This window comes from Lutjanus erythropterus, chromosome 11, assembly GCF_056507025.1.
Source record: "Lutjanus erythropterus isolate fLutEry1 chromosome 11, fLutEry1.hap2, whole genome shotgun sequence".
In the NCBI taxonomy this organism is placed as follows: Eukaryota; Metazoa; Chordata; class Actinopteri; order Lutjaniformes; family Lutjanidae; genus Lutjanus; species Lutjanus erythropterus.
The window spans coordinates 22,500,193-22,644,371 of NC_139327.1; the positions used below are offsets into that span (position 1 = coordinate 22,500,193).

Sequence of the window (144,179 nt, forward strand, 5' to 3'; positions counted from 1 at the left end):
CCCACTTGTTGGCCCATGACCACACTATGGGGAAAAACCCAAAGATTGTAATCTCAAATAAGAATGTTGAAAAAAGGAAAATATATATAATTTTCCAGATAGGTGTATTTTTGCATTCAACATAAAAAGTATACATGGATAAAAAAAAAAAATCATTAAAATAAAGTTGGACAGTTAACCTAAAAATGTAAAGACCAATTTGCAAAGGAACCAACTCAAGGTGAGCAAGTAAATATAAATTATTAAAAAGAATATAATTACAAAAGCAAACAGATGCAACAAAACAAAACAAGTTTTTCATTTTACAAGTCCAATGGGCACTTGGCTGTGAATCCTTAATGTTAATCCTGGAAATAATTTTTTAAAGTATAACATGTCTACAGTGTTATGCTTTCCATGGCAAAATGTGTGGGGACATGGCTGTTAAGTTTTTGCCATGACGATATTTGAACTGTTTGTTGTGTTTTACCTGCTCATTTTGAGACCGTATGATAAAAATTTCAGATTTTTGAAATGCCTCCAACAAAGTATGACGGCACGACTTCACACCTTTACGATCACCGCTCACATAAAATAAGCTGCAAAATGTGACTCAGAGGAAAATGGAAAGTCCAAAATTGTTAACAATGCACAGAACAAAAAAATAGGACACAAAGACAATTTTAAAAGGTTAATGATAAAACTATCTCTGCTGACGTTAACGTCTACAAAACAAACAACCCGAGCCACTTGTTTCTGGAAGTCCAACCACTGTCTGAGAGCTGAAATCCCAGTACACGCTGACAAATGAGTCAAATTATTCTGATAACCACCAGCACTGGCTGACTCTTCAGTCTAGAATTAACAAGGGAATCTTAACTGTCAGCAGCTATCAATGTGATAACTATGTCACATGTCCTTCAAGTTCTACCCAGCAAGGCAGCAGCACAGACCCTGCCTGGCAAAAAAACTGAGTTAATGTACAGTAATATGGCATAGCGGCTGCTAATAGGATAAGAGCTATGTATGCTCTGATCAACAGGAGCATCTGAGGCATCTGCATCCCAGCAGACACAGTGATATAAACAGCAAAGCACCTCCCCAAACCCCCCCAGCCACAGTAGTCAGGGGTATTAGCCTACAGTGTGTGTGTCTAGGTTGAAACATACCAAATTTCAGAGAAAAATGAAGCTCTTCATTGAAACCAAAGTGTGACAAGACACCTGGTGATTGTTATTCAGTGTAACTCTTATTTTTTTTAACACCAGCAAGACCAACAAGTAACAGCTCGAATTCGTACAGTCCATGGCTGAAAGGGGTCGACATCACCCTGGCACTCCAGCCTGGTCTGTGAGATAAAATCTGAAAACATTGGCATACACAAGTTTAGATGACTAAATTTAGACACAGCTCTCTCAGTAATAGTGGCATATCTGCAGCCGGCTGCCTGGATCATTCTTCCCTGGGCTGAAGAAAGGGTAGACGGGCTCCTCGAAGCAGGTGTCAAACATGTACAGTCTCTTCATTGTGACGGCATCATAGAAACTGAGACGCCCGTTGTCGTAGTCCAGGTACACACCAACCCGTGGAGAGTTCCAGTAGTCTGCGACAGGGATGCGGCCGTCCTCTCCATTTGCGTACAGCCGGTCCTGCAGACACAAACTCCAGTATCCTGAGGAGGGGGTGAGACTGACGAAGCCCTTCCTGTTGCTGCACTCAGTGGTGACGCCCAGGTACCAAACACCTTTGTCCTTCACGTCCACCTCCCAGTAGTGCTGGCCACTGGCATACTGGGCAGTGGCGAGGACGCCACAGAAGCGGGTGAAGCGGGCTGGCAGGTCTGGCTCCTGGTTACGAACACGGCCCTCCTCCACTTTGGTGTCAAAGTCTGAGATGAGCAGGTTTGGGTGAGCGGTGTCTGGGTCTAAGGTGAGGTTCTGAGGCACTGCACAGAAAGAAATGGGGAGAGATTAGTTCACTGGGCCGAAGCTGGCAGTGCATTTGGAAGAAAGATCAGAAATTCAGATCTGACGTTTCTGCCCAACGAAACTGGCAGATTTATAAATCACACAGAACTGCCTTTGGCATTCATTGCTACAGTGAAATTAGGCAGACCAGCCAACTTTTGTCCAAATCCAATGCTGCCTCCAAGTACAATGATACTTCCAACTAGTGTTGTGTGATTTGAATGCACGTTCTCTGGGCTGTGTGTTTTTGGTTTACTTCTACAGTTGAATTTATTCTAGTATAACCGATAGCTGTAACAAAATTATTAGTGCATTCAAAGTATATATACAATTATTAAATATGTAATATGTATGTGTTGCGTAATATGCATGATTAGACTACCAATTACAAACATGCATAACCTTTCACACTTGCTTTTTGCAATGATACATGCAATATATTGTAATCATATTGCTGAAAAATATAGGATGGGATTTCAATTTTCCTTCAGCTTGAACTACTACTCCCCTTTGTTCTCCATCATATGGTCTACAAATATTCTATTACTAGTTTTTTTTTTTTTCTACTGCAATGAAAAAGTATGAAGCAAAAGCTGAACAGGTTAAAATCGTGTTTAGAACATGGGCAGAAATTAAAACTTGACACTATGGGGGTACGATTTGGATAATTTTCAGCAGATACCAATAACAAATAATTACCTGCTTCTCATAGCCAATACAGATAAAATAAATAATTTCACATTTTTGCATTTTAAAAAGAATTCACATAACCTGCAGTTTATGGACAGCTGAGGGTAAGAAAGGCGCAGATGTAGAAAGCAAAGATGACAACTGTCATTTACACCTTTAAAGTTTGTGTGTGATCTTTTAGGTGTTGTTCTTTTTCCTTCAGACATGGACTGGATGCCAGCGCACCTGTTCAGCGCACGTTTCTGTGTGTAGCGTAAACTTACTGGTGTGCAGCACGTGCATCATCTTCTTCCACATGATCAGCTGGAAGGGCCCTGAGAAGTCTGTAAATTCAGTCTGACAATTGACTGGCTCCAGAGACGTGAAAGGCTTGCAATGGATGACCCTGTGGAAAAAAAATGTAATAAGCTGGTAAGTAAGTCAGTTCACTTGGATTTTTATTGGTCCATATTAAATGAACAACTATAAGTTACTTACTCATTGAATGTCTCAGCAAGGCTCTGTTGGAAGAACAAAAACACAATTTGATAATATTGAACACATCATATAACTTCCTCATAGTCTCAAGAGAATGTTTATGTACAGTGAGTGATGGCTTTCACATGTAAATCCAAACTAACAAGTTTCATAATACGTTTCTGATGCTTTTGTTCATGGCAATAGTCTGTCAGAAATGCATATCCCAGTAAACATGTTCCCATCTACCACTTCAGGGATACATTTTGAAAGAATAAAACCAATGCAGTGCAGTACATTTTTTATATAATCCTTACTGCACACTGACAGAAACTGTAGGTGACTTTAGCATTAAATCACCTGTGTGTGAGTCAGACAACTGATATGTTAGACTGACCTCAAAGCTGGTTTTCCCACTGATGTGGCTGTGAATATTAGCTATAGCTTTGTCCACATCTGCCGCCTCTGCCTCCACAATCTTCAAGTTGTCGTCTATGACGGCCATGGTGGCCACTTCCTCAGCATCCAGGCTCTCAAGCAGAGAGTCTCTCTCATCCAGCAAGAATTGGACCAAGGCACCAACATCTGCCTCAATCTTCTCCTTCAGTCTCTGTTTCTTCAACTGTAAGACAGATCGAATCAAAGGATTAGGATGTATGAAGTATTTAATGATAAATGTCATTTGTGTGTGTTTGGCATTAACATTATAGTGCAGCATGTACCCCAACATCAAGTACTTCATGACAAAATAGGGTAAAATTGGGAAGTTAGAGAAGGTTGCAATCTTGCAACACCAATTGTACCAAACTTATACTTTAAGCTTGGCCTGCAAACATGCAAGTGTCACCAGCTAAGAAAAAGGTCCATTCCTTACCCTGACTTCACTTTTGGTGCGCTCATCGGTTGTTATAACTTTTACACATTGAGACTTCTGCCAGTTCAGCTCCATTAACCTCAGTTTCAACTCCATCTGTGACAAACGTATACATCAAGACATATGCACACAGGAGAATGGGACATAATGACTCATATCACAAAAAATATGTATATTCCAATAAGACTCTGGACTAAGGCCATACAATCCTTAATCTCTTGGCCAAATATAGAGTGGGAGACTAACACAAGAGTTTAGCCTAACAAAGTCATACATTTAGACTTACCTTCATATCATTCACAACTTCTGGCACTGGAGCTACCTCATGGTGTCTGTAACAATACAATGCCGATGTGGTTAGTGGCTTAATCAGTCACACCACCACAAAACACTTAATGAACTCTGTGGACCAACATCACACTAAGCATTTCTGTCTAAACCACATTGTCTGTATCCTTGAGGTCTAACAACCAGTGTTGAGTTGAAAAGCAGACTGTAAAAGTAAAAACAAAGTAAGTGTTTGCAAGTGGTCTTCTGTATTGTCGTCTGTTGGTGAAGTGCTACAAATGTTAGCATCTCATCACCAACTGCACAGGATGACCTTAAAAGGTTTAACCACCTGTGGCTGCACGGTTCTTGATCTTACCTTACATAATGTATTTTTATTTCCATTGATGTTGAAAAGATGTAAATAAAAACACTCCATGTGCCCAGCTGCTTAGCAGTTAATTCACCGTCGACAAAACATCACTGGCCCTGACATTTGTTAAACCTCCTGTATTGTCCATGTGAATGTGTGCAGTGATATCATTTGTCCTCTGCTCTGGAAAACATCACCACTGTTTTGTTCTGTGTATCTTTACCACTTTCTTCACCCAATCACAGACCACCACAGTGGCTGGCTGAGATTGTAATGGAACGCAGTCAAGGACATATTTCTTGCACACAATAATGAAAAGAAAAAGACAGTCAATAACGTTGTGCATTACAAATTCAAGTGGGTTGAAGTCATATTACAGTAATTTCAATGAGTCAACTCTGCATAATTTTCACAAAAGAAAATACCCAGACTTAAGTAAGAGCATTTACCCTTTTCAATATGAACGGCAGGAAATGACAAGATTTATACACCGTCTACACCTACACAGAGTTAGTTTAAGACGAAGACGATACTGGCTCATGTAGCAGGTTGCCGTCTGGCTCTGACCATGTGATTTACAGTGTAGATATGTGATATATGCTATAGCAGTTCATTTCATATGGCTTTAAACTAACTTCACAGGGGTAACACAATCAAAGTCATCACACAAGAAACTGAATACAAGAGTCTAACAATGCAACAAACTCAAGGTACAATATGATGACACACTAAAAATTAAGGCCAGCAGACACAGACAAGAGCTGGTACATTGCAAAAAGTTAAGGACATGACATCAAGGTCAAAACATATCAAGTAGGAGGCAATATAATCCTACATTACACTGACTGACTTTAAACAAGCTACAGAAACTATTAGGAATACACAAGAAATATCAGGACTGATAAATTATAGTCCAATAATGGGAAATTTATAGAATTATTCTGATAAATTATAGCAGATAAATATTGGCCATAATAATATCTGATGTGACAGATTATGTCAAAGCATTGCATTTGAATTCTAAGGCAAAATGCTCTATAAAAGCCTAAATGTATTTGTGAAGTTATTTTATATACTATATTATATTTTACATAAAAATAATTTAACATTTGAAGAGTCAGACCTGCCATTTGTTTTTGTGTTCAGTAGTTATGTCAGTTTCAGTTAAGTAAGGGCTAAGAATATTAGATGGATTATTTATCCATCTTTGTTCACTACATCATAGCCTTTCTTACTCTAAAGTGTGCATAAACTACATGTTCTAATCACAAAAACAAAAATGTTAAATTATCCATTATTTTATCAGTTTCAGTCATGAGAAGCAGGTAATGACTGTTACCAGTACTGGCTGAAAAAAAACACAATCCATTTTGTGTATCCCAAGTATAATATTTTTCCACTGGTAGAGATTTTTAACAAATATATATATTCATTTTCCAACCTACACCGACAAAACCACAAGAACTTTAAATCAGTTGTTTGATTCTGTATATTAGCAATTTCGATGTAACTGAAATTTCCATCTACCCTGCAACACATCTCTCTTTTGTCATTGGTGCGTTTTTCCTCAGCCCAGTGAACCTAGCCCGACTTGTCAAAAATATAACAGAAAAGTCTGTGCAAGGTTCATGAGTGCAGGGAAACATAACATTTCATGTCATGTCAGTAGCGACACTAAAAAACAACGGTGCCTCTGTGAGAAGTTGTTTGTCTTGTTGGAGTATTCGCACAGAGGACGAGCCGGGCCTGTGGGAGTATTAGCAGAAGGCTGCTAACCGGAAACAGGCAGAAAGATCAGGGCAGAAAGTGACACAGGTAAACAGCCAAGGGCAGAGAAAATTAGATGCTACAAGACTGTTACAAGGTATAAAAGGAGGGAATGGTCTTTCATCGGGGTGCACATTATGAAATAACCTCTCTTTTGTATACCATACTCTGAGCATTAATGAAGTGTGGCAATAATGTGAGCTTTTGTCTTGTTCATCTATCACAGAGTAAAACAAACAAATTTCCACAACACCTCTTATATACCCATGTGGGCATTTTTTTTCTTTGAAGACTATTCCAGTGTAGAGTACTATTACTGTACCTTCTGTGCACACGGCTGTGCTGCTAAACTTTGCTAGGATACTATAATCATCTGAATCCTTATTTTCTACAGCACTTACACTGATGTGTGTAACATTTAAGTTTGTGATGTCATTAGGAAGTGATGAAGAGGCGCATTCACCCCTCTCAAAAGCCAGTATGTGCATCAACAGCTGTTTGCCCTGCTGTTGCTGATTTGTAATGGGATGAGACAAACTAAGTTTGCAACTGTTTCATAGAGCCAAAAAAACCAGGAAGGCTGAGACCAAGTTATTCAACTTTGACGGTCGTACAAATGCCCACACTTTAACATTAATGATATTACTCATAGACACAACATAGGAAAGTTTCAGTTTGGCAGAAGTAAAGAAGAAACCAGATTACTAACTGTTACAAATTGTTTTTTTTTTTTTTTGTTTGTTTTTTTATGTATTAGTGTTTTTTTTTTGTTTTTGTTTTTTTTATCTTTTTCTAATTTCTCGAGAATCTGACAATACAATACAGTTCACGATACAGGGGTTATATATACACACATATACATATATATATTGCAATACTGTAAGCAAGATATACTGCCATGGGTAACAGCACTGCTATGTATTACTACATTTTCTTACAACCTCATCTTTATATACACATTAAAATGGCAACTTTGAATCCTGGTGGTAAACTCCTACTATTCATTAGATCAAAACCAGCATGATAAAGAAATCACTTCATGAATAGTGCTGCAATGCAACAAATCAAATATTAAAATTAATCATCAACTGTGTGGATGGTTGATTAACTGTTTGAGTAATATCTGATTCAAGTCACTCAAATGTGGATATTTGCTGTTTCTTTACTCCTCAAAGACAAATTGAATATCTTCTAGCAATCGTTTTCTTTATCGATTAATCTGCCAATTATTTTCACAATTCATTGATTAGTCTATGACAATGTCAAGAAACTGCGTAAAAATCTCATTATGACTGCCAAGCTCAACATTTTGTCCAACTAACAGTCCAAAACACAAAGACTCTTTACTATTGTTATTCAAGTACTGTCATAAATGACAAAGAAAAGCAGCAAATCCTTAGATTTAAGAGTCTGAAACCTGCAAATGTTAAAATTTTTGCTTGAAAAATGGCTGAATCAATTAACTGTCTCCCAAAATAGCTGGCAACTAATTTTCTTTTGGTCAACTAATTGTAAATCTAGTGACTCACTTGCCCAATGGAGCAAGCAGAAAAAAAAATAATTAAACTATTTTGATTACTTAATGGTTAAAGTAATTTTTCATGTAAAATGGTTGAAAATGCTGTCTTCAGCCTCTCAAATATAAAGATTTCCCTCTTTTCTTCTTTGACTGTCATAAACTGAGTATCTTTGGCTTTTAGGCTGACAAAATAAGACATTTAAAGACATCACCTTGGATTTTGAAAAACTGGGATGGACATTGTAGTCTTGTTGATATTTGATAACTGCTAATAAATAAAACAATTTGGACAGGAGCAAGTAAAAATTGACTTTGGACAAATGGATTTCTAACCCACTTGCCCAGCTGGCAAGTGACAAAAACCTACTGATGTTGAACTTTGCATTGTTCAACATTTTTCACCAATTTATGACATCTGATAGACCAAATAGCTCATCAATTAACTAGGAAAATAATCACCAGATAAATTGATAATGAAAAGCACTTGTTGCAGTCTCGCTCTTGAGTCTAGTTCATGTCAAATGCTGGGAATAACTGCAGTTCACTATGCATGTAAATGCAGCTAAAATATAGTGTGTTATGGGTTTGGGTTCTTCTGTGTGGGAGTTAAGTTTCATTCATATTAGCACAGATTATTGGTGGACAGAAATAATATCACCACAGTCAGGGTGTTTCTGCACTAACAACATTCTTTCACCCTTCCCCTTGCCCCCTTTTGCGGTTACAGTCTTCATGCACTTCTGATCTTTTATATGCAAACCCCTTAAACACAACTTAAATTGGTTCTCCTTTTTGAAACAAACTCCTCCACCATGAAGCCAACCACACTGTTACTTTCAGCTATGCTTGTTCCTGCTGAGTGCAACAATGTGTCTCTATCCCGTTGTAAAATCATCATTATCACAACAGTTTTTTTTAATCAAAAAAAGAATTAATATTATTGTGAACAACACAATGTGGCACATGTCCAGCACAGATTTATTTAACTGGCAAGGTCGACTCTGATACCTGACCTGAATCTCTGACAATTACAGCCTGTCCTGATTCTTCACAAGAAAACAGCAGTAGTGACTTTAACAAACAGGAATATCTTCTTTTTAGCAAACAAATCATCCCAAGGGAGTATATAATTTACCTACACAAAAAGGTTAAAACATGACCGACCTGTGTGCTCTAGATTCCCTGCAGACTACACAGATGGGCCTCTTATCAGTCTGGCAGTACAATTTCAGCTCTTCTCCATGTTGTTCACACTTCCCGTCTACTTTGACGGGCTTAGCTTGTGTAGGACAAGACCCCAGACACTCCAGGTCGTCCAGTTTGGCCACCAGGTTCTGCACCAGGTAGTTTTTAGTGAAAGTCCTTTTATTGAACACCTGAGAGAACAAAGAAAGCAACTGAGAAAGACGCAGAAACCCGTCCGTAACCGAGCCCAAAGTTAGCATCAGGTTGTTACAGTGTGTAAGTAGACATTTTTAAATCTTGTTAATAGCTAAAGTTCGTTCATGAGTGTTAGCAGACCTGCTGGTAATTTCGCGTTAGCTAAATAAGCTAGCAGAAAACGGCTATCGTAGCAACGGTAGCACAGAAAACACTGCGTCTTTTATCAAATCAAATCAACCTGCTATCCTGAATTCGATGATAAACAGTTAAAAAGTACCGCTGTCACATCTCATGTCTCATCACGTTTCGTGAATACACACGGTGGAAAATACACATATCCTGTAAAAACTTACCGTTCGGCACTGGGGGCACTGGTAGCCGTAGTCTCCGCCATTTTCATCCCAGTGCATGCAAATACAGAAGCGACAGAAATTGTGTCCGCACTTCAGTATGACGGGGTCTTTGAAGAAGTCCAAACAAATCGCACATGTGAGCTCTTTCCTCAGGTCGTCTCCAGCTGCTCCAGCGGTAGCCATGTTTACAAGCCAGCCGCAGCACAACACTGCCGCTGCAGGAAGTGGAGCAGAGGAAGAGGAGGAGGGGAAGAGGGCTCATTTGTGGTGCGTCATATTCCGTATTGACCAATCAGATTCCTCCTTCTCTCTCTCTCTCTTTCTGTCCCCCCCTCTCTCTCAGTTCCAATTTTCAATTTAAATCAGCATTATTTAGATCAAACATGTTGCCAAGGCAAAAAGTAATGAACCTTACTTTGACATATTTCTTGCTTTGTGACATGCATAAACATATTATCTTTCCAGTTCTACCAAATGCTACCTGATTCTCATAAAAGGGTTTGAATGAGTCTGGGTTTTTTGAGGGGGAGGCTAAGAAAGTCTGGGAGTTTTCTCTTCTATCTATCTATCTATCTATCTATCTATCTATCTATCTATCTATCTATCTGTCTGTCTGTCTGTCTGTCTGTCTGTTTGTTTGTTTTATGATCACTGCGTCTATATTTTTTAGGGTTTGTCTTATAGCATTCTACATTATTTATTGATTGGATTTGTGTTTTTCACTGATTGAAATATTTTATTATTTTTGTCAATTTATTTTTCAACTGAGGATTATTGTCAAAGCATCACTTTGACACATGAATCTGACATTCACTCTAGCAGGTGATTCCAGAATCTAATTGTTCTTAATTTTTAATTTAATTTAATTTCAAATAATTAGCTTTATTGGCATGACCGTTTAGAGCAAACATGGTGTCAAAGCAAAACATCACATTATACACAATACAGACACAATTTAATATACCCTCAGATATACCTGACTAATCATCAGGTTAAAAAGTTTCAGTCAGAAGGCCATTATATGGTTAGTAAGGGCAGTGAAATAATACTTCATGAGATCACACTTTTATTTTGTAATATTTACCGATGCTGCTGTCATAGTGTAGGACAGGGGCTCTCAAAGTTTTGATGACTGAGTGCCAATTTATGGAGCAAGCATAGATTGACTGCTGCACAGGCAAACCAAGCAACTTGTTGCAGGCTTGGGGGGACTTAAGCATGAGCCGAGGGACAGCAATTGTCCCCAGCCCCCGGCAATTCTCACCCAGGCCCTGCTGGTTACTTGTTGATCACTGTTGTGCAGACTCTGCCTCCAAATGATGTCACCAGTGCAAGATGGCAGCATTCATTTACAGGATATTTTGGCTTAATTAAGAGGAAAGGAAGACGTGGCGTCTATCTTTATCTATATCAATGGTCTAAACCTGGTCAAGAGTTCTGCCTGTTAGAAGGATATTTTTCCTCGCCACAGTTGCCTTAGTGCTTGATCTTGGTTGAAAATTTTTGGGTTTATGAACAGTATGGTCTAGACCTGCTCTGTGTGAAAAGTACCCTGAGATAACTAATTTGGCGCTATACAAATGATATTGACTTGATTTGACAATCCTGATGTCACATGTTGCGTGGTTGTTGACACACTACTGAGGGCAGCATTGAGGCTGATGCTCGGCTTGACAGTCTTGGCAGATTTTGCATCCTAACTCAATCAAACTTGGTCAATTAGAAACTTGACATTGGACAACATCAATATACATATTACCCAGCAGTGTAGGCATATTACTGAGGCGGCAGTCTGAATCATTTGCAAGAGTTCATGCTCAATCCAACACATATGGGGGGCCTGTTCTCTATGAGGGCCCCCCAACACATGGGCCCCTCTGCAACTGCGCTGCCTGAACTGTCTATATTTACACCCCTACTGCCACTAGTTGCCATGCAACCATTAGTCTTGCACAGTTGGACCTTTCTTTCTTCAAGTTGTCAATCCTAACATGACAGACAGTTGTGAGGGGGGCACTGTTTGCACAGTAGCAGATTACTGTATTAAATGTAGGCTATTGAAAGTTAAATGCACATATTTATAATGCATGCACTTCATGTCACATTTGGGGGCCACACAAAATGTTTCTGAGGACTCCCACTGGCCATGGGCTGCACTTTGAAAAGCTCTGGTACAGTATATAATTTATTTCATTTACATGTAGAATATGAATAATGATTTGCCCGTGAATGTAATTTTAAAACATGTTTGCATATATGAGGTATAAACACAGCTGTTTTGCCCTTGAGGGCAAGTTTCCCAGGTCTGTGAATGTTGACCATTAAAACTTAAATAGTGCTTTCTAACTGAGACCATGTGCTCTCAATGGGCAAAATCATCAAAAATTCAGTGTGTTTGTTTAGCTATGCAAAGCATGCCTGTGCATTATTTATTTTTCACTTATCCTAGAATTTACCAAGTCAAAACATGAGATTTGGATGTTTTTGCTTCCATGTCCTAAGTCAAGTCTTAAGGGAGAAAAGTCAAGTAAGCCTCCTCTCACAAGAACAATCGAAACCAGTCCAGGCTGTCTCTGTGAAACCTCCTGCACCCTTGTAATTTGTTTACATATTCATTTCCTGCTGCCTTTCTTTTATGTGGGGGGTGGGGAAGGCTGGGGATGATTATATAATACCTTTATTTTTACTTATCAGTCTTACCAATTACTATCATTACCTACCTACTATTTTACTTTTCATTAAGTGACATCCAGTCAAGTCTTAAGTCCTCATTTTTTTGGTCCACACCTCAAATCTCAATTCTACAGTAAATCAACAACAACCAGTAAGCAACAATATTTATTCTTAAATACATATACATAAAAACCCATTCATAAAAAGACACAAACTGAATATCAAGTTTGATTGTTTGTGCTAAAATTGTCATATACATGGGGATAACTGGCTGTGGGGTATACATTACATTGCATAGCTTGGATTGGCATGTGAGGGATGTGACTCAAAAAGTGCATTTGATGTCAGATATGGTGTTATTTCCAGATTCATCAGGGCCAAAAAAATAAAAAATAAGAATCCCAGTCTGGGTTTCAGCAGGTTGATAGTTGTATAAACCATCACATCTCTCACTGAGTCACACCCCAGCTGATTTCCGGCTCATGCTCATCACATTAGGTAGCCCTGATGAATACTGGAAATAATTATACAATGATGACTGACAACACCATAATAAGACAAATATTTAGGAACACTGATCTCAGCATGTTGAATATCCATAGCAGAGTAAGACACAGGTTTAACAACACATGTAAACAAGAAATTTCACCAGTGATATCAACAAAATGATGAGACTCTATCAGCTGTCTCAAACGTAACATTTTTCATGGTGACATACTGATTTGTAAGCAGCTATTTTGTTTGCATCCTTTGTTCGAAAACATGACTCAGAACACCGAAATCCCACACAGCACTAGTGACAAATAAAGCTTTACAGGAACATAATGTGAGAAGAAGAGGGGTCAAATCATTGGATATGGATACAGTATTTGCATGTTCACAGCACCACACTTATTAGCAGTGTAACACAGAAGTGAAAAGTGGCTCTGTAGAGATTCTCTTCAGTCAACAGTAGTAAATTGTGTTACAACACGCAGTCCGTTTATCTGTAAAAGAAATAACTCCTGAGATGAGTGTCTTTATACATACATATCTTAACCAGTGTTGTTTAAAAATGCTATGAAATGCCTTAAGTATTAATAAAATGTATAAATATGACAATATCACAGAAACACAGATTGGAGCAACAACATTGCGAGGATGGACAGCAGTAAACATTGTGTTAACAACAAATGACATAGTAAATGACTGAGCTTACAAAAATTCAAACATTAGAAAGAAAATCAGTGGGAACAACCCAACTCAGCAGCAACGGTACATTTTGGAAAACATTCCCCATCATACGGTCAACAAAATAAAGAAAAGTAGACAATGTGAATGAGTAAAACAATAACTGGTTCATAAACATGACAGCAGTGGTATTCATCTCCTGTAGTCTGATAAGAGAATTGTGCACATTTAGTTCACAGATAAGAAACACGTGGTGGCATCTTGTGTTTACCTGTTTCATTACACATTGTGTAATCCAGAATGACTGTCCCAGCAAATACTTCAGGACAAAATTATAGGCCTAAAGGCACGCTTCACTTCAGAGTGAATATAATCTACCTAATGCAGCACAGTCATAAAGGACCAGTGGGTAGGATTTAGTGGCATCAAGCAACTCGACAAAAACGTGAAAGGCTCTATCTATGGGGCTTTTTCTTCGTCACTGTTGGCCGCAGCAAGTCATACCATGCCTCGCTGATTTGCATTTCCATTACCACTTTTAACACACCAAGCTGTGCCGAGATGTGCCCGTGACAATCCCTCTTTCTCCCCCTCGAACAGGTGTGTGTCATGATACTGAACTCATGTCTGTCCAGGAAAGCAGAGAAGAGGTTTTAAAAGTCTCGGTTTAGTTAGTTTAGTTTTTCTCCTCTGTCCCTGACTGTAGCTTCAGGTATCTGCTTTATTTTACAGTTTCATGCTTGCTGTCAGCTGTATATGAGTTGTGTTTTGTTTCTGCTGATGAAAATCCAACAGCCATGATTTTGCTGCTTCATAGTAAAAGCTTTTAAAAGACAAAATAAATGGCTCATTCTAAGATAAAGAAAACACAAGGATTCTTATTTTCAGGTGATTACACACAAATGAAAACATACTTATGGATATTATATTCCATTTTTGCCGCAATCCAAGACATCCCACTAAATCTTACACACTAGACTTTGATCATCACTTAGGCTATGGGTTCAATATTTATAATAAGTCTGATGTTTACCTTTTGATCCCCAGTATTTTCCTAAATTTCCTGGCAATGGATGGACAGTAGGCATTTTAGGTGATTAAAGTGTACTTTTGGAACCATAATTAAATCATTAAGATACTAAATGCTTTGAATATACTGCCCAATATGAGTGCAGAAATGTATTTTATCCTTTGCAAGCTTTAGAAAAGATGGTCTTCCCATTAATATTTTGGGAACTACACCTCACAAACTTCAGTGAAGTTTTGACGGACACAGGGGCAGGTCGATAACATCTGAGTGTTCTATTTGAGGTGAACGATTCCTTTCGATATGAATGTTGACATCATGTAGTACCCTTTACCCAAGATACACCTGCAGCACTAAATCTCTGACTTGGCCTGTGTGACACTAGCTTTATGAGAAAAGTGCTCTCTGTGACTGGGACTGTCCTGAAGGGATAGAGCTGCTTCAGGCACTTTAACACCATAAAGCCGGAAAGAGAGAAAGGAAATATACCATGCTACTAACAGCACAAGTTGGAATGTAAAGTGAAGACAGTGTGTAGGACTGTCGTGCTGTTTTCTGTTGCAGTGATCAAGGTACGTAATGGATCCCATACTGTAGAAATCCCCCCACTAACAAGCACGCACACACCCAATAACAGATATGATCAATCTCAGATTTTTGGTGTTATGAAAGTAATTAATACCAGTTTAAAAAAAAAAAGAAAATCCAAAATTTTACAAAAGCCCCCTCATTTTCGTCCCTTTGTCCATCTGTCCATCCACGCATCCATTGCTCAGACCTCCGAGCTGTTGTGGCAGTCTTGCATCCTCACCACCAACATGGGCTCTGTGCTGACGGAGCCTTTCACCACCTCCTGCACCCCCTCCCTCCATCCCTCCTTCCCATCCTTCTGTCTGGATCTCAGCACCAGTATGATTGTGACAATAATGAGGACAGTCAGCAGCAGTCCCACCAGTGCCCCCACCACAGTCACCAAACCCTCCTCTTCCTCCTCTGCGTTCAGCTCACTAGGTTCCAGCCCATCAGTAAACAGCTCATTCGACAATCCTGCACGACGCTTGGTACGGTCCAAAGCGGTGTGCATGATATTGGTGCCGCGGTTGTTTTCTGTTCCGATATCCTCAGCGACCTCTGGGACTTCATCGCCGGCCGACCTCCTGGAGCGATGACCTCTCCCGCTCGATGAGGTCAAGGCAAGCTCGTTGTTTGCAGAAACGAAGGAGTGGTACTCGAGGCTGCGTTTTCCGATGCCTCTGTTTGCGTTCTCCTTGGAGCGGACCGTGTAGATGGTGTGAATGTACCACTCACGTCCTGCTGCAACCTGAGGAAAACACAAAGTTACACATTTATTAGAAATATGTTCAATTTACAGAGTGACTGAAGCAAACAGGATTGCTTTAAGACTCCAACATGAGTGCATCTTGCAAAATAATATTTGATAAAATGCGACCTAACAATATGATATATATACAAATATAAAAACTGCATCAGAATATTTCTAGTATATGTTGTTTTACGGGTTCCAACAGCTTTTAACCACCTTCAAGAAGAAAAAGAAAAGCCTAGCACATAGAATATGGGAAAAAAACAAAAGAGCCAAAAAAGGACCAGACTTGGGAAGGGTCAGTTGTACAGTGGCAAAGGCCATGTCTTTCAAGCTCTTTTCATAGCTGCAAAGCTGTCTGACTTTGCAACTAGATCCCACAACGGCACAGTAAATCATATTGAAGTTTTACACATTTAATTAGAGTTACTTACTACCGTAGAGGCAGGCTTACAATTAACAGTCATTGGCTATGAGGAACATTAGATGTAGAATACCTGGAACATGGCTGTAGAGTCCAACCTGAAGCCATCAGATCCTGGCTGTCTGACGAGGGACATGGCTGATGGATCATCCACTGCCAGCATAGCATTAAAACTGACATCACCAAACACACGCGCCTGAGTCTCAGGCTGAGCCTTGTCCTGGTGAGGTGTTTTAGATTGAAGGGGAAAAAGTAAGTTAATAATTTATAGTGTTGGCTGTGTTAAGATGTCTCTGCATACTGAAACCGCATCATTAAAAACCTGAATTTACTCACAAGAATCTTGAATCTGTAGAGCAATGACGGAGAGTCAGCCAGGCAGCCAAATTCAAACTTGGTCGGGTTGTACTTTGGTACGTATCCATCAGCACCAGTGCAGAGGAACACCTTCTCTATGCTGCAGAAGAAAGAGTCGCCCAGGTTCTGCACGGGGTCCACCATCACACGGCCATAGACTGTATCACCTGAAAGGAAGGATGACAACATGAATCCTAAAGCCTGGACCAAGTTATGATGATGAATGATACTTAGAAATCTACGGAGGACAGAATATTTAACCTCTTTTAACTCCACAGAGATGACAAAACCATGGCACACGCTGCATCAAATTCATCTTTCAGATAATGTTTACCACTTTATAAGGAATATACTATTGACCTGCTATCTCCCCCTAACAAATGACAAAAATGGGTCTATTGCAGGAAAGGAAGGAGTGGAGTTTAATAAGTAAATGGAAATGAGCTGAAAGGGCAACACTGGTGGTTATGAATGTTTCAGCCAGTGAAATGCAAATCTATGTACTTAACTGTCAATCAATGTCCACTGCATACCACTGCTTTTAAAATTCTTTTTTTAGTTTGCAGAAAGAAAATCACCACATCAATGCCAATATTTGTGTATTGGTTGTCTTCCAGGTTTGATTTTCTGTCCTCAATTAATTCAGTCCTTTTAGTTTAAAATCTAAGAAGAAAATAATCGGACAAAATAATAAGCTGATGTAATATTCACAGTGATGGATTAGCTGCAGCAGGTTCAAACAAGTCCTACATTTTCAGAAGTTGATTTTCATATTGTACTGACGTGAACTCAAACCAGTGTCTGCTTGAAAAGTAGAAAACCAATCTGCCATGCTTTGCAAAATCAACAGAAGTAATTTGAAGCAAATTCTACTTGTAGTTAATGGGATAAAACAGCTACACCCAATAGTACAGTTTGAAAATCATCAAGTTTTAAGACCTAGCGCGAGGGAACTTACCTTCAGAAAAGGCTACGTCGCTCTCCTGACCAAAGCCCATGGAGCCATCAGAGAGCCACAAGCTCCTCTTGGACAGAAGGAACATCTGAGTGTTCAGACTGAACTCCACTGCAACTGGGTCACTCACCTAAAGAGGGATGTATAACGTCATAACAACATAAGAGAGAGAGCCACGGAGAAGGAAAGAGTAACAAACACCTGTGGATCTGAACGTTCAAACGAAAACAGCCTTACCTGTTGGAATCTGATGTCTAGATCGAAGCTGACTGGTTCTCGGGGACTGCAGACAGGTGGAACAGTGTATTCCATGTTCTGAGCTGTTGTACAGGGGATCAGCTTCACTGTGTAGGTGCCAGAGTAGTCTCTCACCTGTACAAAACAGAGGGCACAGATCATAATAACAATAAAAAAAAACTTTTGAAAACACAGGTACAAAGTGTTTTACAATAAAAACAGAACACATTCAAAATGAAAAGAAAACAAACCCAAAGCCATAAAAACTAAACACATTACAAAACATGGGGAAAGTAAAACTACAGAATCAATGAAAAAGTGGGTTTCAAAAAATGATTTGAAAGGCAGGTTTGTTTGTCTTGGGGCCCTAAGTGCAAAGGCTCTATCCCCTTTAAATGCAAATCTGTAGCTAGGAACAACAAACAATATCTTAAATTCAATTTTAAAAACATCAGGTAACCAGTGTAAAGAAGCCAGGATTGGCGAGATGTGGTTGTGTTTCTTGGTCAAAATTCCAACAGCTGACTTTTTAATTTGATGATTTGATTTTTATTTTTTTGCTGATGCCAGATAGAAACGAATTACAGTAACGTAACCAACTGCTTTCAGATTTTTTGGCAAAAAGAAATGGTCTGATCATTGAAATGTTTCTGAGAACTCACAGGACACTCAAGGGTCAGTCTGGGTCCGCCCTTCCAGCTGTTCGAGCGCACAAACATACACAGCGGACGTTTGAGGTTGTGCGCCAGGTCGCAAACAAACTTCATGTGGTCGTACTTACAGCAAAGTCAGAGGTGAACGTCCACTGCTGGACTGGCTGGTTGTAGGTGGGCTCACTCCTCACTAAGGTGAGGTTGAAAGTCAGGCCAGGGTGGTCCACACTCATCACCATGGACGACATGGAGGTTGCTTGGTAACAGATGTTGAGAGAGGGAGAAGTTGACAAAATCAAATGCAATGCCATTGAAAACTTGAGAAGAACAATGTGTAAAACCTTGGCATTGAGCACTGCACTCCAAACAGCAAGTTTGAGCCACAGACATACAAATATTAAATAGGACCTTCAAATTATTTTTTGTGACTCATAAACAGACACTTACTCATTCTGCAAATATTCAGCTTTAATTTGAACTCTAATTAACGTGAAACGGGCAAAGAAAAACAGATGCTCTGGACTGAAATGAAAATTTCAAAAGTGAATATGTTGGCTGTAGTGTTGTTGTTTGAGAAGCCATTATTTCAACTTAGCAAGTGTCATTAATCTCTGTTGACATATCATGGTCATTTCATGATTTAGCACAGTAAACATACATGTATTTTGTATGCATATTTTTCCCTTAAACCACGCATCTCTATCTTCAGGGATGGTGATCCTACTGAAGAATAGTAAAACTGATATCCTTGATAATCTCACCTGCTCTTTTGATTCTGCCTCCGGAATGAGACTCCACAAACAGACCCCTGAAACGAGCCTTGGTGCGGAAGTTTACCACCAGACGTCCCTGGTCATTGATGCGCATGCTGGTCGGATACAATGCACCTGGCAGAAACGCATACGAAGGCACCAGATTTTGAAAAAAAACTGTTCTTAAATTTAATGTGGATGATACCGAGTCCAGAAACACACTCTGTAGTAATATTCCCCACAGTTCTGGGAGCTTACCCTGCAGCTCGGCCTGTGGGGGGCTGCCGATGCCATCCTTCCAGAGGATGGCTGTGTCGTACACGAAGGTGAGACGCAGCTCTGACTGCAGGTCAAAGTGCTGCCAGCCACCAGTTCCAACGGGGGAGTGGAACACATACGACACATAAAGGGGCACACGAAGGGTCACGTAGGATTGGACCAGGTTAAGCACCTGTGAGGGAAGAAACAATTATAATTTTAAGCTCTCAGAGAATAAAACTGATCGCTGACAGTCACGCTGTTTAGTTATTTGATATTACAGTTGAAACTGTAAGTAAGAAATCCTCAGTAATGCAACAACTGTATTATCCTTTCAGATTAAAAGGGTGATTGCAGGTCGATAAGCTATAATAAGTACTGAGAAAATGTAACAGCTGAACACATTGTTCTCCTCCACAAGGTGCTTGAACTCTTTCACTCCTACTCACTGTTGTCAAAGAAGCAGAAAAGTCTTGTTGTCTTGTAGGCTACACTAGAAACCACAGTGGGCAGTGATGTGGGCTTGTATTGTTCTCTTACATCTTTGTCTTCTTTTTTAAGTCTTCAAAGTATTTGGAAAACTTCATTATTTGTGTTTACTGTCATTGAAACACATGTGCAATCTGCAACATATTATTGTAATTACACACACTTTGATTTTGTTAGCTGAAAAAAATAGGTTTAAAAAACTTTTTTTTTTTTCAGGTAATAGTCTAGATCATTCTGTGGCCAAGGCACACCAAAGGGGAAGCCAAAATCTCAAGGCGCAGCTGTATTCGTATCCATGGAAAACAGCCTCCATAACCAACCTAACCTAGCCTGTGGAGGCAGCAACAAGCCTTCAAGCCAATCAGAGGCAGAGTTCATGGAGTGTGTGTAGGAAAAAAAGCCTTGGTCAATCAGGGCCTTTTGATATGTCACACTCGTAATGATTCCAACCATTGATCAACTGTGCAAGCGATAAAAACTTGGTTTCAAATTGCCTCTATATTGGGAAATCAGTGCATACAAAGTACTATTATAGTAAATTGAAATAGTAATATATGCAATAATAATGTATGGTTGTCACAAAATCCCAGAGCATACCTGGACGTGCCTCACAGCACACCAGTGTGCCCAAACAGCAAATGGCTCCTGGAAGTTTGTTTGGGCACCACTGTTCTATATAACTTGAAGCCCAAGTTACAGTATTTTACAACTTGTAACTGACATTTCACTATATCAAGTTTGCTTTTTCAAACAAAGTCCTTATAACAGAATTGAATAAGGACTGAACTATCAAACACTTTTCACTGCTTTCACACCGCAAGCATTGAGTGACCTCATCTTTCAAAATTCATAAACTAAACTTTAAAACTAAATTTGACATTATTTAGATGCTAATGTCAAAATGGTTACATTTATGTTCAAAACCTAACAACACAAATTATCCTACAATGGCCTGCAATTTGCTATATTTTGGTACATCTACATCCAAAAAATAAAAATGCACAAATGAACCCCAAAGACATTTGTAGACATTTGTCTACCACCATGTTATAGACAAGGTTTTTTGAATGTTTGGATTTGAATTACTAGAATTACTTCAGTTTTATTTCATGCACTTGGAAATTAGTCCGAGTAAAAATGGCAAAAAATAAAACCTATTGACGCAAGTTACAGCATTTCTGATCGATTTCTGTGACAAAAACTCTAAGGTAGCACAATCTATGCAACAAAAAAAGATTTTGCTTGATGGAATTTTGGTTTAAGATAAATAAATAAAAGACAAAGATAATAACAATACATACTGAAATGTGACCTGTTTTCTGAGATGTGCAGGCCTATGAAGTGCTTTGGTTGCATTTGTGCATTTTGGATGAGAGAAAAACTGTTGTGCTGAGCTGCATGTCAGTATAAAGAGTTTTGAAAAAGTGATTAGATGTGATAGATGTAGTTCCACAAAGCAGCCACTAGGTGTCTCTGTACACCAACATTATATCAACAGTTTCATGTAGCTTGACAGAAGTGAACTGTGTCCTCACAAGTTTGTCAAAGCCAGAGTCTGACTTAAAAACAGATTGCAATTGCACCACATTATGTCTTTGACTTGATGTGAAAATGTGTTTCAGTTTGCACTGTCAATCACCAAACTGAACGCTGGGCAGGAGATTAACAGCAAGAGAAGCAAAGAAAAGTAAGTTGGCAGAGGATGTTTTTGGTATTCCTCTCTCTCTTGAATACATACATTGTCTTATTTCATTTATTTCACAAAGTAACACTACATAAATAGTCTGGTATAATATCTTTGCAAACAGAGAGAATCTTCACCAAAGACCCGTAATTCACTGCACACACAGCTGAAATCTCCCCAATCCAGCTCAGTGTCTGTGAGGTCTCAGTAGAGCAAGCTCCAAAAACCGCTGAATCAGGATCCAAATGAGAAATTAAATGACTGCTAGATGAGAGACAAACTCAGCCCTGGGGTTTTACATAGCCATAATTTTATCACATCAACCTCCTAAAATAACTGCATACGGCCTAGAACAGACTAAAGATAGCAAATATTCACACATTCAAAATGATAATTGGTATTTTTAACTGTTTTAAATATCATGGCCTTCTCTTTTGAGCTCAACCTTTCAATTAGAGCATGTACCATAACCATAACATTATAGCCAATATCCAGTATTTTTTAACATTAATTTGTTCTTTTGTTCTTCAGAGGGAGCTGAGTTATTTAAATCTATCTGTGCTCTTTGATTCGTGCACCCCGGTGCGGCTGCAAGGTTAAGACTGCTCCTTTTTTTTCGTGGCACTCGTTGGATTAAAAAAAGGAAAAAAAACATAACCCGAGTGACAGTGTGACAGTGATCTCCCTTAATGAAGTGGACTTGGGGTCTTGTGGATGACGGTCGTCATGTGTAACTGTGTGCAAGCGGCTCTTAGCTGTGACTGGGGGACAAGTAAATTAATTTCTTACTTTTTCTCCATCTCCTTCTCTCCCTCTCTCATACACCCACTCACACACAAACAGAAAAAAACCTGCCACACACACACTCAGCAGTCTGATCAGCAACAAGAAGCTCACAGATCAAAGGCTGGAGGAACACAAAAGAGCAGCAGGACATGAGCCAAGGAGCAAGGGTCTGTCTCCTGATCCACAATAACAACAAGAACCATGAGAATACTGCAGCCCTGCACAGCAACATCAGCTGTAATGATGCAACAACAGCAAATGGCTACTGGAAGTTTGTTAGCATCTAACTGACACATGTAATGCTCAAATTGAACAGCAATGTCTGACTTCTCTGGTGAGCTCAGCTGTCATAACACCAAGCTGGCAAAAGTAAAGGCAAAGCTGAGGAAAGCTGTCGAACAGGAAACTGACATTCCTGCCATTAAACTTGACAGCATGTAGGTGTACTCAAAATATCAAAGGTAGAGTGACTTTCCTTACATGATTTCACAGATTTCCTGTTAATCAAAGTCTTAAAGAGGTCGGTTTATCTGAAGTGGGGTTGTATGAGGTACTTATTGATAGTCAGGGCATTACCTACAGTAGACAGTGGTTGGCACGCTCACAGTTTGGAAAAGAAGAGAGGAGTACCAGCACCGACGCTAAGCAATGAACTGCTGTGGACAGGGTCCACAACAAAACATGTTGTAGCCACTAAAAAAGGTCCCCCTAAATGATAATTTTAAGTGTATACTATATTTAGAATGTACTCAACACTTTACTTTTGCCATCAGACTGTTTTCGGATGGAAAAACCACGATTTTTTAAGCCACATATCACTCTGTCCTGCTCAACCAGATTCTGTAGAGAAAATCAATAATTTTACTTTGCAGAACACGGGAGTTTCTGAACTACCCCTGCTTCGATCTGTGAGTTTGTTTGTTATTGCACAACTTTTGTGCATCTGAACTGTCCTTTTAATACACCAAAGTCACACAACAACACAAAAAAGACATACAGTTCTTGATTTTTCCTATGGAATTTGGTTGGTTTGGAGAGAGCAATATTTGGCTTAAATAACTGCCAAGATTTAGTGGATGAAATGCGTTGTGCTGCTAAACCCGTCCACAGCAGCTCATTGCCTTGGTACTCCTGTCTGCTTCTTCAAACAGGGACGTGCTGACCTGCATCTTCTGCGAATAGTACACCGACTATCGATAAGAAGCTCATACAATCCCCCTCAAATAATCTGAACTATAGTAACGATAGCCTTGTAAGAGTGGAGGGGATTGAGTTTGTGGAGCAGTTTATCAAAGGTGGCAATCGTCCTGATAAATTACCTCAGAGAGAGACCTATTGGATTTTTAAATTTGATGTTTTGATGTATCCACATCCTAATAAAGAAATAGATTTCAGATGTTATCTGTAAACTGGTTTACCTTCTCATTGCTGTTTATGCTATTGGTGCTATTCTAATTTTCTAATTTATGTATTTATTTTTCTTCATTGTTATGGTTATTATTGTGAATTTTAACTTTTTTTTTTGCCACAAAGCCTATGCATAGTATGTTTATAATGTGATATGCTGGTGTAATTTAGCCATATGTCTAATTTTCTATGTAAGGAATCATGACATTCCACTCTGGTTGACTCCTCTCTCCAGTCCAGCCCTGAAGAAGACAAAAAGTTTCGTGATTTTTAACCTTGATATGCCCTAATTAATAGAGGCGTTTTGGCTATATCTTTGGCTTGGTGCAAATGTGCCTGTGGATTCCCCTCTTTCTAAACCAAACCAAAAAAAAAATCTCTTTAAAGCTCCGCTTTATAGTAAATCTCTGAGAGTCACTTTATTCTTTGATATCTTGAGTGACCTACATCTGGTCAAGGTTTAGTGAGGAAAGGTGTACCACATCATACAGCTTTGCTCAGTTTTTCAGTCAGCCAACCTCTACTGTAGATTGTTGTATCTCATACAGTCCTATATAAAATAACCCAAACTAACCATTTTATGCTCCATGTTGATAGCAGTAGTGAGCATTAGGGGAATGACTGACAGGTTGGCAACACTTTGTTTGCGTGTGCATGTTTCCATGGGGACACACACACTAAAACATGTCAATCACACGCCGGGGTACAGCGCTGGCAAACACACACACAAACATGCAGCGAATGAGACGTAAAACGCAGGCAAACAGATACGGTGCCGTTCTGTCTGTGCGAGCCTCTCACTCAGAAGGCTGTAAATAGACTGAACATACAGACATAAACACACACAGGTGGACACACACACACAGTCAGACAGATGTACATACAAACCCTAGATTGGAATTTATGCATTGTGGACAAATGTACACAGGAACAAACACACACACACACACACACACACACCTGTCCGTCAGTCCCTATGGTGCCTCCGCAGTCAGTGAGCAGCTCGGACATGTGGTAGTAGCTGGTGAACTCCCAGAGACAAGCCTCCAGGTTCAGGTTCCTGTAGAAGCGCAGTGTGCTGTTCCCCCGCAGCGAGTTGCTGAACTGATAGGGCGCAGTCTCTCCCATGCTCTCAGGGTTGCGTGTGGAAGCGGTGATGAAGCCGTGACCTGTGGTGACCTCCTTGTAGTCAAGCAAGTTGGAGCAGCGGTGATTTCCGACCCGGGTTCCGTCGGGACTGAGAGTCAGTTCAAAGTTCATGAGAGGGCGAGTGGAGATTACCGGAAGCATGCCTGCGAGGCGGAAAGAAGACGATGTGATTCCAACTGAGTCCGACTACCTTTGATAGTGAGAGGAATTATTATTTCAGAAACTTAGAGGAAAGGAGTAGTTGAGTGAAGAGGGGGAAAGTGATGAAAAGAAAGCAGGGGAGCAGGAGAAAAAAGGAAGAAGGGAACCTGGAGGAGGCGAGGCAGAAGGAAACTGATTAAAAATCAAGAAGGGAATGTTAAGTAGCGGGTGTGCTGGAGGGTTTCTACAGCGGGGTTCGATACAACCCGGCAAGATCTATATTCTGGCTGTCATGCTCCTGAGGATCCCCAGACGTGAATATTACACACACTACATTACACTTCACTTCATCTGTGGTACGAGTCCTGCCTCCAGCTCCTACCTACCATCTATGTGAGGCATGGTGACAGTCACTTTGATGAGGTTGGGGTGTTTCGGGTCCTCTGCTCCAGTGTAGCGTAGCTTGGCAGAGAAAGGCTCGGCGCCAACGGTCCCCATCTTACGTGGTTGACACATACCTTTGCATGACAGAGACACAGGGACAGATTGTAAGACTTCGGAGGAAGAAAGACAAACTGAACAGCTATGATTGTGTCTACAGCAACTAATGCAATCAATCGACCTCAAGTTATTTTTAGTTATATATGCTGTAATACCAGGAATGGGACGGTTACTTGTAAATTGTACTCTGATACAGTCACTACTTGTTAAAAAAATGTAGTCGCCAACCTAATCAAAGTATCACAATATTACAGTAATGTAATCCGATAACTTTTTGTTACTCTTGGATGACCTCAGTACCAAATATGGTGAAACTGTTTAGTCTAATATAACGTGTTATGTTTGTTAAATTTATCACAGTTGAACGTACTGTGTTAATTCACAGCTCATACTTCAACTTAATGTAAACTAAATTTATTGTTGGGCTTGTGTTCTTACTCACACACCTGGTCATCCGGCATCACCACCTACAGTCACAAAACATCTTTTAGTTGTAGTAGTAGTGCTGACAGGTTTGCTAGCTAACTGGATTTCTGTGTAGCTGACGTTAACGGTCTGTGTAGCTAAAATTCTTGGTTTGTCTGTGTAGCTATTAGCAGCTGGTTGGTGCAGCTTACATTAGCAGTTGGTCTGTGTAGCTGCATAGCCTTTTCACAGCTGAAGGCAGAACTGTTACTATATTGCAGTGTAGGCCCCTTTTTAATTTTAAGTCAAAATAATGCTTAAATTTCCACCCAGTTAAGCATTTTTTCACTGGATGTGATGATAATGAATTTACTGTAAGATTAGCTGGTTTCACTCAGACCAGAGTGGTGGTGTGAGATTTGTGAAGTGTTGTAATGTGTGCACGTTTCTTTATCCCGCTAATAATGCCCATTTACCAAATGTATCTATAATCTGAATATGTCATTTTGTCTGTAACTGTAATGGAATACAGTTACCTTTTTTTAAACGTAATCCCGTTACAAGTAATTCGTGACACCCCACGCCTGTGTGATACACAGCTAAACACATTTTTTTCTCATAACCTGCCTGAGATATTACTAAACCAGGTAGTGGTTTCCAAGATTTCTAAGAATACCTTGCGTCCACCCTGAGAAAGTGTGTCTGAATTTGTTGCTTTCAAAATGAGTAGGTGGAGTGATAACATAGCAACAGCAAGACACTGAGCTTTTATATTTTCATCTGAGGAAGGAGTGAGTACTCTGACCTTTTCTCAAAGCACACAGCTTGTAGTGATATTCGGTTATAGTTTATTGTGGCTGTTGTAGGCAATAAAACTGTTGTCCCTGTCTGTCTATAATCTTACAATTTTGTTGAAGGCCTGACACGTGTGTGAAATATTTCCATTTCCTTCCAGTAACACTTTTAGTAACCTTAATTAATGGTAGTGGTAACAAACAATGAAATGATCATTTTGTTTACTGGTTAATAGTAATGCTATAATTTACTGAGGATAATTTAGTTTTATCATTAGTTTGTGCATTATAAAATAATTTGTTTCTAAATTACATATTGTTTCATACCTGATAGAGATGATCATAATTGCATTCTGGGAAAATGAACTGATTAAAAAAAAATTTGTTGCACACAGTCTGATATTTTAGATGCATCATTATGTATATACTAATGACTACCAAATTATATATCATTACACTGACCAGATATTTATAATGTAATTTGTAATGATTTGTAAACAGTCTAAATAAATAAGTAATCATTATTTGGATGGCAATTCTAAAGTTGCAACTGATGTTTAGAAAACTTTAGGCAATAAAAAGGCAATAAATAGATTATGTAGCATAAATAAACATTCAAATAATGTTTATGAATGTAAAAGTAACATTGACTAAAGTTTAATTAACTAGAACTTTACCATTTATTAATGATGCTACTATAAAATGTGATTGATTATCCTGACAGATATTGTAATATGATACACAATTACTGGGAATAAGCACTTTGCATCCTAATTTTTAATTAAAATCATCATGTTGTGACATTTGTTGGGGTCTGCACCAAACAAACATTTTTTCTTACATCTGGAGAACAGGATTTTCTAGGTCAGGGCATCTCTGCAACACTGCAGTACTTCATAATATTACTGTTTGTCACACATTTTTCTTTTGTCAAAAAATTGCATAGTACTTTATTCAAGTAACATCTTGAAGGAGGTAGGTTTCTTTTTTGCGATGGTGTATTTTTACAGTGCGGCATTTTCAAATGATCTGAATATTTCTCCACCACTTTTCATCATTTCAGAAGGTTTTTTAGCTAAAAACTAAAGTGATGACAGAAAAAAACTACATTGTCAATTCTTGTTTTCCCAGTGATTTAGGTGTATTTTTCTTTTAATGCGTCTGTTGTGCAGCTGTACCGTACAGTAGGTACTGTTCAGTCATTATTCTTGAACAGTCATGATGCTTGGAGAACAAAGACCCTTTTGTTTCTCATTGCAAGGTGGAGCCAAAGCTCGGTTTAATTCCTCCTGTAGAAAACTGGCAACATAAGACAGTGAAATGGCTGCTCATTGTTCTGTCCTCACCTTCCTCCTGGCTGATAGTCGCTATGGGGCTGCTGAGCTCTAAACCCTCGTCCCCGTTAGAATTTACGGCCCTAGCGGCACACTGGACCCTGGATCCCGCCTGGAAGTAGACTGAGTCCAGTGTGATCATCTTGGACGACGTGAAGAAGGTGTCAAAGTCCACCTCCCTCATGGGACTAGTGACGCCGTCGGGGCCGGCCGGGGCGCTGATGAGCCAGCGGTAGCGGGTCAAGGTGTTGTTGATGTGCTCGCTGACACAGATCGAGCCCGTCTTGTCATAGTCTGGGTATTTTGTGTTACAGGCCTGGAGGACGGATCAGGAATATAAGCAGGAGGAGTGGGTGGGTGGGCAGGGACAGCAGAGAGATGGGAAAAGATACAGCAGATGCCAGAGGACAAAAGGAGAGAGGGGTACAGAATACAAACGAGTGAGTGGCTGTTGCCAAGGAAATCCAGATGTTTCAGGGTGTTATGTGTACATATTTAAGCTCTTAGAATTTCTTTTATATTTTTTATAATTAGAAAAGTAGGAAAAAGGGATAGAGGGATAAGCCTTTAAAGTGTTTTCATGGATATCCTTTTAAACTGGTTGACACTGTGCCTCCTGATGCAGCACTCAACGTTTCAGTTTTGGCAAGGCTACTTCATTTTGTCTCCCTGACCACAACACAGGAAACAAACAGCCACACACACACAGCAGTCACCTGAGAAGCAAAATGTCTTAACACATCACAAAAAGCCATTTAAGTGTCTCACTGAGCCTGTATTCAAGCGTGGAAGTGAATCTCCTGTGTATGAAAGCACGAGGACGGTGGCCTACTAAACTGTGTAATGTGTCTTTTAAGGACAGAATGGCTAACTCCGGAAGGACAGTTTCACTTTGGCTGAAGAAAAGTATTACTCCTGAGGGACAGCAATGTTCCCTCCACTCCCAGAGGACGTGGATCCCGATTAGGTCCTGCAACATCATTACAGAAAAACCTTACAAATTTAACTGTAGCCCGTTGCCACTTGTGTGCATGAATATCTTTTTAAAGGAGTTTCTGGAGATGTCTGCCTTCTTTTGAATATAAAGAAACTAGATGGCACTCTGCTTGTGGTGCTCAAAGCCCCCAAAAATACATTTGAAAACTGTAACTGTAGAAATGGGACCAATCTGATCCATTATCGGTAAAGGGGGCTGATATTGACATATTTGAATTATTGCATATCGGACTAATGTCACACATATATCCATATACCAATCCAGTTTCAAGGTCCTACATTGTTATTAATTGAAAGTTATGTGCCATGTAGCGGGAAAAAAGAAAACTTTAACCAGCACATAAAATTATACTGACTAACGTAAACCACCATGTCCTATAAAAACACATTACACATGACAAACACTAACATCTAGGCATCGGAATCACATTGGAACTTAAGAAAGTACATCTCTAAACTAAACAGCAAAGTTTCTTTCTAAATGTCACAGCAGGTGTAGCCAGTAGTTCAAACGAAACATGACCACAGGACACAGGACAGGTCATGGCAATGTATTTAATGGCTGCACAGACAACCACTGCCTTTGATGCTGCCTCTGCTTTTGCTTCTTTTTCCCTAGAAGTAGATCATTACAACCTTCGTCACACGTCAGCGTTGCCATGCTTGTTGTTGTCAGAAACTTCTGACTCCTCTTCTTCTTCTTTGGGGTCATTTTTGATCAGAGCGGTGCCCTCTAGTGGATGTACTGCATCCACGCCAGCGTAAAGGACACATCGATGTGGGGAGTGATAGCTACATCATTTAAAACAGATTTACCTATTTTATGTAGAAGGGGCATAAATGAGCCTAAATGGCATCTGCCTTGACTGAGCTATAACATTAGCACCAGTGAGCTAACCTGCGCGATGATACAGTTGGTACATGTAGTTCGGGAGGAAGAAAATAGTTCCTGCTCACAACAAGGTCTGTGGATTATCTTCAGTAACCGATTTCAGGAAAAAAAAATATTGCTGTTTAAGTTTTTTTTTTGGGCAATTTGAGGACCACAAGCTTAGCACCATCAAATATGCATTTTTTGATTTTGGGGCGAACTGTCCCTTTAAGTTTCACTGACCGTGACACAGATGACAGGGTAGCCGGCTGGTGGGTGGAGGTTTTCTGTCGTCCTGGCGACATCGTCGTAGTGGAGCAGCGACACCACATGAGGCAGGGAGGGGAAGGTGACATCAGCCATGCTGTTGGTCTCCTCGATGTAAACGATCACTTTAGTCACCTGTTCCAGAAAACGAGGTTTAAGACTAATGAGAGGTGCAGACACAGAGCTGTTTGTGAATCCAGACACCACGAATTATTATCAGTGAAATGATTAAACTCATCACAGAGGTGGATGTGTTTACAATCTCACAGTCACGGCTCATTCTTAGCTCCTCTATTTAACCCGCTCTCTCATTTCTCTCACGCTGCCTCTCTTCTTCTGCTTGCTGTTTTGTTTTCACGGATAATCTATTATTTATCAGGAAATGTTTTCATTGCTTTTTTGGCTGCGACTACAGTAAAGTGCTGCTGATGGCTGGGCCAGGACACCCTTGTAAAAGAGATCCCTGGTCTCAGAGGGACTGACCTGGATAAATATGGGTCAAATCATAAAAAAATATAAAAACTTTTCATCTCTTTACTTTTTCATTGAGCTGAAATTCAATAACTGTTAGCTGTTAACTTTTAACATCTGACCCGCTTGCTCTGCACAGAAGATTTTTCTATTATGATATGAACTGCTGGACATGGAGATAGACTTCTTGCTGTTTTGTGGGATGATTGAGAGTTGGCGTATTTACTGCCTCTTTTTTCTACTTAAACATTTGATTACTTTGATTCACCTGAGCCCACTTAAACCCTGGCCTACATTAATACCAGACCTAGAATAATATGTCTTTGTGGGTGGGCCTATCCTGCTTAAAATGTGTTTTGAAATGGATGGAAAATGTGTTTTTTAAAATTGATTCATATTATATTATATTCAAAGTTTCTGATTTATGTTTATCTACTGCAGACATTGATTATTTCTTGAGCATATATACCACTAATTTGGAGATGTAATCCGATCTGATTTATCATTTGTTTTTTTAGTAATTTATATATTTATTTATTTCCCCCTCTTTAGTGGCATTAGGTTTTTTGATGCATTTTGATAGTTTTAATAGACGTTGCATCTGACTACAGACATACCTCCAGCACTGTGGAGTATTATGAAATTATGGGTTGTATTTAAGCATTATGTCACTTTATGATTGCTATGTCTTGAGAAACATCCTTGTGACCGTAATAAATCAATGCAGAGGTGGTAAGTGTGTGCAAGAGCTGACTTTTTTCTTTGACATGGATTTTTCTGTGGGGCTTTGTTTCTCTGCACCTCAGAGGAAACCAAGCAAGATGTGTGTGTTACCTCGTCGTCATCATGAACACATTCCTGACCTGAGTTTCAGCCACCATGTTTTCATCAGGCTTCAGGTGGAGAGTAAAGGCTTCCCTCATCTCTCGGACTCCATCAAAGAGCACCTCCACCTCCACCACATGTTCCTTATCACCCTGTTTGAACTCAATGTCTGGACACACACAAACACACACACGAAAAACAGCTTATAAACTGCATATGCAACTTATAGTACAGCTTAAACCGATCATCAATAGAAGTGTTATGCATAGATGGTTCAGACAACCTGAGTCATTTATGTGGCGATAAAAATAGTCTGGTGACACGAAGGCCAAGTTTCTCTCTTTATTGCTGAATTTAGTTTTCCACAAAGCCTCACAGGTTAGCTAGAATTCAGTTTTATTGCTTCAGAGGAATATATCACTTAGCTAAAAAGCATTGCAGGCTTCTATTTGCATAGTGTTAAAGGTGGCCAATCTCCTCGCCAGATAAGTAACAGAGCTTTGCATTGGAAATGTGCTGCACTGAGAAAATATTGGGCAAAATGAGAAATTCAACGCTCTGTGATTCAAAACTGCCAGGAAAGTGGCACTATTTGAACGGTGGGTGGGCAGGTATGATTTGAATAGACTGAAAGTATTCATATAAATATTTCAAGCCTTGATTAAAGTAAAAAAAAAAAAAAAAAGGTTAACGGCGCCAAAAGCTGAGTGGATAGAAAGGAAGATTTCACCATGCTGACAAAGCATGAAAAATACTGAAATTTAATTAGAAATTACACGACCCTCCACTGGACTATTGCAGAAATTACCTTGCCCCATGAAATTAGAAATCAATGACCCTCGCCCGAATAAATCCCCGTGCCCATTTTCATTAATTCAACATTCCTATGGGGAGTCTTGTTTCAAAATCCTCTTATTAGCTCCTACAAATGATTATCAGATATTTATCAGAAGGATATCTGAAAGCCAGTAAGATTAAAGGTAATGTGTCATGTCAAGTGTTTGATCACTAGTGGTGCGGTAAAGGTTCTGGAGTTGTTCTAAGTGGTAGTACAATAAGGCTGAGTATCGTATGAGAACCAGAACCCTTAAAGTGGAATCAGAAGGGTGCTTCATTTTAAACCCTTTTTTCTCTGTCATTCAATACAAATAATGGGATCTGAAACATTCCTGAAATGATCCTTGTGCATTTTAAGCATTTTAGGTATGCAGTGTAACCATACTTTTGAATGTTTTGGTGGCATCTTGGCTAATGTAGGACTTTTTAAGACTCTTTACAAATGCTATTTAAGGCCTATTTCATGTCCATACTGGCAGTTTATTGTCAGTGCAAAGTGCTGGGACTTTGGTGCTGCCAGTATGAATACAGAACAATACTGGGTGACAGCAGGCGTTTGCTTGAGGCTTTTAACAAGAGATTTATGTTTTTCTGACTTCCTATGCGACTGTAATGCTAAGTTGAGTGTTTTCTTGCACACGGTGCAGTGGGCTAAATATTTTTTATTATGCTTGCATTCATGGTTACTGGTTCCATGTATATTTTGTTTCATGGATACAGTGTGATGAATACAAAAACACAAACTTAAGTTAATGCAACTTTATAAAAGTAACAATAATTTCATAATCCAATACAACACATCGTATTTAAAACATTTTAGGGCCTTAAATTCAGATTATTGGATTTTAAGGTTAAGGCTCCTATATTTGTCTCCCTTATGAGAACTTTGTCTTGGATAAATGGAGAGCTGTACATCCTTCACGTTCATGCTGGGACAGAATACAAGGTCATACTACTGCTACTACTATCGTTAGACGTTTTAATACTTTTTCATTTTTTCTTGTCCCACAGAAACCCTGCAACTCCAGCATATACACCACACTTCACTGTACCACACTTCACCACGTCACAGATTGCATGGGTTGTAGCTGCTGTGGTAGTGGGTCAATCACATGTTGCATTAAACATAAAAATGCTTGTGGTGATTGGCTTTGAGCAAAACCATCGCCATCAACCACCAAATAATCTTTTTCTTTTACATCTGGGGACAAAACGGATCAAATTAAGCTGCTGTTTGACTGAAGAAGTTTCGATACTATTTGGCATTGGGTTATTTCAGTCGATTTCTTTAAGCCATACAGTACATACATACATATATCTATAAGTGTGTATATATAGATATGCATATCATACATATTTCTCCTTTTTCAATATCTATTGTTTCTGGATGTTTCGGGGCCTCTGTTTCCTGATGTTTTATTTTAATGCTCCATGTTAATTGTGAATACAATAAACTATCAAGCCTAGGAAAAGATGTCACAGTGTACCTTTAACTGAAAGAGCCATTAAATGGATGGGTGCATTGTGTACCTTGAGACACGGGGTAGTAGTCCTCTCCTGAGACAGCCGACCCGTCTTTGGTATGAACGCGAACCACTGACACCTTTGATGTGTCACCCACTCGTACCACAGGGATCCTCACAGTTGCCACAGCACCAGCTTCCTTTGGTTCACTAACACTGAACTTGGTTTCAAAAAAGCGGATGATGGGTTCTGAAGTGCACAGAAAAGGAGAAAAATATCAGAAAATGCCAACACATTGTTGGAATATGGACATAAACCTTTAAATATCAGCTGTTAATTATCAATGCTGATGATAATTATAAGGTAAAAACAAACCTGCTCAACTATTCAGATAAATGAAAAAGCTTATTTCACTGTACATTTAATTCCTGATTGTCCTCCACTTCTGTCTCCTCCCTCTCCGTCTCACTTACTGTCAGCTGTGTCCTTGATTTTCACCAGGGTCTCATTCAGAGCTCCCACTGATGCGCCAAACTGTGAATCGCTCTTCGGATTCCCTAAGACCAACCGCAGCTCTTCTCCTTCCTCGTACAGCGTGTCATCAACCAGTGACAGGATACATGGCTTCTCCGCCTCACCTAGAGTGCACAGCGAGACAGCGATGACGGGACGTGTCAAAAAATTTGAAGTGGAAGAAAAGGATAGGAGAAATTCAATAATATTATTTATTCTTTTTTACAGCATATAACATCTTATTTATTATATAACCTTTTCTGCCTGTGTTCAGCTCCTCCAGAGTTTTTTGAAGCTGTTTGCACACTTTGTGTTAAAAAAAAAAAAAAACAAAAAAAAACCTGACAGCCCAGTAGGTAACGTGTGGAATAAAGTTAAACTCGCAAGCTCCTGTGATGTCTGCAAGGCACTGTTGATTTTGCAAAAACCGTGTGACAAAAAACTGTTTATTTAATTAAAAAGGTGTCAACTTTCTAGACGCAAGATACATCTCAAAAACTTGAGAGAAAACATGTGTGATGTACTCGTGTGATCACTGAAGCACCTGGTAAGAAAGTGATGATAGATGCATCCGTGTTGGGCCGCTCATCAAAGTCGGTGACGACCTCTGCAGAGCCCTGACGGGTGTAACAGCGCACGGTGGATTTGTGTCTGATGTCGCCACTGCGGTACACGGTCGCTGTGATCTGACCGTCACTCTCCTCTCCGGTGTACAGCGGCTCACGGAACTGGACCTTTGGCACTATCAGTCAACAGAAGAGTTCAGTCATCACACAAAGTACGACAGAGGGCGTAATAATGGCTCCCATGGCTGAATTTAACAAGCAGAACTGATTGTAAAAAGCAGATCAAATAACAAATAGCTGATTACACAGCTGTCACAACAAGCTTTTCCTGACTCATTGAACATCTGTAATGAATGTTGTGAAACTATGAACACACAGTAAAAGAGAAGTGACATATTAATTGTTAAGTTGTGTTTAAAGCAGCTAAATTGAAGTGTACAGAATCTGTCATAACAACAATGTCGTGACATTAGTCCTATTTAAGACTTTGACACTTATAGGGGGAGTTTATATTCATTAATAACAATAAACCTTACTCATATAGCACATCTGACACAAAATATGTAATTAAAATTCAAATTATGCATCGACAGTAAAGAAAAACAACATAGTTAATATGTAGATTGTGTTTTGTACTTGATGTCCCTGAGGCTGCTACTGAGATCACAGAATCCATCTTATTTTGAGATGAGAATTTGATGTAAAGCTCTCCTAAACTATTTCAATTGGATTTTGAAATTCTGGATTTATCTTAGAATTATTTTTTGTAATTAATTAATGATGAATAATTAAAGACTCCTCTGTGGAATATCTGCAAACCATCCGCACCAACAGAAAGACCCTGCATGACACTAGCATGGCTAAAAACAGTAAATACTGAAGGCGTGAAAAGACTCAGCAACTGGATTCTTGGCAAAAGTAAAATAAAATAACTTACAGTCAGATACGGAGTCATTGATGAAGACTGTCGCCTTCCCAGGTTCTCCCAGGATGCCGTTCACTGGCATACGCAGGACAAGCTCAAAGTTCTCAGCCCCCTCCAGTTCCGGTTGACCCAGGTCATCCAGAATGGTGACCCTGAACGTTTGCATGCTGACACCCGGGGCAAAGTCCAGGTTACGACTGATGCCTACATAGTCAATACCGGCTGGACAAAAAGGATAGAGAGTGGGATGAAGGGTCAGAAAAAATGAGAAGATGTTGAGTAAATGTAAAGAATGCTGGCTAAATTAAATTTCTAATCAACCACAACCTACACCTGACTGGATGACTGGGAGTTTACCTTCTGCAGAGACAGGTTCGGCCTTGCGAGAGCGGACGGTGATGGTGCCAGTCTTGGACAAATCAGTTCCTGTCCTCCACACTTTGACCTCCACATATCCATCACTCTCATCCACATGATACTCTACCTCTCCAAAGTAAAACACTGGAGCTGGACAACAAAGAAAGCAAAATGGAAATAATTAAATGGGCAGCATTTGTTCATTCTTTTATAATCTGGTTTGGTCTACACTCTGGGTTTATAATTTCCTTTTTGTTTCAACTTGTGCTCCCTGTGCTTGTTGTTTGTTGATGCAGTTTCAGTGTGTTTGACACCCTGCCATGAATTTCCAGACTGTTTAACATATTCAATCTTTTTTGGAGCTCATATTAATCTGTGCACATTTGGGCACAGGTGGCCTTTTTAGTGCTATGTTAGTGGTTTCGTATTGCTTTGAGGCTCAGTATCAAACTGCTGATTGACACTGTTGTACCTGACAAATTCTGTTTTAAGGGATAGTTTGGATTATTTGAAGTGGGGCTGCATGAGGTACTCATTGATAGTCAGTCTACAGCAATCGACAAATGGAAAGTTAGGAGAAACAGAGAGGAGCACCAGCACAGGAGCTAAGCAATACACTGCTGATGGACGAGGTCTGCAAGAGAAGGTATTTTACCCAACATGTTTAGACTATTTTCTCTGCTTTACTTTGCCACCAGACAGCCTTGTCTGACAGGAAATCACTGTTATATAAGCTAAATATTCCTCTCAACAAACCAAACAAACTCCACAGGCAAAATCAGTGATTTTACCTCACAGAGGGGTCTAACACTGCCTTTTGTTTTGTTTGTTTGTCCGTGTTATAATGTGACTTCAGTAAATCCAAACTATCCTTTTAAAACACAAAAGTCACACAATAACACAAACTAACAAATGAGGGCAACAGTAGACCAGCACCTCCTGTGCTCTGTGTGCTAAAATTTCTGATTTCATCTGTGGAGTTTGGATGCTTTATACAAAGCAATATTTGGCTCATATAATGATGATTTCCTGTCAGAAAAACAGTCTAACAGTGTAACAGTCAAGTAAAGCAGTGAAAATATTCTAAATATAGTGCACTTTTTTTTCAGGAAGACTTTTTTTAAGTGGCTAAAATATAATTTCTTGCTGACCCTGTCCACAGCAGTGCATTGCTTAGCTTCCCTGCTGGTACTCCCCTCTGCTTCTCCAAACTGGGGGCTTGTCCAGCAGCCTCTCCTGTAGGTAACACAGTGACGATTGATAAGTACCTCATACATCCCCACTTCAAGTAGTCTAAAATATCCTTCAACCTCATATGACCCACCTTTGCAGCAAGGTTAATATATTTGCAACTTTGTGACATTACTTTTTTATTTAGTGTTTGTTTTACTTGTCTTCTGCCCTTATGGACGCACCTGTGGTAACATTAGACCTGTCAGCAGCCACCCGCGCTCTGACATGATTCATTTGTAAAGCCAGCAGCTGGACACAGAGGTCAAACAGCGACAGCCCATTAGTCTGAAGTTAAACTGCAGGGAGGCGTGACCTTTCAACCTCTCCTGGCCTTTCATCCCACCTCATTGTTTCCATTCTTCTGACAGAAACCACCACTAAGTACTTTCAACCAAAAAAGGATGCAGTTAACGCTGGAAAAACAAGGACCGTGCGTGTGTGTGTGTGTGTGTGTCTGTTTCTCTGAATGTGGCGTAGTGAGATGGTGAGACAGAGAGACAGAGAGAGGCCCCCTAGACTGCTCAAAGGCTTGTTTGAACTGGCATTGTTTCCTGAGGCAGCAAAGTGGAGGCAGTCCAATGTGTATTTGACAGCTTCATCTCTCACAAACCCCCCTGTGAAGTCCAAAAAAACTGACAGAATAAAAGTTCTTCTGTCTCCGTTTTAAGATGCCACTCTCTCTCACGCTTGGCTCCTTTCTTATATTCTGGCATATAATCCAAAAATAGCGTGCGTATTATCATTTTTTTGTGTCATGATCAAACACTTCCAGCAGTCCAGAGATATTTTTTTCCTGGATATTTCTTTACTGATATATATACACTTTCATAATTTATTTATATACTTAAACTGGGCCAGATAACAAAAGCTAAGAATAGTATACATAACCAAGGGAATGAAAGAAAATTTACTGCAGTTACATTTTTACTCTCAACTTGACAGAATAACTGGCAGCCCAGGGCAATAATAGCCAGCGAGTATCACAGATCAAGTGCAGCCTGCGTCCTCTCACTCCTTCTGAAGACTTCTTTCCTCAATGCATTTATGTGTCTTTCTTGCGTATGGTTTCCTCCTACACACTCACCTAACAGACGTAGTGCTGGTTTGTAATGCAAATAGAATTTGTGTATTTGCACAGTGGCAGTGTAAAATGGAAAATTACAGATTGTGGAGGTGGGAAAAACACACGGATAAAGACTTTTAACAAATACTGTGAGCTAGAGCAGAGCAGGAGCTGGTAAGTGTGTTTTTTGGATTATTGTGTTATTAAATGCCTGGTACCACTTTACAATAAGACAGTCCTTATATTTTTTGTATAATTAGGTTATTAATTAGGTTGTCAGTACTTGAAAATGATTAATAACAACTATAAATAAGTTGATGTGGGCTCACTATTTGACAAGATCGAGTTACTGCTTACTGCTAATTAATGTTGCTAGTGAGTTACTAGCATTTATAACTGTCAAGAGGGAGCTTTATTCACCATATTCACATTTTTCCTTTGAAGTCACCCTCACTAACGCAGGCTGTCTGATGAATTCTGATCATTTCACTGTTTCCTGAATGATCAGCAACTTAAAAGACAATCAATAGTGGAATTCTGGAGGGACATCAGGCCATATTTCAAGCTAAAACAACGTATTAACTAAAGATAGCGTCCAGGCACTTCTGACATTACCTAGAAAATAGAAAAGGTGCAAATTAATGCTGAAATATCAATGGACACATATATTTAAGCCTGGAAGTAAAACACACTGGATCAAGCTTGCAATGTGATGTGACCTGGTTGTCTTGCTGTCTCCTGGCCATGTTCATACAGATAACATCCGACACAAAAGTGTGTTACAGGGTGTTGCAGGCAGTGTGTGTTTTCTGTTTTAATTATGTGAGTAACATTACCTTGGAAGTGTTTGACTGCTAATGTTAACTGTTGTCTCACAGTAGCAAATGGGTTGTCAAATATGTGGTTTAAGCTTGAAATATGGCTCAAAGTCCATCCTCATTTTCATAACCATTGTCTTTTCAGTTGCTGATCTATCTGGAGGCGACAAAATAATTTAACACAACTTGCAACCTGGAACACAGCAGTACGACATTTGAGCTTCCCACCCTGAGTTTGATGTGACAGGAAAATGGCTGCCGTGGCAATATTGTGAACTGTCAAGTGTAAAATATATCACCATTTATTAATGATGTACTGCCATTTATAACTGGCATAAGGTAGACTTATTATTAAGAATAAAATGATGCACGCTGTTCAAGGTTTTAATGGTTAAGATTAGCAAATGATGGTTAAGCATAATAATTTTTAACAAATATGTGATGAAGCTGACAAGTATGAATGCCTCTAATGGAGAAGACAAAGTAATCTGCATAAGCAATGGAGATCTGAGGCTTAACAGTACAGATAAATGTGGGCTCACTATTTGGCAAGCAACAGTGATCTGTTGCCCTTTTCATCAAATGTGTTGTAATCACTTATTCATGATTTACAAAGTGTTTACAACCTAACTGATAACTTAATTATAACGATTTACATGTAATTTATAAGGGTAAGCCTACTAAAGCACCAAATGGCTTAATTATAGTAGAGGAAATATGAACTATGTCTGTAAACACTATGTAAGCTGTCTGGCACACATTCCTTTTATGCTCAGGGAGAAAACTTCTGCTTGAGTGCTAATATACATGTCTGCTTTCACACATGTCCCGACTGCGCCCGGGGATGACAAATTCTTGACACCACAAGAGGGAGTTGAGTGATGACTGATGAGTGAGAACTGCATCCTCTCTCCCCCTCTCAGGGGCCACGCCTGTGGCTTAGCACTCTGAAGCGTGTGTGAGGTCTGTGGAAGGTGTAAAGCCAAATTGTGATAATTACTATGTGTGGGTGTCTGTAGCCATTTGTGTGTCACTGCACCTTTAAATACAGTTTGTAGAGCATTCTCAGCTGTCCTCTGAAGGAGAGGGGCCCCTGCTTTTGGAAAGAGGTGATCAATAAGATCTTTTAAGAATTTCTGTAAATATTGTACTGGAACGTAAGGTGTTGTTCTTTATGTTATAAATTTCTCACTGGTGTCTGGCATTAACATTCATACATGTAAGCGATTATGCAGTGATTAAGAAGGAAAATACGTCTTTAAAGACCGTTTTCTGAAAGGTTTTTTTCTCACTCTGAGCCAGAAATCTCCACTTCATTAGCACATTTTATTCCTATCTATATTCTGAAAGGGTTTGTTCATATATCATTCATAACCTGATTTATATAACAATTTATTCCTAAAAACATGGCAAAATTTGATTTATTTTACGGTGGTCGACAGTATTTTGTGATTTACAGAGTGATGAAAAAAGAGATATCCAATATTCCTTCAGTAAAAACCTTAAAATCAAATTTGTCAACTTGAAGATGTGACTTTGGAAAACTGTGATGACCATTTTTCACATTTTTAAAAATCATTTTACAGATTCAAGAATTAATTGTGAAAATAATCGGCAGTTTATTGTCAAGATCTAAGCATTAATCAGTGATGAAAATAGTTAGTTAGTCATTAGTTGCCTAAATTAGATAATGCCTATGCATATTTATAAGTTAAAATTTTACCCTCTTCATCTGTAGTGTCTTCACAGGGCCCTAAAGGTAAGATGGGGATACATGGGTAAAAAGTGTGCATTTTCTGCCCCCTTTATTGGATTGGTAAATGATTCACTACATTAAATGCATACTGGTGACCAGTAACATTTCTTTCTATACTGTTTTAAATTTAATTGTTTTGCTATATGTGGCAGGAGGCAACATAAAGCAAGAAAATTAATGAATTGGTAGAGAAGGGACACAGTCTGTTGCTTTATGCTAATTGAGGGTATGTGGTGGAAGATACTATGACTGTAAAAACATTTAGAATTTAAATAATTTACTTTTTAAGCATGGAGTGTGTTTCCATATAATGTCAACAGGTGAAACAAAAGTCCACTCGAGTCTACCTCAAAAACCCCCACTTTTTATCTACAGTGAGGACATGATGTACGAACGAGCGATGAGTGAGCAGTTCTGCTGCTTCATTCGGGAGTGTGACCAAGAGTGAGGCTGCCCTAATGTTGAAATGAAGGAGTGGGTTTCCAAGAAATACTCTGAGCTAATCTACAATTCTACAAACTCAGCTGTGGCCATATGCACCCGCCTGTGAGAGGCTGAGCGTCCTCTCTCCTTGGCAGGGTACGAGAAGATGACAACACTCACTTTGAGTCAGACTGTGCAGCCATGCGGAGCACAACACTCAGGGAGACAGGTACTGTAGAGTTTAATCTGATAAAGCACTAAATCTAGCAGACACCCCTGGGTCCTTTTTTTTTCAGCTAAAGTGAGAGAAAGTGTGTGTGTGCGTGTGTGTGTGTGAGAGAGAGAGAGAGCGAGAAAGAGAGAGAGATAGTAGTGGAGAAATAGATGGAAAGAGAAAAGCAGACTGAACTTGACTTTGACCTGGGGGAAGGAAAAATAAGGCTAGAGAGCACTAGCAGTCACACAAGTGCTTTTCTCACCACTTACTTTTGATGCAGAATTCGAGGTCCAATCTTAACACACATAAACATGACAGCCACACACAGAAGTGCACACAACTCTTGTTTCACTATTTTCCTTAGCGAGTTGAGTTGCTGCTAAAGTGAAGGAGGGTGCAGTTTGACTGTCTGGGTGCAGGTATTAGAGCTCTGTAAGAAGGTGCTTTATCCTCCAGGAGGCTAAGAATGAGAATGGTCGAATTGTTGGACTTTTTGAGCTATTTTGCTTCAATAACACAAAGCAAACAACATTCTTCTTTCAAAGTACTGGAAAGAAAAATATACAAAATACACATTTGAGTATTTCTTTTAGTCCACTTAGTCTTTTTGCAGAAATCCATGTAGATTTCCACCAAAAGTTAGCATTAGATAATTCCTTGTTAGCATACTTAAACATATAATTCAGAAAAACCTTTAATCCCAAAAATAGTCTTTATGCCAGCAATCAGATGGGGGAGGTTTCACTATGATATCACCTGCAGTGCCTTTAAAAAACTGGAATTTTACCATACATATCTTCAAAAGCCATTTTCATTTTATTGTTATTTATGTTCTAAGGGTCACATTGATTTTCTTTATTGCTGTTAACAATATTTTCTGATTTATGAGCTGATAAAAAAATATCCAATATAGCTTCATTGAATGTTTAGATTTCTGTCCTAGAAATGTATGCAAATTAGCACATGTTCTGCCTCATTTACATATTTACAAATATAATTTCAGAAAACTTGTACTGCACAAATCAATTGTCTTAATGTAGGATATCAACTTTGAATGTTTTATGGTGATATCTACTGTATTATACAGTTTTTACACCCAAATTAGTCTGTATATGCAGACTTTTTTAAATGCAGCAAAACTAAAAAAAAAATAGGCAACTGACCCTTTTCCCCATTGTCAATAGACCCATTTGTCTTTCCGTTTTTTTTTTTCCAAAGTGCACCAAGACCAGGCTCGTGTGTGCAGGAGAGCAGAGAGAAACAGGTATTTATACCTATATATATAAGTTTTTGTGTCTTCCGCTCTCAGTTCTTTGTAGAACTGATTCTGACCTCCATGGGGCCATAAGCAAAATTCTGTTAACTGGCCCTTCTAACTGACCATAGAGCCATGTAAACCATTTCCCACAGAGTCCCATCTGACACCCTGGTGCTCCCATTACAGTCCTCCCTCCTTTAAAACAGTTTGCTCCATCTGTCTGTCAAAAAATAAGCAGACTTTTACTGTGTCCGTAAGCACAACACAGACAGACAGACTGCCCAGTACATCGAACATTAGACAGACAGAGGGAGGAAAATCTGCACTGCAATCTACCAAATCAACTTAATGTTACTGTGAATGAATGATATCAAGCTTGTTACCTGATTAGTGATCACACTGTTCAGTCTCAGGATGTTACTTTATCTTTAGTTCTGCTTCATTCTCTCATTAAAGTTGTAAACATTGACACCTGCTTTGAGGGGGAGGTGGTGCCCTTGTGTGCTTCGTGGGGCTCTACACAACTTGTGTAGGCTCTGGTTCTTTAGTAGCTTCTAATCTGAATCTTTGTGTTTTGAAGTTTAGTATATCTTCTCTGTCGTTGTTTGTACTTTCAGGTATCTACTTTATTTTACTGTTTGAGTCATGTTAAATTTCTGCTAATGAAAACTCAACATGCCTCACAGCAAGAAGGTCCTGAGTTCGATCCCCCGGCTTGCTGGGGCAGGGCCTTTCTGTGCAGAGTTTGCATGTTCTCCCCGGGTCTGCGGGGTTCTCCGGGTTCTCTGGCTTCCTCCCACAGTCCAAAGACATGCATGTTAGGTTAATTGGTGACTCTAAATTGCCCGTAGGTGTGAATGTGAGTGTGAGTGGTTGTCTGTCTCTATGTGTCAGCCCTGCGATGAACTGGTGACTTGTCCTGGGTGATCCCCGCCTCTCGCCCAATGTCAGCTGGGATAGGCTCCAGCAGCCTGCGACCCTTACGGAATAAGCGGTTACAGAAAATGAATGAATGAATGAATGAAAACTCAACATTGCACTGATTGCACCCTTTTTCTGTGCAGCCAAAAGCCAGATGTTAGTGTGTTTGTTTGTCGGGGGCTTTAGTATGACAAAGAGCGTTGTAACTCTTGTTGTGCTATTCTCCTGCTCTGCGAGTTGAGTTAGTGCTAAAGTGAAGGAGGCTGCAGTTTGACTGCCTGGGTGTAGGTATTAGAGCTCTGTCAGACAGTGTTTTATCCTCCGGGAGACTAAAAATGACACATCATCTCTCACTGGAGTTGGGCTTTCAGAAACGCATTTCCATCCCTTTGAACTCTGCACCACGAGTGAAGTCTTCTGACAATTTACTAACAATCAGACAGTGTGTCATGTTTCTTGTTAACTAGCCCCCAGATGCCTCCACACACACACACAAGCATATACGCACACACACATTCAATTTGGCACAATTGTTTGTATCCTTAAATGAGTTCTCAGTTGTAAGTTGTCATTGTTTTATTTATCCCAGTCTGCAGTTTGGCAATGGCTTGACAACTCCTCTATGACACTATTCTTTCTGATATAAAGAATTTATGACAAAATGAAAGAGCCACTAAAAAGCAAGATTGAGTATCTTCTAAGAGGAAAATTTCAGTGAGCAAATTCTTCTTTTTTTTAATTTAACTTGGAGACACAACCTGGTCCACATAGGCTTGGACAAAAATATGAGCTATCTGCAATTAGCTGAAGACCTTCTGGGCAAAACTAGTCAGGGTTTTAAACAACATGCCTGATTAAATAAAGGCTTTTAAAATAACTCATCTCCTTCCTCTGCCTAAGACGGCCTGAAAACTTTTTTCTCTTCTTTTCTGTAGAGTTATTTTGGCGCTCATTTCCCACGAAAGAATACGACGAATAATGAAGTAAATTCCTACTTAACAAGGTGAGTAGAAATAGAAGGAATGAAAAAATAACATCCATCTGGAGCATTGTATCCTCTGAAAATAAGTAATTTACACTCAACTGCAACAGATGTAGGTCAATTAGATCTTATTTATTTGTTGATATCTTCTTCAGAACTCAAATTAAAGGGATTATTTGAAATGGAGTTGCATAAGGTACTTGATAGAAAGTGTGTTACCTACAGTAAATGGCAGCCAGCATGTTACCAGTTTGGGGAGGAGAACCAGCACAGAAGCTAAGCAATGAACTGCTGTGGACATGGTCAGCAGCAAAAGGTATTTTAGCCACTTCAAAAAGGTCTACCTAAAAAAAGCTGCGTCAGTTTAAGTGTACACTATATTTAGTATATTTTCAACGCTTAATCTTACCATCAGACAGCCTTTTCTGGCAAGAAACCACCGTTATACTGTATAAGACAAATATTGCTCTGTCCAAAGGAACCAGACTCCATAGACAAAATCAGTCATTTTACTTCACAGACAACAGAAGTTGCTGATCTACTGCTGCCTCAATCTGTTAGTTTGTGTTATTGTGTGACTTTGGTGAAAGTGATATGTGGCTTATGTAACAACAGTCTCCTATCAGAGAAGGCTGTTTGATGGCAAGGTAAAGTGGTGAAAATATTTTAAATATTGCGTACGTAATGTATTTGTTGCTGACAATTAACACTACACACGTGAACATAAACATGTGGTTAAACAGCATGTATACCTTCTGCCTTAAAGTTTTACTCTGACAGGAAATCAGAATGTATTTTACAGTTTGCATTTCAACAGTTTGACACCAGACGGGTGATTGAGTTTATAAGCTTGTACAATGAGAAACAACATGTAAACAAGAACAGGAGAGACTTCCTTGACACTATCCATATGTCACTGATTACATGAAGTGACATTGCTGGTATTTGAATCAAATTTATTATACTAGCGCTCTCTTGTCTGTAGGAGAAAAAGTGACTTTTACTGTAACAAGCTATAGCATGGCATTTAACAAAGAAGCCTGCATGGAGACATTCAGTCTCTCACAGTAAGTCGATACGATGTAAAGTAAATCAATGCAGAATAGTGAGATGTTAGTGAGGGCCTGTAGATTGAAATAGGTATTTCCCAGCAGGCTTGTCCTTCCCCAGATAAATCCTCTTCACTTTTCTCTGCCTTTCAGAAGATGTAATCTACTTTGTCCACACGATGTAGTAACAGGATGAAAGCAGACCAGGGACATGTGTGATAATGTAGTCCCGCTGGACTCCCGTGTGAGTCTCAATAGTAATTAAAACCTGTTTGAATGACAGCAAGACGGGGGTTTGATTGCAGCTGTCGGCTGCAGGTGAAGGGTCTACGTCAGGGTGTTTCTCTTATCCTGCATGCCTCAACACCCAGTAAGGCTGTAAACAAGCCTAATTAAGAGATCTTCTGTGATATAAAGCCTCGGATGACAATTTAAAATGCCAGCACTGTGACTTCACACCTACACACAGTGTTTACATGTGGCTGTATGTGTTCGTATGCATGTCTTGTTTTACCTGAAAGCCCCACACATCAAGTGGAAATAAATTAAAACTTCTCTACTAACTCAAACCTGTCATCCATGTGATCGAGATAAATCACATTCAAAGGGAAAAGTGTTTATAATGAGAGCTTGATTTTAAAGTTTTTTCTTTAAAATGTATCATAATTATGTCTTACCGTCATCCATATCTTCCAAGATGTTGACTTTGGTGGAGGGGTAGTGCATTCCCAGACGCCCCCCGACAGGCAGTGACAGGGTGACGTTGAAGCTCTCTTCCACCTCGTACAGAGAGTCGTCAATGATCATCACGCGGCAGTGCTTCTCCCTCTCACCCTTGTCGAATCGAATGATGCTTCCGTGCTCCTCTGGACGGGAGATGTAGTCCGAGTAAGACAGGACAGTGGTGGGAATTGTCCCTGTGGCAGTACCTTCAGAGAGAAGAGGTGAGGACAGGTGAAAAACGGAGGATATCCCACATTTAAAACATCTAAATCAGAGGTTCTCAAACCTATTACTCAAGGGTCCATATCTGATTTTGGTCCAGAGCAATTGGCAATAACAAAATGACACTAAAAGCAACATATATTCAACAGACAATAAATTAATGTCACATGATGGGTAGGTCTGTGTATTGTGTATATAAGCATGGTCAAATGCAGCTTTTTTAATATCTAATCTTTACGTACCTTGATGAGCCCTGCACGCACAAAACTGACGCTGGTGGGGCACCGACAGCATCTTAGCATGAAGTGTATGGCCACTGACCAAGCTGCTGTATTGTACAAGTTGGAAGCAAGAACCTGTTGTCTATAAACATTATCTGGATGGTTATTTTAGATTATAGATGGTTATTATTAAGCTGATTTTTATAATACTTTACAACTGCTTAATAAATGGTTTATGAGCATTATTTGAATGTTTGGTAACAGCAAGATAACTATTACCTTAAGTCTAATTGACTATAAATTTACCATTTATTAATCATGGTTATTTTAAGGTGTTACATTCTTTACAATATAACTCCCTTTCAGATTAATGAAATTCAGACTGTTAAAGTTACCATAATGTTTTGTGAAAGTTTGACCTTTAATTACAGCAAGACCATTATGTGAGACACAAATTCATTTTAATGCCAGAACACAATGGGAACAGACCACCCCCACAGGTCTTCTCATAATCAAACCTGTGGTGTTGCCACTACAGACATTTGACATTTAACAACAGTGACTTCATTAAGCTAATCAGTGTATGCATTATTATATGAAAACCTATTTCATGGCATTTTACTACACGAGGATAACAGAGTACGTCGTCCTCACCAGCTCCAAATAACTGAAAGTCATCAGAATGATCTGATGCGGTTGTGGTGGTTGTATGGAAGCACAATAAACGGCTGTGAAACTTGGAAAAGGCACTGGCTAACAGCTAATTGTGATGCCACTAAGCTTATGTTGCTACTTTTTATATGCGAAAATGCAAATATGGTGTGAAACACATCTCTTCCACTGCGTTGGCTGCATTTTAAACAGACTTCACTGGCACAGGAAAGGTGCGGCGGGTGCACCTAACACTCCACCATATGCATCGAAATATATTAACATTACATTATCAGGTCGCTTGCATTAACATCATGTCATCAGGTCACTTCATATAAATATCTTGGCATCCACACTTACAGCTCGCTCACATGGCGTGTGCATGTTGAAGACCTTTGTTCAGGATGGAGGAGGAGCATGTTTGAGGAGGCTTAGACTTTATGGTGTCAGTTTTAAACTCAATTTGGCATGGTAATCTGTCAGCACAGTTAAAGCTCACACATCTTTACACATCAAATGGCCATACCAACCACAGAGAAAAACACATCACTATCTTCAGGCTTTATGTGAGAGATCTGTGCTCAAGAAGGCACAGAATATTCTAAATGACCCAACACACAATCTGCACCCAGTAGTTTTAGTGTTGCCTTCAGGGCGAATTCATTTATCTCACCCTCCACCAAAATACTAAATATCAAAAAATAACTTCATATTATGATCTTTACACAGGGACTGAGATACTGTGATCCGATTATTTATTATCTGCTTTGATTATGCATAGTTTTTATAATTTTTGACTATTGTGTTTTATTACCGTCTCATTTTAAAGAAAAACTGTCGCACAACCAACACGTGTGAATTTAAGCACCTTTATGCAAGAGTGTATGCAGACGTGTAGGGCTATTTATGTATTGGAGCAAACTTATGATGTGTGTGTGCTTGCTTATTCTTAAAATGTGTCTCATGTGGTGGCAAGAATTAGTCACATGATCTAATGTTTGACTGCATCCTATTGAGAATAATATGTAGCAGTCAGTCCACATGAATGTTTACTGTCTCTCTGCTGCACACTTTTCTAATCAATTAAATCTCCATATCTTTGAACCATTTGTTTTTATCGGTTCCCTTAAGTCTCACTTAAACCATGAGGGGCCCTGGGCACGTTAGCAGCACGCAAAATGCTTACTGCCCATAGGAAAAAAAAGTAGACAAAATACGCCTCTCACTGCAAAACATACATGATCCATAGGCTTTAGTAATGAGTCGATCTTCAAGCATAAAAAAGCAGATTATGCAAACCATGAATATTTCATTTCCTAACTTGAAGGAGAACTGTTGTTCTGGTGTGCTCCAGTAAGCACTACATGTATATGTGTATGTATGTATGAGCTATGTTTTATGCATACATGCGATGTTGTTGGTAAGTATGTTATGTTATGCAGCAGCTTGGAGTAAACAAATTTTCCTTCAGGACAATAAAGTATTTACCTCAGTATTACCTTACATCAGTGTTCCTCAAACTTTTAATGACATGTACTACCTCAGAAAATACTCAACTCTCCAAGTACCACCTCACTTTTTTGTGCTGTTTGGTGGTAGCAGTTTCAATATAGCTGCTCAAAATATTCTCCACCTGATCTGCTCTTCTCTCTGTCATTGTTCCTGTTTGGAGCCATGATTGCACTGTAGTATGAGCCTGTAGCATGAGCCTGCTACATGCATGATCTTGACTATGTAGCAGGTTCATATTGAGACAAAAATAGAAGACAGAAACTTATTTTAACTTACATTTCACCAGTTATCTCATATTTGGTGTGTTTTCATTGGAGATTTTGCAGCATTTTAATATATATTTTTGAAATTATTTATTTCATTTTAAGAAAATATTTCTGACATACCACGGTTTGAGAATCTGTGCTTTACATTATCCAGCAAGCAATCTAAATGGTCAACTAAGTGTGCTAAAATTAGCATGACAGCACACCGTCACTAAAATTTTACTCTGCCCACAGGTGGGCAGGCATTTTTAGAATGTTTTTATTCATGAAAATAATTCACAAACCACAGTGGGGTTTTATAAATTGACCTCCTGTAAGGATATTTCTTGCTGTGAACATATTATAGAATAATGAAATCAATTTCTTGCTGTTAGATTGCTGCTGCACCGCCCCTTTAATACAGGTCCAGCTTCCTTTGTGTGCAACAGCTGGAGAGCAAAGGCTGCTGTGACTGAAGTGAACATCTTGTTTTTGAAAGGCCAAATGCCAGCAAATATGGAATATAGGAATTTTGTCTGAGTTTTGAACCTTTTTGCAATACATTTAGACTTTTGGACTTGACAGTGCTCTGGTGTTATTGGAAATGTATGCCTCACACAGAAACTCTGTTCTGCATCCTCGATAAGCTGAGCGGAGTCTGTGACTGACAGGTGCTATTAAATTAAAAATACATGTGAAGTTCACAGACACAGGAGATATATCCGTCCCTATAAAATGTGCTTTTTTCAGCACATATCTTACAGTTACAGTCATGATGAACTACCAAAGCAGTTTTGTGTTTGTATCGGTGGCATTTTTTCAGTTTTGGAAATCCCATGATCTCTAGAAAGCATTAACGTTATCTCAAGTCGGCTGACTGACACAACTGATTGTTTTCCAGTTATTAGTCTGACCCCATGTGTGTTCAGGGAAATGGGGAGAACACCAGCAAAAAAAGTTTTTATTTAGTTTGAATGCTAATTGCCGCCAACATGAATACATTTATATATTTTGTTTTGTTGGTAACTTGTTGTATAATCACAAGTTAAATGTAAATTTGAGTTTTTACTTTTGTCTCATGCTGTCATGATTTGTTTGCATATCCTGAGCAACACAAAAAAACACCTGAATTATCAACGTGAATACAGTAAATGTGGTGAAAAGTTATAAATCATTCAAAATACTAACGTCAATGCTCATGTACTCAGCGAGGTGGCGGCAGGCAGCAGGTGCACTGAGGGTAAACGGGTTAGATGAGGTGAAAAAGGCTAGTCCATACCCTGCTGTGTGTAGCAGACCACCATGAGCTCCTCACTGATGTCTCCACTGCGGTGCACCGGGATGAAAAGCTCTCCCACATCTTCCTCCACTGAGTGGACCTGTTCAGGGAAGAACACCGTCGACTCTGTATGGAAGAAAGAAGAGAGCAAGCGGAGCGAGTCAGAAGAGGGGAGAAAAAGAAAAGGGTAATGATGTGTATAACAATCTGCAAAAATCCACAGTACATTAGGCCATCAAGGACTGATTCAGGCTTTTGTTCTGGCTCTGCATTAGCGAGCCGCGGCTGACATTTTTTCATTCAGATCTATTGAAGTAGTGGTCCTGCGGTGTGCTTATTCATATTCAAAAATAACTCTCCATCACAGTTTTCGGTTTGATGCAACCAGAGGTGCTCTTCAAAGAGACCCCTCCGGAAGTTTTTCTTACTGCCTGGTGTGTCGCAGACAATTACACATGCAAGCCTCCCAGAGTGAATCAGCTGGGAGTTTCACACATCCACTCCTTCATACACAGGGGGGGTCAGCCGGCCATCCCTCTTATTTTCTTTCTCCACTCATCTCTGTCTATGAGAGCAGTTTGTGATTGAGAGAGCGACTGAGAGCCAGTGAAAGCATCATCTATCAAGGCAGAGAACTTACTCACATTATAGAAACAATAAATGTTGGAGCTATTTTCCACAGACGCACGGGGACCAATAAAAACACTAACAGAGTGGACTGAGCTGCGGCTCGTACCAGATCTTCTTGTGACTTTGGCCCCCCTCCCGCCTCTCCATCTCTTTTTGAGCGAATGAATGATGGGAGCTTCAAGACACTTGTGGCTTTGCTTGTGCAACAAGAGCTCACATTAAAATGGCAGGCGGCGGAGTGTGAAAAATGAGCGAACAAACAGATTTGGATGTTTGATTCAACACCCGGCGTAAAAAGACATCAACACCTGAGATGACTCTCTGGGATGAAGTCATCAACATAAGACAATCTTATGCTCCGTGGGGGGTCAAACATTTCTCTTCTCTCGCGGTAACTCTCCCTAAATCGTTCTCTCTCCTCTCAATCTTCTCCCCTCGCCTCCATTTCTCCTTTCTGTCGCTGCCCACAATCTGTCACTCCCCAGGGGGGTACAGGGACTCATAGCAGGGGATTGGGGTCCACTGCTTACCTATTACACACACATACACACGCACCGCTATACCCCGATTTTTTTCTGCACACCTCCTCTCCTCCTCCCTGTACTTTCACATTTCACCTCACACTTCGCTCTTCTAGTGCCTCTAAATCCACCCAAGATTTAGAAAAGCAAATTTTCAGCCAAGTGGGTCAAGTTCAGCTTCCTAGAGGAAAACATGCAGTCGTCTTAAAACATTCATGGGGGAGGAAAGACAGAAAAAACACATGCTTTTACGGAGGGTGTTAAAATAGTAAATACTTGCACCTGATCTTGCTATTGTCTTGCCAAAAACAAAACAGTAAAAAAAAAAATCTGTTTGGCTTTTATGTTTGTGCCTAGAACATCTCCATTATTGATTAATTTCATGAATATTCTATGGACGCACTTTCTACTCTCCGGTTGTTGTGCTGATAGTTGTGCATCTTATCCATCAACAGCTTGTAAAAGTGGTTATGGCCATAAGCTAAATGCCTAAACTGTAATTGTAAATGTAAAACAAAACAGCCTCTAGAAACCTACAGTATATGGCCCTATCTCAGTCTGGGGTCTGGGGACTCGTGGCGTTCTGTCAGGTGGTCCATGAAAAGTTTTCAGATTGATTCACTTAAATGATCATGATACGAAAACCTACAGGGAGTCACAAAACATTTTGCACGGAGGCTGTGGAAAAAGTGTCCCTCTGGTGCTCTTCAGTTTGAGGATCCAAAGTTTAAATTTGCTGAAGAAATCTGAGGCTCTCAAGAGGACAACAATTTAAAAAGCCTTTATTTGCTCACAGTTTAGCAGTTAAAAACATTCCTACGCATTTCAGCCATTAAGGCCTTCAGCAGAGACTTATATATACATAGATGCCGCATAGACCTTTGGATCTCTTGTCAACATTGCCACCACATTGAACAGGCAGTTTTATCTGGATAAAAACACTATAACGTTTCATCTCTCAACCAATTTCAGTGAGTCTCTTACATACAAGGGTTCATGATCTATGTTTACCTTGTGAGGCAGCTGGATTCGTGAGACCGCAAAATCGCACGAGAATCCATCTTGCAAGGCTTCAAGTTATCTGTTTGTGTCCACACCAAAAAATGGTGTAGCCAATCAGCATCCTAGGAGGGACTGCTGGCAGCTACAGGCGTGGCTGCAGGTTTGACAACAGCAACAAACAGTGGTGTCTCCTGAAGAGGTTAGGGTAGATTCTGCGATCGCATCAGTTTTATCAGAACTGGAGAGTATGTCTTCACTGAAAGAAGAGGAAAGAACGGCACTGAGGACATTTCTTGATGGAAAATATCTTTTCTGTCTTCTCTCGACTGGCTTCGGCATACCAACTGTCTCTGCTGTGTGATCTGATCGGTTGAAGTTACCTGCCAAGTGTTTTTTTAAGTGCCTGCCCATCTCCAAACAGTTTCAAAGGAAGACTTGGTTCTGTGTAACAAACTATCTAGCGTGTCAGGTTAGAACTATGTGGAGTAAGTTAGAAAAAAAAAACTTTTTCCTTACTCCATGTAGATCATAAACCATTAAATATAACACGACTTATTGAAATAAATTTAGAAATAAATGTTAAAGTTCTTATATCCAGAAAAAAACACAGCTCCTCAGTTTCATCTTTTTGTTCACAGGCCTGTCTTGACCTGTTAAATATGGCAGCGACATTGCAAACCAAAACAGTCAATGCAGCATCTATGGATAATATATCTATGGTTATACAGGTTGGTAAATAGTCCCATGATCAGTATGGACCAAGATATAGTCACGTGTTTGGTGTAGACAGGTAAAGTCACATGACCAACTGTTAAGTTTTCAATGCACACAGGCAAAGGCCCCAGACAATCTATAACTCCTATTAAAATCTTTAAATCTTCCTTGTGCTAGTCAGGCACACATCACCCATTAATGGTGGAAAATTTCTTTTGTGTTATTCTTTCACATAGATTTTCTCTGTCAAGTGTGTAAGTGCTAAAAAAAAATCTACACCAAATTATTCCAAGGGACAGACATGAGGGGGTTCCCAGTATATTTTCTATCTTGTAACAGAAAAAAAATCAGAACCTCTTCACTATCTAACTGAACAGATCACAACACAGTGTCACAGTTCAATGCAACAACAACCTCACGGCGTGCAGTCCCTCGTTTGACGTGCCCTACATTAGTCAAGAGATTTTACATCCTAACTGAGACAAAGCTGTGATAATTACATGAGGATGTGCTTGACTGCAGCTGGCCTTGCAAGTGCAGACAAAAAGAAAAAAAATTAAAAGACAGAAAACAGTTCTTCATCATTTAGTGGAATGACCTTGGTGCAAAACGCAGTGGAGTAAAAGCTTGACTGATATATGGCATCCTTGCCGTTGAGGAAGCAAGAAAGATATCACCGACTGAAGCAAGACGCCAGTACTGCTTGCAGCAAACAGTCAAACAGCAGGCTGCCACCTTCATCTTTAGTCAGCACTCTGCATGGATTATATATGAAAGAAAGTCATAAAGTTTTGCAGGAGGAAAGCTAGGCTATCAAACCCTGTAATTAAACAGAGTTTGTGTGTGCTGCAGCATTGAAAGCGGGTGTACCACAGGCGAACACACCACACTCCGTGCTATTAATCAAAGTAGCAACAGGCTAATACAGAAAGATGGTATGCAGGGTTCACATTCTTGCAACTAAAACAAGAAAACAAAGAAGACAATGAAGAAGAGCTCCAGGCAATCGCACAGACAAACTGTCCATGCAACATAGACCAAACTCAGCTTATTATGCTCTCCTTAATTTTGGAACACTTTTGGTCAAAGCTTCTCTCCTCCTCTAAAGCTGTTAGCCTAGCTGACATGTCCTCTGGGGCAGGAATCTCCAGGCTAACTAGAAGAGCAGACAAAGCCAGTTTTCATCATTAGAGAAAGGAGCTGGAGTACAGCTAACGCCACAATCATAGCTACAGCCCATTAGAGTACAGAGTGGCACATCTCTGTCACATTAGACAATCCCGGGAGATGACAGAAAACAAAACAGCCCCTGTCCTCCACACACACCATAATTAACCCACAGGGGAGGATAGATTGAAGAGCGAGAGTGTGCGGGAGAGACAGATCAAGACCTAGTGGTAGAGAGAGAAGACAAATAAGAGAGAGAGAGAGTGATGAGAGCAGCTGTTGTGTGTCACAATAATGGAGGCTTCAGTGTTTCCATCTTTGTTGCACATCTATAATTACATAAAAGTTGCACTGAGCAGGGGGAGTAATGCATGCACAGAACTGAACGTAAAAGCTGCAGAAGAGTAAATCTGGCCTTGATGGAGCAGAGCAGGCAGTTTGTTACACTACTCAATATTCCATTAACATTTCAATTTGCAGGTAAAGACACAAATAAGTAGGAGAGGGGGGAAAAAAGTAAATGGGGGATTACAAACTCTTAAAGAGAGAAAGCAAAATAAAAAAGTTTTGCCTGTGTGCGTACGCGTGAGATACTTTCTGTACTTAACCATTAGGGTTACACCAGTAATCACCACTAAACAGCAAAATCAGTACTCAGTCAGCCCAGTGAGAGCCCTTGATTTGGTCTGATGATAATGGACAAAAACATGACTTTAACCACAGAGAACAGGCATTACCTCACAAATTTTGACAGAAACCCTTTCCACCTCTGCTCTTGCAGCTATTGATATGTTTTCATAGTGACAACGAGCCTCACTTGCAGCTATCAAAAGTTAATACTTTTTGAGACTGTTTTATAAGCAGCAAAGCCACTCACAACATTACTCTCGCAGTCTTTGAGTGCACCAAAGTCCTTTTAAATGTCTGACTTGGCCTTTAACCGCAATTCTCCATAATTTGTTATCCTCTGCTGGTTAGTCCCCTCCTGTTTCTACTGTATCTGTAAACTTTTGGTATGAACTGTGTACATGTGTACATGCTGTACCAAGATCGTCTCTCCACAAGTGTTTCATTAAGCTGATTAATTCAAGTAAGAACAACGAAGGCTCCTCAAGTTTATTCTTTTGTTCATCAAAGTGAAGACTGACCAGAAGTACAAGCTTTCTTCATCCATATCAGACGTACAATACAATACAAGCAGGGGAGAGTTTAAAAATACTGAGATCAGTGGTGTCACAATTTCCTTATTTAATTACATAGATATCCCGCTTTTTATCTTTAACATCCTCTAACATATAACATCACTATGTCTGTTCATAATTATCTTAGCAAATACTTTATAGTCAGTATTCATAATAGTAAGATGTCTGTAATCATCTATATTAGATTCATCACCTTTTTTATACAAAATGCAAAGAACACCTTCATAAGAAGAAACCCCCACACAGCCACTGTGCAGACTTTAATTACAGAAGGAAGTGAGCACGTTTATGACATCATCAATATATAATTGATAAAACTCTGTGGGCAGGCCATCCAGACCCTGGCTTTTACCAACTTTTAGCTGTCTGATGGCCTGAACTACCTCGTCTTTTCTTTTCTCACCGATCTGTGAAGTAAAACTTGACAAGTTGTATGCAGCGATAATCCCCCCAATTTCTCACAGCATGTCTTCTTGTCTGTTGTCCATGCAAAGGCTTCAGTGCTGTCCAAAATCAACCAGCCAGTGTGTTTTACATGAGACATGGAGTTAGATGCAGTATAGTGCACGTGTAAAAACGAAATTCTTCCTTAGATGCATAAGTGGATCGAAATGACCTAGTGGGTTTGTTTTCTTGGAATATCTTTGTAATGAAGTTTCACTTAAAAGCTAAGTTTATGTTTATCACTGCCAACATTTATACTGATTAATGCCAATTTGGTAGTCAAAAATATTAATATAGGAGTGCTATAGTGATATTTAAGTGATATTTAGATAATTTTGTTTTGTTAATCAATGACAACATTTATGGATGGATAATGGATAATAGATTAGTGCCAATTTATGTTGCCTTGTATACACATATACAAACATAGTAATGTTTACTTAAACTATTCTTTTAGGAAGCAAAGAAGTGAGAAACACTTCTGAAAAATACTTTCCACCACCTGAATCTCTTAGGACATTATAGAAGAGACTTAAATGAGCAATAAAAAAAACATGTCAAATTTTTTGTTGTGATTTGTTTGAGGTTCACTCTTTTTTTCTCACGAAATGCTTGCACTAAAAAAGACTTTATTTCACCCGCACTTATGGGTGAAATACCTTGACTAATACTGCTTGTTTGTCTTAATGTGTTTTAGTAAGCATTCTACTCAGTGTTTCCAGTGAGTGTAAAAACACAACACAATCGTCATCTTTGTAATAAATCTCTACTGGCTGTCATGTCAAAACTGTATCTCTCTTCCTTGCCTGAGGGCAGATTTGACACGACTCTATATCTACAGTAGACAATGTTTATATTGAAAAGTCTTCCTTCTGTGTGCGTCATGTTGACTGAAGCTTCACACGGCAAATGTGATATGAGGTAAAGGTTTGTGTATTTTTTATTGCTTTGTAACAGGAATTCTTGAGTGGCAGCTGGGATTTTGCGTGATGTGCATTATAAACGTCAGAAACTTCACTCTGGCTGCAGTCATGTTTGCCTGTCAGGTGGGCAAAGCAAACACCTCTGCTTTGGATTTATTCTATTAACTTGTATTTTCAGTCCTCCATACTGTCTGTCCATAGAGGCTGTCTTTGATTTTTAATAATAGATATATCAAATAGAGGCACTAAACTGAATAAAACCAAATTTATGATGGGAAATACAGCTTAAATTCTTTCTTTATACAGGACAGCTCTTCATGATCAGATTTTTTCAGCTGGCACACAGTCGCCAAATAAGTTTCATCTATGAACCCCATACAGGAGACTTTGGGCATCCCTATTACAGACAAATGCTGCAAACACCTAATATTCCACATCTGTGTTTAGTATCTAGAACCTGTTTCATCCAGGATAGAAAATCTCCTAACAGTCTTCAAACTAAATGTGCAAAAATGAATAAATAATTCAGCTTTTATAGTCTGTTGTGATGTGGAACTGTGGACAAAAGAAAATCCTCATTGTCACTAGTGTTGGAAGAAGTACTTTGATCTTTTACTTAAGCAAAAGTGGCAATACCACAAGTAGAAGTCATGCATTCAAACTTTTACACAGGTGCCAGCATCAAAATATATTAAAAGTATCAAAAGTACTTGTTATTCATATTCATCACGGCTACTGGTTGACTAGGAAAATCTTTAGTGGGAGGCAGCTCTAGTAATCTATTAGTTGATTAGACTGTGTATTAATCATATGAATATGTTAAGAAAAAGTAGTGAAGTAGTATAAAAGTATGAAGCAGCATAAAATGGAAAGCGCCTCAAAATTGCACTTACGTACAGTACTTGAGTAAATGTACTTCCACCACCGATTGCCATCATGAAATAATATTAATGTTAATATTCAGCGGTCTAACATTAAAAATATCTGTGTGCTGAGTGGAGGATGTAATGTGTGCATGACGCAGTACTGACCATCACTTGGATCCAGGATCTCAACTGTTGCTATGGCAGGGAACTCCATAACTGCCATCACCGGCTCCGACAACAAAATCTGGAAGGTCTCTGCCTGCTCGTACTTCCCGTCAGTCAGTATCCGAACCCGCCACGTGGCTTTGGTCTGTCCCGGGTTGAACTGGACCTGCCTCTGGGACTTGCCCTTGAAATCCTCCTCCTTCTTCGCAGTGCCATCCTGGGTGCCAATGCCTGACAGATACAGACAGTGACAGACGTTAAAAAAGAAAAAAAAAAAGGAAAAGAACGGGAGAGCAGGCCCGATGATTAAAGAAATAAGACAGAGAGGAAGAAGAGGGGACAAAACAAAGAAAGCGACCATGAAAGAGTGACAGGCAGGAGGGGAGAAGCAGATGAAAAACAGATTAGATATTCACACCCTTTAATGTTGCTCAGAGAGTGGTGAGAAAAAGAGCGTTGCATCTATTTTTCTTCACTGATCACTTACAGAGCCTCAGGAACGTGTGAAATGAATTTGTGACTGAAGCGTTTAAATAAGCACATTCCACCTTACTGAGATGGATTAGCTACCATGATTATTTCCCAAGGGTGAGATATGCATGTGAGTGTGAGTGTGAGTGCGAGTGTGCCACCTTCTTTATTCTTCAACTGTCTCTTTCATTAATAATAGGTCTTTCATGTGAATCCACTTTGCAACAATCCATCTAACATTCATGCTCATCGATACACCTTCTTCAAAGTAAGAGAGATTACCGGTGCCACTGGGTTTCACATCAAACACACATCAAGGAAACCCAGGTGGCATAAGCCATACAATAATGTATTACATTTGGAAATATGCTGTTCATATTCCTTTGTCTACATTCACAGTGCCTCATGAGAACAAGCCGAGCGGAGCCATGCCAGGCCGATGCACGAGCCTGTAAATAAAAAAGGATTTGTTTTCCTTTTTCAGACATTCAAAAGCCTGCGCAAACAGAGAAAAAAAGAAGGTGACAAACACATGCAGATGAGCCTGGATACATTAGATCATACACACAGCAAGATCTGAGAGGTGACTATTGTATGCAAAATTTAAGCTGAAAATAATCGGGCATGTGGGACTGCAAACTTTGACACTCATTCATGTTGCTGTACCTGTGAGGACCCTCACTGATTGTATGCATTCACGAAGCTAAAAATGAAAGTTGAAAAATGTAATTGGAAGCCTTGAGATTGTTCAGAAACCTGGAGGATGTCACCCAGGTAAAATAATGGCTCACTCTGGCATAGTTTTCGTTGACCACCTACCCAATACCAATGGTCTCAGTTCTATTGGACATTACACCTATCAATAAAAACACCTGAGCCAGTAGGAAGCCGCCTCAACAACTTTGACCCGACGTGGGAGCTGAATGCCGACACGATCAAAACTAACTCAATATGTATTGCAGTTCTTAAGACTTGTGTTTTTCAACTGTTCCATTGTGTATATATAGAAAGAGAAAGAGCTTGCAGTGATGTAATCTAATTTGAAGGCCACACTCGGGCCCCTTTTACACTGGACAAAAAACCCACTACCAACACTATCTGGCCTTTTTGTCGTTGATGGGAAAGAGTACAATCGCATTCATTCTTGGGTCAAATCTGCAGCAGTCACAGGTATTTATTGGCTCTAACTCCTATTGGCAGTGATGGAAGCATAACACCCAGGCGGATGCACTCTTTTCACCCCTTTCCAGAGTCAATGAAGGCTTGTCGCCTCCGTGGTTAGCATTTGCAGCTCCTTTCTCCTTTTTTTGTACACGTGTTGTTTGGCTTGCCTCAGCCCAACACAGCAGAGTTTGCACCTGCTTGAAGATGTGTGTTCTGTGATGAAGCACTTGTCTTTAGTCAGGCTGCTGAACAGTAGATAAACGTTTTATTTCCAATAAATAATTCACAAAGTCCCCTGTCTTTTTGTTATGTCAAAGCTTTTATTATGAAGGAGCAAAATCAGGAGATGTTGCATTTTCAATAGAAGTAAGTTAACATGGCTCCTATTAGCTGAGAGTGAACATGAACATTTATATAGGCAGGAACCTGAAAATACAAATGGCAAGACACGTGAGAAACTAAACTTCAAACCACAGAGATTCAATTGGAAGCTACAAAGGTACTGAGAGCTGAACACACACACACTTTTATAAACTCTTTCTCTCTGCTCTCCTGCACACACATGAGTTCAGTCTCTGCTTTCTAGCAACACATCAGAAAAAAAATACAGAAAGGCAAACGGGTCTACTGGCAAAGGGAAAAGGGTCAATTGCCTATTTTTAGCAGGTTTAAAAAAAGCGTGCATGTACAAGCTAATTTTGGTGTAAAAATGGTATCATGGAGGTGTGGGTGAGGGGTTTAACTGATGCAAATTTGTCAGACATACGTCAACACATTGATAATCCTGCAAATTCTCTCTAGACTCACTGATTTGGATTTCAAGTCCAGAGAAACCATTTTATTTCACCGATTGTCACCACAGCTGACAACCACAACACAATGGCGTGCTATCTCACATTTCACCTGCAGTAAATTAAATATAACACCCTAATACACTTCATTTTTGGCAACAATCCCACACCACAACAGCACACCCAGGCGGTTTTATCTCAACTTCCTCTGTTTCTCTGCTTTTTTTCTCAAGAAGAAAAAACTAATGATGCTGCTATTGCTCACTGCAGCTGCACTAATACAACACAAAAACATGTCTCTGGGGGCTGTGGCAAGTCTTTCTGGGAAATCTAAGACATGACTAATGGAAGTTCAGTCACGACAACTCTGACTCCACTCCGACTGAGTGGTCTTAGCTTAACCTGGGTCAAGTGTTCTCAAACAAGTTGAGTTGTACAAAGCTGGTTGGCACAAGTGGTTACACCAAACTTCAAGTATGGAAATCACAATCTTGGCTCTCTGGACATTTTGCGATTTATTGTTCCCAAAGTCTGAACTGAACTGGGAAGAAAAGCGTTTAGGTTTTCTTTATCTACCTAACCTAACCTTTAAAATCAAGATGAAATTCATTGATTTTAGGTTGTCTGTCTGCAAATGTTTTATGTGACTATTTTAATGTCACTGAAACTTTGTATTGGTCCTTGTCTTGGCCAGGTCTCACTTGTAAAAGATCCTTGATGGGACAATTGGACAAACGTGGTTATATAAAGGCTGCTAAAAAATCAAAAGTAAACTGCACCCCTATAGTTCAGTTGGTAGAGCGTACGCATCATGTATTGAGGCTGTCAGTCCTCTGCAGCGGCTGCCGGTTCGGCCTGCAGCCCATTTGCTACGTGTCATCCCCTCTCTCTACCCCCCTTCCCTGTCATGTCTTCAGCTGTCCAATCACAATACAGGTAAAAGCCCAAAAAATAATCTTAAAAAAAAAAAAAATCAGAAGTAAATTACCATTCAGAGGTTTGGAATCACCATTTTCCTTCAATAATAGCTATTTTAACTAGATAAAAACAGTATAAGAGACACTGAATGTATTATTTACATTTAAAATAGTTCAGGAGGCCTCAGAAGAAGAAGAATTAAATGACTAAAACTTCCATTTAGTCAGTGTCTCCAGGAGAGAACAGGAGGGAAAGATGTCTTATCCCGAATACCCCTTGATTTTAAATTTGTTTTCCAGTCCAAAGAAGCAAAAGTGACCCCAGATCATTACTTGAGCAGTGCTTGTAATTGGGCTCTAAATATTTTGGGAGCCTGTTTTTCTTTGGGCCTCTGTGGACAGATTGAGTAGGTTTAAACTGTGATTTATCACTTCAGAGATATTCTGTGTGCTAACCCTAGACTAACCTATTTCTACTTTTAGTTTTTAAGAACAGCTTTGCCAAAGTAACACACCTATTAATTCCAACTTGTTATAGACATTATTAGCCACTTGACACTAAAACTGGAACCTGTTCCTATTTAAACATTTATACAGATTTTGGTGCTAAGCTTCTAGTTTCTTTTACCAATGACTGGTGATTTCTTATACTCTTCTTTAACCATTTCTCAGAAGTTTTTGTCTGGTTGAACACCTGTACAGAACACTATGATTTTTGCTCAGCTTACATACAAAATAAGATATATTTGTAAAAAGGACTTTTTGAAGACCTAAAAGCATGAAAAGACAGAGGAGTCCTCTCAGCCATTTGACTGTACTGAATCAAGCTTTTGTGACAGGTGATCCCAGACTTCTGAATGGTTGTAGTAATGGCAGTAGAAGTAGCTGCATTCTTAATTCAAAACTGATTATATTTTAAAGTAAAGACCATCAGAGAATCGTGTGAAAATCAAGGAACAGGAAGTTTCTCACTTGACCTTAAACTTATATAAAGTTAAAGAAAATTTGTCACACATCCAGTTCTGATTCAAAGAATTCATCCCCTGGGAAGTGTGAGTGTGCTTAGTAAAGTCAATGGCAATCTGCCATTGGGTTTTATATTCTCTTGTAGGGAATTAAATTTCATCTTGACTGTGGTGCTAGAGAAAAGGTCAGCACAGTCACCTTAGAAAAATAGATCAAGACCATAACTATTGACAGCAAATCTCATGACAGTTTGTGCAGAAATGGTTAGACATCTTGCTTTGGACTAGACTTTTAGTTGGAGAGACATACTGAAACATTGCCATCTTTAAGCTGTGCCAGAAGATATGTAAAAAAAAAAAAAAAAACTCTGAAGAGACTTTTACATAAAAACACGTCTGCTGATGATTTTTATAGCCCAATCATGTACAATAACTTCATTATTTTTATTTTTAACCAGTGGTGTACTGATGCCTGGAGCAGTGGGTATACTCCTAATTTATTCCCTCCTTTTTTTCCCAGTGCAGTCTGTCCAGCAAAGGATAAACACCCTGTTATAAACAGTGACATGTAGGACTACTCTTGCATATTAAGTTCACCCAAAAACAGGCCAGTGGTATTTGCGCATTGTCATTTAGCTTGTGCTGCTTGAATTGAGGGAGTCAGGATCATCATAAAATAAATATTAGCCACAGATGAGATGCAGACTTTGGTCTATTGACTATTGGGTGAAACAGCTACATAATCATACATTTTGAGTGAACTATTCCTCAGAGATACACCCAGTGCAAGTTGCTTGCCCAGTTCTGACCAAGTTTATATTAAAACTCTAAGAACTATACTTGACAGAATAATCAAACAGTTTTTACAGTTAGAGCCAAAACTGCAGATGATTTTTTTTAAACTGTTAGGCTAATGTTAGCTAACATGTTATTGTTGGCAATAGTAATTTTACTGTTGACTGTCAAAACCATCAACAGTTCAGCTGTTTCCATCTCCTTGTAGACTGTCTCTCTTCTCTCTCTTATCCTGTTATTGGAGTCTCTCACTCAAATTAACACAGACCCTTACCATAACCCTCATAACCATATAATGTCAACCAGAGTGTGCCACCATCATAAATTTAACACTATTCATCAAGGGCCAGTTTGCACATATTACTACAGACCAAATGCATGATTATATTGTATAGTCAAGAAAAGGCAAACATGGTGTTTGATTGGATTATCCTGATATTCTTACCCTAACCTTTACCAATCACTCCTCATGCCTAAACCTAACCAACCCAACCAATGGAAGCAACAAGTATTGACCAATTGGAGACTATACCCAATGCCGGCTGAGAAATAAGTGAGTATACTCTGTAAACCTGTGTGTACTGTGCTCTACACTACTGTTTTATTACCTACAAACCACAAGTCTCAATTTTATAGCAGCTAGTTATTGTCCTGGCTGATTGGCAACAGCGGTATGACAACAGCATGAACACACACAGATACCAACATTTCATTCAATATGATATGTGTATTGACTTAAAAAATAGGACTGATATAAACTTTAAAGATGCCAAGAGAAGTGTCTTCGTGGCAGATGGTTTCTATCGATCATATCTTTCTTATCTTTCTCATCTTTCTATCCTGATGATCAGTTGATCCACATCAAATAAAAACACATACAGGCCTACACAGAGACCTGCCTTCAAGCGAGAGGAAGTGTTGATCTTAAAAGGGTGGAGCCTCATTGTGCCACCCTTGCTGCACTCCCTGGAGGGAAGAGACACACCTTGCCTGGGGTCACACTGGGGTTCCTTCTCAGCAGGTAGAGATATATACCCACCCGAGGGCTTTTGATCTATGTTCCAAAGAGCTACAGTCCCTTGTGTTTGTGCCTCCATAACACACACACAAACTCACAGATACAAGGGGGTGCTCACAAACAAAATTCTGTTTATAGCTGCAAAGTTTCATTTCTTTTGTTCTGCACTGTAGTTTATTTCACTTGAGCTGAGTTTCAGAAAGTAAAATATACGGTTAATCATAAAATTTATGGTTGCAGGTACCATCATGCTCATTATACCATAAAGGTCATTTCACATCAAGGCAGTTGAGGTGGAGAGCTGTAGAAAAGAGGGTGAGGGGGGGCAGGAATTTCTGTTCTTTCCTGGTGAGGAGAAATTACATGTTATCTCCATCCATAATGCATGGAAACAATAATGAGACTGGAATACATCCCACAGGAGATGATTAACCTGGCAAATGTACATCTTGTTAATAATCCTCAATTCATCTCTCAGAGAAAGGACGGACCCGAGAAGGACAGTGCAGAAAGAGAAAAAAAAAGTATTGTAAGAGTGAGCTTTGACTTTTGCAATGAGTAAAAAATAAGATTGACAATTTAATTTGATTTTTCCCCCACGAGGGTTCTTCATCCTCACTTTCCTCCTACAGCAAAGAAGACAGGACAGGAAAAGGAAACGAGAGGACAGATGCGGAGAGGATGAAGAGGGTTTCACAACGGGAACAGAGCAAGACGATGTGACAAGACAAAGATGGAGAGAAACCAGCGAAGATACACCACGACCAAATAGAGGATTGAACACAAGGAAGTGAGAAAATAGAAGACAGAGCGAGAACAAACAGTGAATGAGCGCCGCACTGGAGTGAGACAGAGAGGAGACACGAAGGCAGATGGAAGACAAATGGAGAGTGGGTGGAGGAAGGATATAAGGCACAGCCTATGGCAGAGACCCTGGGCTGAGAGGCAGAGAGGGAGCAGGAAGAAGAGAGGTGGCGTCTTTGATGAAGAGAAGCAGGTTAGCAGCAAAAGGACCAAACGCTCAGCACAGTGAGATGAGGTGAAGAGAGATTATGGATGAAAAGGAAAAGCAGGTGAGACAGGTTAAGTGGGCTGACAAGTCAGTGGGACAGCATCGCTAGAGACAGGAAAACGTGACAGAACTCAATTAGAGGAAGTCACAGCGGGTGAGGAAGAGGGCACGCGCCCATGAAGAATTAAGCTAAAGGTTGACAGCAGTTTTTTTTTTCATAAGAAGTGAGAAGGTGAGGTATAATCTTAAAAACAGTGGTAGAAGAATCCAATCTGATCCCCACGCTCTCCAGCCCCGTTCTGCCTGAGCTCTGCTTCGCGGGGGCATCTTTGAACCTTGATCTTATCTCTGCGTTCGTCCATCACTGATCCTCTCTACCTGTATGTCCTGTTGTGATGTAGCATGTGTAACAGCTCTCCTCCACTGTTGCCAGGCACCACAGAAGCCTTTCATCAGCTAGCCCTTTGCAACAGCAGCAAGCTTCTGACAACATCGCAGGGTGTCTTTCTTTCCCGCGTTTCCATCCTCATCTTATCTATCTATCTATCTATCTATCTATCTATCTATCTATCTATCTATCTATCTATCTATCTATCTATCTATCTATCTATCTATCTATCTATCTATCTATCTATCTATCTATCTATCTATCTATCTGGGCTGAATGATTATGGCCTCAATTAGAACCACAATTAGATCTGATCAATATTGACACCATGATTATTTATCATGATTATTCATTAATTTACGGGACAAACTATTTGGTAACACTTTATTTGCAGGGATGTGCATAAGACTGTCATTACACTGTCATTACCATGTCAGAGCACATGAACATGAAGGAGTCTTTATGAATGTGTGTGACTGTTGTTATTATGTTATTTTTAAAGCAAAGTTGACATCGAGATGTTTGAGATGTCTTTGTCTTGACAACTTGTGTACATTTTGGACTTGTCATAGGCATGTTATTAAGTTTTAGTAAACTGCCAAATGTTTTTGTTTTGGTATCATAAATAATTTCCTGGACTTCAGCTTCAGCTTGTCATAAAGAGTACAGTACCAAGGTTAGCTAGTTAGCTATGGAGCTAGGCATCTAATTAGCTGGCCCAACCCCGGGGCGCCAGGAGCCAAACCCCACAAGAAAACCACCTTGGTATTGTATTCCCTGTTCTCAAACTGGCTACTGTCAGTCTCAGAGGCTGTGCTTGTTTCCGTTCCAGCCAAGATCTCCAGTTCGACCAGACGCGGCTAGACACCAAGGACGTTAGCATGGCGGCGAGAGGGCCAATCAGTACTGCACATGTGCATTTCATAACAGAGATGAGAAGGAAGTGAGATGTCTCACTCGAGGTTGCCTCTTATCATCAGCTCCAGGGAAAAACAATGTGTTTAGTTCAGGAAGTTGTTGATGAAGACTGTTTGAAAACAGACTGCATCCAGAATACATTAAAGCTAATTGGGAGAGTCACTGAGGTATTGTTAGGGGCGTTAGTCTTCTTGGCCTTCATTCATTCAGCGTAACTGCAGTTTGTGGTGGTTTTTCAGGTGGTTCAACAGGTTAGTTGTCTTTTTTCTTGCTTAAGATCACTTTCCCTAATTCTGAAGTACTTTCAAAATGATCCATTTCAAGGGACTAGCTGTTTGCCTTCTGCTCCAGACATTTGATTTTCGCTTAGCCCGTCTGCTCTCTGTTGCATATTCTACTCCGCAACATTCAGGAAAGTGCACAGTGTACAGCTGCGGTGTGTCTGGCTGAGCCAAAGTTTAGACAGCACTTCATTTGATATGCAGCAGAGTTTTCCATGAGTAGAACAGGCTCATAGAAAACTTTATCACAGTCAATCAATTCACATAATTGTGGGAAGCAAAAATCGTGATCATGATTAATATTCCATTGATTGTGCCGCCCTAATATCTATTTATCTATAGATCTATAATGTCTGCTTCTATCAGGATTTCCTGTTTTCACTTTCCATTTCTTATTTTTCTGTTCTCCTCATATTCACTTGGTTGTTTTCTGCCATCAATTATCTTTTCAATTACAGCCCTGGTCTTGTTGTGATCTTTGTTACTTTTCTCCCATACCCTCCATTAGCACTCCTCATTTATACACACACACACACACACACACACACACACACACACACACACACACACACACACACACACACACACACACAGAGTGAGAAAACATTATGAAACATGTTTTGAAGTGTTTCAGTTCAACTAAGTCTGCATATTGGATTCTAGATGAAACAGTGACTCTGAGGTGCTGACTTTGAGCTTTTAGGGGTGTTTGAGTGTGTTCAGTTCATATCCATGTTGGCTGAGCAGATTTTTAGAGCTAAAACAATTAGTTGAATAAACAATTAGGCTGGTCAATCCAAATGAAATTAAGTGCCAACAATGTGAGGCATTGATTAATTGCCAACGTCATTTTTTACACAAACTGTTATTTGCTAATTCTGGCTTCTCAAATATGATGATTTGCTGATTTTCTGTTTTAATCAACAAAAAATTAAATATGGATTTTAGACTGTTGGTAAAACAAAACAAATACATGAATTATGTCATATTGGACAGTGTTGTGACATTTTATTGACTGAAATGGACTCTTGAAATGGACAAATTAGTCAACAGTCAATTCAACTGATGGGTTAACACGGTTGCAGTTCCTACGCTGTTTGTGTGACGGGTGTATAAAAATGCTTAAATAAAGCTAAGAGTTGACACCTTGTAGTTATTGTTTTATTTCCAATCCAGTGTGCTGGAAAGATGTCAGTCTATCATAATACTTTGTGAGTGCACTCTATCACCAATATCATCACAACTGTCACTGTTTTTGTTTTCATTTTACAGCAGTAACATATGAATGTGTTTGTATCAGGGCTGGGCAATATATCGATATATCAATATCATAATATTGGACTCGATATTGCTTTCAATTTTGGTTATCGTGACATCATCTTAGATTTGGGACATCACTATATCATGATATGGCATACATGTTGTCTTTTCCTGGTTTTAAAGGTTGCATTAGAGTAAAGTAATCTAATTTTCTGAACTTAAAAGACTTTTCCAGCTCTCTGATTATTTGCCTTTACCCACTAAGTCCTTATATTCATATTACTTGTGATTATTTATTAAAAGTCTTATATCATCCAGCCCTATATGAGAACAGGTTAAAAGCTGACATCCTGTTCTGTGTTGTTTTGTCCATCCCCTGTACATTAAAACTACCAAGACAACAACACAAGTGAGTCATATTGCTTTTGTGTTACACTTGAGTACCATCAGCAGTATGAGTCAGCTTTAATAGCCAACTGACCGATATCAAAGCAAAATGAGGCAACTTGTAAAGAGGCCAGTCAAGTACATCCTTCAAAAGTATGTACTCTGCCAAGAGGGAAACTCTCAAAAATCATTCAGGCTAGAGCCAAACACATGGCAGCTAAATGAGTAACACACAGGAAGACAAGCAGAGCCTCCGCCACACTGGCACTTAATGAGATATTTGCTTAAGAGCGACACACAGTACAGCCTTAAAACAAGTTCACAGCAAACATCAATCAAAGGTTCCATGTGGCGGTATTGGATTGGATTGCATCACACTGTGTGGTGTTCCTGCTATTTTGGCCAACTCGAGTATGTCGCCACCCTGTTATTGGTTCACTTGCTCGATTCTTCTGCTCAGCAGCCCAGCAAATTGAAATCTATGAAACTTATTAGACGACTTTTATCAATTTCAATTTTTTTCAGTCGGTGTTGCCCCAAACTACACCATATTTCATCACCAATCCCTGGGAATATTGATGCACAAATACATCGAGATATGTACATGCAAGCACACAAATACTTTTTATTTGTGTTATGAGACAAAATGCTGTCGTCAGGATGACTTGGGTCTAGTGCTGCGAAGAAAGATACATTTTTAAGGTCACAAGTAAATATTTTTTCTCTTTAATCTTACTTCAAACAGCGCACTTGTGCATAAAAATGCCTCAGCTCAACATGCTAGATACGAACCACGTCACACTGATGCATTTAAGGAGCTCGTTGACATGCCATGTTAGACGTTCATTCAAAAAGAAGGCTTGAAAGTGAACGTGTGTGTGGTCAGAGATAACCAGGTGCTCACACGCCGACTGTGCAAAGAGATGAGAGTCAGAACGCAAGCTTTCATGTGTGATACACTCAAAACCTTCCCGAGAGGAATCATATATACACACACCAGCACGCACACAGGTAGTTAAGTCTTAAAGCTTACATAAACTGCTTCGCTGTGATTCTAACACCTGACCCACAGCTTAACAAGGATCAGAATGATGATGAGAGGTGGTAGAGAGTAAAAGCTGCTTACAGCCGCTGCTTCTCCCAGAGCGAACGAGCTGAAGCATGACAAAGTCAGGGCTAAGAGGAACGTTCAGGGACAACATCATCATCATCCTTTTAACCTTCGAACCCGCACAAAAACGCTCAGACACCAGCACAAAACACACCGGGGCTGTTGTTTCCAGCACAAAATCACCTCCATCTGCTGGTCAAAAAGCTTATTAAAACTCTGGCAGCGATGTTTGTGTAGCTGGCTGGATTTGAGATTTGAGCAGCACAGAGCCAGCAGTGTGTTCTCAGCCCACTTCTGTATGCTGATGAGAGCTACAGCCACCGTGATGCTCACTTTATTTTTATGTGTGCTGATAATTCATTTATTGTCTAGACATGTTCCTAGTGTCATTGACAACTGCTGTGATGAGATATTTTACAGCCTAATGTGGCTAAAAGGGTGAGAGTAGCTATTCATACCATACTTAAAGGGATACTTCAGATTATTTGAAGTGAGGCTGTATGAGGTACATATCCATGATCAGTGTCAGGGTCAGCAGCAGAACATATTCTAGCCATCTAAAAAGGTCCACCTAAAAAATGAGTTTAAGTGTATGATATTTTTAGAAAATTTTCACCACTTTACTTTGCTGTCAGACAGCCTTTTCTGACAGAAACCTGCAACTACATAAGCCAAATGTCACTCTCTCCGAACCAACCAGACTCTGTCTGTCCTGGCATTTGGCCTTTGTGCCTTCAAAAAACTAAAAACACCAAAGGCCAAGCGGCTTTGCTCCTAAAATGGTGAAAATCCGGGATTGTTCCAAACTATTCCTTTAAGGTAGGTGAACAGCTACTTTAGACTGATGATAAGCTTTAAGAGCAGGTCTAATTTATAACAAAACGTGTTTCTTTTTCTTCTCAGAAAACTGATAAATTTTCCCAACAACATGATCTTTGTGGGCATGTTTCACAAAATCAACAATACACTAAGTCACCTCTCTAGGTATAATTGTGAGTGTAGCTTTGTATTTGGTCTGATCTTACAATAATGTCACCCCAATCTCTTTCCCACTCTTTCTTTTATACTGGCTTTTAGGGACCTGATGCATCAAGCCCACCTACATAAAACCACTTGACAAAGATCGACTGACGCAAAAGCTCCCATCTACTGACATACGGTGCACTACACACTGGAAAAACACAGCTGCAAAGACAACAATCAACAACTAGCTGCATGAGAGAAAATAAAATGCACTTTATTAATACATATAATCCAAATAACACTGGGGAAAAAACAAACCAGGCAACATAAAACAGGCATTAACGATCAAAGTGTAAGACGACGACTGACCACACACCGTTGAACGGCTGACTGTCAGCTTGGTGTGTCTTCGACAGCTTCGCTTTACATGGCGACAAGGAGATGACAGGATGACAATGCTGTTAACTGTGACATTAATGATGTAAATGATGTTATTGTATCAATGACTTGATCTGAATCCAGTAAGTTCACCAGTGTTTACGCCCTCTGTGTGTTTTTTTGTGGATGTTGTGGTACATATCTACTTGGTCAATGTGATGCATTTTTATTGTTTTTTGACATTTTTTTTATGCCAATTTCATGTCCTCACTGTGACAAACCAGTTTCCAACCTGGGACAAATAAAGCTGAACTTTGACCATCAAGGAAAATGGTGCATTGCTGCAGTCTTGTAGAAAAAAATCCTTTTTGTTGACATTGTTTTTTTTTTTTATATAAGTTGTATGTGCTGGTAAGTAAAGAGTCACATTTCTCCATAGGGCATCACCCTGACCTTACTTAGCCATCTCATCTAGGAAATTCATAACAAAAAATTATTTCTGTGAACTCTGAAATGGCTCAAGGCCAAACAAAATTACTTTGGCTTAGAGGATAAATCTGGTTATAGTGTGTGTGCTGAAAGGAAATGTTTCAATTGCTTTTTGGCTTCAGTGTTGGGAGATTATGTTTGGTTTGCTTATGCACACTGAGGAGCAGCACATTAAGTGAATGGGAGGCACATAGTGCTCTGCAATCTAGCAAATGACAAAACTATGTGCACTCTCGCCCATCATACAAGCAAAAACTGTAGAAGATTAAGGTTATGGTTGGTTGTTATTACCTTAATTCCACTGCATTTTGATTTTATTTTTTTCTTTTATGTTTGTTGGATATAAAGTTTAAATGAGTGTATTTTTGCTCAATCACATGCCATAGCTTTTTCATCACTCTTGGCTTAACACCTTATATCATTTAATTAGAAATTAGCTACCCCTCCTACACACAAACGCTGGGTTAGAGATGTGATGACACATTTAAAGCTTGAGAAAATAAGACACTCATCCAGGGGATCCACCCAGGGATTTTATAGGGTCTGGCAGCCATTTTTGGACTACTTTGACTTGGAATTCCCTACTAGAGACATTTTTCATAGGAGATGAGATTTAATTGACTGATAATTTCTGTAATAAGTAACATTTTTTAAACTAATTAATTTGTCTCACTTTTTTAAATCATTGTGGTTCTTATTTTCACTGTATCTGTATTTAAATGAATGCTACAGAAAAGGAGACAGTAAGAAAGGCTACAGCCTTGCTTGCAACTCTGTGAGGACAGACTCAGGTGCAGTGCATTGAGCTAAATGCTAATGGAGGCTAACATGCTCACAATGAAAATGCTAATGTGCTATGCTAATACAGTGTTTAACAGCTATAATATTTACATGTTCACCATCCATGTTTAATGTGTTGCCATGCTGACATTTGCAAATTTGCACAAAACACAAAGTACAGCTGAGGCTGATGGGAATGTCATTAGCAGGGATGCCAACTCTCACGCATCGACTGTGAGACGCAACTGACACTCTTCACATGCTCTCACGCCACACGTCCATTTTCTCATGCAGTGAAAAACAAATTTAGAAGGAAAGCACACAAGAGTCAGCGGCTCTTCTGGCGTGAGTGACATTGGTCATGAGGATGCTCTCTGTAGCTCTGCAACTTTTTTCGGTTTACATGAGTAGTTGTGATGCAAAGAAGATTGTGTTGAAAACAAAGCTTTTCTAAAATCAAGCATATTCCAACTTCAACTCAAACAGCCAACTTTATGCATGATAGTAACTCAATAGTCAGGATCGTACAGGGCGCTCTCCAAAGGGCTGATCTTGCAGCTGGGAGCAGAGAAGCGGTCAGAGTGCTCGGTTCCTCCCCCACACACAGCAGTGGGAATATCTAGGCTATTAAATAAACAGACAACAAATGTCTCTCGCTTGTTCTCCTTTACACATATGCACACAACACATCCCTCACATCTTAACAGTGAAATTTAATTGAACAGTAGCCCACGTGTAGGTCTATACTGTATTTAGCTTAGCTTTAGCTTTTTTAGCTTAGTGGCTGCACTGTCCACATTTCCAGGATTTAACCTATTTAGAAATGCTTTAAGGAACAAACAGCTGAGCTGAAGCCCGGACTGGATGCACTGTTTGCTGTATACACCATTTCAGTGAGCATGTGTGTCTGTTTAACAGAGAGAGATTGACGTTATGTAATGTGTAAAAAATATATTTATATAGATTCCTGGGTGTCAGCACAGGTAAAAATGAACTACTTGCCGGCGGGAAGCAAACGAGAACAATGTATCACATATAATTCAGTAATATGTTCTTCTTTTTTTCCCTGGAGATTAGAGATGAAAATGATTGTGTAGTATTTATTAACATCTATATTTACAGTAATATCAAGCCTAATCAGCCACCAGGGTTTTATTATGAAAATCTACAGCACAACCTTTGAATCCTCATCCTGTAACCCACTGATAGACTGACAATGCCGTACGGAGAGCAAAGCAGAGAGGAAGAAACACAGAAGGCAAGACAGAAAGACAAACAGACTAACCAATGAAAGACGTCTCTCCCAGGTAGCCTCTTCGCCTGAGCACCACCTCCAGGAACTTGTCCTCCTCGTCCACCACGTAGTACTCTTTCTCCAAAGAGATCCAGGCCCAGTCCAGACGGAACTGCTGTCCCTTCAGCTTGTTCCCACCTGGACAAAACACATCAGAATATAAAAAAGTGTTACTTAAATACCTGTTTATTATCAAAGATCTCTGTGGGGATACAGTATGCACTGCAGTGGGTCTGTGCCTTTTTATTTCTCTGACTTAACTACCAAATGAGTTCAATATTCTATAAAAACTGGAAAGAAAACTATGAGGGGGGAATTCTGTGACCAAAGGGGGCAATTACTGTAAAACTGTAATGAAGAAGAAGTGTTTTAATTATTTTCAATGTGCAGTCCAAATGTTCCCAACACATCTGCTGCAGAATATTTACAGATTCACAAAAAATAAAACATACAGTAGGCACCTATATATACCACGCACTCTATAATTATATTAAAATTTTCCTTTGTCAAACTGCATTTTGTTTTCTTCTAAAAGAGCACATTATCCTGAGAACACCAGCCCATCAGTGTTATTAAGGAAGGGATTGCAGAGTAAATGGTCTTGTTAGTGCTAGGCTAATAGAACTACTCAATAGCTGCCACTTCAACAAGCGGACAGGAAGGATGCTGCTTTGTGTGCCTAATTTACCCACCTGCCGGGGGGAAAAGATTGTGCTCTGCAATAATGAAAAGAGAACATTGTAAAAGTGGAATAAAAGAAGCAGAGGAGGGATTTTTTTCTTTGTTTCTGCTCTTGCGTAGTGATGAACAATGTCAAATACGCACGGCATTCCTGCGAACGCTAAAGTAAATGTCTGAGTGTCTGTGTGTTTTACTGGCAGCAGGAAATGCAGAGGTGGAGGACTGTTTGTGCAAACGTAATGTGTAGGCTGTCTGAGAGGAAATCTCATTTAGCTCTATTGAGGACGATTTCAAAGCTGTTTGTTCTTTCAAGTCATTTATACCTCTTAAACGCCAGAGCCGTAAGACTGTTAAAAGCACACACAGCATAGCACTCCACCTCCATCATCACAGAGGTCATAAATGGCAGCAGGATTGCATTGTTGTTAAAAACCTGCAAAAAAAGTATGTGACTAATCCTACACCTTGACACTCTGATCAAATAAAAGTATTTCCCCATTTCAATCAATAAAATATCACAAATAGTATCATAAAGAGTGGAGATGCATCCTTCCACCTCCACAACCAAGTATGCAGCTCTTTGTTAGAATGAAGCCCCAACATTGGTGTTAAAACGCAGCGGAGGTGAAAAGTTCAGCACATTCGGGCTTGGCAGACATAGCTACAACATGCCGAGGTGAGGAGACAGCTAATATAATCAGAGCACATGTATCCTTCCAAAAAGCCTGTAGGCAAAGTTCAGGCTTCACTTAGCAGGCGCAAATACAAAATCGCACACATACGCCCACGCAAACACACACAAACTCTTCAATTCCAACTTCACTGCAACCTTGACTTTCATCCGAGCTCCCTGATAGTAAATACAGCATAAGCTGCCTGAAAATCTTTGTGTGTGTGTGTGTGTGTTTGTGTTTGTGTGTGCACCAGTCCTTCTGCGACCTCTTGCTGAAGGTGAGGAGCTGTGCACAGACAATAGGGATCTGAGTCAGTTGGCTTCAGACTGTCTCATTCCTCCAGCCTTTCAGAAGGATAAAAGGCCTCTCACATGTGCTGACCATACAAAAAAGCAGCTTTGAAATCATCCTCAATAGAGCTAAATTCACTTTACGCCCTCTTTCAAAGGCTTTCCTAACAAAAACTCACCACACGAGGTTTTTTTGAACCAATTAGGGATCATAGTTTCTGTACAAAAAATTTCAAGGATCAGGACACTCGGAGAAATCCGCAGAGAAAAACTTTGATGCTACAGTTTTGATGCTGGCTTGTGATGTGGGATCTACTTTATGGAGTAATTGCTGACAGCTGTCCAGTCAGAAGAGACTTTTTTTTTTTTTTCAATCATAAAGGTTTAAATAAAAAAATATGCAACCTTAATTCATAGTAAGAATATTTTTACAGTTGGTTTGTTTATGCTCTTACTAAGCAAAGTTACTCAGTAAAATACAGAATAGATTTTAAGGTTCTCCTATTTGTGTTTAGAGCTCTGCACGGTCTGGCACCTCTTTACTTGTCTGAGCTCCTCTGCCCCCTTTCCAACCCCAGATCGCTCAGATCCTCGGACCAGCTGCTTCTAGCTGTCCTGCGTTCTAGACTGAAGGGGAAAGGCGATTGGGCTTTTGCTGTAGCTGCAGTTTCAATAAAGTGTTTTCCCTCTGTTGATATTTTCAAAGCAAAACTTAAGACTCACATGTTCTCTCAGGCTTTTGAGTGTCCTTAAGAGTTGTACTCTTACTTTTATATATACATATATATATATATATACATATATATATATATATATATATATATATATATATATATATACACATACACATATATATACATATATATATATATATATATATACACATACACATATATATATATATATATATATATATATATATATATATATATATATACATATATACATATATACATATATATATATATATATATATATATATATATATATATATACAATATATTATTATTATTATTGTTATTATTATTATTATTTTCTGTTTATTTGTGTTTCATATTTTATCTGTTCCTCTATTTATCTACTTGTGTCTGCTGCCTTTGTTGTTTTTACCATTTGTATTTCTTATATTCCTTATTTCATTGCACTTTGGTCAGCCTCAGTTGTTTTTAATGTGCTTTATAAATAAACTTGACTTGACTTGACTCGGTTTCGACTTTCTGATGTTCAAGGTATGTTCAATACTAGGGTTTTTGTAATTCTCAAAATCCATGATCTGACTTTCGATTTTAAGCTCAATTTTTGATTTGATTATTTTTGTCAGCATCACGCCATTAACTCTTTATTTCTCTTCATGTATATAACTGTGATTCACTATTTTCTGACATTTTATGGACCAAACAACTCATCGAGTAATCGAGAAAATGATGCACAGGTTAATTAATAATGAAAATAATCATTAGTTGCAGCACTAGTGTTATGACTTGGATCATGATGGGTGGTGTTGTATGGCAATATGTTTGTTCTTGGTTTCCCCCTCCATGCCCATCATGGGTGGTGCTGTTCTCTTTGTTTGTGTCTTTTCTCCAGCACTGATGTGCTCAGCCGAGCCTGGGTGTGCTAGCTATGATTGCAGATTTCTGTACGTCTCCATGTGATGTTTTACACAATATATTGTAATCTATTTTATGTTATATTTTACACAACAAGTGCAGCCTGTGGGCCAATAGCTGCATGATAATGTGAAATATAAAGCATTCATTATGTTTTCATTTTATATTTTAATTATCAGTGCATTTCAGTACACTTTCCATAGCCTACATTTAATATGTCACTTGGCTACTGCATCAAACTGCACCTCCCATAACAAGCATCTGTAAGGCTGGTAATGAAAATCTAAACCTAGAGAGTGTCGCAGAAATTACTTTCTGTCATAAAAGTTAGTGCTGTTAGCTAATGTTAGTGATTTTGGTGGACAACATGGCAGTTTAATGTGGAGGTAAGACGGAAAAGGATGGAAAGGCAGTTTCAGAAATAATGGATCCCCCAAAAAAGTGGATAAAGTAATCGCTTTATCTGCAAACAGGTGAATTCAGACCTCAAGGAATTTGTGAGACCAATAACAAATCCTGTGACAACTTCATGGGCTTACCTGTGCAGCCCTCAATCATATGTTGGCTTCCTAAATTGGCACTCAGTCATCAAAACTTTGAGAACTCCTGTCGCAGAGCCACACAAGTAATTTCCTTCCTGGCGCAATGAAGAAATCAGACTGATATGGTCCAGCAATAAATACACAACACAGTCTGTCAATGGCCACCACAAGGCAGAGCAAATATTGACAGAGCAGTCATCCTGCAAACCGACAGCAACCGCAATTTCAAAATTGCCACATTAAATCTTCAGATCATATCCCCTGAAAATGCTTTTTCAAACTCTTTCCAACACAGACTCACACTTATCAAATAAACATAACTCACATTTATGTGTAGCACACACACACACACCTAAACGTGGAACCTTTTGAAGAGAGAGAGTGTCTATCCTGTATGAGGTCACCCCTCTTTGTGCTGGACTGTGCTGCTTTTGATAACACAGACAGCTGTACTGCCAACATTTAGATCAGAGACATCACCAGTAAAGTGAGGGTAGATTTTTACAGACTTTATTTTCTCATTCAAAACAAATGTGATTAAGCTCTGAGCTTCAGTCTAACGGAAAAGTCAGGACTGCTTCGACATTCAACTGTGTGTGTGTGTGTGGTGTGCATGTATGTGTTTGCACGTCTGAGAGTTCACACCCAAAATCAAAGGAAATTTTTCACAGCAAGACGATGCCGTCTGCTGCTCAGTACATCTATTCCGCCGCTGGCGGCGTGGCCCTTCCCTCACTGTTAACGTCTCCATCTGCCTTCTGTATTCCTTTGTATATGAGTCCCCAACTCCCAGTGCAACTGGCACCCAAACAGCTATATGCAACCAACAAATCCAGTGATCTCTCTCACCGAGGAAAACTTTTAAGGAACATTGGAATTATGAAGTAATCGCTAAAACTACTTTTTATTCAGTCAGCAATGTGTTCCTCTACAAAACGTGTAAAATGTGAAGCGCTGCCACACACTGCTAAAATACCAGTAATACTTCAGTGGTAATAGGAGCCCACACACCATCCACCTGACAGGAGTGCCTCTCTACATAAATTCTGATGGTTGACAAACTACAAATATCTCTCCCTCCCCCTCAGGATGCTTCAATACCAAATTCATTTATCCTGACAGATGTGTGGCAGCCACTGTACTAACACTGAGAGGCTGGGCACGTGTGCAACCGGTGGTAAAGAGGATCACAAAGATTATGATGGGTTCTGCACTCAGCTGTTTCTTTCTGCAAAGAGTGAGTGTGTGTGTGTGTGTGTGTGTGTAAGGTGGTTTAACTACATTCATGGTGTCCAAAAACAGGGCGCTCACTTGAGTGGTCCGACCGCCCTTCTAGGGCCAAAATGCTGGACCTTAAAAATTTAAAGAGCTGTTTGATGGTTAAGACTTTTTTTTAGGATCACATGTTCCCTCTACTGGGAAAGGACCCTTGAGAATGGAGTTACAAGGGGTAGGGCTTCAAATCTTTACCCACGAAATGGAACACCGCTCATTACGTCATCACCCACACCAGCGACAAGGCTGTAGGCATTTCCATTCTGGACAGACATTTCAAGAATAAATGCCAGAACAAGACTATGACATTATGACAGTACTAGTTCTAGGCCTGGATGATGAAACAATAGCCATAGACACGTCATAAAAAGCAAAAAGAAAGTAGTTTGATAAAATGTTGTGTGGTTGCACGATCAACTTGTGAGAAACAGCAAGGAGTGACCACAGTGGAGTGACAAAATGAGTGCAGATAAAAAGGACAGGTCAGCTCACCGTGGCAATTTTTTAAAAAAAAAATCTGACAACTATTAGAGGGTGTGGGGCTCAGACATCCAGACGGAGCTCAGAGCTCAGAGAGATGCTGAAGTGGAGGGGGAGGGACGTTTGCTTAGATGAGAAATACACTTGCTTTTTAACCATGTGTTTGCATTTGTATACCCATAACGTTAATTTCAGAGAGCATAAATAACCATAACTCCAAATGGACACAGCATAAACAAGGCAGTCATGATGTGTAAATGTGCAAATGTGTAGTTAAAAGCAAGTATATCTCCAGACTTTGCCTGCTGACAAACAACAAACTGATTTCTATCATCTTAGCCACCTCCACAATTTGAATCATACAACATGTTCTCAGTCATGACCTACATGATAAATAATTATCTATATTGACCAATATGAAACTTCACTATCGTGATAGATTTTTCATTTAGCAGGCACAGATAGTGCTATACATTTTAAATTAAAACTTAATTTCTTGCTACCATTATCAACTATTACGGTCACAAATTTGATCAAATTTCTAGAATGAAGACAGATTAATCCACTGACTATAGCCAGGAAGAATGTTTGCACATCTATGAAATTTCTGTGGGCCTGAAATAGCAGAAGGACAGACAATTGGCTGCTGGATTATTTTCTACTGCCATCATGAATAGCATTTCTCCTGAAATGCCTGTCATAACTAGCCACTTATGTGTCATTAGGATCTACATTAAATGTAAATATTCCAACAGATTATAGCATTTTTGCATTAAGTATTAGCAAAGACTTGGATTTCTTCTAAGCTGGGAGCCATGTTTCATATACATTTACATTACATTACATTCTACCATTTGAGTCTGCATCTGAAAACAGTCCATTTGCAGGGCTCAATCACTAAATGAAACAGGACACCCTACCCAGCAAAACAAAAGTGTAGGGCCAAGTGGTGATTCTAAGGCAGGGTCAGCACCCAGTAGCTCTATTGTCTCTCTCAAGTGGCTCCCAGCGGCTTCGCAAAAAAATCACATGGAAATGAATAAAGGTTATTTTTAAAACATTTTAATTTTGCTTTATTTTGTTGCAGACCTGAAGTAATTCTTGCATTTGCCAAATGTAAAAATGTGCAGCCTATATAATAAATAAAGAAAATGTTTTAGTGTTTTGTCTACTAAAATATGCTTCACTGCCAGCTCAGCACCTCTTCCAAATAATTTTGTCAGTGGCTAGTCTTGAGTCTCCCTAGACTATCTAAGGATGCCAAATCCGAAAAAAGAAAGTCTCAGAGGAAAAAAGAGAATTAAACAGTCGCAACTCTATACAGATTTTTGGGCCAAAAATTGCTCTTTTCATTGTCAAGATTGCTGATCTCTGAGTTAGGGTAATGGGCTAGGGAATTCATTATGTCAGTGATGGATCCTGGGACTATAGTAACACAAGTCTGTGTGTGTGTGTGTGTGTGTGTGTGTGTGTGTGTGTGTGTGTGGCTATGCATATATCAGACTGAAATCATGTCATTTTACAGGTCTTTTAGCAGCATCATAATGTCTCTATCTGTATTGTATGTGTGTATTCCACTACATCTACACTTTGCCCAAGGCAGTCGGCATGACAGTGGATATCTCCTGAGGTGTTGTGAGATATCAGTAGGCTGACCAGGATTTCATGGCCCTGGGCAAACTCAAGTATTTAAAATGCTGCTCGACTCGAGGGCAAGTTGAAGCCAATGTGGGTGAGGTTTCTTTGTTGTTAATTTGCCAGGATCAAGTACATTTTGAATGTCTGGACCGCTGCTTTACATGTGTGTAGGGATTATTTTTTTATTAAGTCACCGCGTTTGATCAGTCACTTCACAGAATGTCAAACCAAAAAAACCAAATGCCAGGGTGAATCTGCTGTATATGTGTGTCTTTGTTTGCCTGTGGGCAAAAAGGAAGCGAAGTCCACATCCATTACCCCCCCCCCAACCACCCGAAGGAGATAAAAGTTGCGTGCGACAGAATAATGCATTGTTTCCTCCCTACGTTCAACAGCCATCAGGCATGACTGAGCAGCAGAAACACCTTAAGCGACCTTGCACATGAAACCATAAGAAACTGACATCTGGGGCAGAGAATCTTCACTCCTTTGAAGTTCTTGTGATACGCTTAATAACCGTGAGGTTTTTCAATGATGTCGACAAAGACAGCAATATACGACCGTGGGCATAGCTGAAAGGGAGAAAGCTTCAGGACAAAGAAATGGTGGCTTCCTTCAGGCATATCTGTGTGTGTGCGTCTGCAGTTGTACAGTTTTGCATGCGATTGTACTCGTTCCTGTATCTGTGTGTAAGCGCCTGCATGTCAGATGAATGATAACACCTAAAAGCAATTGTGCTCCTGTGTGTTCCTCACAGAGGCAGAACTCCAGCACGCTGATCACTCCAGCTCCAGCACAAGTCTCCCCATGCCACCAATATAATATTTAACAGAGAGATGAGTTTAATGTATCTCAGGACAGTTACTGGCACTCCAGAGAGCAAACTGTGTCTGAGCGCCGAGATGATAAACTAGCTCCTGAAATCTCTGGCTTCCCCCCTCTGCTCTCATTTCCCTCCATTATCTCCTCCAGCTCCTTTAAAACAAAATTGTATTTTGCCAGAAAATGCTCATTTTTGCTTCAGTGGCTTTAATGTTTACTTTTAGATGTATGGTTTTTATTAGAGGCTTTCAAAGTACACACCGTAAAGCAGAGTTCACAACAGCTCCCCAGTGCTGTGTACTTTTATACTGCGATGTGAGCAAAAGAATCCAAATGAAATGCAACTTTACCATGGAATGCTTAAACGATTTAAACACAAATTAAAGGTCCATTTAGATCCATTAAAATGAAATAACAGAAGACAACGACATGCAAAGAATGAGATTTTGTGTGAGCTGAAATTGTCACTTTCCCGCAGTTTCATTTTGATTAGAGAAAATGTGGGGGGAGGAAGGCTTGGGTGAAAATTAGATGAAAAACTAACTGTTATAAAAGAGTAAAGTGTCTGGAAAAGTGTGTGGAAAAAAAGGTAACAGAAAAACTAAAGAATGAGAAAAGAGACAATCTGATGCTGATAATTGGGACCGATGTCTTCCTATAGTCAAAAATGTAAATCAGAACATTTTAGTGGCAAAATAAACATCGAAAAGATCCAGTTGCTTGTTTATTCTTGAGATTAGAGCGTGTTTGGTCATGCTCATGTGTTTACATGTCGAGCGTCGGCTGTCAAGCGTAGAGAGAAACACGGAATCAAAGATGATTAACATGATGAAAAAATCCCTTCACATCTCTCAACAAGTCTCACGCTCTCATCTCGATGCTCTAATGAGATGCAGATCGTCGCAAGTGACATTCGCAACTGCGGAATGTGCTGTAATCCGACAACAGAGAGATCCATCAGCACCGTCGCTGACAGACAAACACGGCAGGCGGGGACCGACAGCGGAAAAAGACAGTGAGGGTGTGACAGTAAAACCAAATCCTGACGCTGAAGACAGAGTCGACTCTCTGCACAATAAAGAGAGATTGAGATTAAACTCGGCAAGACAGGAGGGCAAAATATTAAGACTGTACCTCCAGAGGGAAAGGGGATATTGATAGGGACGAGAAAGACAAAAATAACACTAAAGAACCAAATATATTATGAACACGGATGCTGAGCAGGGTAAAAGAATGGAAAATGAATAAAACACACCCAACAAGATCTAAGACTGACAATGTGAGAAGGGAGAGATGAAGAGGATAAAGATAGGAGAGCTGGGCCCTGGGAGAAGTGAGTGACAGTAAATTCCTGAATGCAGACAGATAAAGAGAATCCCCTCCTAAAGCCAGGGGACGTGTTAGTGTGTGTGTCAGTCTGTGCTGCATGCTGATGTATTACCTTGCAATTCTGTACTGATCAGTGAACGTTGCCGGGCAGGTTAACAACAACAAAAAAAAAGGTCAAGGGATTAACCCGCTCCATTTGTGGCCACGGTGACAGCCAGCTTAAGGCTGTAATTGTTTGTTTTTTTAAGGTGCTTTCACGTATAAACTCTCAGCTTCCAAAGCAGGCGAGACAATCCCAATACCGAGAAAGCTGGGACGCTGCGTAAAACTTCACAGACAAGATATTTAAAGTTCAAGCCGCTAAACTTCATAGTTGTTTGAATTTTATGCCTGTAACACGTTTCAAAGAAAGTTGGGACAGGGGCGACAAAAGACAGTTGTGGAAATGCTGGGAAAGTTTGGAATATTTGACAGGTAAACAGGTTAATTGGTAACAGGTGATAGTATCGATATTGGTTATTTAAGAGTCATCGTCAAAAGGCTCAGTCCCTCACAAATATGGATGGAGTGAGGTTCACCACTTAGTGAAAAACTGCACGGACAAATAGTCCAACAGTTAAAGAGCAATGCCTCTCAACACAAAGCTGCAAGCCCGAGCTCATCTGAGATGGACTGACGCAAAGGTAAAAAGTGTGCTGTAATTGTGACGTCATGAAAAGTACATGCAGGTTTTGGAACAACATGTTTTTGTGCTTTTTCAAGGAGGTCCCTGCTTATTTCAGCAAGACAATGGCATAACACATTCTGCATGTATTACAAAAGCGTGGCTTTGTAATAAAAGAGAAAACGAGGCTGGCCTGCCTGCAGTCCAGACCAGTTTGCCATTGAAAATGTTTGGCGCATTATGAAGCAAAAAATACAACAGTGATCCCGAACTGTTGAGCAACTGAAGTTGTACATCAAATAAAAATAATGAAACATTTAATTTTCAAAACTTCAACATTAGCGTCCTCAGTTCCCAAATGCTTACAGAGTGTTGTAAAAAGAAAAGGTGATGTCACACAATGATAAATGCGCCTCATCTCAACAAATGTTACAGGCATCTGTATTTCAATTCTGAATGAGAGTGAAGTGAGTGAAAAGCATTTCAAAATCACTGCAATATGTTTTTGTTTATGTTTTACACAATGTCCCAACTTTTTTGGAAATGGAGTTTAAAATCCAGACATCTGAAACTGGATTATCCCATTTAAATCCAGTGTTCATTGTTGACTTTAAATTTCTGAGCCAAGACATAATCACTGTCTGTTAGTCATTGTGCTGTTGAGTTAAAGAGTTAAAAAGTTGTTGTAGAGGCCATTTAAAATTGAGCCATTTATTTCTTTTTCTGGGGCTGATTTCTTGCATCCATTAGAGAGAAAGTCTACATGTACATAAATAATTTGCCACGCTTATCATTTAACAGAGAAGAGGGCAACTCAAGGAGGTCATCTCATCTGAAGAGCTGGCACTGCTTTTTATGAAAAAAGGGACTTCTGAAGAGAAGAGAGAGACTGAAGCCACAGTGTCGCCACAGAACGACACCCACTCACACATCAAGCACAAACAAGACATAAAGAACTGGTGTCCTTGCACAATAATCTGTGGTGATAATTGGTTGTCTAACGTTTGTGAAGATACAAAAATGCATGTAATGTGTATTGTTTGCAATGAAAAAAATGGGAATATGGAAGCTGCAGGGGGTGTTTTAAGGGGATATATTATGATTGTAACTCCAGATAAAACAGTGGTATGCCGGAGCTGTTCATGGGCACGGAGACGTGATGATGGGATGAAACCATTCTACTGTAACAATCAATATCTTCTGCAGTGGGAGGAGAAGCAAACAGAAAAAAAGAGGTAATGAGAAGAGAAGTCGAGAGGAAAAATGCATCTCAGAAAAGATCTTTTTTTGCGCGAATGTATACGACATCTCTTGCATTCAAACTACACTACATGGAGAAAATAGGGAGTGCTGCACAGAGTCAAAAAAGTAATATTGCTAATATGAAAATAAAAAAATCAGGTGCTTTTCAAGGGTAGGATTAGTAGTTGAATGTAACTAAAAAAAAACATGACTATCCTGCTTGCTTTAAATGGAAGTCTTGGCACTCTAACTGTGAGTGTAAAAATCCTTTACTAGGTCATGGCTTCCAAATCTGTTTTGATTCACAGTCTTCATCAGGGTATAAGGTGAAATGAGAACAGGTGCAGAATTCATCAAGTGGTCATGTGAGTTTGTCAGTGAGTGAGTTTCTTTTTTTTTTTTTTTAGATTTTTCTGGACTGCAAAACAATAAGTACAGACTTCAATTTAAAGCTGTAATATGTAAAATTTCTGCATCGAAACCCTGGACATATTTTAAATATTTTGTCGAGTTATGTACTTACATTAAATGTTTTCAGCAATGTTCAAAGTAAAGAAATGTGTAATTTATTTAAAGGCATGTTTTCTGCTAGGATATGTCAGAGAGTGAGGAAGGAAGCTGGAGAATTTGACTCAATTAAACATGAATAAAACTTTAATATTACCACTTGAGTCATGTCAGACAGAATTTCATCAGCCATGGTGGTTGTTTAACAGTGAGGACAACAACTTCCATGATCTTTTGCTACTTCGGGCCGTCATGAAGCTACATCTTATGTTAATGTGTTAATGACAGACAGAGGCCTAGCAGCAGAACTGACAAACTGTGCATTTAAACTTCATCACGTTGAACGCGAGTCACTTAGTGGTGATGAAACTGTGGTGTAGTTCATTTATAGCTTATTGATAACTTTTTACTACTGGTGACTGAACATATAAGTCTTAGGCATGGGTCGATACGAAAACCTCACTGGATTACAATATCCAGATAATCACCAAACTACACTACACCGTAACACTAATCAATTTACTTTTTTCTTAAGAAACAAATATTTTATTGCACACTGTTTGGACTGCTGAGATAGGCATCTCACTCCCCTGTCATTCTTTAGGTAGTCCATAGTATTTCTACAAATCCTTTAACTTGTTGTTGCAGGGTGAACAATGGGAAAGCTGAGCTTTAAGCTTTGGTGACAAGCTTAGGATTTTGGAATGCTTAGAAAGCTTCGGCTCCTCATGTGGCAGTTAAAAATAAATCAGGAAAACAAAACAGGACTGTACTTTAGCGAGACAGCTTTTTCCAAGTCCTTCATGTGAGGATATTCCCCGTTATCTTAGTTCTTGATTATCCCTGTAATGGACATTCACCATGATAAACCTATCTAAAGATTTTTAGCGTGATCTGTGATCAAATTTTGCATTGTCACATCCGTAGTAAGTATCATAGTCATGAAGGTAAATAAACTTTTTTTTTTTTCTCCACAGTTTATTTCATGCACTAATTCAAAGTCCAGTGAAAAATCAGATCGGCTTTTCGTTGAGGGAACCAGAGCATTTTTAACGTCCGGGATGGTCTACAAAAATACGTCATCCCTGCCGCACTCAATTGCAAACAAAAAAACATGATATCTCACTAGGCCTCAGTAGTATCTAGCCATGCAGAGAGCTTTGACTTTAAGGGTGGAGGTGAATAAAATTGTGTTCATGGTACTAACAGCAATGAGACATTCCATTTAAAAAATTAATCAGCAGCATCTCTTTCCAGACACAGTGTCCCGGTTACTCCAGAGCATCCACAGATCTCTCTGTCAACCACTTTTATAAGGACTGTCTCTTTGGTAGACAGTTATTTCAGCGAAAACAGTGAGATGTGTTGCCGTCGTTCTCTTAAATGTAAGTTTGTAGAGCTGTGAGCACCACAATTCAAATAAAGTGTATTATGTCAGTGGCACCAATCTTTGAGGCACATAAATCAGAACCTGGAGAGATACAACCAAAACTATCTGCACTGACAAAAGAAAATGAGTGTTTTTTGGTATTTCAACGTAAGGTTTTAAAGGTGAAGTAAACAGTTCTGTAGAGAGACGGTTGATTGTTGAGTCTCTTTCCCAAGTCGTCAAACTGACAACATTTTGGATTGGTGGATTGCAGATGGTTGATTATTGAGTCTCATTCCCAGGTCATCAAATACTTTAGTTCTGGGAATTACACTCAACAATCGACTGTCTTACTGATTTGTAATTGGCCAAAGTCTCTCATCACAAAAATTTTAATTTTCTAAAGCCATGAGGAGGAAGTGCAGTCTATTTTTTCTTAAACCACTTGAATTACATTCTGTTTAAAGGTTATTATGAAACCTCTGCCCAAGGACAATAAAAAACGAACTGCCTACCCCAGCTTTGAAGGACTGGAAACAGTTTGCAATTATTGTGATAATCAATGGATAAAGTAGTTTTCCAAGGAAAAATTCTTAAGATTCTCTTGTTCCAGTTTTACAAATGTGATTTGCTGCTTTCCTTTGTGTGATTTTTTGTTTCTATGATCTTCAAATTAGCTTAATTGTATTTTTGCATTGATTTCTGCAGCACTGTTACAACTATGTGAATATCCCACTGCCAAAGAGAAGCCTGGGAAACAAACTGTTCCAGCCCATTACAGTTAACTATAGTGATCCCAGCTGGTCTTAACCTGAGACAGAGGGTGCTTCCTGCCACTCTTCCCCTGTAGATGAGCCTGTAATAGGGCCACATAATTACCAGTGGCTGCCTCGCAGCTCTGCCTGGCTCAAACGCCCAAGGCTCTCATTACCCACAATGCTGCCTGGGCTCTTAAATATCAAACACCTCTTTGTGCTGGAGGCCCGACTGCTCCTTAGCCTACGGCTACCCCTCTGAGCACTGCTGTGCATGCATGTGTGGGATTGTTAGTGTGAGTGTACCACTGAACATCTGGATAAGTGTTTTAACACGTGTATAATATATACTGTATGTAGGACTACCTGCTTACATATACATTAATGTGAAACAAAAATGTAATGCTCACATCCTGTATAATAAAAGCTTGCAGACGAGAAGAGTTGATTTGGGGGATTTTTGGAGGGGAAAACACTGAGAAGAATGTTTTGTACTTGTTGTTGTACCTGCTGCTGTGATTCACAATGCTGCCTTTTGACAGTATGTTTTTTAAATATTTGTGTCCTCTCTTTGGAAATTCTATATCTGGAATCAGTTTGCAGTAACACCAACTCTCCTGAGAGGGATGAAGCCCAAGTGGATCCAGTAAAGTTATGGATTGATAATATAAGCTCCTTCTTAAAGGCCGTGGGCCTGACTGCTGCCAAGAGCAGAGAAAAAGAAAAAAAAACTAACAGAAGCATGGACAATCAATTAGTCAATGTTTCTCCTTTCATGTGCATAAAGGCACTGTTATTCTTCTCCGCATTAGCACTTTCTTCTAAGTGCATTAGCACCAGAAAAACACTTCTGAAAAATAGGTCCAGGGCTAATTCACAAAGCCATTAGTTCATGATTTTAGGCAGCAAGTGTGCAATGCATAGCATCCTTCTTGTACAATGTGGAGGCTACATCTAATTGCTGGATGCTGGTGGTTAAGGCATTAAGTTTTAAACTGGAGGACAGAGTCACCATTTGATCAGAACTATTACATCCCATTGTGACTGAAGAATAAAAACAGCCCTGTGGATGTGCAAAATAGCCTTGAAAAGTGACCCCTGATCCTGACACTTTGATATACAGTCCTGCAGTACTGTGATTCACTCAGAGGCATTGTGTTATTCAGATGAGTTTCTGAATGTGAATCAGAGAATTTATCTGGATAGTCCATTAAATTTCCATATCCCACTGATGGAGGCTTACGAGGCTCTACATCAATTGTTCTATGAGTGCTTAGTGTTTAATGCAGGACCATCACATCTGATCATACAGGAGGATTAAGAGAACTGACAGTCTGCTGCAACTTGTTCCAAATGCATTCTGCTCTGAGAAGTAAGGGTTCCCAAGGTTCTTCCTGAAGGGCTGAGGTTCTACCAAGAACCACCTGGTTCTGACAAACAGTTATTGTATTAAGGGTTTGTCAAAGTTTTTTTTTTTTTTTTTTTTTTTGTCAAAATAAGGGTTCCATTAAGAACCCTTTTCATCCAAATAACCCATTTTAGAAGAAAGAGTTCATCAAGAATTCTTTGTAATATAAAAGGGTTCTGTTGAAAAAGTAAGAATTGTGAGAGAATCTTGATTTCAATCATAGGGGGAAAACATCAGGATTCAGGTTGTGCAGCCCTAGTGGGTTCTAGATAAAACCCTTGGAGTATAAAAGGGTTCTTGGAGGAACCTTCTGGGTGGGGTCCACATAAAACCTTTGAAATATAAAAGAATTCACAGTTGAACTCACTGGATGGATTTTAAATAAGACCCTTAGGGAAAAAACAGTTCTCAGTAGAACTCCCTGTGTAGGTTCTATATAAGACCCTTGGAATCAAAAATGGTTCTGGGTCAATTCTTGGAGAAACCCTTGGAGGATAAAAGGGTTCTCAGCAGAACCATCGGGATTGGTTCTTGTTAGCACCCCTAGAAAATGAGAAGGCTCTGGATAAGAGAGGATTGAGAGTGGAACCATTACACCATTGAAGGGTTCTCTGTAGAACCTCTCATGGGGGGTTTTGGAAGAAACCTTTCTCAGATGGTTCTAGATACACCCCTTTATGTTGGGGTTTGGTAGAACCATCTGAAATGGTTCCAAGTGGAAGCTAACAGGAACTGAAACAGGTTCTGCAATGAGGTCAAGCTGCAGAACCTTTATGGTTCTAGTTAGCAGTATTATTTCTAAGAGTGAACCTAAACGTGTGATCATCGAATAAGTGTTCCTTTTGTTGTTACTGTACATTTGAGGGAGGACTGCGTGAACAGTAGGTGGTGTGTGTGTAATAAGTGTGACTGCAAACTCTGTTGGATTTAGTAATTTCCATAAAAATAAGCAGGTGCATATTTGCACATGTACAATAAAGTTGTGAGGGAACTGAGAAAATTTAATTAACCTGCATTTTGTTTCTCAGTAACAGCAGACAAGCGGTGAGCGCCAGTCAATTACTGTAGTTCAAAAATAAGAAATAAAAGGAGAGCAGAAGCCTGGAAAAACTAAACCCTCATCTGACGATGTTTTAAAACGTTGTCGTTGAGTGTGGACCAGGGTCTGTGGTTCTGTGGTCACTTAAACCAAACTGTGAAGATTTCAGAAGGAATTCATTGTGGGTGATTTATTTCCTTAATATATAATCTAGACATCTAGTCATTCCATGTGCTTGTGCATGTGTTTAATAACTTTACAAACCCCCCTATTAATATATAATTAATAGTTTTTATTGTTAACGAAGGCCGAGGACAAAACACACCAGAAAACAATAATGAATTGTGCTTCTAACAGGAGTAAAGCGAAGTTGGTATTTCATTTGAATTTACTGATATTATTCCCTCGGTATGATGTCAAGGCTCTGCGTAACATCAACATTTCAAAGTGAAGCATCTGTTCTTCAGCTGACATGTTAATAATATTGTATAGTTTACATATTCTTGTTGCTGATGTTAGGATGATTTTTGAGTGTGGCGCTGGTCACAGTGTAGTATGTTTACATTTATGTACAGCAATAGTTGTTCTGTATTTACAGGTTTATGATTAATATGTGTTGGTGTTTTTATAGTATATATCATACTAGTTCCTTCTACTATTATGTTTTGTATATGTGTCTCAGATTATTCCTGACTGCCAGTCAGTACCTTGAACTGATCATTAGACTCACCAGTGAATTAAACAGCCTTTGCTTGTTTTATTTCTTTAGTTTAGAGCAGTTTGGCCTGCTTTCTGTATGTATTACAAGCTTGTTTGTATATTATGAGATGCAAATTTCATATGTCTGAAAAAAGACAAACTTAAAAAATGATACACCGCAAATCACCAAGATGCCACCCTGTGCAGGACCTCTGTGTTTGGGAAAATATGCTCGGTAATTTGCAATGGAATATTTACTTTCCAAATTACGGATATGCCAGATGTACACAGGATTAAGATCACAGACGACCTCCAGAGTTATTACAAATTACTAGAGGTCCCCAGGTGTTACTAGTCCTGTATAAATAGGGTTTATGGACAACCAGATATTTGTGTATGTTTTGGTATTTGCAACATGTCCCACTTAGTTGTGCTTCCACTTTTGTATATGTTTTCTTCTTAAGGCCCACTAACATAAACACCAAAATACTAAAACTAGTTTCACTTTGATTGTGGCCTCAGTAATACTTACTCCATTAATGTTTGTTTCTGTTCCACAGTTAGAACATTTGGATTTCTTTCCAGAGCTCACTGATCTCATATAAATGCAATCGCCTCTTAAGCTCTCACTCACTCACATAAATTTCCTATACGAGACTCCCAGTCGCTGATTGCTTAATTGGCTGCTGCCTTGGTAAATAGATGCTGATTTCACGCACATTGCAAGCAGACATATAGAAGTAAATGCACAGAATTTAAACTATTTCATGTGCATAAATTAAGCAATGAATGACAGTTATAATGCATCTGATGTTGGTCATAAAACAGAGGATTTTACACATAAAATTACTGGATATAGCCAGTCAATATCATTTTACACTATCTTGAATACTGTCATCTCTTTACTTTTCTGCCAGACAGACTTTTGCAATGAGAAACTGAAACTGCTCTTATAAACCTAAGTTCTTAGAAAGAACAGTCATTTTAGAATTTTGCAGAAAACATCAGCTGCTGATGTTTGGTTTTGTTGGTGGTGTACCTCGGCCTTGATCGTTTTGTTTGTGTTATTATCTGACTTCAGTGTTTTAAAGTGTTAATTAGTGAATCTGAGCTAACCTTTCAAAACAGCAAAGTGCCAAATGCACTATGCAAAATTAATGATTCTCTCAATGGAGTCTGATGGGTCAGAGAGACCAATATTTGGCTTATATAACAGCAGTTACCTGTCAGAAGTAGGGGCCTGACGACAAGGTAAAGCAGTGAAAATATTCTAAATATAGTGTGCACTACACACCAGCATGCATACTGATATTGATTTTCACTCTATTTGAAAGGGTGTGCATAACACTGTCGTTGAACTTGTACAACCATGTCATAAAAACTGTCATGAACATGAAAGAGTCTTATGAATGTTTATAACATTGTCATTAGGTTAATCATGTCTTTTTTTAATGCAAAGTTGACACTGTTTGGGTTGTCTTTGTTATGACAACATGACTTGACAAAAATGTCTTTACTATGACAACTTGACATTATGAAACTTAAAGAAACTGTTTAGCTTTATGCTATCATATGTCGCTGGTTTTGCCACTGGCTGTCATAAGACCATTACAACTGTGTCACGAATACTTTCTTTGACCTTAATCAACCATTTAGACATTTTTGTGTTGGTTAATGTCAAGTTGCCATTAAAACAACATCTCAAACAATGTCAACTTTGCATTAAAGATGACATAATTGACCGAATAGCATCTCCATATTCATAACAGGTGTCACAACATGGATATGACAGTGTAATTGCAGTCTCCTTGCAGCCCCTACAAACAGAGGGCCTTTTTTAGGTGGCTAAAATCCATTTTGCTGCTGTCCCTGTCTACACCAGTACAATCCTAAGGTCTCCAAACTGGATCTGAACTATCCTTTTAAAATACTGGTGACATAAGTGTAGGGTAGACTGAACAACTCGCTGTTTATTTATTTTAACATATATATATATATGTATAGTGTCGCTTGTATTTTCAATACACAGTCAGGGTTTCTTATTCTCTATGCTGCCAAAATAAACCTTGAGAAATCAGCCTTGCATATGATAAATATAAATAAATAAATAATAAATACCATAATACTACTTGACACATCCTGCAGTCATATTCACAAATTAAACAGTCAGTCTCATTAAATCACTGAACTGTGAAAATGATGTACATTAATCTCAGCACCACAAAAATAAATTTTCTATCTTTGACAAACCTGGAAGCCCTATCACTTCACCAGTAAGCTAATATGATGTACCGTCATTTGTAGTATACAAATATTAAAATAGAGCCTCTGTTGGCCTACGCACAGTTTTGTCAGAAACTGATATTCTGACCTAGAATTGTACTGCTGCTCTGACTGACAGATCGCTTTATAGACAAATGGAGAATCAAATTAAGTTAGCGCAAATCTCAGTCATCTGAAGCCGACAGAGGGATGGCTTCCATTTAGCCTAGTGATTATGAATGAAAACAACAGAAATATTTCACTTTACGAGACTGCTTGTAAAATCTGCCTGTAACAACTGACTAAATAAAACTCACTACGAGCTGAAAAATGATGCTTGACAGCTGAGTCGCAGGTCCGTCGCTGTCATGAGTTGTGAGTAATGAGTGATTCTCTGAACCCTGACGTCTACTGCAGAAGCTCAAAGAGGAGAGGAGAGTTACAGATTCACCCGAGGAGATGAGTTTAAAGGTTAGCGAGACCATACCGTACCCCAAAAGTGACAGCTCTGATCTTCACCTAAGCCAATTTGTACCTATCAACATTCTATTGAAATGTCATTTGGCAAAGTATTCAGGACCTTTTGGCTCATACGGTGTAAAAAAAAAAAAAAAAAAAAAGTGGATAAAATCATAGAAAACTCTTATGATAAAGGTTTAATTTCATCTTTGAATGACTTGTTTGTGTCTGGGTCTAAAGAATCCATGTAATCTAAAGTGAGACTATGGAAGGAAGATACGGATGACAAAATATCTTTAGAAGACTGGAGTGAGACGTCTAAGAAAGCTCAGAGACAGACAGTCGACAGTAGCCTGAAACTTACACAGTCTATACGTAACTTCTGTTAATTTGCACTAGTTTCATTATTACTTTCTGGATGCTTGAATCAAGTGTAATGAGCCAAGAGGGACAGCAGTTCACTGTGTGAATGATGTTTTTTGTGCGTGAAGCTTAGGTGGGGGCAAAACAATTCCCTAAACACATTAGGTAACAATAGCTAGCAGGTTTTATTGGCTTGTTTCACAACTGTGGCTGTAGAAAATACGAGGGGGAGGATTTTTGTCATTTTATTTTGCTAATTTAATGGTCTTTACAATAATAATACAGTATACAATACAATACACACCCACTGAGCCAGAGTAGGGGTGACAACAGTTAGTAAAGCTAGAATATTTTCACACATAATGCGGTGAATTAAGGATTAACTTTGACCAAACTTGAGTACCCGATTGTTATAACAGTGGAAAGAACAGTGAAAAGACTAGCTATTAGTGATTTTTTTTTTTGTTTCTGTCCAGTTTAAATGAAGGCTGTTTCACAGAGTCAACAAGGGAATTAAAGCTCATCTTGGTTTGGTAAAAGAGAGAAACTTGAATTCAAAAATGTTCTGCTTAATATGAATAGAGGTGAGAATAATTCCTTTCTTGACATTTTGTGAGTCCATTTTGCTTATTGTCAACTTCTTTCTACCTCCAGCTAAAATCGTGACATAATCATGACGTCAGAACTAAAAGCATATAATACTCTTGGCAAAACATTATCAATATGATTGATCAGACTTGGTCAAATAAATTACCACTGGATCCTAAGCTTTTTATTCTGTGTGTAAACCTGACCAACCCACACTTACAAAGAAAAGAATTTAGATTTGCAGATATGTGTCTATTACAAGCTAAACATATAATTTCTCTTACTTTGCCAAGAATCAGAGTGTGGATTTAAGAAATTCTGCCAAACATTAAGATGTAAAGGATAATGTATATTGTTGGTAAACTTGGGAGCAGATCCCAGGTGAGACACTGGGGACGTGTCCACCAGAACTTCTTAAAAACTTGAAGTTGTCCTCCCCAGTAAATTATTTTGGATTAAATAATATAATTTAAAATATACATTTAATAGAAGCTGACTCCACTTTTTGAAGGCTTTGTTTATGTACCTCTCTATCTATCTTGCTTAGTGGTCTGAACGGCATACACCACTTTTGTACGGTGAAATCGAGCGCTGTAGTGCCAACACTGCCAACACAAGTAGAGTACTCTTGTCTTTTTATTACAGGTTAGTTAACGAGGTTACTGTGTTAATGACGTGTGCTGATTGTGCCTGTAGATTGAAGTGAATCAGAAATGAGTCTTAGTGATGGTGTAAGTGAAGTTTTTTTTTACTGTGAAAGAATATTACCATAAAACACCTGCTTTTAGAATAGAGTTTGGTTTAACAGTCTGTCCGCTTGAAAGACTTCAGGGAGCCGACGGTATTTTAGTGTGAATAATTCTCACAAATTGAGCTGAACTACCTGCTAATAATATTAGACTCTGAGAAAAAAGCATGAAGTAACATAGGAAGTGTTTTCGACCTATTTTCTACTTCTCTCAGCTTTTTGTAAAGAGCAATGAACAGAAACCGCAATCAAAAGAGAGACAGCGGCTTCTCTCCACAACCCCTCCGCTACACACACCCCGACACCCACTCACCCCTGAGCAGATAAGTCCAAGGCTGAGTTTTGCTGTAATGAGATCTGTGCCCTTGAATGTAAACAAAATGTGTGATATACTGAGAACTTTTATGTTCTTCATAAAACATGATGTTAAAGTTGGTAACCTGCCTCAGCAACATTTTTTTTTCTTTATGTCTATACTCAGTTGATAGTGATGGAGTGACGGGACAGAGAACAGGGTGAAAAATGTTTGCTGTGTTTTATATAACTGCTATTCACTCTACAATTTGTTGTGATTTACAAACTGAAAACCATATAAATATATTGTTAAAAAAGGGGGGCTAAAATCCCAAATATAAAGATAAAATAGCAAAATCTTACTGTTGTCCTCAACGGAGAAATGGAAAACATCAGATGTAGCATTTTCCTCGTTCCGTAACACATAGCAGATGTTCAGGTCATCAATATCAGCTGAAAAAGGAAAGAAACAGAGAGGTCATTATTTGTATCTGTATCTGTTCAACCAACAAAATGATCTGTTTCTGTATCTGTATTTGGATAGAAGACCACAAGTGGGGAGGTTTATACCGGAAGTCACGTTAAATTGGGCAAATGTTTTATTTTATAACCAAATATTCATTAGCAATTGTTGTGCCTACAAAGCTTCACAATGACTTAATATTGGGATATTATTAATTATGTTAATAAAGTTTTATGAACTGTCTGAAGCCCACAGCCCTGTGAGCGGTACTGAACAATCAGAAACTGAAATAAAAGGTTTTATAAATTGAAAGATTCTAGTTTGCATAGGAAATACAAACTCTACAGCAGATTACATATGTGAAACTAGAATACATGTATGAAAATATCCTTTAGTTGAAGGAATAACCTTAGTGCATTAACTCAGTGATTTATTGAGATAGAAGCAAACTTTCTGAACTACGCCGAGATATCATGAAGCTGATTTTTTCCAAATACTAACTTTGGGTAAAGTTATTTGTGTTTTCCTGTATAATGTATTCAGATTCAAGTGCATCTCTACTAACAGGTATAAAAATCAGTGGTTTAAAAAGTGCAATATATTAACACCCTGTCATGCCACAACCAACAAAGGAAAGCAAACAAAAAAGTCCAAATGACAAGCAAACAACAGCAAAGGTTTCGATGTAATTAATGACAGAATGCAAATGACAGCCACTCTGCATTTTTAACTGAAGGGTTACACTGTCATGTCAATGTGAGATGACGCATGCTGAAAATTTTAACAATCTCCTTGCTCAAACTTAAAGCAAGGTGATGACTAAATTATACATTGTTTATCGGAGAGATTTGCCCTTGTCAAGATTAAAAACACATTTTTAGGAAATGATTTGCATTTTAAGATAACAAGAAAACATCCACGCTGGCCACGGAAATAGCCTCAAACACACTTTGAAGTTGTATTATGGCTTTATGGCTCGTTCAAACACTCTCTCTGTCAAATAATTGTTCAAAGATGGAAGCTGTCCCGCTCCGGCACCGTATCAGCTGCAGTAACAGCAGGTCTCTAGTATCACACTGATTCAGTTCCTTATCAGCACTCAGCATGAACAATTTTCTACCAGAGAGAGCATTCTGAAAGTCATGCATCCGTAATCCAGGACGATAAGGCCACAACCTCAACTCCGAGACAGCGCAAGCTAAACCAACGGAAAACGTTTAAATCCTGAACCTGCCAGCTCTCTGTGTCAACAGCCCTGAAAACCAGGTGACAGTGGATCTTTTAATGACAGGTAAGGGTAAGAATGTTAAAAACAGGATAGCGGCAGGGCACCTACACTCCCACAGCTGTTTTTCTCCAACTTGTCTGAATTACAGGGCTCTGTCTGCATTTTTTCCACCACCATTCTCCAGAAACATCTAGCGCAGAGCAGAAAAATCATTGAGACCGTGAAAGGGCTTGGCCTCTGCGAACCACCTCCTTCAATAATAGATGGCAGAGGAAGGAGGTTCATAAAAGTATAAACCCCTGACTCCTGGCTGGGACGCATCTTAAACCTCTTAGGTGGCTTCCTGTCATTCTGCCTCTCCCTTTTCCAGTCTAACATGGAGACGTGGATAAAAAATGCACTGGTACAACCATCTTGTGATGACTTTTGAGAGAGCGTTGTTCTTCCTTCAGATAAGTGCTCATGTTTTCACATTTTTTAAGCACATTAGGGCTGCACTCTCAATCAAATCAATTAATTAAAACAGTATCAGAATCACAGAATGGCCAATTTTTTGATGAAGGAAAAATGTGTGTCAAAATAGCATTATAATGAGGTACTGTGGTGCTGCAGAGAAGCCCTGACCTACAAATCCTGTTAGTTTGGTACAGACTCCAATAAATGTCACATCACCATGATTTTCATACACAGTAAATCATTTCAAGCGGATTCAACTCAAAAATGTAAGCTCCCCTGCTGTCTTAAGAATGTAAGTCACCTGTATATGGGTTGAGTAATAAGTCATACTGTGAGTTTTGATGTAAAATGTAAAACCACTTGAGTTAAGCAAACTTGGGAAAATGGTCAATCAACCTGAAATACTAAGTTGAATCAAGTTAATGTACAAGGGACAATTTTTCACTACACTGTAAAAAAAAAAAAAATTAACTCCTTTTGCTGTGGTATCAAAAGAGGTATCAAGTGTAATTTTTTTATTCAATTATTATATCAGAGTTCCACATTCTGGTATCGTGACAAACCCCTGCGCAGCCGTAGGTGTATCGATCTGATCGCACAGAAGAGGCAGCAATACAAGGATGTTCTCTGGAGTGTTATGACGCAGCCTTGAACCCGAGGACCTTGCAAATATAAAGTCAACACTCTGAACCAGGGCCACAATGTTCATCAAATATTTAAAGAGAAGGTCTCGTGGGATGTGCCCTGGAAATAGGATGAGTAAATAAAGAGCGAGGGATTGTCTCTTTCACCTGACTGATTCTTCTGACGAGCCTGTTTGCTCTCTCTCAGTCACTCTCTCACGCCCCTTACCTCATTCTTTATTTCTCTCATGCCACCTACACCCTCCCCCTCCATCCCCCCTTTTCCCCTGCCTCCTTTGCACTCTCTTCCACTTTACTTGCTCTCTCTGCCCCCTCTTCTGCCCCTTCGCCTCTCCTTCTCACTGCACTCTTGTCTCATCTGTGCCCTCTTTTTTTTTTTCCAGCGACTGCAGCCGCGCAGCGGTTGTCAGAAGTGTCCATCTCTTACAGACTGAAGAGGTCTTTTTCACTCTGTATTCTCAGCCTCTGTTTAGGCTCTTGCCAAGCTGTGGCATGAGCAGGTAAATTTTCTTACTTGTTCACATAATTGCCCCAGCATGATGTGAAATACTGCATTGATTGCGTCGCTTTAAACCTCAATCAGTGGCATTGTTCTCTTGATTCTGCATTATCAATAAACAGACATGCACACAGGCAGAAATGTTTACAAATTCATGGCTCAGGTGGCGTGTCTGTGTGGGCTGTGTATGGGAATGTATTTTGATGACAAGTTTGAGCTCTTCTTATGAATTTTTAACATGCACAAATTGCAATAAATTGTTACGAATTGAGCTGACCTGGTCAAACCTTCCGAATGTGCTGAAACTCAAATGCCATCCTGTCACTAAAAGGTCTGCACTGACCTTTTCACACGATCCTCTACTTCTGTCCTGCTTCATTTAACAAACCACTGTAGAGAACATCAGATGTGAACATTTCCCCCGAGATGCAGAAATAATAAATTATTCATCTCTAACCGTCTACAAGACATTTGTGCGAAACATCAGCCTCTAACTTTGGTCTGCTAATTATGATTTGATGAGCAAGGCACATCTAAATCAGGCCCACAAATTAACTATTGAAATTCCCAAGCCGGCACTTGTCACACATATGAATAATTATTACTCCATAAATTAAAATCTTCGGTATGCAGTGTGAAAAATTAATCAAAACTCAGAGTTTTGCAAGGATTTTTAACTTTAGCGTTTTTCTCTGAAGTCACAAAGTCTCACATCACACATCAGGGGATTATAATAATTTAATTAAATGATGATTAAAACCACTTCTATTTACTGAACAAACACTTGTCTTAGATGTCTGATTAAGGAAAGACATTTTTTCATGTCTGCTTGACATTAGTTGTTTACTAATAATAATTTGTAATACTTGTTATTATAATAGAGTGAAATAACCTTTCAGGTAATTTGTTTGTGAGGTAACGTCACTCAAATACTGAACAACACTTAAAAAAAATCATTGTCATTTCATCATGCCATTCCCATGCTACATTCATGCAAAAACATACATGCAATAATTTGTTTCTGCTCCCATTTTTCATGAACTGGAGTATAAAATCTAGACTTTTTCTGTGCACACAAAGGTTCATTTATCTCTAAATTTGTTGATGAATTTGTTAAAAATCCTTTTTAATGAGCACTTCTCCTTTGCCAAGATAATCCAACCACCTGACACGTGTGGTATATAAAGATGCTGATAAAAAAAAAAGCATGATTTTTTACACAGGTGTAGCTCGGACTGGTCACAACAAAAGGCCACTCTAACATGTGCAGCATCATCTTAAAAAAATACATTTATTAAGAACTATGAACTATGGCTATTTCACACAGGGCTACAGATACAAAATGTTTTTCCCAGGAGGGCAAAGTCATGACGCATCCTACTCTCCTGCCTCTGTTTGGTTAGTACTTGTTACCTTCACTGGTTGGGTTGATTAGGTTTTGGCATGAGAAGTAATTAGTTAGGACTGGGTAAGAATATCAGGGTATGCAGAGTGAATGCAGATGTAAATTTGTATGTGAAATACACATGGTTCAGTGCTTAATAGATGTCTTTTTTCAAGACGAAACTGGACACTTTAGAGTGACCAGTCCAAGGCACACCTGCGCCATTATCATGCTGTTTAATCAGTATCTCCATATGCCACACCTGTCAGGTGGATGGATTATCTTGGCAAGGGAGAAAAAGATCAAATCCATATAAGAGGAACATTTCATCACCCATAATGTGGCATCTGGTAAGAGAACACACCACTTTTTTTATTATTCCTCTGCACATTTCCCTTACAGCGAGTGTGTGAATGTGTGTGTATGTTTGTTTGAGGCTATCAAACTGTTTTTTTCAACTGCTGACTGACAGATTTTAACACATTTGTGAACAAAGTTTGAGAGAAATAAACCTTTTGTGTGAACAGAAGACATCAACTGAAAAAATGGGAGCAAAAACAAAAGTAGTTTTAAGTGTTATAAAGTGTGCTTATATTTCCATTCTTGTGATACAAGTGGATGTTTTTTCAGGGCTTACCTTGGCTGAATGTGTTGATGGAGTTGTTTCCTTGCCCCAGGTTAATGATGTAGCCATGTTTGGGCTGGGTGGTGATGTGGAACACCAGGGAGGCCGGGCTGCTGTCTCTGTCCTCTGCCCGCAGCACTTTGGAGCTGATGGGGAACCCCAGGTGACCTGTGGTCAAAATCTTCAGCGTGGGGGCACCTTTATTCACCACAATCTGAGGGACACCGTTGTCGATCGCCACAATGGTGATCTTCATGGTTTGAGGGCGGCGAGTCTCAAAGACGGTGTCAGGGAAGACATAAAAGTCAGTGTGTGTGCCATCAGTGACAGTGAAGGAGAAGGAGTCCTCTGACGATTCAGTCCCATCGTGTTTGTAACTGATGAGGTTTTCATTGAGGTCTTGTTTGGTGAAGCTGGTGATGGGCATGGACTGGTTGTAGAGGAGTTTACCATGAATAGGCAGCTGGGTGATGGTGAATTTCAGAAGCTTCTCAGCTGTGTCTTGGTCCTCAGCAGTGAGCTCAAATGGCGTAATCAGCTTAATCTGCCCTTCTGTGACGACTAAACTGTTCACAGTAACAACAGGTTTCTTATTATCGACATCCACAATAGAGACTCTAAATGTTCTGAAAATAGGATTGTAGCCATCAGTGACTTCAAACTCAAAACTGTCCATTTTCACTTCATCATCTGAGGTGTGGATGTAGTAAATCTTACTGCCAGCCAGTTGAAGCTGAGTGAAAGACGCAATGGGCATCCCAGGAGTGTCTGTGCACTCCAAGTGGCCCCTCACTGGGGCCCTTGTGATGGTGAAGACTAAATTCTCATCAGGGCTGTTGAGGTCAGTGGTGCTGAGGAGATCTGTGGTCAAAGTCACTCTGCCGCCTTCCCTCAGAGACACACCTTTACTGACTACATCAGGAAAAACCATGTCAATGCTGCCCACCGTGATGTAGAAGTAACGATCAATCAGTGGGTTCATTCCGTCTGTGACGTCAAATTTGACCAAGTCTCGGATGCCCTCCTGTCCGTTGTGCATGTACAGTATGAGCCCTGCGTCGATTTCAGCTTGTGTGAAATTCATACCTAGCGTGATGTTCTCCAGAGACCCAGATGGGCTTTTCCTTTGCAGGAAACCCTGACCAGGCCCGAACCGGATGATGTATGTAAGCGTGCTGTCATCTGAGTCTAAATCTGTTGCTTTGAGTACTTTGCTGTTGATCTCTTTGGTTTCCCCAATTTCGACCTCCAGACCATCATTGATTAGCATTCTAGGAGTCTCATCGTCAACAGCAATGATCAAAACCGTTGCTGTTTTCTGCACGGAGTACTTTCCATCAGTCAGAGTCACTTCAAAGCTGTCCTCTGTTGTCTCTGAGTCATCATGCTCATAAATAATACTTGATGCCTCCCTAATCTGCTCTAAAGTGAAATTAGTCACCAAAACTGAGCCCGTGGGGAGCTGGTTTAAAATGGCACCATGTTTGGGAGGTCTCGAGATGATGAATGTCAGCTCCTCTGGTGGGATATCTGCGTCGGCCCCATTCAGAATTGGAGTGTCGATGACAATGTTCATCCCTTCCATCACCACTATCTCCCTCAGATAAATCTCTGGCTTTTCATCATTTACTGGAATGATAACGATTGGGAAGAAATGGTTCTCGGAGAAATTGATGCCATCAGAGCACCTAAATGTGAACCTGTCCTCCACTGGCTCTACGCCCTTGTGAATGCTCTGCACATAGTAGATATTTCCCTCCCTGATGTCTCCAATAGTAAATGCACTGATAGCTGTTCCTGATCTGGACTTTTCTGAACCTGGGGCCGGTGATATATTCTCCACATAGCCGGCGGTGGGCTGGACAATGATGGTGCAAAGGATATCATCCGTTGGAGTGTCATTATCGTCAGCGTTCAAGTGCTGAGGGCCGATGGCATATTTCTCCCCTTCAATGACGCTAAATTGAATCCCGACTCCGACCTCAGGGGCCTGGCTGTCAACAGGAAGGATAGTGACTCGAACATGCACTCCGTTGACCTTATTGCCACCCACTGTCCAATCATCGGACATGTCTGTGAGAGTCAAATTGAAGCCATCTTGCTGGGAGGTGAGACCTATCTCCCCACCTGTGTGTGCGTACACAACCACGCCATTAATAATATCAGCCTGTGTAAACCTAGTGGCAGGAACTCCACTGACCAATATTTCACCCATAACTGGAGGATCTTCAACAATAAAGGTCAGCTGAAGGTCATCTGTGTCATCATCATGGCCTTGAATGACATTAGTTGTGATCTCTGTGGCCCCGTTTTCCAACACATCCATATGAGAGCCGATTGTTCCCGCAGGCAGGCTGACGGTTGGCGTTTCATCATCAACAGGCTTTACATTAACTTTGACAGTCACAGTTACAACATGAATCCCATCACTGACATCCAGCTGAAATTCATCACTCGTCGTCTCCTCCCCACCATGAATGTACGATATCTTCCCCTCTGAGATATCCTCAAGCCTGAAAACCCCTTTTTTCTCTAGGTCAGTGAATGCAACCTGGACCTGGCCGTGTTTAGGGGGCTGGCTCAGAGTAAAGGTAATTTGTTTGCTCTCTGTATCGAGGTCTGTGGCGTCCAGCTCTGCAGCACTGAGGATGTGCATACCACGCTCAAACACAGTGAAGCCGGTGTTTGTGATCTGAGGGGGTTTGTTGTTGACGGGCTGGAGGTAGATAGTGAAAGCTCCTTCTACGCTGTTCCCAGCTGTGTCTTCAACAGTGTAACGAAACTGCACGACATGGGCTGTGATTCCGAGCTCAACATCTGGAGGGCCGTAGGAGATCTTGTGATGGTTGATTTGAGCTTGTGTGAACTCTGTGACTTCGGTGTCAGGGCTGTCTGTCAGAACCAAAGAACCAAACCCAACTGGGTTATTTTCATCTGTATCCATTGGGGGCTGGATTATTGTGTATTTGAGGTCACGGTCCTCAGAGTCCAAATCAGTGTAGCGCAGAACCTCTTTGCTGAAATGAGTGAGCTTATACTCTTGGACGGTCATCTGCAGGGTGGTGCCAGGGAACAGCTCAGGGGGTACATCATCTATGGGTAAAACCCGGATTATGAATGCACTCTCTCCTGACTCATTAGGGGGGTCATTGTCATCCTGAACTGTGAACACAAACTGATCCATGATGGTTTCTGTGTTGTGAGGGCCTGTGTGCTTGTAAAACAATTTACCATCTGTGATATCTTTCTGAAGCCATTCTGTCACTTCCTTCTCATACACCTCATCCTCAGCGTTGAACTTCCAAGAGGAGGGGTCCTGTGGGGCATCGGACTGCCTTAGCAACACCGTGCCAATGGTAGAAAAGGGAGGGACGATGGTGAATTTAATAGTCGAGTCCTCCGAGTCGATGTCGGCGGCGCTGAGCATGAGTGGAGATATCTGCATCATCTGATTTTTGAAGAGCACGAGGCCGGTGTTTGCATTTATAATCGGTGGCTCATCGTCAGTGGGAACAATTGTGATGGGGAAAAGGAATTCTACTTCATTTTTCCCATCCGACATCTTGAAAACAATGTTGTCACTGTATGTGTCACTGCCATCATGCTGGTACACAACAACCCCTGTCGTGAGGTCAGCAGGTGTGAAGAATTTCCTGTGAGAGCCCAGCACCATGAGGTCCCCGTGGCGCAGCCCATCCACCACCGTGATGGTGACAGCGTCCAGATTGTCTTCATCGCTGATCTCCAGGTTGTGGGCGCTGAAGAGAGGCCTGGACTGGCCCTCGTAGAGCAGCTGACCTGTGTTGCGTGTCACGACAGGGGCCAGGGAATTCATCGGCTTCACCACTATCATAAAAGCGAAGGGGTCAGACACGGCGCCGTCTGTGTCCACCACCTCAAACTCTAGCTGGAAGATCCTTTCTGTGTCTGAATCCAGAGAGGGGGGCTTGTAAGCTATCTTCAGATCACGCAGGTCTCTCTGGTAGAAAGATGTGATGGGGAGGTTTCTGTCATCAGTGCTGACTATGTAGCCCTCCTCATAGGATAAAGGAGAAGTGATGTTGAAAATAAGCTCATCTGGGTCTGACTCTGCATCCTCAGCAGCCAGCATGTCAGGGGTAAGGGCGGTCATGACAAACTGGCTGATCTCCATCATCATCATGGACACAAAGCTTGGTTTGGGGGCAGTGTTTTCCTCCCCCTCTTTGATGCGGATCATGAGATGGAAATATTCCTGCTTCACTAGGTTGCCCTCCTTATCATGCAGCTCTACAACCATGGGAACATAGTCCCTGTTGGGAGACTTGCGCTCAAACGTGTGCTCATAGCGGATGTCAGCTTGTGTGAACTCGTCACAGTCCATCATTTTCGAAAGTTTGCCTTCATCAATGAGTCTTCCATATCTAGGGAGTGTGCTGCCACTAGACAGGGCTGTCACCTCACATTTATGAGAGTCTCTATCATAAGTAAACTCTAAAATTTTCTTATCAATAGGATTACTGATTCCTTTCAGATTATCGACAGTGAGAGGCATGTTTTTGGTGAGTAACTCTAGCTGCGTAAAAACTACTTCCACCTCCATCATAAACGGGATGATAACCGTCTCGGTTTGCGCGTCATACCTGAGCTGCAGCCTCACTCTGTCTCTTGCCGGACTTCTCGACCCGTAGTGGGAGTAGGTCACATCGTTGGGACCGAAATCACACGGAAACTTTTTGGGCGAGAGGTGACCGGGTCTCTGTGAGAGCGGGTCGTTATCCAGGACGGTGATGCTGCAGCGGTCTCCCGGCTGCGTCTGAATCACGAGATCATTGATGGGATCGATGAAGACGGATCTCCCGAAAGGCACGCGTATTCCGTTGTTGGCCACCAAGATTGCATCTTCTGACAGTTCAGATCTGAGCGCGTAAAATAATCCAGCGCTGTCAGGCTGCGCGAAGACAATACCTGTTACTGAAACACACAGGAGAAGTCTATAGAGCATCTTGGCAGCGGCTGTGATCCAAACCATCCAAAAAGAATCACTCTGCCAAAGTGGTGCTGAAAAATGTGACTCGCAGATGTGAAAATCCCCAAAGTGTTGTCGGGAGTCCGCTGGATGCAGCCTACACGGTGGCTCCCACGCACCTATCCGCCCGGACCCTCGACATACTCAGCGAGAATAGCGCGCAGGAGTTTTAACTTCAGACACTTGAGAGGCTGCGTAAAAGTGCTGCCGCCCCTCTCTGCGCATATTGGAGGGTTTTTGAGGGCTTGTTGCCTCAGACTCGTCGTCAGTGGGCAGTTCAGCTGGCAGTCAGAGGGAGGCGGGGGCTGCACGATGAGCTGAATTACACAGATGCGCCTCATCACATTTAGAGCAATTAGTGGGCTTCTTGTGTCTGGACTGTTCTTTGTTAAATATAACAAAAGGTTTTAAAGGATAATATTGCCCTGATGGAAAAGTATTGCTCATGAGCACTCAGATCATATAATCATGTCATCTGTGGACATGATACAGATACTGATGAAATTGTGAGAAATGTCAAATGTTATAACCCAGAGGGCTGCAGAGATTGTTAATATTTTTCATGCAGTCTGACAGAGAAAGTGTAATCACTCCATTGTTACTGCTTTGATGATAAAGGCAGGTTTGATCTACTGAAGTGTTGAAAAATGAAAAAATAAAAACATATTATAATAGTATTTTTTTAAATAAATGAGACATTTGGCTTCTTGCACATTAATGCAGTAACTTGCGCGAGGACAGGGCCGGTTCTAGCTTTTTGTGGGCCCTGTGCAAAATGTGCTTGGGAGGCCCTATTTTGTAAAAGTATAGTGGGAGATTCTAAACCTTCTTGGGTAGTCCAGAGTCAAGTGTTTAACATTTAAATGCACACAACTGATGCACTTTAAATGCAAAAGAGGAAAACTCATGAGATGTTTTTTTTCTCTCAAATTCAAATCACAAATCTCAAGCTGAACCCAGTAACTTAAATTTACAGAAAAGAATAAAAATGGGAAACACGAGCTTCCTCTACATCAACTGCTGAAAACTAACCATACGCATTTTAATATTTGCTGAAGTGAGACAGATGCTGCCTTTTCATTTCATTTATTTTGTTTGTAACAAATCTGTAATAAAATTTTATTTTTTTTGTACTTGAGTGGTGGATCTGCTAGTGAACTTAGAGCATCACTACATTAGACTCCTTGAAGGCCACATGCAACATGGTCAGCATACAGCCTGAATCAGCCCTGAGCGAGCAGACTAGTCCGCCCCAACTACATTTAATTATTAAGATGATTCATTTTTACACCTTCAGAGAAAAAGCTCATGGGTAACCTGTTCAGGCATCACATGCTGCTTGACCGCACAGTGACTGCTTCTAGCGTGATCATGGATCATTGTTGCTCATCAAATGTCTCTCTCCCTCTCATTCTCTTTGAATATTTTCTATCTCTACCCCTCTACTCCAGTAAATCCCCCAGACTAATTTATACATATTCACTGACTACAGATGATTTTGAACATCCTGGTGATCCTTGACTTCTTGACGATATTTAGTGTAACAGAAATCCATAGAGTTTAAAACCTAAATTTACAGACAACTGTAAAATTTAGTGTTGATTATTTTGACAATGGCAAGACAAGATCTTAAGAACAAAAGAAAGGATAAAATAGTACTCATTTATATTCAATATATGGTTAAAATGTGATGATAGTGAGATATATAAAGTGACACTATGTGTTCATTGATTTCTTATTAATCCTCTGTAAAGTTCTTCCTCATTTGCTTGAACTCTATACCTCCTGCAGAAAGCTTAAGTTTGAATAAGTTGATAGAAATGAAAGACTGGCTCACTGAGCTCCTATTCATGCATGCATTCATCCATTTATTCATTTTGCTGTTTATTTTGTGGAGGATAAGCAGTTGAATGAGGACCACTAAAACACATTGACCTTCCCACAAGCAAGAAAAGGATGCTGCATAAACCTCTCATTGTCCAGTAGGCTATAGAAAGGATGAACCTGTCCTTGTCAGTCTAGATCAGTAAACTATGATACAAAAACAAAATCCAATCCAAAATATTGCTATAAGCAGCAGCATTGGGATGTGAAAAACACATTGTACTTGGCAGGGACCAAAAAATGGTGCAAATTGTTTCTTAAGACTAAAAATCTATCCTGCTAGACCTTGGTGGTCCTGGAGGGGAAATTTGTGCAGCAAGTTGGAACATCTGTCAAGGCTAAGTCATGAGAGAATAAACCCACTTTCACCCTCCCTACTCTGCAAACAGGCTTTTTTTTTTGATGTGATCACTTCTCTGCCATTGAAACAATTTTGCTGATTTTTTTGTTTTGTATTTAGAATTTTTGTGGAGAAAGATTCACAGTGGCTTTTCCAGCCGTTGAGGTCAGATAAAAAACATGGCTGCCATAAATCAAATATAACCTTGGCAGAACTTTATGCAAAGACTTTGTACAGTTACTGAGAAACATGGTGTTCTCTTCAGGAACTAAGAGGTTCATTAAAGATGGACCAAGCATCAGTGGAATCTTCAAGAATAGATACACTGTAAATACATACATAAATAAATAAATAAATAAACTATTTATTTTAGAGCCAAACCATTTAAAATAACTTAACTTTTCCACTCAAAAAGACTTGATAGTAATTCAGCTGTACTTGAGAAAATACGTTCAAAAGATATCAACTTGAACCAACAAATTGACTGAGTCTGAAGTGACAAGTTGATGTAATTTTGTAACAATGCAAAACAAATAAACTTTTACAGTCAAATAAACTTGTCAAATTGCTAATTATACTTGACAAAACATGTTCAATAAGCTTACGATATTAAGTAGAACCAACAACTGCTCAGTCACATTATAAACAAATGTGACATTCTTTTACATTTTCTCACTTTGAAGAGTCACTTCTTCATTTCACACAAAGAAACTGCAGCTGCTCCTGTCACAGGTATTTTGTCTAATGTGTCTTCAGAATTGTAATTTAATGAGTTGATTGAACTCTGAACATTCAACTCATTATTTCAAGTCAAAAGAGTTCAAGAATTAGAAGAACTCTTGTTTATAAGTTATGAAGAGTTCTGAAAATAAATACTAGAAATTTTGTTTAATTAACTTCAATAAATAAAACAAAAGATTAGCTGATTGTACTAATTTCCTGTATGATTTTTTTTTTTTTTTTACTGTGTACCAATGCCATTATGAGGCAGACAGAATTAAAGGATCATTATATCCCCATGAAAATGGTTACAACTTTCAAACATAAATATTTGACAAGTTCCATGCTGTTCTTACAGACCTGACAGTTTTGAGTCTTTAAAATCCTCACACATAAGCCTGAACCTTAGAAGTACTGCTAGTGACTACTACTCACCACCACCCACGTTTAAAATGCCAGGTGATTAGAGGGCTTCTAGTGCCTTGTTATTTCAAAGTACATGGCACCCCCAGCTTTTCCAGCTGTCATACCCTTTTTATATGTGCTGCAACATTCTTCTTGTGACTTTACATGAAAAAAAGCATTTAAGATACACGCATGTTAGATCTGCGCTGTGAAACGTCAGCACTTCTAGACAGATTATACTGAATGCTAAAGTCTGATGGGAGACGGAGGGAATGATGAGTAACAAAGGAGGGAAGTAAAGATCATTATTAAGTCCACAAAATTAGAGGCTAGTGAACATTTTCACCTGGAACTTTAAGCTGCAATGTTTGTTTCCCACAAAATTGGTTTCCCCAGGAAAACATATAAATGATAGTGGCACGATGAGCACCTGTTTACAAAGTATTCCTATTATTTTGACTCCCTGGATTGTCAAATTCGCAAACATTTGTTCTGTTCCCATCTGACTAATTAGCACCGAAGCTCTGGCTCATCCCAGCAGACCATCTCTATTACCTACCAAGCACAGCGAATCATTTGGAAAGTCCATCCTCGGATTCATGACATATTCATACAGTGTGGGATAAGGCACAGCAGCTGCTCCACCGTGATAAGGCCACACATGGAGATTCTGGGGTTTGAGCCTATATGGGATGGTGAAAGATTCAAAAAACTGTCAGGTAATGAGACAGAAAGAGAGTTAGGCACCCATCAGATTGTTGCATTTGCATAACATCTTGGCGTGTACGCCACACAAAACCCTTCCCTGGTTATCATAAAAGCTAATTTATTTGAATAGACACATTGTGATGAGCTGGACCCACGTTCACTATTAAAAGCCAAATAATACTCTCCAGTGTTGTACGCATTGTTATTCAGCAGCAGGAGCACACCAGAGCAGACGAGTGAAAATTAGTTTTACATATTTGTGTCAGTCTTACAATCAATATGAAAATGTGGTAACACTTTATTTGAAGGTGTTCGCACAGAACTCTCATTACCCTGGTAACTACGCAAAACCGTTTGACCAAGCATTACACAACCTGCTTCATACACACACACACACACACACACACACACAACAATGATCTTAAACCATTTTCTGTGACACTTTATTTGAAAGGGTGTGCATATGTGGCTGGTTTTAACACTTGACGTCATAAGACCATTATAAGTGTGTGATGAATATTTTCCTCAGCCTCAATTAAAGTGGTACATTTTGGACTTGTCATAAAGAGGTCATTAAATTGTATTACTCTGTCGAAGGCTCTCACGAAAGGATCATGAATAATTAGTTATTTTTTAAAGAGCATTTGAGAACGTGAAGTTGTCGTGATGAAGACACTGACAGATTATGTTGCCTCTGTTAATGTCAGTTCGTCATAAAACATTTTTGTCTTGCGTAATGTCAAGTTACGACAATGTAATGACAGTCTTATGACTCCATTTCAAAGTGTCAAGTGTCTCTGAAAATGGTTTAAGATTATTATTGCTTATCCTGTAAATATCTGAAGCAGGTTGTGAAACGTTTGGTCAAATGGTTTTGAGTGGTTACCAGGAGGAGAACCTCTTAAAAAGCCATCAAAAAATCCCAAAATAACTGTTCACAAAACAATAAGGACTCAGTGCAAGCCCCCTGAAAATGTGATTGCACTGCTCTGAGAAAATTTGTTTGTAGACACTCACCACCCACACAACTTTGTCCCACCAGAATCAAGAGGTAGGAGGTAAATCTGTGATGCTCTGATAAAACGGAGTGTGACAGTGGAAGTATACCGGGGACATTTTCCGCTTCGGATTCGTCTCTTGTGCTTTTGCAGACGTCCTGCAGGGTTCGAGTCTGTGCACAGTTCATCGTCCAAGCAGAAGCTTCATGTTTTGCATCTAGATTGGGTTGGCTGTATTGCTCTGAGAGAACATCACTGCTGGTCACATTTTTTTAAATTAATGACCCATAACCCTAATGAATAATGTACATTTTTGAATTTATTCATACAGCGAATACATTAAAGGCACAGAAATGAATTTCCTATGCATACACAGATGTGGTTATAAATCAAGTTCATTTTTGGGCTACCTGAGTATTGTGACTTTATGCTACTTAATAACTTCTCAGATAGAAATAAGACATTTTTACTCCACTATATTTCATTTTGCACATTAATATTTTACATACAAGGCATTTGATGAATCTAAAATAAGATGCATTGATATAGTTTTAAAAGTATAGTTCAGATTTTTTTTATATTAAGTGAATCTATTCTGCAGTTATAGTCAGGATATTAACTGCAGTAGATGGTGTCTGGCACGGACCCAGTTTGAAGAAACAGCAGGAGTATCATAGCAGGAAGCTAAGCAATATACTGCTGCAGACAGGGACAGTACAAAAAGGGTTTTTAGCTTCATAAAAAAGTCAATATCAGTTAGCATATGCTGAATTTAGAATATTTTCACAGCTTTACTTTGACGTCACGCAGCCTTTTCTGACGCAAAACCACTGTCAAACAAGCCATATATTGCCTTCTCTAAAGCAACCAGACTCTACGGGCAAAATGTTGATTTTACTTCATAGAACAGCGTCTCCTAATCCTGGTCCTCAGGGCCCACTACCCGGCATGTTTTAGATGTCTCCCTGCTCCAACACATGTGATCCAGATGATCAGCTCACCACCAAGCCTCTGCAGAAACCTTTTAATGACCTGTTCATTTTGAATCAGGTGTGTTGGAGCAGGGAAACATCAGGCAGTGCGGTGGGCTCTCAGGACCAGGACTGGGAAACACTGTCATAGAACATCAGGGTAGCTGGTCTAATTCTCCTCGAGAATCGCCTCGACTGGTTAGGTTGTTTTTTGTGACTGCTCTTTTTTTCCTGAAGGGCTAGTTTGAATTCATTACCAAACTAACTAATCGAGGCAGTGGCAGACTGGCAACTTCTGTGCTCTGCAAGTTAAAATGACTGATTATCCCAAAAGAGTCTGCTTGCTTTATAGAGAGCAATATAGAAAGCTATATAACTTAAGTTTCCCATCAGAAAAGACTGCTGCTTTTCAAAACTGGGGGTGTGCTGACCACCATGCACTACGCATGGATAAGTACCTCATACAACCCCACCTCAAAACATCTGAACTATCCCTTTAAACCACTCAACGGTATATAAAGAAGTATAATTAGTTTCTATTTGATCAGCTACAACATTAAAATCCAGTTTACATATTAATGCATCATGAATAATAATCCAGTGAAGTAATATGACTCCCTGAAATGGGCTACTCTGCATAGTTAGTATAACTTTACTTTTTAATAGGAGAGTACATTTTACTGATAAATTTGTACTTTCACTGAGGTAAAAATTTTGAACGCAGGACTTTTAAAGAATCTAAATACCACCACTTCCTCCTGCATATCCATCACACAGCTGTTGCTCTCAAGCTTTCATCACTCAACATAAATGAAAGGAGCCTTCGTCCTGTCACTCTCTGCTCTGTCCTCACTATCTCCATAACCACGCAAAACCTGTTGCTTCTTGAGGAGACCCTCACATAAAAGCAACAGCGCGACATGCAAAACCACTGATTTTACTTCACTGCAGGACCAACCTACAATTACCGTTTGTCTGGGTCAGCTAACAGTGTAAATGGGAAAGCCCCCTCCACACCCCCCTACTGCGCACACATTCACACGAGGACATACAAACCGTACAGATTCACATCTGGTCCGTCTTTGTTCCCATATTACAGTCGTGAAAAAGTAGGCATTCCGAGGACAAACCAGGAACTCTTTTCTCCAAACAGGCATCCCAGCGCCGCCACTGCTCTGTAATCATCAATACAATGACCGTGTGAGCTTACACAAAGTGCCATTCTGGTAAACGTTTACTGTCTGGTGAAACTGCCAGTTTGTTCCTGTGTCTCACACACTCATTTACATCACAGACGACAATGCTCCTGCAGGCTTTTGCCTTTCAGTTAGAGGAACAGGGTTATTAGTATGAATTAGAGGGGGAATTGGGTAAATATCTGTTGTTTCTGTGAATGTTTCTTGATTAATTGCCCTGGAAATTGTGAGAAAAGACTTTCGACAGATGGCTTTGCCTCTTTCTGGTTTTTGAAAACCACTGTAATTATGGGAAATCCTCTTGCACACCTATTTTAAAATGATCTAGTCTGACTTTTACCTCAACCGCCCTTTTGGCTTTCCATTGACTATGTGGCTTTTGTCAAAAGTCAAAACTGATCCTGGTTTGACTATTTATGAAGCATACAGTATAAACTATTAGTCACACCTTCATTCCCACTCATTACCACAAGTTTTATTCTTATTTCTGGAATGTATGGTCAATAAACCCCATTTCCATAAATTACTACAAAAATCATGGATAATTTTGACTACACTGGAATCAACTAATCTTTGCTCATTAACCTAATGCAAATATACACTTTTTATTTGTTCAAGTTCATTAAGATTAAAATTTCTATTTCCAGACCACTTTAGAAGTCAAAAATATGAGTTGTTGTTTATTTGAGCATTAAGCTTCTCCTGAAATGGATATGACAAAAACTTGATGTGTCTTTCTACTACACTTTAAATTATGGTTACTTATTTTCACTTTATAAAACACTGAATTGTGATGATGGTTAGAACTGAATTCAGTCTCTACCCTGTTACACTTACACTAGAAAAGATTGTTTTGAATCATCACAAAAACTTGTCCTTTGAAATGTATTAAATTTTATGTTCAATGGAGATAATCTATATGAAGTTTGAAAATGGCCCTGCACCATTTCACTCCAATAACAGATAAGGTTGGTACCCAGAATCTCTGTCAACTTTCTCCTCTCTTGTTTCCTGTACATAGATATGATATGTGCAAGGCTTGTTTATGTTGCAAAGAAAATGAAAATTTGAAGATTGTTAAAAGATGTTGCTGGGGTGTGCCCTAGTGGTTCAGTTGGCAGAGGATGTGCCTCATGTACTGAGGCTATCAGTCCGCTGCAACTGCTGTGGATTCAGTTCCAGCCTGTATCCCTTTGCTGTGCGTCATTCCCCAGACTCTCTCTCCCATTTTCCTGTCCTGAATATACACAGATATAGATATATAGATATAGACGGCGCTTTTAAAAGGTCCCCAAAACATCTTTTAATTATCTTCAGCATTTGGTTTTCTTTTCAACTAATAAGTACAGGAAACAGGAAAGGAGAAAGTCAATCAAGATTAAATAGGGGCGGGACTTAGGGATGATCAATTATGAGTTACTCTGGATTATCACAGAATGGTACATGTCAAACTCATCAAAACTGATTGATGCAATTCATTCACAAATAACAGTCTTAATAATAATCTTGCCCCTCTCAGTTGGAGGGGCAAGATTATTATTATGAATTAGACAGGGATTGGGTAAAAATCTGTTGTATCTGTGAATCTGTTTTTAGATGAATTACCCTAAAAACTGTGACAAAAGACAAACTTCAATGGGCTGTTTTGCTCCTTTCTGGCTTTCAGTACTTTTGGGAAATCCCGTTTCCCACCTATCTTAAAATTCACCGGTGGGACTTTTACCTTAAATTCAGAGGAGCCTCTGAACTGTTAGGAATTAATAACTTGTTTACAGCTTGTGTGTGAAACCTCTTCCGGCTGGTTGGCTCTGTGACATGCCCCTTACAGAGCGTATTCTCTCTATTTCATGTGATTTCACAGAGGTGATGAGTCTAATAAGGGACAAGCCTGCCACACTCCATCACACATCAGACAAAGCTCTCAGCCCTGCAGGCAGTGACAATTTGCAACGGTTGTTGTCAGCTCTTGCGGTTTGTTGGAGGTGAACATTTGCTACAGCACTTTTAGAGCATTTTTCTTGTTACTGAGAGAAGAGAAGAGAAGAGAAGAGAAGAGAAGAGAAGAGAAGAGAAGAGAAGAGAAGAGAAGAGAAGAGAAGAGAAGAGAAGAGAAGAGAAGAGAAGAGAAGAGAAGAGAAGAGAAGAGAAGAGAAGAGAACTTTTTAAACCAATGAAAAATTCTTTGTTCCTGAGTATTTTTTCAAGGCTCACACTTTAATTGTTTTCTATTCTTACACAAACCTTGTGGAGCGTAATACAGATAAGAATAGAAAACCCACAGAGAAGAAATAATTAAGCTGTTTATATTCCTGAGACCAAATATTCCAGAGAAAAAAAGGAGAAATTTACTACACAGTTACTGACACAGCAGATGTATCTAAGGCTGTATAAGCCACATCAGAGTATCTTGCAAAATTTTTTGCTGTCTTTCAGTCTATAACAAAAGGATTTTAGTAGTGTGAGAAAATGAAAAGAAACACCTGAATTTCTCTAAATTTGAATCAGATCAATCATTTGTATGCAGCTATGATTTCCAGCTAAATGGTTAGTGAAAAGACATGGTGTTATTATTTTTTAATAGGCTACTGCTCTCTGGTGGTGAAGAGTGGCAGCAGCATTCCAGGAATCAGCACATGAGTCAAGTGTGAAAGGTTATAAGGTGACATAGGCTGATATTGAGCTGCAGTAAATGCTAAATGAGAATTAGAGATGCATAAAAGCCTATTTCTGCCAATGTGGTGAGAAAAAAAAACTCCCTGCAAGTCCTCAAAATTATGACTTAGTATCTCAAATTAATGAGATGGTATGAGACATGTTCTCATTTTGAGATACTAACTCATTATTTTGTGATACTAAGTCATTATATTAAGATAATAACGCCATCACCTTACTATTAAAACAATCAAAGGCTAATACAGTAGCACTAAAAGACAGATGGAAAAAGGACCTGGGGATTCAGATCACAGATGCACGCTGGAGTGAGATTAATGAGCAATCACAGAAAACCTGTATCGATACCAGGTACAGGCTCTGCAATTACAAATTCATATACAGGGCGTACTTCACACCTGAGAGACTGAGCCGTATTAAAACCAGTTCCTTCCTGCTGTAAACCAGAGACCGGTGCACTCATACATATGGTGTGGTCTTGCTCTAAACTTAGACAATGGTGGGTTGAAATTAAGAATATTCTTGGAAAAATGTATTGTTACGGGATATTTCGTCATCACATGTGATCATAATGCTGCCATTACAGCTGCCAAAATATGCATCACAACTAAATGGAACCATGAAGGATTAATGAGGTTAACTCATGCACTCCCTTAGAGAAACTAACCTATGCTGTTAGAGGTAACCCACAGCTGTATCATAAGACTTGGGACCCATGGATGACCTATATGGAAAAGGGTCAATGTACTATTTAATTATTCACCTCCATTTAACTGCATCTTTAATCCCCCTGCCTTGTGTGTGAGGGAGGAGAGTGGAAGATCGGTCACTACGCGGGAGGGAGAAGATGTGCATATGTGTGTTTTTATGTTTTAAATGGGAGAGGCAATATCTCTTGTCATGGCACTGGTTCTGTATTGTGTTATGCTTTGTTTTGTTATGTTCTACTATGTTTGTGATAAAATTAATGTGGAAAATGAATAAACTGAATTTCCCCCCAAAAAATAATACTAATAATAACTCACTGTTTTGATATACTAATTGTTATTTTTGAGATAAGTCATTATTTCAAGAAAGTTTCTAGTTATTTTTCATTATTTTTTTAGATAGTAATTAATTATTTAAAGAATGTTTCTCATTATTTTTAGATTCTAACTCATTATTTTCAGATACTAAGACATTATATTGAGATACAAACTCATTATTTGCTATATTAACTCATTATTTCAAGAAAGTTTCTCATTGTAATGGCTTACAACATTTTCTTTTTGGCAGAAATGGGCTGCTATAGGAATGGAATAAAAATTGGCCCATGAAGCATTTTATTGTTGTGCTACAGCAATTTATTTGCTCTTATCATGACACCGCGAGTTTTTGCTGGCTCAAGGCTGAGAGTGGTAAACAGAATCAGGATTAGGAAGACGGTTACAGCTTTTTTCTGCATGTACAGTAAGGTATTAAGAAAGATATACAGTAAAAGGGCATCAAAGACCTCAGATGACACACAAAAAAAATCCTGTTCAACCTGCAAGCTAACTTCAGAGAGGATTTTCACACCGACTTCTGATTTTGCAGGGATCTATCGGCTCGCACATGTTTTGTCCACTTTGCAGAGATAAATCCTACGCAGAGACTGTACGAAAGTGTCACTGATAAAGGCAGGCGTAAAAGGAAAGACGGAGTGAGTCTCAGTGCCAAATTAAGTTTCAGCCATCACAGCTTTACACAGAACAAAGAGCGCAGCTGCTCTGAAGGTTAACAACCTTCAGTATGACACCCTTTCCCTTTACTCTGCTCTGTCCTTTTCTCTGTTCAAATGAGCTGTTCCATGTCCACTAACATCTGCTGTACACACACACGCACACACACACACATGCACACACACACACACACAGACATTTAATATCAGTGCATCAGTGAGATATCTGGTTCTGAAGGAGGACTGCTCAGGGCAGTAACTTTAGTGCTTTTATCTTATCAGCAGTCACATTAGAGTTCACTGTGTGACAAATGGACTCACCTGTGTGAAGGTTGTACCACTTGGGGTAAACATGCACTCGGATTGGACTTGTCAAGAAGTAAAAGATGGGGAAGAACTTCTGAAAAACAAGAAATGTTGAAGATAATCAATAAAATGAGAAGTGTATATTGTACAATACTGCTGGAAAGGTGCTCTAAAGTTACATTTGAATTTGTGGTTGATAACTGTAAGGCTGCAGCTACCTATTATTTTCATTATCGATTATCAGCTGATTATTTTCACCATCAGCAATTGATCATTCAGTCTTTAAAAAAAAAAAAAAAAGAAAAAAAATTAACCGTCTTTTGTTCAACCAACAGTCAAAACAAAGAAAAAACAAAGAAAAGCAGCAAATCCTTCTAAATAAAAAGTTGGAACCAGAAAATATTTGACATTTTTGCTTGAAAAATGTCTGAAATGATTAAGAAATTAGCAAAGTACTGCAGTTTGCAATTAATTTTCTTTAGATCGACTTACCGACTAATAGATTAATCGGCTTATGGTAGCAGCTCTACCCAACTTAAACCTGTCTGCATCTTATTAGTCTTCAAATACAAAACAATGAGCACCAGACACAAGACAGCCAGGCCTGCCTAACCTACAGAAACAAAGCTATCCATCCACCATCCTACCTCCTAGCACTAACTCCAGATACCTGCTGAGAGAGCTAAGCCTCCCACCAAAGTACTAAATGGGGAAAATATTGAACAGAACCAGGATATGGCCAGTAAACAGTAAAAAAGACAAGACTTTAAAGGGCTACTCTAGACAGTTACTGTCACACTTCCATAAAGCTGAGGACTCACCAGAGGCAGTCTTTAAAAAAAAATAAAAGTGAAAATCAAAGCAGCAGAAACCAAGATGTCCTGACTTTTATAGTCTCATATGAAGCTACAAAAATGATCAATTCTACAATTCCCATAATGCAGCTGAATAATGTCTTTCATTACAGCCTCCGTGCTTCCTAAATACTCGTTTATTGTTTGTCATCTTGCAATTTAACAAGATAACCCTGATGTTCAGGTTGTTTTCTCAGACGATGTGCATATATGTGTTTCTATGTTTTAAATGGGAGAGGTAATATCTCTCGTCATGGCACTGGTTCTGTATTGTGTTATGTTTTGTTATGTTTTGCTTTTAGCACATTTTGCATTATTTAAAACTCAAACAGTTTTTTATTTTGTCATCAAGAAGGCAGAAAAGGATCTGACTTTCCTCCAGTCCAGGTAATTGTCACAAATGATGGGAATATACAGCTTTGTGTTGTTGGACACCTGCTTTTCTCTGTGTAATTTTATAACAAGACCGACAAAATTCCTCACTTTCTTTGCCTTTGACTCTTGCTAGGTAATATAACTCATAGTGTATGTCAGTTTAGCACAGCTCTTATAATGGTATGAGGTTTTTGTTGGAGTAACATTGCTGGATAACAGTCATCAGAATAGTGTGTGTGTGTGTGCTTGCCTGTATGTGTGTGTGTTGGTGGGCTAGCTGGCTCCATTTAGCGGTGTGTGTGACAATATATCTGTGTGTGCTTGCAACTGTGAGGCCTGAGGACAGGAAAACATTGCTGCAGCACCTCCCAAACTGAATGGTGACCACTTTTCAAACATAAAAAAAGAAATGGCCCACCAATTGAATTGGGTTTGGTGATTCTGAATGGAGCATATTCTGATTAAGATGTGGGATATCCTGGTATTTCTCTGGTTTTAGGTGCATTCATAAAACAACAAATCCATAATATGTGTCTCAGCTGGGGCTTTTAAAGCAGTTTGTGAGCAATCTCTTCTGCTCTGTGCTGTAAACAAACCAAATAGCAGTTTGCAGGAAGAAAAAGAAAATCTCACATTTGTGATTTTTTATATCAACATGTCTGTGGATATGCACAAATACTGCAATGCTTTTCAAGAAGGTGATTAAATGAATGAAAGGAGGAGGAAACATCTCTGCCACCAGTAGAAAACTTTGAAAAAAAATACTATTTTTACCAAAAAAAAGAGGCTATAATCAGAGTATACACAGCTGTATGACTTAAATGTCTTTAATTTTACAGTATGTAATTATTCTAGAGTTATTAATTTATAGTACTAAATTAATACAGTAATTCCTTTTTCACTAGGAAACAAAAATGGCAACCCAAGTGGGAGGCAGGCTTTATATGTATTACATTAGTTATCAAAAGGAGATCATAGCATAGACTACATGTGTGACTTGATAAAAGAGACAGTAGTTTGGGGGAATTTAAGTTTTCTTGACTTCTGCAGAGTCAGAAACTAATGATGCCTCTGTACAGACCTTTTTATGTATTTGGTGCAGTCTGAAGTTATGTAAAACAGCATTATCAGGCTACTTTGGCCCAATTGTAGAGTGCCTAAGCCTCCTATTCCCAAACCAGGGTACATGTTACCCCAAGGGGCAGGCTATGTGAAATGATGCAGGGGGTATGCAAAAACAAGTGATTTGCAAAATGCAAGCACTGTGTGGAAAACAATTTAAGACTTAGATGCTCTGAAATGCAGCCACACATTGCAGTTTTATATGATTCCTCTTAAGTACATCCTTCTCACTATCTTGTGTTGAGTATTTCACCATTTCAAGTGGATTTTATGCATAGGTTGTGTATGTACTTGTGGTGAGGGGCCTTACAAAATCAGTAGAGTAGGTGGGTGGAGTTGATGCATAGTTGGATGTCTGAAAGGGTGAGGGAGGGGAGGGTTCAAGTGATGACATAACATAATCATTATCCCATAGATATCCAGGAATTGAGCAAAATAAGCAACTTTTGTCAGCAAAGTCAGTAAGAATCATTGTCTTGGGACCATGAATGTCCAATCTCTCCAGTAGTTTTTGAGATATTTCAGCAAAAACAGGACAGCAAGACAGAGATAGAAAGTAATCCCTGCAGTCTGGGTGCAAACACACAGCAACACACTGAGTCAAAATGAGCTGCTGTTGGAAATACAGACTGGCTAAGACTTTGCTCTTTCTGTTTTGACCAAGCTTCATGGATACAGCACAAACAAGCTAAACTCAGCCTGTGGCTGATGTGTCCTTAAAATACACTCTCCAAGCACTTTATTAATACTCCCACAAACCCTTTAAACACATTAGTACAGAAAGTTGGTGCAGAGAGAGAAGAGATACAAAGAATGAGGGGATTATAAAAGATTAGCTCTAGGCCTGCCTCAACAGATTTAGGAGACCACTTAACTCAAAGGAGGAAAACTGTTTAGTGAGTCGACTTTTGAATGCTTTTAGAACTTGTACAGTTTCTGTTTTGCATTTGAAAAACATACAGATGCTGTAAAATCACAGCACATTCTTGTCATTGGATGTAACCTACAGCACATCAAATAAATTTGCATTTTATTTGAATGTAATATCAGCTGTGAATATGAAGAACACATATGAAGAATGCATAGGCTACCTTCTGGTTAATGTTAGCTAAAATTATTGTTGCACATGTCAGTGCTGCTTATTGCAAAATATGTTCGTATATTCAGTAATATAGTGCACAACTGGAGCAGTAGGCTACAGGAGTGTGATAGATTGGCAGTTGTCTGCTATAAATGTGGGAAAGTTTGCACTTTTGAATCCCGGCTTACCAAGCACAGCATCAGGTGTTGTATCCAAGGTGAACAGTCCCATTACAGAGAGAATGTCTTTTAAAAGCTAGAAGAGGCTCTCCAGATGCATTAAGGATTCATCATTTTATTCCATGTCTGCTGACATTCAACTTACCCGTAATTTCAGATACTAAAATAGACAAACAGGAGAGAAATTTTTCATGAACTAGTAGGTATATAGTGGGTTGATGAGTCACTTTTTGGATATGAAGTAAATGGACCATTTTGCCTCTGGAGAGCATGTGTTTGGGGCTTTTCTTCTACAGTGTGTGTAATAAGTAAGGGATAATGTATGTACAGTGTGGCATTATTGCCCAGACCTACTCACTGTACATAGGCACTTATTACAAGGTGACAGACAGAAAGAAATTAAATCATTTAAAAATGTTTTTATTGCTCCTCCAGATTATATGATCAGAACAGTGAAGAACAGCAAAGGTCTAATAATCATAGCAGCTGTCTGTTATTCATAGGAACAGTCTGTTATTCAGAATAACAAATGCTGTATTTGTATTTATAAGTCCTGTTTTAAATCCACATCATCTATGTCACTTTGGCCTGAAGGATATCAGCTGCTCAGATCTGCTAAGAAGAAGAATCTTCCTCCTGGCAGAGATTTGTGGAGTTTTTCCCCCCCTCACTGCTGAATGAGAGAAAAATGCAGCATGTCTAAATATGCTAAATATCTATACTCCATCAAGATGAATTAGTTGTCTTTCTGCAGAAGAAGAGGTACAAGAACATGAATCAGAGCAGTCCAATAATTGTATGTGCTCTTCTATGGGCTTTTCCTCCAGCTGTCATTCTAATTTCAAGACAGAAGGGGGCAGAATTAAGTCTTTCATATAATTATTAAATAATCTTAACGTGGAGCCTCGTGTGGCTTTTGTACATTTATCAGTTTCCCTGTGGTGTCAAGCCACCTGGCTGTGTGCTTTTGGCGATTGAGGTTCAAACTCATTTGGGACACAGTTTGCACGCACACACACGCACCTGCATTTACACACATGCTGCACATGTTTGATTGACAGACATGTGAGAATGGAGTGAAAATCAGCTGGATGGGCTGTCACAGGGGGGCTGTTTCCATTCCCTGGTTCCCCATTTCTTTATCTGGCTCACTGACCTGTGGCGCTGGTCTTATCTACGCTGCGTCTGTTGAGGACCACCAGATCTCATTTTAGATTGCCTGCCTTTAATGGGAGGCCAAGGAGCGCGTTCAACATGTCATTTATAAAGCAGTGGGGGCACAAAGAAGACGGAGGAGTCCATGAGAAAACCCATTTTAGAGCAAGTGGACCCTGATTCCTCTACGTCTTCCTCACACACACATCATGCTGTCCTTCATTTGTCAGCATCCTCTTTCCTGTTTTTTTCTTGTCACATTGACTGATTTGTCTTGTGATCAAACATACACAGCTCATGATCTCTTTTAAAATTCTGTATATAGTTTTAATCAAAAGGTGGGTCCATTCATTTTTTGCTCCATTTTAAGGTTTTCATATTATTCCACGACTTCCCAGTCATGTTTTTTACGTATTTGAATCTGAATCAAATTTTGGTCAAACTACATGAGTTTGTGTCAAAATGCTATGTTTGCAGGCCACTCCAGAACTGTTTTCCTACATGACATGACATGACATAGGCTTCACCATATTGGCTGAGAGAGGGGACAGCATCAGTGCTGTAACCCATCACTGCTTTTTGGAAACAGCTGAGTGCAAGTTCCCATCTGAAAACCTAGAAAAGAACACATAAGCAGTCATTCTTTAAATTAATTTCCTTCAAACTTACCTTCATAGCCACTCACTTAACCCTAACCCCCTGCATTCAGGCGCCCGTCAGACGCCAGCTGGACGCATGAGGCACCGGCCGACCAATCTCATGTTTGATGGCGATGACATCAAAATTAAAAATCCAAGTGACTCAACTGTGCATGAAAACAGAGGAACTGGGTTGCAGAAAAATGGCAGCAGGTGTTTGGCCACAGTCAAATATTTAAGTTTGTTCACTGAAGGGCTGAAGAGCAGTAAGATAACAAGTGTCTGCAGGCAACAGTGAAACATGGTGGAGGTTCCTTGCAAGGTTGGGGCTGCATGTCTGTGAATGCAGTTGGGGATTTGGTCAGGATTAATGGTGTCCTCAATGCTGAGAAATACAGGCAGATACTTCTCTATCATGCAATACCATCAGGGAGGCGTCTGATTGGTCCCAAATTTATTCTGCAGCAGGACAACGACCCCAAACATACAGCCAATGTCATTAGGAACTTTCAGCATAAAGAAGAACAAGGAGTCCTGGAAGTGATGGTATGACCCCTAAAGAGCCATGATGTCAACATCATGGAGTCTGTCTGGGATTACATGAAGAGACAGAAGGATCTGAGGCAGCCTACATCCACAGAAGATCTGTGGTTAGTTCTCAAAGATGTCTGGAACAACCTACCTGCCAAATTCCTTCAAAAACTGTGATGATTGATTTAGATTTTTATTCTGTTGGCTCACTTTGCATTTTGTGAACTGATAAAAAAAACAAACAAATTACATTTTATATTGTTGAAAGAATTCTTACTTTATAGCATTTCTCCACACCTGCCTAAAACTTTCACACTCTACTGCGTGTGTATGTTGTACACACATTTTTGCAAGAATCCCTCAAAAGTGGTTAACAATTGTGACAAGTAATGGAGACATTATATTTTACTTTACTGTCCCAAATAAAAGGTGATGAAACCATAAACTTTAACCAGTGTTTTTTAATAACTATGCATTAAAAAATGAAAATAGACCTAAACATGTAAATAAACCTGAATTAAGAAATAAGGATTACTATACACAGAATACACATAAGGGTTTGAAACTAATGCCAACCACAACAATAATAATTATTTTCATAGATGTCTCATAACCGTGTGTTTCATTGTATTAAAAATAGCCTACCTGTGACAGCTGCTGAAAGAGTCAAGGGGCCCAAAAGATTCTGAAGTGAGCTGTTCGATTCCATGTTAGTGACGACAGTCTGCAGCACAGATCATCTGAAGGAATAGAAAATGTAGGTCAGTAGACTGGAGTGATAAGAAATCATGTCTAAAAAGATGGATGATGGTAACTTCATTTAAAACTGTGGGAAAAACTCTGTTGAATGAGGCATAATCTATGAAAAGAGGTTTAGATCACGGTAGTTTGAGTAGTTGTCATTCATTACTTCTCCTTGCTCAACATTTCGCAAAAATCACTGATGCACTGATTATCAGCAAAATATTTCATCATTGTTTTTATGGCGCAGCCAGAGTTCATCTCACAGTTTCCTGTCATTCTCCCACATGGATGCATGAATACACTCTGTCATAAACCCACTTTTCATAAAAATGAACCACCAGAACAACAGCACACAAATAATCAGGGTGACAATGCAGCACAAGTCAGTTCAGTATAAATCAGTGTATTGACGGGACAATTTAAAAAAAACACATTTAACAAGAGAGACAGAAGAGAAAAGAGAAAGTCATTTTCAATCAAGTCCAAATTAAATATTCCCTGAAACTCTTCAGAGTTCAACATAAAAACACAACATTTCAGATCTGCAGCAATAAACAGCTAAAATAACTCAGTTTGTTCAGTTCAGTATCTCAAAATTTGGTCCGAGTAAACCCTCTTCACCAAAACAAATCAAATTAGGATCTTTGAGAAAGTTTTAGTGGTTCAGTTTAATAAAGAGTAAAAATAGTAAATCAACTCACCAACAAAGTTAATTAGAGATCTGTGGACAGGTGTCAGTTGTTTGGTCTGTGCTCAAACAGAAAATCAAACACCTAAAGTTTGTGAAAGAAGAAAATAAACGGGAAAAAAGGAGAAATGAAGACCTGGCGTTCACCAACTCACCTGTCATGAAGGGAGATTATTGATCGGCTGGTTCCGGAGATATTTGGTCTTTTCAGAGACTCACGTGGCGTTTTTCCCACGCCGTCTTTCAGACACCATCACTTCCCTTTTACCTCCTTTATACAGGAAGAGACGTGGACCGACTACTCGAAAAACGGTAAGTGATTGGTTGTCAGGATGGACAGGTGACAGGGGTGTGGCCTTCATTAATCAAATTTAATTAATTTTCCGGGTACACTGCATATTATTAAACATTACTATAAATATACCCCCAATTAGCCAAAAGGCTAGTTTTTATTGACCAGATGTAAAAGAGACAACCTAAAATCAATGTGAAAATTAAATTAATTATAGAAATCTGCCTGAAAATCTGGGACAGGTCACTTTGAAATGTGGATGCAGCTTAAAAAGGCCTTTGTGTCACATGTCAAACTTTACAGAAGCATTATGAAGAAATGAAAAGAAAAAATACTAGATAAGAAAATGTTTATAATGCATAGAAATTTAATGAACTTATTAACCAAAAAGGAATAAAACGTCAGTACATTTCTTCATAAAAAAATTTAATAAAGCAAACATATCTGAGTTTCTTTATATATTTTTTAAATTTTAGTAATATTTTATTCTCCTTTATTTCTTTATTTTATTTCTTTATAATTCTGTTTTATTATTTTGTTCACTTGTAAATCTTTTATTTGGCTTCATCTCATGTAGAAGACTCCCACAGTTGATGCAGAGACTGTCAGCCAGCCCATAATGTGACTGATCTGTGCCACAGCAGTGCAACAGACAGCAGTTTCATCATTCTGCCTGAAAAGATGTTTCCTGGGAGCCATGATGGACCTGCTGAAGCCTGGAATGGAACTGCTGCTGATACAGTGGTGGATCAGCCTCAGTCAGGACTTCATCCAGGCGACGCTGTGTTGGCGAGCCACAGGTCTAAAACTGTGCAGCGGTTCATCCTCAACTTGGCACAGGACGGAGAGCTCGACCTAAAATGTGATTAGGAAGCATCTTTCTACCTCGCTGCTCATAAAGATTAAACTGCGGCGCTTGTTTTGTTTAAGTGTGAAATTTTAATTTCATGCCTAAAAGAGTGTAAAATCAGAGGACGTGATCAAATGAGCTGATTTCCTACTTTTTAATGAATCCACGTTATCTTTTGGATTGTACTTAGTCAGCATGTAAAGTGTCAAATATTTTTGCTGGTCTGAAAACAGCCACCCAGCTCTTGATTTAAAGAAATAAGAGAACAAGGCAAAGATATTTAAGACCAAGACTGGGTTGCACCACAAAGATTATTTTTTAAACCTGATTACATCATGGATTCATCAACCTTTAATTTATGTTGCATCAAACTTTTAAACTATTTTAAATTATATATATATATATATATATATATATATATATATATATATATATATATATATATATATATATATATATATATAAAACAATTTAAACCTCCCTTCAAAATCCAGTTTAATTTTTACTCTAAACGAAGACTGGCCTAAACTTTAGACTCCAATTTAAACTGTGATCCAGAATTTAAACTTAAACATGAAGTTTAGCTATTTAAGATTGATTAGCTAGCAATCAATGTATCGTTATGTTAACTTTTTAGGCAACCTTTCTTTAGCTAGTAAACAATATCATTTAAAAATAATAATTAGCTAGCAAACAATGTAATATTTTTAAAGGAATACAGAGCAGAGGAAAATGAATGGTTTTAGCCCTTATTTTATACTCACTAGGTCCCAACAGCCTAATTTCAGTTTACATGACTTAACTTGGATTTACTAAACTGAAGTTAGTTTTGAACTGCCCTCGTTGGACAGCTACAACTACATCTCACTGATGACGGATTAGAACTTTGAACCTTGTCAAACTTGCTCAAATGACTAATTTATGCTTAATGTCCCCCGAGCATGGTCTGATTTTGGAAAGTCAGGCTTTGCTTTTAGTGCCCTTCTAGCAGACGAAATGCAAATGTGTCCTCTACAGTGGTCCAATGTCCAAGACAACATGATAAAGTGACTACCAGGGTGTCCTTCCAGTGGACTGTGATAAGTGAAAAGTGCATCATGACTTTCAGTGCATTGGTGCCCTTTTTATTTTTATTGCCCCTGCTCCTCAGACAGCCTGAATCCACCAGTGATTTAAACCCCCCTCATCAATCTGATACCACTCTGACTTTTATTGTTTTGTTTTTCTTTTTATTCTTATGTGTCTCATCCTAATTTGGGTTTAAATAAACATTTGAACAGAACTGAAATACAAGTTATTTTGCAAATAAGTGCAGCGATTAACCATGTTTTAGGCCAACACTGCGACATCATCTATTTCCATGGCACTCTGTGGTCTATTTCCCATTTCTGAAGTAAATTTCTGGTGAATGTTCCCAGCAGTGACTTTGATTAAAATAAATGAGAAAATCCATTTGTGATGGCATTCCAGCACCCCCTCCCCTCCATCTGAGCCTGCATCTAAATGGATGGTGAGACACAACGGTGTGCTTTCTCTTGTGTATTACAGCATGCACGCTCCATTATTCTCGCCAGCCCTATTTTTCTTTACCAAGCATGCATTTTGGTTTTCCCGGGGTGGAGAAAGAGAACCAATTCAGAAACAAATGATTCAGACCTTCCCAGATGATAATGATTAATGCGGAGGGGATTATAAACTGCTTTCCCTCATTAATCAGTTAGAGAATCAATAAAGCATGTTTCTGAAGAACTACTGGTCTACCTATTAGTCATGATTTTGTTTTGTTTTGCATGAGAATATTCTGGAGACTTAGGTGTATTTTTTATCCAAAGACTTCAGATTGCCAGCAGATCCAGCAAAAACAAAACACTCAGAACAAAAGAGATTGCAATCAAACACTTAGTTTATTTCCCAGATGAAAACCAGTGTTTTTTTTTTGTTTTTGTTTTTTTTGTTATCTCAGTGATAACTATCGTGACACATTCTGAGGCATCTGCATTTTAATTTAAGCGCTCTGGATGCATGCCTTGTTTTCTCACCACCTGCTCCTCCGCTCCTAATTAAGCTAGCTGTGCATATTAAACAGTTTACATTACTCAATGTAATCTTTTTATATTTACTGTGTGAAGATGGGGCATAGTACAGTACGTGGTTTGGAATACAGACACAAGGCATTTTGGTGAGCACAAACTGATGTTAAAATGCAACCTGGCAGAGGGCAGCAAAGATCCACGTCACTGCAGTTTGACAGATGAACAATCACATTTCCTTACTGTACGCTGGCTACAATATTCTTATCTGTAAATGCTTTCATGGAAGGAGCTGGTCCACGACACAAGTTAACACAGATCCATGATGCAAATTTATTTATCTGATGTCTGACATTAAAAAGAATTTTTCATGTGAACAAACACTTAACCTGCACATCAACAGCCACTTAATATAATAACACTGGTCCTTAAAAGCTTGTTGAACATATATTTTTTTAAAAACTCTCAAATTACCAGATTCACAATGCTAATAAAGACAAAAGTAAACATTGCAAAATAGACCTGTGTTGTTGTTAGTCATACTGTTTATTGTCATTTACAAAGATACAAAAGCTATAATTGTTGACTCATTTGTTTGTTTAACTTAGCTGAACTATGTCCCAGGATGCACTTGTGTTTGTGGATATTAATTACACATTACCTCAGCTTACTCTTGATGTCACTCCAATCTGTTGATGCAACTAAACTTACAGAAAGAAAAAAAACTGACTGAGAATGAAGAAGCAGGGAGCATGCAAGTGTATGTGCATGTCATCATCATCATCAAGTTTAAATATCTATATCTTCTCATGTGAGTCACTGTCGGTTGTGGACCAGAAAATAAATATGACACACACACCGAGGTGTTTCCTGGGTCTCAAGTGTTATATGCTTCTGCCGGGTGAGTCATTATGCTGTCGAAGAGGAAAAGCAGCATCAGTCTCCTTGTCCTCCCACTCTGTCTCTGGGAATGATGCGAAGCTCTGAGCCGTGTTTTAGAAACACGTTTCCTAGAAACACGGGACAGACAGAGTGCCACATAAAAGATCACAGTTTATAATGTGTGTTGGTTAATAAGGGGTTTTACTGTCAATAACGCTGACACACTGCAAACAACTTGCCAACTCACCAGCTGGGACAGTTATTTGGACCTTCTTCGCAAAACATACAATTTCTGCTCTAAAAATAATGGTTGTTGTTCAGTGGTGAACTTTACCCCATTCATGCTTGTGAATGACCTTTCAAGGATGCACCTTTAATACCCAAACATGACACTATCACCTGTCACTAATTCACTTCTTTACCTGTAGAATATTCCAAACAGGAGTTTTATTGAGGATTCCACAACTTTCAGAGACCTTTGCTGCTCCTGTCCAAACTTTTGTGAAACGCGTTGCAAGTAACAAATACAGAATGAGCTTTTATATACGTCACAATGGATTTGCAAATTATTGCTGGTATCAGGGTTGTAAACTAGGGATAAAATCATTTCCTGATGCCCAACTTTCAGTCTGTTTGTCGCTCTGCAACAGCCACTTATTCGGAGATCAGGTGGATTTTAGCCAGCACACACAAAGCGAGTTTAATTAAATTAATTAATAATAAATATGAATAATTTATGATACTGCATTATGGAACCACAAGTAGCAACTGCATTCATTAATTTGTTCATTCAACCAGCAATCCTGCTGAGATCATATATGTATTTCCCATTCCCAGAAGCATCAGTGTTCGAGCACTGTTTGCTGTTCCATAGGACAAATTGGACCTATAAAGATGTGTGAAGAAAAGAGATTGTAAAAGTACAGCGGATCAATTTCCACCATGTACTCAATGCTGTGAACATGAGGTAGAGTGGCTGCGGTGGGTGAAAAAAGGCAGTCTGACAGAGGTGTCTGAACTGAGGCTATTCTTGGCAGCTCACAGCACGAATGTTACGCAGATAAAAAACCGTTGTCAATGCCCACCACGCTTTCCTTTCTTAGCAGAAAATACCCAATCTTGCCTTTGGACAAAGCAGGCGTCGCCTTATCCTGCTCTATGCAGAGAATCCAGTCATCCATCACCCATCTTTGTCGAGGATGATGACTTACTTAAGGAGAGGTGGACTACACAATAAGTATGAACCTCAGGGAAACACCAGGGAGGCTGACGCAGAGAAAAAGTGATTCACCAGGGCTCGGCAGTAATGTGGGAATCTAGAGTCAAGCGAATTCTGACTAAACAGCTTCGTGCATCTAGTTCGCCTCCAGTCAGAGGTCACATTTTAATTTAATTTAACATTAAATTCCTGCCTCTCCAGGCACTGCATCTATATTCATGGTTTAGTAAACACCATTTCCATGTAAACAAGTACGAGGCCTGCTCAAACACAGAGACGTCAGTTAAAGGGCAGTTCCGGTATTTATAAACCTGGGCCTATTTTTAAATATTTTGAGGTCTAAATGACTAACACGTATTCATAGAAAGATAAGTCTGGCAGTAGCAGCACTGCAGCAGCAACACTCTCTGTGTGGTCAGCATACTCTTGTGAGCCACAGCAGTTCACTAAGGCTGCCTTGCACAGGTACTTTACATGCAGGCAGTGTGTCCCAGGCATTGAGGCCAAATGTGCCCATCAAAGTAAGTCCACTAAAAGTGCTTATTTATCCCACTGACAGGCTCAGATTGTTGTTCTTCAGACAGACGTTTTTATTTCAGTAAAAGTTTCGTACATTCATATGTATGTGTATGTATGAGATTAATAATAATAATAATAATTAATAATATGTGTCTGTTCTGTATTTATCATTTCTCTCCTTTGTAATCTCAATCAAAGCCCCCTGCTTCACATCATAATACCAAACTTAAAAATATAATACTGATTACATTAGCAGGAATTGCTTGATTTCAGATCGATTTGTCACGTTACCTCAAGTGAGGCTTTTCACACTAAACCTCATAACTCTTTGCCTTCTTTGTGGAACCACCCACACAAATCTCTGCTTCTGGGGGTTTTGTCAAAGTAATCTTTTCAACTATAAACACAATGCCACCAGCATTACCAAAGTGCATTATGAAACATAATTTATTCAAGTTCTGTATTAATGCCTTAATGCTTTGATGAAAGCACACTGACAAGTGGAAAAGTGCTCAAAAGAAAGCCCTGACATTGATTATTCTTTCGAGCACCTTAAAACATTTGAGTGGAAGGAAAAACAACATCTTACATCACCTGGAGTGTCTTTTTGTGGAGGAAAAAGAACATCTAAATGGGTTTTTTTGTGTGTGTGTCAAAAAATCAGCTTTTCACAGATTATCTAGGGCATGGGCTCCAAAACAACATAACAACTCACCTGCTGTCTGGGCAGGGTTGATTCCTATTCCATCTGCATGGTGAGCACAAAAGAAAAAAAACATCACAATGTGAACCAAAAAGATTGTTAAGCAAATGAGAAGCACAGGAATTAAAAAAGAAAAGAAAAAGATCATTACAAATATCACCCGTTTATCCATAATGGTGTTGCACTAGGCAACAAAAATGAAAATGTGCCTCAGCAGCGGGCAAATCCATCTGAAATAATAACAGATCAGCCACTAATTCTGCACCGATGAAACCAAAACTTATATTTGATATGGCTGTCACATCAACCATTTTAACACAAATCTCATTTCAGAGCTATTTGGCAACACTCATATGTCCGACACTTTCCCACAGCACCCTAAAAATGTCATCTTTTTATGACTAAGCTGCAGTATGTGAGAAAATGCATCAGGCATACTGCTTGTCCTCAAAATGTCCCTTTTCTAACAGCGTTGGTACAGAGGAGAGGTAAACAAAAACACCATCAGTTTTTATGTGCCACTGCACAGTTTAATTGTTGGGAAACAATGAGAGCTGACAATTTTCCCTCTAACAGCCACAAAGGCCATTCACTGTAATTTGTTCTGTTGATTACTGTAACGGTGGTTCCAAGTGTTCTTTATGAAGATGTATCCAGCTGTTTATTTTGAACATTTTACAGGCTCAGGTTATTTTGGCCATGCGTCTCTTGGGTAGATGATAGGCTCTTTCCTGATAGGCCATTGTTTTAAGTTCAAACTGCTTGAATTTAGCTTAATTTCAGCCTTAATACTTCATGTTGAACTCAAGTCAAATGATCACCTTTCAACTGAATTATGAGGTAATAATAACCATTTCAGCTGTATGTAGGCTCTAATTACCGACCTTTCTCGTCTCTAATGTGAAAATACAACTTTGCGTCAATTACAGGCCAATGTGTTTTAGTTAGGATTTTTGGGAGCTGAGATAACCAGCACCAGTGCTATTCCTGCTGGTAGCTGACACAGATCAATGAAGGCCACAGACAATCTGCAGACACAGAGTACTGCTTGTACTCTGAGGGCAGATGGTCAAAAACGTTGCACCCTCTGGAAGTACAAAATGAAAGAAACATTCTTCCTTTGAAACCTCAGGAATTAGCAGCTTCAGAAAGTTAAATTTAAGACTTTTTACTGGCTTTTCATGACCACTATGATTGCAAATTAAGACCCATTTCGTGATCATACTGGCAAAGTACACACCACTTTGCATTTGTGGTTATTAGTTTAATGTTGGTTTTGTATTGTAGTTAATACAGTGTCAAGAGCCTACATATTTTTTCCACCCAAAAAAGCGAGACTTAGGTTAAATCTAATTTTATAACACTGACATCAGAATTATTTTTTAAAGATCTGTCTGAATCATATTTAAGATATTTTAAGGCCCAAATTTCTGATTATTGAATATTTGACTTTTTTAGGACCTGCAGAAACCCTGGATTAGACTCAAAATACATCAATAAAATTGTCACGGAGCTTGTGCAATGTCACAGATAGTACCTGCTATAGTATTAAAGCTACTACAAGGACTTTTTAACTGGTTATAAATGAGTCTCACTTTAATACTGACACATCTATATGACACACATAAGCAAACAAGACCATTAGTGACAAGACAATTTATATGCAGTCATTCTAAAGCCTGTGTGTTTATATTTTTCCTGGCAAAATTACAGCGAGTAGTATGGTAGTGGAAGCACCACCGCTTTTCTCCACAGGGGCCTCAAAAATGAACAAAGTATGAATGTTCCTGTAGTAGCTTTAAATGAATCTCATGTCTGATAATATATAGCCGTGGGAAAGGAGAGACTTTGCAATGAAAAACTTTTAAGACAACTAAAAGTAGAACCTAGCCAAATTTTATGGAACATTTTAGGTTTATTTCTCCAATCTCAACTTAAAAAACAGGGCAAAATAGTCCTAAATTACTATATCTTACAAATTAACTGAATAATTTTACTTTGGCAGTAGATTTGGCAGCTACCACGTGCTTCAATAATAACCACAGCTTTTTAAATACCATGCTACTGACAAGCAACAACCACAATTTACAATTCAATGTGTTAAATTAATGAATCAATACTTCAAAAACTTTGACAAGGGCCAGTAAGGCTTTAAGGTCATGGATGGCTCAATATGGGCTTTTTGTAACCTGACTTCAAGCTTGAAAATTCAAAGTTTTGCTTTGTTTTACGGTTTATTTCATAGGATCCAACATAAATGAAGTAATTTGCAAAAACAAACCAAAGAATCTACCACACACTATGCTGCTGAGCCAAACTAAATAACCTCAGGGGAATTTCCATCACGGTGACAGTCTCACTGCAAATGTTCAGTAAATCAGTTTGACTGTCAGCACAAATGTGCAAAAGGGAACATGACAATATTTTGAAGTGACAATTTGTAGGTTTGCCAGTAGAGCTTTCACTGATCATTATAATACATCCTTTAATTCGTCTGCTTATTTCCAGCATCGTTTTCTTAGAGCTGCCTAAAATCTTCACAGCTTGTTGTTGAGATTTTGAAATTCAGCCGAATTTCCAAACATCTCTGTCAAAACAAATCGTTTCCAAAAGAATGAGACTCTGTGATGCAAGATAGTTCTTAATAGCTGACAAACTGGTAAACATGTCACTTTTGGATGCAGTTTGCTAAAGAGACACAAAGTCATTCGCTGTAAGACCCCCCCCCACCCCACAAACTCACCATTTGTTATTATTGCACTGGTTGCTGATGGCACTTTGAACTGTAAAAGAAAATAAAGCAGAGAAAAAATGATCACACTCATATCCACATTAGTTGAATTCAAAACCGACGCTACAGTTTTGGAAATTTCAGCCGCGCTAAAATATTTTGGTTAAATAATCAGGGACATGTTGCAACTCAATTCCACTTGGCCTGAAGACACAGTGTGAATAAATCATCAAAAAAGGAAAGCTTCATCCACCGAGTCAGCACTCTGAGATTCACTGACTTTGTCGGGTGACAACTTCAAAATAGGAGCTGCAGTAACAACGTCTTCAGAGACAAACTTGGTGAAACAAGCCAAAAGAAACCGCTGTGTGGTGTGTTTTGTTTCCAGTCTTTTGTCTGCCAACTTCCACGCTTGACAGACACATATAGGTTTGTGTTTTCGCTCAAATTCAGACTTTCACGCCTACACACACACACACACAGACACCCCCCCCCCCCCCCCCCCCCCACCCAACAGTTAGGATAGAGCCTGAGGAAAAGATAGCCACGCTTGAATTTCTGGAAGAAAATCACTCAGCATGGTCACAATACATGTCCTACTTCAGGGTTCGACAGAAGACGATGTGGGCTCACTGGGATTTTCAGTGAAAGGGTGGAGAGAGCAGTCTGTCGCCAAGGAGATAAGGTTAGCAAAGAGGTGCTGCTCACCCAACTACTGCCAGGTAGCATCAGTAGGCACACATGAAATACGGTTTAGATCAGGAATGAGGTATCTTTGTTTCATGTGGCACAAAATTGACAGATAAAATATTGTTTATGAGGGATTACGGTAAAAACACAAATTTCACCACATCACTAGGTTTGGGTCTGTTGGTTGTATATTCATCTTTTGATTTTTCTCCGTCCAACACATCAGCCACTACTATAATGATAACTGAAAGCAAGGCTTAAAATATACCCCTGCTAAAAACTGACACTCAGTATGCTTAATTCTACAAACTGGCATGTGAGCCTTTGACAAAATAACAGTATTTAAAGACTGATTCTGTAAGACAGTCTATTTTCAAACCATTTCCCTGTTTAATAAATGATAAACATTATCCAAGTCGTTGGGCAACATCATGTAGAGTCAGACGTGATAATTACATTCTATCAGTACAGGTTTGTAACAGACGTAAATTAACACCCTTTACACACTGTAAAAGCAGCACATCAGCACCTCAACAACAACAGCAGTTCTTGCACCCTATAAATGTGTGTCCAGCCACAGTACCGCTCTGTGCTTATGTGCATGAAACGGCAAAAACAGTCTAAAAAAAACAGACCTTGGGTCACAGTTATGTGTGTAAAATGTGTGTGACATGTGAGGCATTGCATGGCCTGTGAAGATACCTCTCTTGATTAAATACAAGATATGAGATCAGTTTATTTAACATTATACAACATGGTTGAATAGTGGCATTTAGATGTTGTTCCCTCTTTGCTACTCACAAGAAAACATTTAAATTATATATTTAAACATTTTAATTATATACAGTAGATTGATTTTTCACAGCAGCCATGTTGACATAAAATAATAGGGTAAACACAGGTGTTATCAATGAGAGTAATTAAGTTTCAGCTCCATTTAGGTAAAACAGAGTCGAGGTTAGTGCATGTTGGCTCACTGGAAAGGCTCTGCTACACTAAAGGGAACAGGACCTTAATTAGTATCATTGGTAACAGCTGTGTTTACCCTAATGTTTCATGTCAACACAACTGCTGTGAAAAAGGTCAATCGCTCATACCAGACTTGTACAAATAGCGAACTGTGAGAGAGATTAGAGACCAACCAACTGAGGTCAATACTGATATTGATAATGTTTAGGTACAATATGTTAACATCTGTAGCATTTCTATATATAGCCTGCAGGGGTAACTACAACTACTATCTGTAGGGTTTTCAGACAAGTGCATATGCTTTTTTTTTAATGTTATCTGAAATTGTATTTTTCCTGCCTTTATTCTTATACCACATTTCAAGTGACAAATGTCGACTCTTGTCAATTAAAAGTAAAAAAAAATTTTAAAAAAAAGGACTGTGACCAAGATGTGTACTGAGCTGATGAAAGTGCACATTTGCAATAGCTCGGTTTGGATGTGGTAAAATGGTGTTTGAGTGTGTGTGTCTTTCAAGAAAGTTTGGTCATTTACCTGAATCCATTTTGAAGTGCCTTTTTATTATTGGCTAGTACCACTACAACACCCCTATCCCCTTTCTGCCATTTGCCATGAACAGCTAATTTAGCTGTCCTTTGGCTCATGAACAACCAACAAATCTTGCACGAGCCTGTGACTCTATCAGAAGTTACGCACCTTTTGGGAACAGGCCACTCCGTTCATCACACCCACTTTTGCCAGTCAACACAAACACACACACACACACATGCATGCACACAGGCATGACCTCCATGCCAAATTTCAGCCTCCTGTGGCTACCATTGTAGCTGCCAAAGGTGTGGAAATTTTTGTGAATCGACCAGTGGTGTGACCTATAGAGCTGCTGGTTGTAGCTAATAAACTCCTCTGTGCTCTCTGGGTTACAAACTGTGTAAAGGTAACATTGTAAATTATCTCTAACACATGTACCATATATCCGTATGCATCAAAATAGCATGAAAGCTAAATGCGACTGGTACAGTGCAGCCCCACATGAAAGATCATATCAAAGACTACGGTTATTTTCCCTAAATGTCTTTATTGGTGACTACATATTTATAATACAGCACAAACAGTACGCTTACCTCCTCAGCTGCAAACTTCAAAACTGCTGTGAACGGTGTGCTCTCTGGGACACTGAGTCTGTGACAAAACAATGCGATAAATAGGACTTTTAAAAACACACCATAAAAGACAGTCTCTCTTTTATTCCATATTCTACTCATCCTTTTTTACTAAAGGAATGCCACATGATTCAGTATCATCCCTCAACCTATTAAAGAGCTGGGTACCTCGCCTCCTTTAGTGTTGTAAAACAAGTCCCTTTGGGGTTCAATGTTAATTTTTTTTTCTTCATTTTCATTCATTCAGGATTTTCATTCATTCAGGATTTTTCAGTTTTTTCATGAAAAATTACTTTAACCATTAATCAATTATCAAAATAGTTTAATAGTTTCATTATTATTTACCACTTGCCCAGTCTGGCAAGTGAGCTGTAAGACTTTTTTTGGTCGACCAAAGAGGAAGGTGTTACAATAATCGAGTCAACCAGTAATAAAAGCATGCATATGTTTTTCAGCCTTGTCCTGAGAGAGAAGTGGATGAATTCTGACAATATTTTACAGGTGGTAGAAAGCAGATTTTCTGTACTTCATATGTGGGGTACATTTCTGTAGCTGACTATTCATTTTGATTTCCACAGATAAAAGAACAAAAGGAACTTTTCCTTACAGGGCTCAATTGAGTGTAACATTACCTCTCTTAGAATTCTTTCCATCAGAGGATAGAAGACCATTTATGGCATTATGTACTTCTAGTTGGATGCTTCTCTAATGAATCCCACAGTGCAGATTTCACTGGAAAGTGGTGACACCCTCCCACCCCCACCCCATCCACCCCAACAGCTGTGTAAAACAGAAACCAACTGACATATTTTGCTGGGATTTAAGATTGTAAAAAAAAAATAAAAAATCAAAAGGTTGGACTTGTAATCATCAAGTCAGGTAATACAGAAGGAGCTAAAGGTGGTGGAGGGCAAAATCAATCAACATGGTGGTACAGCAGTAAGTCAAAGAGAAGAGCCTCCGGCATCATGAGCAAGGGTGAAAGCTTGTCCAATTACAAAGACCAGCTTATTATCTTAACTGACAGTACTAGCGTGTTTGAATGACTGGTGATTATAAAAGCAAACTTAATAGACAGGATGGTGAGCTCAAGTTCAGTCCGCTGCCAGAATTAATATGCTGTCTCGTTTACTATCATTATAATCTCTCGATTCATGTTAAGACATTAACAGCTGCAGCAAGACCTTGTCTGACCTCATTAGAGAATCAACTCTCTGTCAACACTAAAGACCTAGAAAAGTCGGCATGCCCTCAGTATTTTGCAGCAATGTATCTGCAAATCAAATCGGTGCAAATCAAAATTCAACATTTCCCTGCTGGGAAATTTGACCATGGATTATGCGGTTAAGAAATTGCTGTGGGAAAAAAAAGATGCTCAAAAGTTCAGTTGACATTTTGTGTCTGCTTTTATGACTCTTGTCAATATCTGTTTGGCTTATGGCCAATGTACAGTTTTCTGCAACAGTGTGGCTCATTCTAGCCCTGTATTTAACATGCACAGGACAAAGATCGAAATTAAAGGAATCCAAGTCATGTTAACCCAAACATTATGCCAAATAAGTTGGATTTTAAGCATCATGCAGTTTACTCTTTTTGTGATTCTGATTATTAAAAAAAATGAAAATAAAATCATACTCCTTTAAAGTAGTATAAGTGCCTTATTACAAGGTGCCAGTGAAAAAAGGAAACCTAAAAAATATTTAATATTTAGGAGTGAAAATCTATGTCTGGAAATGTCTTGTCTTGTCTGCTTGTTAACAGAGCTATACACACCAATTAATAGCTACTACTCAAAATCCTTCTTGATTCATACACACAGTGTAAACCACCAACAGAACTTGTATATACAAATACACATTTGGAAAGAATTCATTACTGCAAAAAAAAATTGATATTTTATTGAAGCTGCTTCAAGAACAATATGTACTGGTGAATCGTACAGTGGCTTTAAGATTAAGATTATGATCAAGGAGAACTTCTGCTGACAAGCAAGTTGCCAGTCCACACTTAAACTGCCAGTTTTTAAGAAAGTTTGGTTTGACAGTCTCTACATACTGGAGAAAAAGTTAGCACTTAATAGGGCCTCCACTTCCGAGGATCACATACACACAGCTTTAAATAATCAATTGTGATGTGAATCACATTCTTAAACACTTTTTCCATGCACTTCAAAGTAAAATTAGTTAATATGGAGCGACAGGAATAGCATTAAAGAGATCACAATTGTGATTTCTTTTTACAGAAACTGAATGAAATCTGTATCAAAACTATATTTTTGAATGAACAGTATGCATTTTGTATTTTTTTAACATCAAAAGACAGTTCTCTAATTCATCTGCTGACTAGGGAAGATTTTTTTTTTCCAGCAGCTGCCTAAAACTGTATTTGCATGTGCACAACTACTATGCATTATTCAAAAACTTTTTTTGTTGTTATCTTGTGTCCAGCAGTTAAACTTTTGAAAGGAACAATAACTGTATATTCATAAATTCAGGGGTTTTCAATAAGGAAGGAGTCAATATATGTAAGTATTTTTACATCTTAAAAGATGCCTGTGCATCAGCATGACAAAACACAGCAGACATGGATTACACTGTGCAAACATGGACACACCTACAAATCATGAATCATGCACACAAAGGATGACCCTATATTAACTTAAGTGCTGTACAAATTTGAGGTACTTGAATTTTGCATGAAAACTTCCATTTTATGCAACTTCATCCTTCTACTCAAGTACATCTCAGAGGCAAATATCACACTTTTTACTCCAAAGCATTATTCTGACAGCTTTAGTCACCAAGTATTTTTCAGATTACATTTTTTCATACCCTTCGTGTCCAGTGAAAACCATGTATCTCCGAATTTGAATGTGAACGTTAGTGAAACTGAAGGATCAAGTGTGCCTTTATGCACTGAGTATATTTCCCTACTTCCTAAACTAAATAAAATATTTTAAACCCTTGGATTAGGTGAAAAATGGACTGGTGCAAAGCTGTCTTTTCTCATCTTATTTCACGGCACAATGAGTACTTTTACCGTTGATAGTTCAAGTACATTTTGCTGATAATACTTGCATACTTTTACTTAAGTAAAATTTTGGGACTTTTGTCTTTTGAGCATTTTCAGTGTGGTGTAAGTACTTCTTCACAAGTAGTGTATCTGAATACTTTCTCCACCACCGTTTTTATGGCTGTGGTTTAATCACAAGAATCAAAGTTGTCACAGAAAAATGAGCTCAATTAGAAAATAACATAATTTTCATTGATGAAGCCCTGTAAGATAAGATAGTAGGAAGTCGGGTACATTTCATTAGCAGATTAACCACAAAACGCCTCAGTGTTAGGTATACTAGGTAAGAAATGTCTAAAACAGAAGTAAACTATGACTAGTCTATACTGTTAGCTGGTCTGACTGTCATCCAGTGTCAACACGTGAATCAAAGCGACACACTAACAGATGTTCATTCACTGACCAGATTCATGTCGCTCAATTTAAACACAACACAGATATTCACAACACGATTAAATACCAAAATATGCGGTAGTCACGAGTTAAATGTTAAACAAATTGTTAAAACAAACAGAAATGTATTTCAATGAAAGGTTGAAGCTGAATGCTGAGCTGTACTCACACTTTATATGGCAGCCGGGGGTCCGACGTCAGGGTGATTTTAAACGTTACTTTAGACCTAACGAAGAGGATATAATGAGCGTTATTACCACACTGATGCCGGCTAATTAATTTGGAATAAAGTCAGAGACAAACTATACAAAAGAATGGTAGAAACTCACATTTTTAGAGCGAGGTAACACCGTTAGCTTTCTGTTTATACAGACCCGGAAGTCCGAAGGACCCAAAATGTACACGTCATCCATGTAGCTCTATTTCTGATGTATTTCAACGTGTGTTTGCTATTTTCAGGGCATTTTCGGTATTTTGTCGAAATGTTGCATTTATACTCTAAATACATTTCAGTATGATAAAAAAAATGATGGCATAATGTGTGCTAACAATCGACAGGCATTCATATCAAACAACTACTGATTTACCGTAAATGACAACAAAAGGAGCACACATCCACGAGGCGCACTGACATTTTCTTTGGTGTGTTTCAATGGAAACTTCAAGTAACTTTTTTTTTTTTATCTTTTCTCTAACAGCAGAGTTGATTTTATGTTTTCAACAGTATGCATTCCCGCAAACTGAATGAACTGTCAGTATACTGTCTGAAGTGTGAAAATCTGCATGCAGAGATTTGAAATTTGCTTGGTGTATAGTCATGCATGTTTCAGTTTGAACAAAAGTGTCCAGTGGCTGCAATCCTAATGTAAAAGACTCAAAAAGTCTGCTGAAATAGTTTGCTCATGTGCAAAGGCTTCAAGGCTGTACCGATTATTTTCATTATTGATTAATCTGCTGATTATGATCAGTGTTGGACAGTAGCGGCGTTACTAGTTTAACTACATTTCTCAGTAACGTGGTCGTAACGTCGCTGTTTTCTTCATCAAATAGCTTTTCACTAGTGAAGCTACTTTAGTGATTAAATAACGCGGTAGCGTCCACAGAAGCTACATTTCCCCACGCATTTCTAAACCTTAAATGCGTAGGTGACGTCACGTACCTGCCCTCCTGCTGATGCCCGCCACAGACTGGGTAGAAAAAGGTGCCCGCGAGTTGTCGCAGGTGGAACGCGCGCAGCAGGAGGAGACAGTGGCAGAGGAAGGGGGCAGAGACGTGAATCTTCACGGCCAAACCTTAACAAGGTCATGTTACTTATCGAGTCCTCACAGAACAGTTAACTTTACACGTTCCGGTGTTTACTGTGGAACCCCAAAAGGGAATCGCCTGTCAACATCCAAGATGTCCAAAAAATTTAAGGACACACATTCAGGTATTTCCCGAAGTTAACACAACAATCAGCTAGCTAAGCTAATCATCACAACTCAGTCAGCAAACACCAACAGCTAACATGGCGCTAGCTAGCAACATGTCCTTTTGCAACAAAAGAATAAAACTGTGTGTGTGTGACGGGAATTTAGGCAGGAAGAAGTAGGAAAAATGAGAAGACAGGAGAAGCTGAAAAGTATAACTTTGGGTTCTGTTACTCAGAAATATTACTTGTGCGTTTTATTTTATTTATTTATTTATTTTACAAACTTCTCTACAAAACCAAATTGTTGTGGTCAGTTTAAATAAATAATTTGATATTCGTGTAGATGGCGCCTAGTACAAAAGGGTGCTATTAAATATACTACTAAACACAGACAGACGGATACATAGATACTTTATTTTTTATTTTAAAAAATAGCTTTGATGTAGTTAAGCTACTTTTGTCATTTTATTGTAGCTTAGCTCACTACATTTTCCAAGTAGCTTGCCCAACACTGTCAGTTTCCAAAATTGTTGGCAATTCATTGTCTTTTGATCAATTAATTGACTAATTGCTGTAGATGATTAACCTTTTTCACAATGTGTATATTTGGAATATTGTTGTGGTTTAGTTTTGTGATGATATACAGTAGATGAAATTTGTGTATCTTCTGCTGTGTGGCAGCCAGATGTCAGTCCTGTATGTCAGAACCTGCAGGTAGCATGAATGCAGCATACCTTTTAAATCAGTCTGTGCTTCCAGCTGCATAACAGCAATGTGATTTTGACTAAAATTTACAAAATTGTTTCAAATGCTTAGGTTACTATGTTTTAGGATTGGCTAGACCATAGACGCTTTGCAGCAAATGAGGTAAAACACTTAACACTTTCTTCATACAGAGATCAATGCAGCAGATTGCAGACTTACATTGCAGCTGAATCAAGTTTTTGAGCAGTTAATGCCGAAATAAAAACAATGATTGCATCAGATTGATGTAGTAATGGCTGGCTTGTCTGACCACAGTGGCAGCCTTTCAGCATTTTGCCAATAGTGTCATTTTCAGAAGCACCATTTTTATCAAAGTGTGAAAATCCTGAATATCAAAGTCAGCCATGTCAAGCTGTTCACTGCTCTCATCAATCCAAACAGAAAGCATGAACCACCAGGCTGCAGACTTGTTCAGTTTTATTCTGGCTTTGAACGATTGCACATCAATAGTTGGTGATAGATGAGCAATTGAACTTTGTTCAGAAGAGAGTGTATGTATCCGGGGAGTAGCCTTCTTCAAGGGCCAGATTTGAAAAAAGGTTATAGTGCTAATGAGCTGGACATTTATATTTGCTAAATGTAGGGTCAGATTCAGCCCATAAGCCGCCAATTGAATAGGCCTCCTCTAAAGGAATAAATATTTTAGAACCACATACAATATGATATGTATAATTTATTGCAGAGGAGACTCCCACCCCAACTTAAGACCCGACTTGATCATCTGTTTATAACTGTCTGTCTGTCAGTGTAAAGTTAAGCCTGTTCTCCTGAAAACAAAAGCCCACCGCTCTGAAAATACATTCTGGATTTGTTCAGTGACTACCTGCCAGACTTCATCAAAATATTTCTCAATTTAAATGTTATGAACATCTACTCCTTCTAAAAGATTATTAATATTTTCTTATGACTCATAAACAGACACTTACTCATTCTGTGAACATCCAGCTTTAATTTGAATTCTAATTAATGTAAAATGGGTGAATAATAACAGGTATTCCAGCCTTGGATAGATATTCCAGGTGAGTGTACTGTGGCTGTAGTGTTTTTGCCACAGAAGCCAGTATTTCAATGTAGCATGTTTCCTAATTTCTGATGACATAATATGGTCATTTTATGAATGATTACAGTAAATATATTAAAGATTTCATATTTAAATGTATATTACAAGTCCATGTTTCAGAGATACTGTCCGTGTGAGTTTGACTCTTGGTGCTGTTCCATCAGTAGAGAGCAACAGAGACAGACAGCGAGAGACGGAGAGCTGGGTGATGCAGTGTAGGCAGTGGAACGACAACCGGCAAAGAGAATGGGAGCGGGCTTATTATGATGACTCAGAGTTACAGTGCAGACAC

The 144,179-nt window shown here is 39.2% G+C and overlaps 3 protein-coding genes and 1 long non-coding RNA gene across 4 annotated transcripts; all 4 read right to left on the bottom strand.

The window, feature by feature from the left end:
* Positions 1-277: 277 nt before the first annotated feature.
* On the bottom strand, positions 278-9,854 carry trim47 (tripartite motif containing 47). Its single transcript, XM_084729673.1, has 8 exons — positions 9,629-9,854; positions 9,057-9,268; positions 4,253-4,298; positions 3,967-4,062; positions 3,490-3,714; positions 3,114-3,136; positions 2,900-3,021; positions 278-1,924 (listed from the first exon to the last, which is right to left on the bottom strand). Exons 1-8 carry the CDS (start codon positions 9,809-9,811, stop codon positions 1,395-1,397), a joined length of 1,437 nt encoding a protein of 478 aa, XP_084585799.1. The 5' UTR covers positions 9,812-9,854; the 3' UTR covers positions 278-1,394.
* Positions 9,855-12,453: 2,599 nt separating this feature from the next.
* On the bottom strand, positions 12,454-106,420 carry LOC146319068 (FRAS1-related extracellular matrix protein 2-like). Its single transcript, XM_084729674.1, has 24 exons — positions 100,879-106,420; positions 95,931-96,020; positions 73,821-73,967; positions 58,448-58,678; positions 50,814-50,939; positions 46,638-46,889; positions 36,241-36,390; positions 35,896-36,105; positions 34,937-35,134; positions 34,353-34,517; positions 33,946-34,128; positions 31,617-31,747; positions 30,259-30,417; positions 28,161-28,464; positions 25,501-25,632; positions 24,785-25,116; positions 19,459-19,651; positions 19,210-19,335; positions 18,577-18,704; positions 17,796-17,930; positions 17,562-17,688; positions 16,583-16,770; positions 16,320-16,466; positions 12,454-15,819 (listed from the first exon to the last, which is right to left on the bottom strand). Exons 1-24 carry the CDS (start codon positions 105,875-105,877, stop codon positions 15,271-15,273), a joined length of 9,402 nt encoding a protein of 3,133 aa, XP_084585800.1. The 5' UTR covers positions 105,878-106,420; the 3' UTR covers positions 12,454-15,270.
* Positions 106,421-112,247: 5,827 nt separating this feature from the next.
* Positions 112,248-125,374, bottom strand: LOC146319069 (uncharacterized). Its single transcript, XR_014771594.1, has 3 exons — positions 125,294-125,374; positions 117,787-117,865; positions 112,248-113,075 (listed from the first exon to the last, which is right to left on the bottom strand). It is a non-coding gene; the product is annotated as an uncharacterized LOC146319069 (long non-coding RNA).
* A 3,463-nt stretch (positions 125,375-128,837) lies between these two features.
* Positions 128,838-141,079, bottom strand: ufm1 (ubiquitin-fold modifier 1). The gene is given in 7 exon segments (XM_084729675.1): positions 128,838-129,320; positions 131,646-131,678; positions 134,377-134,416; positions 137,148-137,205; positions 140,821-140,877; positions 140,981-141,009; positions 141,011-141,079. Coding segments are annotated over 7 exon segments (345 nt in total). The 5' UTR covers positions 141,065-141,079; the 3' UTR covers positions 128,838-129,246.
* Between the last annotated feature and the right edge of the window lie 3,100 nt (positions 141,080-144,179).

Coding starts and splice junctions, on each gene's coding strand:
- trim47 (XM_084729673.1), bottom strand. CDS start 9,811: ATGGCTACCGCTGGAGCAGCTGGAGACGACCTGAGGAAAGAGCTCACA. Junction 4,063..4,252: donor AAGTTGTGAATGATATGAAG/GTAAGTCTAAAT, acceptor CGTTTGTCACAG/ATGGAGTTGAAACTGAGGTT. Junction 3,715..3,966: donor GCACCAAAAGTGAAGTCAGG/GTAAGGAATGGA, acceptor TCTGTCTTACAG/TTGAAGAAACAGAGACTGAA.
- LOC146319068 (XM_084729674.1), bottom strand. CDS start 105,877: ATGGTTTGGATCACAGCCGCTGCCAAGATGCTCTATAGACTTCTCCTG. Junction 34,129..34,352: donor AATCAAGGACACAGCTGACA/GTAAGTGAGACG, acceptor TGTGCACTTCAG/AACCCATCATCCGCTTTTTT. Junction 16,771..17,561: donor CGACGTAGCCTTTTCTGAAG/GTAAGTTCCCTC, acceptor CCTTCCTTTCAG/GTGATACAGTCTATGGCCGT.